Genomic DNA, 125,545 nt, shown 5'->3' with positions numbered 1-125,545 from the left:
CTAATATGATTTACATATATATAGCAATGAATGATTATGAATAATAAAGATTTGATAACAATTTTTGCATCCTTATTCATTTTTGTTTAAATTTATATTATTAAAAAAAATTAAACAATCACATTAACCATATAATAAAATAATTAGATTTTTTCTTATATGTTATATTTTGAATTTCTTAAAATGACTTTAAATTACAAAAATGAGGAAACCTTATATGTTATATATATATTTTTTTTAAAACGACTTTAAAATACAAAAATGAGGACACCTTATATGTTATATTTTTCTTATATGTTAGAATTTTCTTATATGTTATATTTTGAATTTTTTTAAAACAACTTTAAATTACAAAAATGTAAGTTTTCCTTAAATATACGACTAAAAACATTAAAATGACATGTATCAATTCGATGGTTGATTTGAAAGCTTTCAAAACTATATGGAAGATAAAAGTCAAAATAATTTAACTGTGGAAACAATACTGTTCACTTTTTTCAAGAATGTGTTCGATGGAAAAAATAAAGTTTTTATGTCATAATTTGTTTAATGTCCACTAGAGAACTTTATATTAACCTAAAATATAAGAAGTGTGTATTCTTTCCTTAAATAAAAGCTACAGAATTACCTAATATGATATACATATATGACAATTAATGATTATGAATAAAAAAGATTTGATAACAATTTTTGCATCCTTCTTCATTTTTGTTTAATTTTATATTATTAAAAAAAATAAACAATCACATTAACCATATAATAAAAAAAATTGATTTTTTCTTATATGTTATATTTTGAATTTTTTAAAATGACTTTAAATTACAAAAATGAGGAAACCTTATATGTTATATATATTTTTTTAAACGACTTTAAAATACAAAAATGAGGACACCTTATATGTTATATTTTTCTTATATGTTAGATTTTTTCTTATATGTTATATTTTGAATTTTTTAAAACGACTTTAAATTACAAAAATGTAAGTTTTCCTTAAGTTTACGATTAAAAACATTAAAATGACATGTATCAGTTTGATGGTTGATTTGAAAGCTTTTAAAACCATACGTAAGATAAAAGTCAAAATAATTCAACTGTGAAAACAATACTGTTCACTTTTTCAAGAATGTGTTCGAGGGAAAAATAAGGTTTTTATGTCATAATTTGTTTAATGTCCACTAGAGAACATTATATTAACCTAAAATATAAGAAGTGTGAATTCTTTCCCTAAATAAAAGCTACGAAATTACCTAATATGATTTACATATATATGACAATTAATGATTATGAATAATAAAGATTTGATAACAAATTTTGCATCCTTCTTCATTTTTTTAAATTTTATATTATTAAAAAAAATAAACAATCACATTAACCATATAATTAAAAAACTAGATTTTTTCTTATATGTTATATTTTGAATTTTTTAAAATGACTTTAAATTACAAAAATGAGAAAACCTTATATGTTATATTTTTTTTTAAACGACTTCAAAATACAAAAATGAGGACACCTTATATGTTATATTTTTCTTATATGTTAGATTTTTTCTTATATGTTATATTTTGAATTTTTTAAAACGACTTTAAATTACAAAATGTAAGTTTTTCTTAAGTATACGACTAAAAACATTAAAATGACATGTATCAATTTGATGGTTGATTTGAAAGCTTTCAAAACCATATGGAAGATAAAAGTCAAAATAATTCAACTGTGAAAACAATACTGTTCATTTTTTAAAGAATGTGTTCGATGGAAAAAATAAGGTTTTTATGTCATAATTTGTTTAATGTCCAATCCGATCAACCCATGATGTATTAATTATAGTTTTGTTCCATTATTTTTAATAAAAATTGATCCGATCCATCGGAAAGAAATTATATAATAACAACAAAAAATATTTTATATATATAAATAAAATGATCAAATATATAAAAGAAACTATCGATAATATATACAAATAAACTCACCCTGCGCAAGGCGCAGGTCTTATCCTAGTTAAATGTTATAAGGCCCATATTATAAATGAGGTCAGGTACCATGACGTAAGCTTTGTAACAAAAACTACTTAAGGTAACGAATTATGAGAATAGGGAAATGTAGTTTAACGGTCAACGAACTTTAGTGTAAACAAAGTATAAAAACACCACTGATCAGACGTTGATTTTACGTTGCCTATGTCCACCTATCGATGTGGACTGGCAACCAGCATAGAGCCATTCAACGTGGAACATGGCTGTGGAAAATAGAAACGAACATACTTATTTAGCTGACACAGAAAAGTATTAGTGTAGTTCTATTGATTTGAATGGTCCTCGTACAGTAATTAAATATTCGTGGAAACTTTGCGTTACACACTGCAAACACCACCTACATATGTACAATTTCATTTGACTCCAGACTTATGAACACAACAACATCATGAATACTAACCACTTATTATAATTGACCATGCCTTGACTTGAAGTTTCAATAGCAGGGATACAGACTTTTGTAACCATACTTTTCATCACATCATGCTGCTAATTAGTTATTTTGTTTATTTTTTAACAATTAGCTACGTACATTTTACTCTATGAAGTTTAACCACCATGGTGTGACTATTGAATCGCTTCGAATTAATTTACCAGTAAGGGACTTACATTGATGTTTCAGAGTGTCATGTCTTCACTGTGGACTATAATTTTTGAGTCTTAATCGAATTCATTTTAGAGAAAAGTTTAACAAGCTTGTATGCATCAGAGTCGGACATCATTTTATATGCTAGACATTATTTATCTAATTTCCAACGTGAGACTTTGTTTGCACTCACTACACTAAAATTAGATCTAGCCATGTTCTTCTTTTGATTTCTTTTTTTTACTCTCTCAGATTGTGAAAACAGAGATAGAAAAAGTGAGTGATCTTGTAAACTATACCGGAGATGTTTTCGATACTTCATAGTGGATGTTATAGGTCCCAAAACCACCCCAGACGCATCGGTTGCGATCTGGATGAACAAGTTTTGTGTCTCAGATATGTGTGAACCATTGAGTAGTATGGGACATGATTTAAGAATAAATCCTTAACATAAAACTAAATGAACTTTTTATAGATAGAAATTTAGCATTTTCTTGTTTATTCAATAAATCAAAACCTAATGCCATCAAATCAATAGATGAAAAAACTTCAATACCGGTTTGATTTTAGTAAAAATCTAGAAAAAATCTGAACCGGATTATAAGATTAAAATAACCTAAATTTTAGGTTACTTTAGAAAAAGCCAAAATACAACATATTTAGTTTTGGGATAATTTGCAAAATATCCTATTTAGGATTTGAAATTTGATAATTGTATTTTCTATTTTAACTTTTGAAAAATACACTTCCTTAATTATGAATTGACCTTTTTACCCAAGATATAATTCGAAATTAATATATAAATTCGAAATTAATAAAATAATATCATTAAAATTAGATAAATATGTGTGTTGAGATAAATATGTGATTTTACCATTTAAATTTTACAATAACAAAGATAATCATGTGAATTATGACTTGTTTTGACTTTATCATGATGTTTATACAGATTTTCCTTTATTTTATTTTCTTCAACTTACATAAACAAGTCACGTTGTTAAAAAAGAAAAGCAAGTCACGTTTGTCTCTACAAAATTTTCATCTTTTCTACTGGAGCCAAGTAAGTTCTAGCTAATATGATATATTCGGATATGTGTTTTTTTTTTTGATTTTGAATATGAAAAAGAATTGCACTGATTATTATTCATCGGTTTGTTCTTTTTTTTTCACGTGTCATGAAAATCCAATAAATCTGTTTGAGCCAATGATTTGATTCGTGTATCTTACAAATTTTTTAATTTATGTTGTTTATATAGAGATGGAGTACAAGATTCAAAAATGAAGTAATGGAAAAAGAAAGACAGAGGAAGAACAAACACATAACAACAGTTTAAAGTCACAGAAAACATATGGTGTTGCTTGCATTGAAGTCTTATCGAAAGATTACTTTCATGTGTATATGAAAGAGTTGGAAAAAATTCTGAACAGTGGATTCACAAATAATTCCCTATCTCTAACGATTTTCTTTTAAAATAATTTTTTTAAAAATTGTTTAATAGGAATTGATAACTATTAAGATTGGGCAATTTGGTAAATTTATATATAAATAAGTGTATTTTTCAAAAAGCTTAAACAAATGTGTATTTTTCAAATTATATTCTTATTGAAGTGCATTTATCCAAAATTTCCCTTTAGGTTTTAGTGCTGATTACATTATTTGGGCCACCTACTTCTTATATAGAAGGAAGCTGGAAACCCGCATTTGATCGAAGCCCACACCAGAGATCACATTTGATTGAAGCCCATATTTAAACTAATAAGTTATTGCTTTATTGTTTAAAGGGTGTTTTTTCTCATAACAATTTAGTTATTTTATTTGATCTTGTCACTTTTTTATTTCATAGAAATATATTATTTCGTATCTTTTTTTTGTTCCTCTTTGAGTTCTTTTTCTTACCCAATATTCTTTTGTGTGTGTTTAGACTTTTAGTTACTCGTATCAATTTTTTTTATAGTAAAATGTGAGAGTTACCGACAATGAAATATATATATATATGAATCTTTTTGTCGTAATTTTTTCTCTGCGTATTACTCTTTGTATAAATAACTTAAATATGTTTGTAAATCAAAATCACAACTCTTACTGGTAATATAACCAATGTAGTTGACTAGATCAATCAAACTATCAAATTGAAAGGAAAAGCTTGTGGAACCTATTAAAATACAAGGTCTGTTTTTATTATAATAGTATACTTCATGTACAAAGATCCAGAATTTACTGTTCTAGGGGTACTGCTGCAAAAATTACAAATTAACCTTGTACAAAACATGATTGCGTGCGTATCAACTATGCATCTAATTTCTATCATTTCCCATAGGCAAGGACTCGGTTATATCGTCTGCAGCACAGACAACCATTTCTTGATACTCTTGTACATGTCCAACGGTGTCGATTGCTCCCTTTTCTCGAGAAATTTTTTGAACCACTTGGCTGAATCTTTAGCATATCTTTTCAGATCATCTGCATAGTCAACGTAGTAAAGACCAAACCTCATCGTGTATCCGCGTTCCCATTCGAAATTATCCAACAACGACCATGTGGAATAGCCTCTAACATCACACCCGTCCACACTGCATTTTTGGGAAAATATATTAAATTATTTAGTTACCTTCCACTTAAGATTATTAGTCATGGTCTTATTCGGCTTTTTTAATATTTATGTAGTTATCTTACGTGATAGCTTTATGGAGTTCTTGAAGATGTTGCTCGTGGTATTCGATTCTCTTTATGTCCTTTAATAGTTGTTCACGTGGCTTAGTCCCAACATCGTAGTCATCATAACCTGTAATTTATAGAACTCGTTATTAAGCTGAATAAATAAAATTAAAGGAATATTTTCAATTAGGTAATTTGTAAGCTAGCGGAGATTAATTCTTGAAACGCTTACCGTTTTCAGTTATGTAGATGGTTGGATTGTTGTATTTATTTTTAATATGATTTAGAAGCTTTCGTATGCCCTCGGGATATACATAGATAAATCCTAATTCATCCTGAAATTGAAGAAGCAAAGAATAAACTCTCTGTTAAGCTTTGTTATGAACATTGTAATTCAGGCATGCCAATATATTTTTGAGATATTGTTGTTCGTACCGATTCTGAAGAAATGTAATCGCCGCTTCGATTTTTCACTAATAATGAAGGAAAAAAATATAAAGCATTATCAATTTTGATAAATATTTAGGGTAATTAGTATATTAAAACGCTCCAACTAGAAAAGTACTAAGCCTTTTTGAATGTTCAAGGTTCTTACCTTTGTACTCCACGTGTTGATCCGTCGTGAAACGAAGTCGTGAAGGGTCGCTGCGAAGCTGCCGTGTGACATATCGAGCACTGTAGTAGTTTATTCCAATAAAATCAAACGAGTCTTTTATCATTTCAGATTGTTTTTGGGTGAAAGAAGGCAATCTATTTCCAGCGTTCTTTCGAAGTGTTTTTGGATAATCTCCAAAGATTAGAGGATCAAGATGCCTACATAAATCACAAAAGAAACAAAGATAAGCGGATTAATTCTTACACTAACCTATATGAGTTTTTAATGAATCTTGTAAATGAGAACACTTACCAACCAAGATAGTAATCAAGAGCTCGTTCGACTGCTTCTTTATCGGCATCGGAATCAACGTCATAAGGTTCGACCCAAAAAGGTGATAACACTATGCCTATCTTACCATCTTGTGAGATCTGTTTGCAAAAACAAATATATTATCACAACGAATTTTAAGGTTAATATATTTTAAGGTTAATATATATGTCACAACCCTTTAGTATATTGAGATAGTATACCTTGTCACAATTTCTAAACTCGTCAACGGCTGCAGCATGAGCTAGAAGAAGATGATGAGAGACTAAATAAGGTTCGATGCTGGAATCACCAGCTACACATAAGCTGTTTACCCATTTTGAGCAACGTCCCATTGCTTTATTACCCTTGTCATAACCCGCAACACTATAAATATATGGCTCGTTAAACGTTATCCACATATCCACTTTGTCACCGAATTCTTGGAAGCACACTCTTGCAAAGTTCCGGAAATCATCACTGTTTTTGCAAACGTCAACAAAATATAAACGCAAAATTAGATTTATACGTTGTTGATTTTATGGTAAGTAATGGAAGAATATATATATATTATGGTAAGTAATGGAAGAATATATATATATATATATAGCTTACATGATTAGTGGGCTTAAGAATCCACCGTACTCATCATCTAGAGCTTGGGGGATATCCCAATGGTAGATAGTTACAAAAGGTTTTATGCCTGTGAATATGATTGAATATGTTATGATCAGAAATAAGAGATTTTTTGGACTATATTATTTAATATATGTACACACTCGTTTGAGCATATGGTTCTCACCGTTCTTGATAATTTCATCAATGAGATTTTTGTAGAATTGAATTCCTTCTTTGTTTATCCCACCGCTTAGTTTTCCACCTGAATATTCAAATTTTGAAAGATCAACAAATGATATATGTGCATGCATACACGAATATTATGAAGTTATTAAGCGTAAGTAAAGTCAAAGTTTAAAGTAATACTCACTTGGTAATATTCTTGACCAAGAGATGGAAAATCTAAAAGTGTCCATATTCATTTCCTTGATCAACTTAATGTCATCCTGCTCGCATGGTACGTGCATGGTAAATATTAGTTAAACGTAAAAAAGGACATGATGTTCACAAATCAAGGTGTAGGCCAATTTATATGTTCCACCTACTTTTTCAAGAATTCACATTTAAAACACGTTTTAAATGTTTTTTTCTGTGGCTATAAAGTATAAACATACTAAAATAATAGTTACTCACAAAGAAAAAAAAATCATACCTTATATCGATGATAAAAATCAACGGCTATATCTCCATTTTCCATATTCGTCCTTTCTGTAAAATTTTATCGTGTTACTTACTATTTATAAAAGCAAAAATATTTCACAGTTTATCAACGTGTTAATGAAGACATATCTATATTAGTTCTCTCAAGAGACCATAAAAATTGTTAATATTGATTAATAACACAGTGAAAAAATAAAGGAGTTAGATTAAATGTAGACCTGGATATGCATGTGTGAAGTTGTCCCAAATGCTCGGTGTCCTCCCTCCTTCTGCGACTGCACCTTCATACTGCATCACATGAACATAAATATATCATGAAATATTAGTTTCACTTGTTTCTAAAAATGGTTAGGCAGTAGAAACAAGCTATATTGTTCAATGTCATAATTAAAATTGTTTAAGCCACACAATTACATAAAAACCACCTAACCTGATAAGCTGAAGAACCAACACCAAAACTAAAACCAGGAGTAAAACTGTAACGATCAAGTTGTTTTGTCGAAAATCTAAGGGATCTTCCCTTTGAAATAGCGCATGAGACTAGTAAGAGTGTCACTACAAGTGCAAGCTTAATTGCCATTTTACTTAGCCTAGTAAAGAGACTTATCAAATAAATACTCAGAAAGTAATTAGGGCTTAATGGTATTCTGAGAAATACAAAGCCATGTAGAAGAGCTTAAATAGAGAGAAAGCTAGGGCATAAATGTGGCGACACAGAGTGGGAAATATTAAACTATGAAATTAAATAATCTTTACCGCGTAAACCAGTTCGCTTTCTTTGACTTATTTATTAAATAAATCACCATGTGACTAAATGATTTTTTTCTATTACCGGCGCTTTAATGTGACTAGATTTTTTACCATTATTAAGTAGGTAGATAGCATACATGGCGCAAGGTGTAAAATATTAAATAAATAATATGAAAATAATTAATGAAACGAAGATCTTTTCTGGTATTAATGAAACCAAGATTATCATCACATGTTAGTCCTTTACATTTTTTATTGAAAAGTAGTCATTTTTCCTTCAACAACCTTTTTTTTGTTTAACACGGGAATATCTTGGACTTATGAAAAAATCTAAATTAATTTTCAAAAAAAGTACAGTTTATGTATAATTTTTTTTCTTCGGATATGCAAATAGGCTCTAAATCATGGGGTCATATATGTATGGTGTCTAAACACATTACGAAGTAGTTCCTTCCGACAGGAATTGAACTTGCAACCTAAGTGCATGAAGGAGTCCGTCTTTATTATTGGACATGATGTTCCGGACTTTCGACGACTATTTTGGTGTCTTTGAAATAATCGTCCTTGTCATATCAAATGAATTGCTCACACCGGAAGAAACCACTGTTATGAAGTTTATTTTCATGTTTTCATGCGGTGATCAGTCCAGCGGTTGTATACTATTCACAATATACTACGTGAAATGGTAAAATAGGAAATAATAATATATTTTTAATTTACCATACATTTAAAAAATCATACTTAGCTTGAAAACAAATTCAGTTATCTACAAAATATTATTTTGACGTTTAAAAATTCCATTTTATAGTTTCCAACAAAAATAATCGTTTTATATATTTTTATACCCGGAAAATTATGCAACCACATATCGTGAAAATTTACGACTTTGCGGTTTGCAACTGCTTCTATGAACCTGGTGTTTAAACTTTAAACTGTACTAATATTAAAAGTGGATACGTCCAACCATGCTTAGCACTTAGCAGCTTTGATCAGGCCAAATTCACATGCTCATCAATTAATTTACCTTCAATCAATGCGGAGAAACGCTGACAACTTGATTTTCTTACGGATAGAATATCTCATACGTAATTTTACTACGATTTTAAGGTAGAATAAGGTTATATACATTCTCATTATGGGAAGGGGTCATTCGAGCCTAATTTTGTTTTGTTTAACAGCAAAAATGAATTATTATTTTTTTAGTTCACACTTCAATGTCACTACTCAGCCACTGAAAAGGGGAAAATCCTCAATAGCCAGGAATTTTTCTTTGACCAAATTTTAGTTTTTGTTCATCGTAAACGACTAATGGCTTCTCTTTTTTTTTTTTATCTGGCCGCGGCAGATAGATAGATCCAGTGGTGAATGGACCTGTGGCTGTGGGGTTAGTTTTTGTCCCATCGTGTAATTAGATTATTTAACTTTTTCTTGTTAAATGTGTAATTGGATTTTAACAAAATTAAGAGACATGTTATGAAAGTTTTTGCCAGCGCTAGTAATTGAATCTAAAAATCTCTCTCATGCCCGCATCAGCTAATATTAAGATACGTGCTGTCGTCAACAATCAAAACTAATAATGATAATATAAATATTAGGGAAACTAATTAAAAATAATCAACAACACATGTTAGTCTTTCCTTTTTTTTTATTTCTTTTTAATTGTCCCTTACACCAACTTCTTTCTAAGTTTTTCTGAGGTGTTGAAAGTGAGTATAATAATATAGCAAATGAAACTTTTTACATAAAGTTCAAAGCATAACTAAAATTTTAGTGTATGTTATAAAAAAACTAGAATTTTATTGTATCGAGGAAATTTAAATAAGGGCAAAATTTTATACCCGTATGAGAAGATAACACTGATAATAAGAGAGATGTGTTATTAGAAGGAGAAGGAATGGTGTGTTTACAATCGATCGAAACGATCGTTTATATAGAAAAGAAATTCACTGTGCAAATAGTGCAACGGGCCCCACATCTTTTATATTATCAACATATACGGCGTTTCTTTTTCTGACTTTTCACAACACTCCCCCTTGGGGACCGGTGTCACTATCCACTCTCGCTTAACGTCTTTGTTGCCTCGTTAAAAACCTTTCTAGGAAAACCCAATGGGAAAAACCATAGTAAGGTAAAAAGAGTACAACTACGTAAGCTCCCCCTCGAATGAGCAGTCATAAATCCTTCTGATGATGCATTCCAATGTTACGAACATGTTTTCTGAATATCGAAGTCGGAAGTGATTTTGTGAAGAGATCAGCTGCATTGTCGCATGATTGGACATATCTTACTTCAATCTCTTTCTTCTTCACGAGCTCTTGAGTGTATGAGAAGAACTTCGGATGAATATGCTTCGTTCTATCGCTTTTGATATATCCGTCCTTTGTTTGAGCAACACATGCTGCATTATCTTCATATAAAATAGTTGGCTCCGTATTTTCGCCAATCCCGCTGCTTGAACAGATGTGTCGGCTCATTGATCTCAGCCATACACATTCTCTACTTGCTTCATGGAGTGCAATGATCTCAGCATGATTTGAAGAAGTAGCCACGAGCGTTTGTTTCTGGGAACGCCAAGATATAGCAGTGCCTCCGATCGTAAAAACGTATCCTGTTTGCGATCGGGCTTTGTGTGGATCTGAAAGATATCCTGCATCTGCAAAACCAACCATTTGACCTTTTGAACTTTTAGGATAAAATAAGCCTAAATCAATGGTCCCTTGGAGGTAACGAAAAACATGTTTGATCCCATTCCAATGTCTTCGGGTTGGAGATGAGCTGAATCTTGCCAAAAGATTCACAGCAAATGATATATCAGGCCGTGTACAATTTGCAAGGTACATCAGCGCTCCAATTGCACTTAGATATGGTACTTCCGGACCAAGTATCTCTTCTTTCTCCTCAGGTGGTCGAAATGGATCACTTTCAATATTAAGTGACCTAACGACCATCGGGGTGCTAAGAGGAGTTGATTTATCCATGTTAAATCGTTTCAACACTCTTTTAGTGTATGTGGATTGATGCACAAATATACCATTTTGTGAATGTTCTATTTGTAGGCCAAGACAATACTGTGTCTGTCCTAGATCTTTCATCTCAAATTCTCCTTTGAGATAGTCTGATGCCTTTTGTATTTCCTTTTGAGTTCCGATAATGTTAAGATCATCAACATATACCGCGATTATTACAAATCCGGATATTGTTTTCTTGATGAAAACACATGGACATATAGGATCATTCACATATCCTTCTTTTGTTAAATGTTCACTGAGACGATTGTACCACATACGTCCAGATTGTTTTAACCCATATAATGATCTTTGCAATTTTATTGCACATAACTCTTTAGGTTTGGAACTTAATGCTTCTGGCATTTTAAATCCATCAGGGATTTTCATGTAGATATCAGTATCTAATGATCCGTATAGATAAGCTGTAACAACATCCATGAGACGCATCTCTAGATTTTTATCAGCTGCTAGACTCATCAGGAATCTAAATGTAATGGCATCCATAACTGGAGAATACGTTTCTTCATAATCGATTCCAGGTCTTTGAGAAAAACCTTGAGCCACTAGACGAGCTTTGTATCTCGTAATCTCATTTTTCTCATTTCGCTTTCGAACGAAAACCCATTTGTACCCAACTGGTCTCACATCTGCAGGTGTGAGCACAATAGATCCAAATACTTTTCGTTTATTAAGCGAATCAAGTTCAGCTTGTATTGCATTTTTCCATTGTTCCCAATCATGTCTCTTTTGACATTCATAGACAGATTTTGGTTCTGGATCATCGATTTCTTCATTTATTTCACTTGACACAATATATGAGAAAGCATCATCAAGGTCATTTTGTTCATTTCTATTCCATATCCTTTTATTATGGATGTAATTAATAGAAATCTCATGATTATCTTTCGATTCATGATGCTCTGATTCATGATGCTCTGATTCATCAGAATCCTTATCATTTATTTCCTCCAAAATATTTTCTGCTATTTTGGGTGCATCATATATTTCAGCTTTCTTCTGTTTCCTAGGATTCTTATCCTTAGAACCAACAGGTCTACCACGCTTCAGGCGTGTTTTTGGCTCTCGTGTGTCATCCTCCTTTTCTTGTTCATTTGGCATTTTGATACGAGCAGGAGCATTTGCAGCTGGTATATGAGATTTAGTTACCGTCTTGGTATCTACAAATGCATCAGGTAGCTGGTTAGCTATACTCTGTAAATGCATAATTCGTCGAACTTCTAGTTCTGACTCTTTAGTGGGAGGATCAAGATATAACAATGATGGTACACTCCATTTTATATCACTTCCAACATTTTTGTTTTCTCCCCCTAGAACTGGGAATACATTTTCGTCAAAATGACAATCAGCAAAACGTGCTGTAAAGACGTCACCAGTCTGTGGTTCTAGGTATCTTATAATCGATGGAGAGTCACAACCAACATATATTCCCAACCTTCTTTGTGGTCCCATCTTTGTTCGTTGTGGTGGTGCTACAGGCACATATACTGCACAACCAAAGATTCTTAAATGGGAAATATTTGGTTCTCGACCAAACGCTAATTGTAGTGGGGAATACTTGTGGTATGCACTCGGTCTGATTCGAATGAGTGCTTCTGCATGCAAAATAGCATGTCCCCATACAGAGGTTGGAAGTTTTGATTTCATGATCAATGGTCTTGCAATCAGTTGCAGACGCTTAATTAACGATTCAGCCAAACCATTTTGCGTATGAACATGAGCCACAGAATGTTCAACTTCAATTCCCGTTACCATACAATAATCATTGAATGCTTGGGATGTGAATTCACCAGCGTTGTCTAATCTAACCTTTTTAATATTATAATCAGGAACTGTGTCCGCAGTTTGATTATCTGAGTTAGAAATCTCGCAAATGCCATGTTTCGAGATGATAATAGACAAACGTGTGACCATCTACTGGATGCGTCAATTAATACCATAAAATAGTGGAATGGTCCACATGGTGGATGTATCGGTCCACATATATCACCTTGAATTCTTTCAAGGAACTTTGGTGATTCTTTATCGATTTTGGTTGGCGATGGCCTTACGATCAATTTTCCTAGAGAACATGCAACACATGTCATTTTATTCCCTTGAGAAATCTCCTGGATTTTCAGTGAATGACCATGTGAACTTTCTATGATTTTACGCATCATTGTAGTGCCTGGATGGCCAAGGCGATCATGCCATAATGTGAACTCTTCTGGGTTCTGTTTTACTAAAAGATTTGATTCGATCTCATCGATATAAGTATGATGTAACCCCGAAGGAAGTTCTGGAAACTTTTCCAATATGTGTTTTCTGCCACATTTCTCAGAAGTTACATACATGTATTTCTTTCCATCCTCAGTTGCAGACTGAGTATCATATCCGTGAAGATATATATCTTTAAAACTCAACAAATTCCTTTTAGAACTTGGAGAATATAGAGCATTATTTATGGAAAATTTTGTTCCATTCGGTAAAGTAAAATTTGCTTTACCAGTTCCTTCAATCACGTCTGCAGGACCTGATATTGTATTGACGACAATTCTTGTCGGTTTTATATCAGAGAAATATCTCTTTTGTCTCAGAATAGTGTGCGTTGTTCCACTATCTGGTATGCATATTTCACGAATCCGTTTCTTGGATTTTGCTTCATTACCATTCTGATCCATTTCTGAAATTGTCATAAATATTAATAAAAGAAAAACATAAAATTCATTCATATAAGGAAACACATAATAATTATACAATAAGATGACGTTAAAAACATCATTATTTGTTTAAAACATGAAATATAATAATTATACATGGTAATACTGAAAACTATTCAATACTCTTATCATAGGCATTTCGATTCTCTTCAGGAGTAATCTAGTCCAGCTCATTAGCGAAGTCGGAGGATTCAAGGTATGAGGTCCCTTCAACATTTTCCGTGAGGTTCACCTCTTTAGCCTTTCCTTTTATGGACTCTTGATATAACTTGCACAAATGTGGGGGAGTACGACAGGTACGGGACCAATGTCCTTTACATCCACATCTGTAACATACAGTCTCACTTTTCTTTGTGGTATCCTCTTCGGTTTCTTTTCCTTTAGGAGGTTGTTCAGATCTAACCCATTTGTTAGATCTAATACTTTTAGGATAGTAAGGCTTTCCACGTTTGTTGTTGAAACGCCGACCACGACCTCGGTTGGTCTGGTTTCTCCTTCCCGAATATTCTACCGCCGTAGCATTCACTTCGGGAAATGCCTTGGCTCCCGTAGGTCGGGAATTATGGTTTTTGATTAGTAACTCATCGTTCTTTTCAGCCAACATGAGTGTTACCATCAATTCAGAAAATTTGGTGTACCCACATTTTCTGTAAATTCGGGATAAGACGTTGTGTTCTTTGTGGAAAGTATTGTATGTCTTGTCAAGCATTTCTGCTTCGGTGACAGGGTTACCACAATATTTTAATTGTGCAACTATCCTTAAGATAGTGGAATTGTAATCTCTAACCCTTTGGAAATCCTGAAACCTGAGGGTTTTCCACTCTTCAAGAGCGTGAGGGAGATTGATTTCCTTTTGATTATCGAATCTGTCTTTCAAGGCTTGCCATAGTACGGCTGGGTCCTCAACGTCTCCATAGTCGTGAGTTAGATTCTCATCTAAGTGCTTCTTCAGGAAGATTATCGCTTCGGCTATATGCTCGGGTGGCGATTTGTTACCGACTTTTATCGCTTCGGTTATCTTTTTTATTACAAGATAGGGTTTCACATTTGTGACCCATCTGACATAGTTTTCGCCGGTTACTTTCAGAGCCGGGAACTGGAGTTTCTCGATGTTTGCCATTTGTATTTCTAAAACACAAAATAATAATTTTATTAGAACTTCATAATTTAAAAACCGTTTACATTAATCATACATGCAATTACAAAGAGAAGCGATGTAAAGAAAAGTAAACCGATATTCATCCTAAATTCTCTTGGAGTAAATTCTCCAACGGATAAACCATAAATAGAAACACAAATAAAAATGGCACATAAAAACAAAAGTGCGCGAATCATCTTTCTTGAAATAAAAAAATCGGAGGAGAGCGATTTGAAATTTTTGAGAGAAGATGAAATGTTTTGGATGATGAAATGGAGTGAAAATGAGTTGTATTTATAGATGAAAATTACTGTTCATGACCGTTGGAGAAAGGGGAAATTTTTGAAAAAAATTCTTTGTGACCGTTGGGGTTAAATCGAGTGCACTAAAAATCAGTCTGAAAATATCGTATTAAACAGTCAATCAAATCTATAAAATTTCATAAAAGTAAAAATTATAGCAATGAAATATTTATGTTATGACAACAAATCATGCGACGGCTCAGCCGATCAATGCAGAGTAATAAATAAATTATACGGCGGCTCGGCCGACCAATTAATAACAAACACAATATAAGGCGGCTCGGCCGACCAATAAATAATAAACAGAATATAAGGCGGCTCGGCCGACCAATAAATAAATTAAATTAATTTGTAAATAATATAGGCGGTATTCCGGCCATTATAACATGATATAAATAATAGTAGAGGCGGTATACCGACCATTATAACAGGGTATAAATGATACAAATAAATTTTACCGAATCGCAGAGTGATCGTGCTGATAACGTGTTATAAAAAAAAACTAGAATTTTATTGTATCGAGGAAATTTAAATAAGGGCAAAATTTTATACCCGTATGAGAAGATAACACTGATAATAAGAGAGATGTGTTATTAGAAGGAGAAGGAATGGTGTGTTTACAATCGATCGAAACGATCGTTTATATAGAAAAGAAATTCACTGTGCAAATAGTGCAACGGGCCCCACATCTTTTATATTATCAACATATACGGCGTTTCTTTTTCTGACTTTTCACAACAGTGTATCAATAATTTAGTGAATTTGCGCATTTATTAGAAATGTTATATACCATATAGAACATATTAATTTTAAATAATATAAAACTGAATAATTTAGAAACTTGTAGTCTAAGGCTATATGTATTCTCAAACTGTAACCAAATATAATATCTACATTAAGTTACTCAAATATCATAACCTATGAGAGAAACAGAGAAAATAGGAGATACTGTTCTCAAACAAAAGAAGTTTATTCTTTTTTTTGGGTCAAAAACTACTTTATTAAAATTCAATCTAAAAGGTTACACTCCTTCGAGAGAGGCAGAGTCTACAAAGGCGAGAGCTGACTTTGCCACCAAGTCAGCCTCTGAATTGTTTAAACGAGGAATAAAACTGAAGCAAATAGAATCAAACAAGGTACTGAAGTGATAGATGTCGTACAATATCCCATATAGTGAAGGTCTGGTTTCCTTCGCCTTAATCATGGAGATTAGGACTTGAGAGTCAGAGTAGACTGTCAGGGATCGAAAGTTCGACGAAGCAGCCGTCATGACTGCAGAACGGACAGCAATGACCTCGGCCATCAATGCTGAAGAGATAAAACGTCGGGAGAAGCTGATGTTTGGAATGCGAAGAGATGAGGAGCCTTTGAAGATACCGCCAATACCGCACCTTTTTGTGATTGTGCTCCAAGCCGCGTCGGAGTAGCAGGCCAGCTCCGTGGAAGGGGGCTCTGTTGCTCTGGGCTGCAAGGTCGGTGAGTGGAGGGTCGGGCATGAGGGGTCTGCTTGTGCTGATTGCCATTCCCTTGCATCTGTAATAGCCTTGTTGAGTACTTCTTCTGCTGTGTAAAACCTGTTATCAAAGCATACTTTATTACGTGATTTCCATAAGTTCCACAACAACCAGGGCCACAATGGTAAAGCTACACCAATAGGGGGGAGAGTGATCAACTTGCTGCCTTGAGATAGCAAAGTAGCAAGCGAAGGGATCTGAGTCCCCGGTTTCCATACAAAAGGAGCCATCTCCCATACATTCTCCGCAAAGGGACATGACACAAATACATGGAGATCATCTTCTATTCCGCCGCATCGTTTACACGCAAATGGGGGGACTCCTCGACTAGATAGATTAGAGCTAACCGGGATTGCTCTGTTAATTATCTTCCATAAAAAATCTTTTAACTTCGGCGCCGTCTTCAGGTTCCAAATATGCTTGAGCCAATCAAACTCCAATGGGAGGAGAGACAAGTTATGATTAGAGGCACAAGCCACCCCATACCCTGTCTTAGTACTGTAGCAGCCCCGCGCATCAGGGAGCCACACCATGGTGTCTTCTGCAGGGCCATAACTCGTGATAATGCCACATATTATCTCCTCATACTGAGGCAGGTATCATCGGATGTTGTTAAGGTTCCAAGTATTGAAGATTGGGCAGAGGAGGTTACTAACTTTAAGAAGTGCAGATTCCTCCATAGGGGGACCAATGGGAGCTTTCGGGAACGAGCAGGACAACCATGGGTCTCTCCATACATTGATGTTTTCACCATTCCCCACCGCCCAACCTAAGCCCTTCTTGAGTACTTCTTTCCCGGATAATATGCTCCGCCAGCCATGCGAGGCCGAGGCTGGTGGTACACAGTCTAAGAAGGATGTGTTTTTAGCATATTTTCCAAGTAGAACTTGCGCTACAAGGGACGTCGGGTCCTTAATCAATCTCCACCCGATCTTTGCCAGCAAAGCATCGTTGAAGGTTTCAACATCCTTAAACCCAAGACCACCTGCGTATTTTGGCTTGGTTAACATAGTCCATGCAACCCAACACATCTTTCTCTTCTCCGGATTTGCGTCCCACCAAAAGCGCGTAAGGAGGGACTGAATCTGTTTGCACAGAGAGGATGGTAATTTGAAGCAGGACATCGCATAGTTGGGCATTGCCGCTAGAACCGACTTGAGTAGAACTTGTTTACCCGCACCGGAGAGGAATCTGGTCGTCCAACTGTTGATCCGTTGTCTGATTCGGTCTAGGATAGAGGCAAAGATGTCCCTTTTCTTACGGCCAAAAAGTTCGGACATGCCAAGGTACTTACCTAACCCTCCCTCCGCTTCAATATCTAGAGTAGCTTTCACTCTCAGTTTCACTTCCGGAGGGGACTTGGCCGAGAAGGTAATTGCCAATTTTTGGAGGTTTATCCGTTGGCCCGAAACAGCTTCATATATATTGAGGATCTCCTTCAGTTTTGAGACAGCAGTGGCACTAGATCGACAGAAGAACATTGTGTCGTCCGCAAAGAGAAGATGATTGATGAAAGGGCTTCCACGCGAGACCCGGACTCCTGGAAAGGTTCCTTTAGCTTGAGCGTTGTCGCATAAGGAGGAGAGCACCTCCGTGCAGAGGATAAACAGGTACGGTGATAGGGGATCGCCTTGTCGTATACCACGAGATGGAGCTACGTTCCCTTGTGGAGTGCCATTCACCAAGAACGAGTATGAAACCGACTCAACGCAAGCCATGATCCACGATATCCAAAGGGGCTCGAATCCGAATTTGCTAAGCACCATGTTGAGGAAGTTCCATTCAATCCGATCATACGCTTTACTCATGTCTGTTTTCACAGCCATAGAGCAGAACTTCTTTGCTTCCGATGTCCGAAGATAGTGGAGAGTTTCATGTGTGATGAGGACATTGTCCGCGATTGCTCTCTCGGAAACAAAAGCTGATTGGGACTTAGAGATGAGCTGCGGGAGGAAAGCCTTGAGTCTTCGAGTGAGGATTTTGGCAATGATTTTATAATGTGTATTGCACAAGGCTATCGGCCGGTAATCCGCTACCTGTCTCGGGCAGATTCCCTTAGGGATCAAGCGAATGTGAGTTTGGTTTTGTTGTGGATCAAGCCTGCTGGTCTCGAAGAATCTGAGAACTTCTTTTGTCACATCTTTGCCAGCTATATGCCAGTAAGATTGATAGAATTTGGAGGAGAAACCGTCCGGTCCCGGAGCCTTTCCGCTGTTTATAGAGAAAGTTGCATCCTTGACCTCTTGGGCAGTTGGCATCTTTATGAGCTCAGCGTTCATCTCCGCTGACACCTTGCATGGGAGGAGATCATGGACGATAGAGAAGTCACCAACGCTTTTGGTGGTGAAGATGTCCTGATAATACTTCGTAATGACCCCGGCTATCTCCTTCTCTTCATAAAATTCAGTCCCTTCCGAGTCTTCAATAACCGAGAAAGAGTTTTGCATTCTCCTTGTTCTTGTAGCCGCATGAAAGAACCCGGTATTTCTATCCCCTTTTTTCAGCCATTGGATTCTGCTGCGTTGGAGCCAGAACTGTTCTTCTTCTTTGTAGGCCGCCGCAAGAGTTCTATTCAGCTCCTCAATGCGAGGGAGGTCTGGTGTCGCCGCCGAGAGGGCATCATCCAGAGCTATTTTTGAAGCTGAGACCACTTCGTTTGCTTTCTGATTTCGTTCCTTGGTCCAGAGGATGATTCTCCTGCGACAAGCGTTGAGTTTCTCAATCACTGAGGACAGTGGCGAGCTATTCCAAGTAGTGGTAATAAGGTCCGTGATCTCCGGGTTCTCGGTGAGTGATCTGTCGAAGCGAAAGATACCTCTTTTCCGTAGGCCACCTGAATTAAAGTAAGTAATAAGGGGTCTGTGGTATGACCCTTCAAACCGCAAGTAGCAGCTTCTGCCCATCGGGAACAGTTCAGACCATGAGCAATTAACCATCGAGCGGTCCAACCGGGATCTGATGAAGTGAGTCCAGCGTGTTCCCCTCCACGAGAGATGGTTACCGGCGTGCTTAAGATCCCATAAGCCATTCTGGGAGACGAATGTACGGAAGGTGGTGAACGAGCCTTCCCATCTTGGCGGTCCACCTTCCTTTTCCGAATTGTTCAATATATCATTGAAATCACCCGTGAGTAGCCACGGGAGTTCTCGGTTTTTCCCAATGCGCGAAACTTCCGCCCAAAAAACTGCTCTATTCTCAACTATCGGAGCTCCATATATAAAGGAAATAAAGGAGGAGGTGCCTTTGAACTCTACCTTGGCGTCAATGATATTAGCTGAGGACTCGAGAATTTCGAGCGTGACGTTGTCTGACCAGAGGAGAGCTAGGCCACCACTGAGTCCCTGTGGGGGGATCGAGAAGAAATGAGGATAATGAAGATCATGAGTCTTTTTTTTAACGTAGTCATCGCCATTTTTGGTCTCCATGAGGAACATAATGTCTGGGAGAATACTTTTCCTAATCTCCTGAAGACGACGAATTGTAAAGGGGTTCCCCAGCCCTTGACAATTCCAGCTCATTAGATCTAAGGAAGCCGTGGAGGCGGGGACCGACAATCCGGTCCCTCGTCTCTTGAAGCCGGTCCAGCCCTCGAGATCTTTGGAGCTGGTGGTGGGAGGGTGTTGCTTGTACTAGCCTTATTCCAAGGTAAAGTTCTTCCTTTCTCTGTGCAGATTCTCTTCCGAGGTGGGTTAGTAGATCGTGCAATATTAACCTTTCTCAGGTTGATGCCCTGCATCGGGCTTCTAGCTACCCTTCTACTTGCAGTGGTTCTTCGTTTAGGGGCTTTTACGGAGTCAGCAACAGCAGCAACAGATCTTTTAGTGGAGGTTACCGCTACGATTTGATTCAACGTTGCTCTGGTTTTTTCCTTGCTTCCCAAGGATGCGAGACCTCCTAGTCTTTGCGAGGCTGGAGCTCTGACTTGTTCCACCGTGGGTGATGTAGTTACCTGTGCACTAGGTCCTGACGTTCCCCTCCCAGGGGGGCTTCCCAGAGGTGCTGCACCTTCACTGCCAATAATAACCTCATGTAGCCTACTTTCCCCACTTATTGAGGAGCGTTTGGGAAGCTGGTCGCGAAGATCAGGTTCTGCCAGTCGGAGTAGGGCTGATCGCCTCTCACTAGATTTACCCGACTCTGTCGGGTTCGAGTTCCCCGAAAGATCCATCCTCTCTCTCGGGGGGAGAGGTGGTGGGGTGTGCGAGGAGACTGATCCGTTTTGTCTCTGATGAGATCCCCCTGTCGCTTGGCCAGGTGATGCTTGGTTTGTTTCTTGAAGCACAACCCTCTCACTTTTTTGAATATGAGAGTTAGAGACAATTGAGTTGTTGTTATCTTGTCTGATACGCCAATCCAATCTACTGCGGGAATTACGACGAGCTTGTTCACGATGATCATTGGAGGGTATAGAGATCTCCGACCGTTGAGAATTAAGTGCAGGTGGTCTTCGAACATATTCCATAAAACCTCTATATGCAGAGGAGTTTTGATCCCGTTGATGGTAGGACTTTCTATCGTCCTGAGTTGAAGGAGCTCATTGGGCCGGAGGATAGTGCCCTCTTCTCTCATCGTGTCTTCTTTTTCCAGCCTCAATGCGGTCCAGAGCAATGGCCTGGGTGATTCCCAACTTTCTTTCCTTTGCAGGAGGATCCCCCGGTTGTCTGCGTGGACATTCTTCTTCTTCATGAGACAGGGAAAAGCAGGTGAAACAGTGCTTTTCTATCTTCACATATTCGAATTCTACTTCGATAACATCACCAGAGGGGAGCTCTATCTCTGCCTTCATTTCCAAGGGAAGCAGGCCATTGATATCTACTCTAACCCGAGCATCTTTGACATCCCGAATAGAGACGTGACCCAATGAATTACCGATCGTATACAACGTCTGGTCATCCCATAAGTGAAGTGGGATGCCATGGATCCGTACCCAAAAGGATATGATTGACGGGAATGTGGGAGATATGATTGGCTCCCAACGCTGTAAAAGAATCATCCACCGTTTGTGATGGTAAGGGCCGTTAGCTAGTACTGAGAGCAGGTCCCTTTCCGATTCAAACTTGAATTGAAAGAGCTCAGGCCCAAGGTCTCTGCCTTCTACTCGTCCTTCAAGATTCCAGATTTGAGGCATAATGTCAACTATTGCTCGTGGCCTTTGGAAGCGGGGGTTAGTTACTCGTCCAATGAGCGTGAGGAGGTTGTTAGCAATTAGAGCCTCATTGTTGCTGGCTGGTATCTTTATAGGATATTTCTTCCTAGAGGTGGTGGGTTTCGCAGTCCATTTTTCCTTTTCTGATCTTGAGTACTTGTGAGCCATCGCTAGCTCAGAGATACTTCAGGGAGATGTCCTGACAGTAGCAAAATAAGTTGAAACTCTATAACAGAGCAAAGGTGATTTCGGTAGTGAGAGGGAAGCGTAGAGTAGTAACTTCTAGAGAAAGCTCTATGAACAAAGAAGATTTGGGACACCGTTGTTGAAAAAATAGGGCTTCAGCTGATGCAGACTCCCAAGGCGAGTGCATAAAACCGGTGAGAGACAGCCATGGTGTTCGGTGACGGGAAAGCTTGTAGAGGTTTGGTCGGTCCGAGAAGGGTTGAGGCGACGGCGTCGCTGACCCTCCGACAGGATGTCGGGGGTTGAACCCGGTGTTTGCTAGCCAAAGGTGGTTTTCGTTTGAAAAATTTACCAAAAAAGGTAGTAAACCAAATACAAGATGGAAACCAGGTAGGCGAAAACCGGAGGGAGTTGACCAAAAGGGAAAAAAATCAGACAGTTGGGACTGTCTAGGGAAGCGTGCCTGAGAGAAGACTTTTTCGGTCGGATCAATATAAAGAAAGAAGTTTATTCAAAATTGAGAAGCTGTCATGATATTTGTAATGTTTTGACTGGTGAAATCATTTTATAATTAATTTTTGGTTGTGTTAATGATTATAATAAATAAGTTGAGAAACTCTTGTCATAGTATCTCCCGGTTGATTATGCTCTAAAATGCCGACTAAAATACACACAAAAAATATGAACTTAACCATTTTTTTACACCGACAATTTTCATTGATTACTAGAAAAATCTAATCCATATGCATATCGCATCCATTGAAGAATTTTTACCCACGAAGTATTTCTAGAGTCCAAAAGAAGTATAAGTACCCATCGACAAATCCAACCGATTATAAGGAACCTCCAAAGTGCAACGATCCTTCTCTTCTTCTTCTTCTCTTCTCGATGAATTCGTCATATGATAGATAATCGTGCGAACGGATGCCTCGAAACCTTTTGCATCATCATCAAGAGTCTTATTATTACGTGACACATCCCATACGTCTTCCTTCTTTATTTCACTCTTTACGTCAAGTCTATTGAGAAATCGCTTGAACCAGTTAACAGAATCTTTGGGATACCGTTCGAGATTGTTGTCGTAATCAACATAGTACAGACCGAATCTAGTATTGTATCCATGCTCCCACTCAAAATTGTCTAGCAAAGACCATGCGTAATATCCTCTGACGTCACATCCATCCTCCCTGTTGTAATAAGAGACACATTCAGATCATGTATAAACTTGGTAATAAAAGGCCATTTTTTGTTTGCATTTTATTTTGAAACCAATCGGACACGTTTTATAAAACTATATGGACTGATATTTTACATTATAGCTTTGTGGAGTTGTTGGAGATGGTCCTTATGGTACTTTATCCTAAAAGTGTCATTGAGAATGTCCTCTCGTGACTTTGTACCGTCGTCGTAGTCATTGATTCCTAGAAAATAATAATTATTGCAAACAAAAGTTAACAACCTGAAATTTCTTTATTGTTTATTAGAACAAAAAAAAATCTAAACAAAAATACTCACCGTTCTCTTTTATGTAGACTGTAGGGTTACTGTATTTATCTTTTATGTAGTTAAGAACTTTTCTTAAACCTTCTGGTACTGAGTGGAGTATGCCTCGATCTTCCTGTGTAACAAAAGAAAGAACATTAATATTCTTAGAATCTTAGTCCATATGTAAATTTTAATTCGCTTTATTAACAGTTTGACAAAGTACGTACCTCTGGTCCTATTTGGTGATTACTGTGATTTGTTACTGTTAATTAACATAGACGTAAATATTAGTTTAGGAATTTTTGGTTTTCTCTAAAAAATATCATCATTGGATATCAAAATAAGCATTCTTACTACCTCTCCATTCTAGCTGTTGATCAGTCTTGAATCGAGGTCGTGCAGGGTCAACGTAAGGAAGATGAGCAATGTAGCGTCCAGTATAATAGTTTACTCCAATAAAATCCGATGAGTTTTTTAACATTTTGGATTGTTCTGCAGTGAAAGATTGTAATCTATTTCCGAGTTGTTTCTTCAGTATTTCTGGATAATCTCCGTGGATAACTGGATCTAAGTGCCTAGAATACATTTTGAATAAAACAATAAACAAAATATCTTATGGTTATAACATTGACTGTTTTGCATTTGATGTAAACTCTATAACAACTTACCAATCTAGTTCAATGGCAAGAGCTCTTTTAACAGCTTCGTTATCTTCAAGAGAAGTAGAGTAAGGCTCAAACCACAACGGTGATAACACTATCCCAATCTGACCGTCTTGTGAAGTCTGTTATATACAATCATTTTGATTGATTTAGAAAACCAAAGTTACAAAAATAAACGAGAATATATATTACCAAATAAAAGCTTCTGTATATGCACCTTGTTACATTTTCGGAACTCTTGTACAGCTGCGGCATGAGCAAGAAGAAGGTGATGTGATGCAATATAAGGCTCGGTAGCGGAGTCACCGGCTTGGCACTGACTATTCACCCATTTCGAGCAACGTCCAACTGCTTTGTTTCCAGTATCGTAGCCCGCAACAGTTATGATGTAAGGCTCATTTATAGTAGTCCACATCTTAACTCTGTCTCCAAATTCTTCAAAACATACTCTTGAAAAATCTCGAAAATCTTCTCTGTTTAAGAGAATTAAACTTAATATCAATAACAGACTAAACATTAAAGATAATAAGATATGCCTAGGAGTATTTTGTTACGTTCGCTTACATTATTTGAGGGCTTAGAAAACCACCATACTCATCCTCGAGAGTTTGAGGATGATCCCAATGATAGAGGGACATAGAAGGTTGAATGCCTGCACATATATGTTTTCTCAACGGACCAGATAATATAAGATATACTCTAACGTATATAATATACTTAATGTTCATTACGGGTTTGAATCAGCTTACCATTAGCAATAAGCTCGTCGATGAGAGCATTGTAGAATTTTACGCCTTCTTTGTTTACTCCATCCTTTACCTTCCCACCTTTAAAATAATATACCAAAAAAATTAAGAAAATCCACCAAAGTATTCTCATAATATTAATTGTAATAAAAAAAAATGTACATTTACTTACTGGGTATTAATCTAGCCCATGAAATCGAAAATCTGAAAGCGTCCATATCTAGCTCTTTCATCAACTTGATATCATCCTGGTTCATAATATTTTTGTTCATTTAAATATTTAGTAAAGTAAGATGATGGGTCCACAATAACAATTTGAACACACACAAAAACATCATCGACAATACATACCTTATAACGATGGTAAAAATCGACCGCCACGTCTCCATTCTGCATATTGGTTCTTTCTGCATTTCGAAATTTTACAAATCATTATACATATATATATTTTGTCATATATATGCATATTTATAATTTTAGATATATGTAAGCAATATAAACAACTAATAGTACCAGTTACAAAAGAAAAAAAAAAGTATTAGAGACCTGGAAAAGTGTGGCTGAAGTAATCCCATATACTTGGCGATTTTCCACCTTCACTTGTTGCACCTTCGTACTACAGAATATACATTTGGACGAGCTTAGACACATTAGCAGCATATATAATAATAAAAAATATTTACAAGCTATATGCCTATACCTATACCAATTGTTTATTTATAATTCATTGTGACACTACAAAGGTGAAGAATAAAACCAACGTCATCGTCCTAATTGCAACACATATATAATATGATGACTTTATATTGCTTTTAAAATTTGATTTGAATGTTGAATTCCACATCAAAGGGAATAATACATACAAGTACGTACGATTCTTCGATTTCACATTATTTTCCAAAACTATAATTAAGTCCATAACCAATTACACTTTCATAATTAAAATTAATGGAGTTTCTCAAGTGTTACCAACTGAAATATTACCTGAAAAGCAGACGCAGCAGTTCCAAAAACAAAGTTATCAGGGAAACTACGACGATCTACTACTCGAGATTCAGGAGGAAGTGAAGTAATCTTCTTAGACAACCATGAGATTATCAAAAGGAGGATGAAAAATTTCACCTTCATTTAATTTGGTTCTTATATTTTGGATTAATAAAAAGTTATGTATTTCTTGAAAGCTGATGAGATTCGTAGATGTTGCAAACTTAGCCGTTTCTCTTCTTATATATAGAGTCTCTTAACGTTGGCCTACGTGGAAAGGTATATCCTTATAGTTATATATATATTTTTAATATAAATTCCATATAATTATGAACTCTATATAGTAGCATATAAGTGACTTAACTAGGATTAATTAAATAATGAAATCCATGTAACTACTTTCAATAGAAAAATCATGGTACAAAATTATGAAGAGAACTCAGTTTCGGCTTCCTTTTCCTTCTACTCCCAAATTCGACCCTATTCTTGGCTTCTGTTCATTTTCATCTGTGAATATTGTCGTGATCACTGCTTAAGTTTAGATATGTGTGTACCTTGTGCTTGTACGTGTGTTTCGACAAGTGAAAACTGAATGTGGTCTTGATATCGACTATGTTCAGTGTACAATATCGAAAACTCTTGCATTTAAATAAACTCTCTGGAACGCTTGTAACTTTCACGTTCAAAATTTTTTTTTTTAACCAGCGGGGTTGGTCTGGTGGTGTTGAGAGAGCTTCGGCCTCAATACACACCCGGGTTCGAACCGCTGGCCAGACAATTGGGGTATCTAATTCCTCATAGTACCAAATAGTCCGTCTCGCGCCGAGGGGTTGGCCGGTGGAAGTCCCTCCACGTTAATCAAAAAAAAAAAAAAATTTCACGTTCAAAAAGCTGCCGTTTCCTTTTACGGACTTTCATGTAAGCCTGACTGCTGATGTAATATTAATTAAAATCCAAACCCTTTTTCTGGCGATTTGGTCTTTATTTTTGTGGCATTCGAGTTTGTTACCCCAAGGGAATTGGATTTTTAGTGATTGAAATGTGAAAACAGCTTTTAATTAAAATTTTGTAACGCTTATCAAGAAAATCCAATACAGTTCAATAAAAGAAGATTATCTCATGCAAATATCTGAATCATCTTATATTTGGATATATATCCAGTTTTTTTTACACACCCTAACGGCTGATCCCGTCGGCCCGGAGATAAATGCACTTAATGTTACAGAGTAGACTAGCCCGAAAGCGTATCACACTGCTTGATCCGAGTTTGGAATACCTTCCGACTAATAACATGAGATGTACCGATCATCTATTACGGCCCACCATGTAAACCACTTGGGCCGAAGTCCAAGCCTAAACTGACTAAATGGTGATAATATTAGTTCTTAGAGAGAATCGAATTCCAAAACTGATGTGGATACACACCAAACTCCAAGAGGTTGGCACTAGACTACCGTCACTTGGTTTATATCCAGATATTGGTTCATTATTTTATCGGTGGATTAGAATCACACTTAATATTAGGTGGTGTTTTAGAAAATATATACTTTTGTAAAAGCGGTAACTCATAATTTAGTTATATTGATGAAGCCAATAATGTAATTTTAAAAAATCGCATTTGGTTAAGTTACCTTGATACCGTTAACAATTTAAATTTTAACGTTATAATCTGATATATATAGCGCCAGAGAGACAGTGACGAAAATATTGTTAATTACTTTTATTAAATGTTCATTAATTCCTACTGACTTTTATTAAAAGTGGTCTATTTTTTCTTGTTTGTCTTTTATTAAATTCTAATGTTTTATTTATATGCTATTTTGAGTATTTTATGAATGCTCTTGAAATTTGAATTTTGAAATAACTTAATTTTAAAACATGAAATTCCATACATGCAAGGTATGGGAAGCTTTTTCTACTTTTAACATGGATATCAATTATATGTATTTTTTTTTTTTTGTGCACTATCAATTATATGTATTTAATCGTACTTTATAATATTTGCATTTGGATGCCACTAGTTTGGGCTAGTGAGAAGCTGTATGGATGTTGTCTCAATCATGTCTTCATTCATAAGTTTGAAGTAGCGAGCACAAGTGAATCTGTACACTACTTTTAAAACATATGTAGTTCATATAAAGTTAAGCATTGTCAAAATTGGGAAAGTTTCACCGTCATTAGCAATAAACTCTGACCATGATTTTTGCTAATATTTCAAATAATATAAAGTTAATCTTATGTCATGTTATTCATGTGATCAACTACCAAAGCCATGCGTTCTCTGACCTTTTTTGTTCATATGTCCAAACACAGCTTTCAGTGATAGTGATATATGCGGGAACGTAAAACCATTTTCTTCAGTAATAGCTCAAAATTAAGATTATTGACTTCTACTTACATCAATAAAATTAACGAGTTAACATTTACACCAAAAATAAATAAAATTAACGAGTTGAACTATTGTTTCGTGGAAATTATATAACTCTAACTAATTTCCGAGTATATATAAAAAGTAATATTTTGTCATTTAAAACGTTTATTGTGTTAAAGGGAAAATACTAACTAATAGTGGGAGTCTGTTGATGGTGGGATTCGAATCCATACCTTGGTTTATATTCATTAGCTACATACAAAAATATTTTGAATGTGTATCCCTATATATTTAAAGAGAAACATTACAATATTTGAGGTAGTCATGTGTCACCACCACAATAATTCTTAGAATCTCTAGAGAAATAGATTGGTTCATCTATATATATATATATATATATTAAGTTTTTTATTAAACTAACCATAAATTAATTATTATTGTTCATCATTCTTTTCATAAATAAAAATTACGGAATTGTCTAATGTGGCTAAAGTATAAATGACAATTAATGATTTTGAATAATAAATATTTGATAAACATTAGTGTATCTTCTATCATTTTTTTTCAATTTTAACTTATTAAAATAAATTAAATAACCAAATTAACTATAAATATAAATTTAGATTTTTCCGTATATGTTATATTTTGAATTTTTAAAAACGATATAAATTACTAAAACTATTAAAAGTCTCACATTAAAAATTTTGTGAACCATGGCTTAAAATTTTTGTTATGACAAGATACAAATAATTACAAAATCATATAAGTATGATAGACTCATTTAATAAATATGAATATTAACAATATATATATAGATATATATATATATATATATGCATATATTAATATCGTTTAAATTAGCTATATACCATATAAAATACATAAATAATTTAATTTTAATTTTTTTTTTGAATTTTTTTGTGATAATAGCTTTGAAAAAATATTGACAACTTAATAGTTTAATTTTAATTGCACTGAACTCTTTTTTTTTTAAATTATAAATTATAACAGCTATTAAACATCACACAATGAAATTTTTTGTTATCGATGATTTAAAGTTTTTGTTATAAAATGATATAAATGATCAAAAAACAATATGAGTAGAAAAAATATTTAATAAATATAATATTAAAAATATATTATATATCTATGTTAATATCATTTAAATTTAATTATAGACTATATAAAATAAAAAGTGTTTGTTTGGATTAATAAAATTTATTTAAGTGTTCACATCAATTTGATAATTTACGTAATAGTTACTGAATTTTTAATATTTAATATATGTTTATTATTTCATAATATGTAAAAGAATATATAATACGTAAAAATAATTTATATATAATGTTTATTCACCTACTAATAGAATATTTCTGCATTGGATAGATTAAGTGTTACATAGTAATATGTATAGTGGGGTAGATCATGGATGGAGACTCTAACTAATTTCCGAGTATATCTAGAAAGTAATATTTTGACATTTAAAACGTTTATGGTGAGTGAGATCGAACCCATACCTTTGTTTATATTCAGTAGTCGGATATTCTATTTGAATGTGTATAATAGGATATTCCCACATCGGAGCTCAACTGATTGCTCTCAGCCTCTCGGTCATCGTGTCCCTATCTTCCTCTTTTGCTGTTTGTAGGTTTTCATTTATTTCTAGAGTTTGTAATAGGCCTTGGCAAACGCTCGCCTAAAAGCATCTTTAATCTCATTCTATATACTACTCCAAAATAGAATGAGAAATAAAGTAATTAAGAAAAATAAAATAAAAGCATTACTCTATAATTGAATAATATTTTATTTTTTTTGTTCATCATTGTATTTTCTATTCTATTTTAGAATAAAATTTGTAGTGGAGTTGAAAATTCCCTAAAAAACATATCTCTCATCTAGAACCTAACAAAATGAAACCCTTATTAATGCAATTTACAATATTTCAAAAAAAAAAGAATTATCCCACACAGGATCCAATAATTGTAAGAGCATTTCCAATGTACATTTCTGTAATTTTCTCTAAAATATATATCTCTATTATAGAAATAAAAATGCTATGTATGCCTCTATTTTAGAAGAAAATATAGAGGAAAGTTATTTTTTGTCTCTATATTTAGAGGTGAAAATAACATATCTCTATATTTTCCTCTATAAATAGAGGAACTCTATTGTAAAGACATACATTGGAGCATTTTCACTTCTATAATAGAGTTTTTCTATTTAAAAAAAAATATAGAGATAAAAATAGAGGTGGATTGGAGATAGTATAGTATTACCACGCCAGATCTAGCCACAATCATGTGAAACATTGTGCTTGACCCCCAATTTGTTTTTGGAGATTTTGCTTTTAAAAAATTCTAAAAAAATATTTATAATCTCCAAAATCTCAAATCCAGCTTGTATTACTTTCAACTTTGCACATGGATGTGCAATCAAAATTTTCAAATAATCCAACTCATAATACCACAAATTATCATCGCTAAGAACCATGAAATTATCAAAAAAGACATGAAAAATTATGCTGTAGAGTAAAATCAATCAAGTTATTTTATTCAAAAGACAATCGGGTTCATTAGGGGTGATTGGTTGGAGTGTGGCTCTAAAAAATGTAGCTGTAAAAGTTTAACTGTATGTAAATTGGCTGTACCTGTAAAGTTGTTACTGCTGATTTTTATCCAGAGATTTTTGTCGTAGTTAAATTTGTTGTAGTTGTAAATTATAGGCTGTAGATATTTTAAAATAAAATATGTGAAATCCGTGATGTATATATAAAATAATTATTATTTTATCAATTAAATAATTTATATTAATATATTTTATAAATTCTCAAAGTTTATTGTTATTTAAAATGTGATATATAAATAAAATACATTTTATTTAAAATATTTCAATAATTTTTACAGCACTCAAAATTGAATTAAATATTTATAGATGTTTTTAATTATGATTATCTAATTTATTTGATATTATAAATAGTTTTTTTATTTCACAGATTCTACAGCCTATAAAAAAAAGTTTTAGGTTTTTTACCTAAAATACATAAAAAAAAATTTGCTTTAGTTTTTTTTGTTGTAGCTTTAAAAATAAAGATAAAACATGATTGATAAAAATTTATAAAAACTTGATTTAGGTTTTAACTTTTAAAAATAAAGTTACAACATAGTTGGTAAAGTTTAGTAATTTAAAAATAAATAAAACTAAAATAAAAAGATAAATCTCAACCGATCACCCCGTTGTATAAATAACTAAACATATAAACCCATTGCTTCGCCCAAAAAAAAAAAACATTGCTCATTATTTCCAACTGAGAAAAATGGTAATAACTCTCTCAAAGTAACATCGACATTAATAAAACGGAATATTATAGTTTCCATCAATTGCTTTTCTTTGGATTCAACAACTCTTTAAACCACTTAGCCGATTTCTTGGGGTATCTCTTACATCCATCTTTGAAATCCACATAAACCAACCCGAACCGGACGGTGTATCCCATTGCCCACTCGAAGTTGTCCAACAAAGACCACGCAAAAAATCCCTTGACGTTGGCTCCCACCCTATAATATCATTTAACAATAGCATTTGCCAACACCGTTACATAAATGTATATGTTTGTTAACATAGCATAAAAATACTTACGAGATTGCGTCTTGAACCATCTCGAGATGTCGAGCGTAGTAATCGATTCTATCGCCGTCTTTGAGGAATATTTTGTCCGTACTAAATTCATCTCTCCCTACAATAAATATATCATCCATAAACTAGAACTCATTGTCGAATATTCATAAATATATATATATATATATATCAATCAAAAGAAAGCTCATGGCCTTGTGAATTACCGTTTTCGGTTATGTACATGACCGGGTCTTTGAACTTGTATTTTGCATAGAGGACAAGATCACGAATACCCTTTGGATATATCAAAAGCCAATCTGATGCAGCCTATAAAAATAAATAAAAACACATATTAAATGGGTAATTCTCTTATACCATCATTATCCCCGGTCTCTTAACTAGAGTTCTTAGCTTTGGCTAAGAGATATAAGAGCCGTCTCTTAGCCGAAAAGTGTAAAAACAAAAAAAATGTCAAATCATGAGTTAAGAACTCCGGCTAAGAGACCGGAGTTAATCATTCCTTACACCGTATAGTTTTTTTTTTTTGAACGACAGACAGTGTAGTTTTAACCTAAAAATGCACGATTTTAGGAGATTAATTTAGACAAAGTACCTTTGGACCAATGGGAACACCTTCTCTTTCACCTAATAACATTTTTTTTTCACGGATAAATATTCGATTAATTTTGTTGTAAAATGGTAAAAAAGATGTTGGATGAAGCAAAAACGAACCTGTGACACTGGCACAAGGATCAGAGAACATTGTAACCTGTTCGGTGGAGCAGGGGACATCCTTTGCGTAAGTGGAAGAGTAATAATTGATGCCAATGAAATCATATGAGCCCTTAAGCATCTTAGATTGTTGTGCAGTGAAAGTAGGCAACCGACCGCCTTTTACGTTGTTCACCATGTCGATAGGGTATTTACCGGTCACGAGTGGCTCCATGAAGTAGTCAAATGTGAAGGCCATGGCCCGTGCCGCAGCTAACCTATCTTCCGCCGATTCTGTATAGGGCAAGTTCCACCCCGCGTTCAAAGCGATACCAACTTGACCCTTTTGAGATGCCTGTTGAACAACATTCAAGAGCAAATTTGTTATGATCCGCAGATAAATAAACGTAAAAGCATGCGATAATTCATAGTTAGGTTTATTTTCAGCCTAATATTTCCATAAACATGATTAATTTTAGTAACTTGAATAGCAAGAAACAGAGTAGAATCTTGTTTTTTACTCGCCTTGTATTTTTTCCGGTAGACCTCGACGGCGGCTCCGTGAGCAAGGATAAGGTTGTGACCGACGATATAAGGCTCGGTGGCTCCATCTCCGGCGGTGCAGTTAGGGTTTGTGAATTTGGAGCATCTTCCTGGAGCCATTACACCTGCGACGTAGCCTTGTTGCACCACTGTCAATGGCTCGTTCAGTGTCATCCAGTGCTTCACTCTATCTCCAAAATTCTTAAAGCAAATATCCGCATAATCACGGAAATCGTTTCTGTTTCATCCGCCAAAACAAAACAAAAATCCAATAAAATCATTTGCTGTTAGTATATCTCCTATATATTATATATATTAAAAGAGAAACATTACAATTTGATGTACCCATGTGTCATCGCCACAATGATTCTTAGAATCTCCAGAGAAATAGGTTGGTACATCTAAATATATAATAAGTTTTTATTAAACTAACTATAAATTAAATATCAATGTTCTTCATTTTTTCCATAAATAAAAATTACGCAATTGCCTAATGTGGCTAAAGTATATATGACAATTAATGATTTTAAATAATAAAGATTTGATAAAAATTAGTGTATCCTCATTTTTTCAGTTAACTTATTAAAATAAATTAAACAACCACATTAACCATATAATAAAAGTTTAGATTTTTCTGTATATGTTATATTTGAATTTTTGAAAACAACTATAAATTACTAAAACAGTTAAAAGTCTCACATTAAAAATTTTGTGAATCATGGTTTAAAGTTTTTATCATGACAAGATACAAATGATTACAAAATCATATAAGTATAAAATCTCATTTAATAAATATTAAGATTAAATATATATATATATATATATATATAAATTAAATTATACTATATACCATATAAGAATATATAAATATTTTAATTTTGAAATTTGCTTTCAACAATTTTTTTGATAAAATCTTTGAACAAATATTGACAAATTAATATTTAATATTTTAAACTTTGCATTGAATTTTTTAAGAAAAATATAAATTACTAAAACTAATAAACATCACACAATAATTTTTTGTCATCAATGAAATTTTTGTTATAAAAAAATACAAATAATCAAAAAACAATATGAGTAAAACTATTAGACAAAATAATTTAATAAATATGAATATTAAAAATACACTACATATATATGTTAATCTTATTTGAATTTATTTATAGACCCTGTAAAATAGAAAAAGCATTTGTTCGGATTACTTAAATTTATTTATGTGTTCGCATCAATTTAATAATATACGTAATAGTTACTGTTTTTTTTATAAATTTAATAGATATTTATTATTTTATAATATGTAAAAAGATATATATAATACGTAAAAATAATTTATATATAATGTTCATTCCGCGCCTTGCGCGGATCTTAATCTAGTTTAATTGTAATGGCCAGTTTGACTTGAAACTTTTCCTTATTAAGTTATTACAAATGCTATAAAAATTTGGATTACTTACACAATCACTGAGCCACGGAATCCACCGTAAGCATCTTCAAGACCTTGTGGTGTGTCCCAATGGAACATGGTGGCAAAAGGCTTAATTCCTACAGACAGTGAGATAATATTTACATTAGTTACTGCTTGTATTGCGTTTATAACTAAATAGCATATCTTATATTTGAAGGGTGGAAGATGTGTTATTAGTCGCTATCTCACCAAGATTGTTTTTAAAAGTCAAAAGATTCCACTCGAAGTGTTATGACTTTATGACTTATTCGGTGGGCAACATGTAATGTTTCATTTAACACTTTACCAAAAAGACATGCAAGTTTCCAAATTCACACGTGAAAACGTGAAACAGAACCAGTCCAGAGCCGTGCCTCCATTGTTAAAAATGAAGCTTTCGCTTAGGGCATTAATTTTAAAAAAAAGCATCTTTTCTTAGTTCATCAGGGCAACTTTCATTAGTTATTATTTTGATTAAATCATCTTTTATTAATTTTATTGTTTTAATCCTACATAATAGAGAATATATATATATATATATATATGAGTTATGTCAGTAATTTGGGTAAGCTTAATACAGACTAGATGAAAGTTGCTAAAAAACAAAACTAAATGAAGAGAACCATAGATGTTGATTGTTATGATTATAATGGTCCAATGACTACCTAATGATATTCTGGTAGTTTTAATAGTAAAATAACCAAAATAAAAAATTGTTAGTCTTATAAAACTTAAGATAAAGAAAAAGATTAAGTAATTTTGGTTAAGTAAAATAACCAAAAAGATAAATAAAAAATTGTTAATCTTATAAAACTTAAGATTAAGAAAAATATTAAAATAACCAAAAACATTTGAATTTTTTTTTTAATTTTACAGCAAAGAAAATTTTATATTTAGAACTTTAAAATGAACATTTTAATTGTTGATGTTTTAAAAAAATGGCTACATAACAGTAGTATTTTGTAACTGTAATTTAAAATTTTGGACATTTAGTTCTAAACACGCTTCTGTTAGTCACAAGTGTTCGCACGGCTCTGAAAACCACACAAATTGTTTTGAAGGCAGCCAAAATTGAAAGGGTGGCACGCATTAAATGATTTTTTTGAACTTTGAAGATTTAATTTTAAGAGAAAAATGCATCAGCATACGAAGCTATTAGAAGAAAATCCAAGTATATATATGTATAATAATTATAATACTTGGATTTTCTTCTCAGTATTGTTTACTAACATTGTTTACTATAAATAAGTCTAAGTTTGAAAAACATTGTTTACTATAAAATCTCAACTTAAAATAATTTGAAACCCAGAGCGTTACTTTAGCTTATTTGTCGAACTGTATGTTGTCTTTTTACCTTTGGACAAAAGCTCATTGATCAAGTTGTTGTAATAGTCAATACCAGCTTGGTTTATTCCTCCTTTTAGATTCCCACCTAAGTAAGAAACAACACGTTAACATTATTGACACTTAAAATTAATCAAATCCCACGTGAACCCCTTCAAAGAGAAGAAGAAGAACTTACGAGGCAATATTCTCGACCACGAGATTGAGAATCTGTAAGCATTGAAGCCAATTTGATGCAATAAAGCCACATCTTCCTGTAATCCAGTGTTTTAGGATATGATATAATTAAAGATCGTGGCTGGTTTTGAGGCCAATGAAAAATCAGAACAAACAATTTAATTTTACATATTTAATTACAGAAAGATAATTACCTTGTAAAGATGGTAAGAGTTATCTGCAACAGACCCATTGCTACCATCCTTTATCTTCTCTGGAGAATTAGAATAAATAAAAACATTATTTGAGTTTATCAACTATACTATACTCCCATTGAAGAATCAAAAGCAGAGTAGTTGAATTTTTTTTTGTTTTTCAAGAATAATTAACATTTTGGTATTCCATCCCAGAGTATATATTCAATCTTTTAATATATCTTGAATCTAAACTATTGATGTTAAAAAAAAAGAAAAGAATCTAAACTATTCTTTAGATCCTAAGTGAGATTTAGATCAAAACAAAACCTGGGTATTTTTCAGAGAAGGTATCCCAGATACTTGGTCCTCTACCATCTTCATGAGCACCTCCTTCAACCTGAGAAGTGTTAAACACACCCATAAACCTTTAATTCAAGAAATAAATCATGGTAATTAGAAGAAACCAAAAAATAAATACTTGGTAAGCAGATGTTGCAGACCCAAAAATGAAATCTTCTGGAAAATCACTTCTTCTTAATTTAGGCGTTGAAGAATTGTTCTGGGCAAGAACTCCATTGAAGGCCAAGACAATGAACACTATTAGTAAAGAAAAATATTTTCCTCTCATTCTTACTTTTCTTTTGATTGTTACTTTCCTTTGAGGAGATGAATGAGTGGGCATTTTTATATCCGGAAGCGAATTGAGCGAGAGATAAAATATTAGCAAAACATTAGTTGAAAAAACCTTACTCCATCCGTTTCATTTTGAAAAAAAATATTGTTTCATTTTAATACTGGTTTTAGATTGGTACACACAAATTAATAGAATATTTATTTTTGTATATTTTGTAAATAAAACATCATTACATATACACATAATCATATTTTAACCAATAGAAAGATAAAACCGAAGATTAAGTTAATAAATTTTGTCTTGAAAATCTAAAATAACACTTGATAACAAAATTTTTTTTACAATGACACTTAATATGAAACGGAGAAAATATTTATTTGCATTTTTTTTCATTTAATCGGCATTGATTATCTAAAATTTTACCTATAGCTGAGTCATTTTATAAAAAAATATACTCTTTCCGTTTTATTAAGTTAGATGTTTTTTAAAAAAAAAATGCTTCGTAAAAATAGATTTTTTTATATTTTCTATAAAAAAGTTGTGATCTTCGACAAAATTAATTGACTTGATTTGGTGGAATATATTACATTTATTATAGTGATTTAATATATTTTTCTAATATACGCGAAAACACTAAAATGTATATTTCAAACAGATGGAGTATATAAAAAACAATGCACCATCTTGCACGTTTTTCAGACAATCACGGGAAGTGCTAATTTCTAAAAGGGACGTGAAGACGTGTAAGAACTGATGGGACGTCTATTTTCGTTTTTTTTTGTGCTAAAACAAGAAGCTTGTAACGGCTATTTATTTCAAATCTTGTTAGATAAAGACATTATATACTTAGTTTCACAAAAAAAAAGAAAAAAAAAGGACATTATATATACTTTATGTACAGACTACAGAGTATTATTAATCCAGGTTGGTGTGGTCTGGAACGCGTTGGGAATAGTCTGTCGGTCAAAAAACGACTACTATAAAATCAAATCCGATATAGTATTTGATCAATTAATTAAGACTTTCTCTGCTTTCCATGTGATGAAACAAGTCCATGTTTTGGTTTAGGGGTCTTTTTAGTTGTGTAATTTATAGTTTTTCGCGGCTTCTTAATGAAGTTATTTAAATTAATGACATGAAAATAAATGATTGAATCTAAACATTTTTTATTTTTTTCTCTAGAACAAAAAATGATATTAGAAAAAAATACAAATTCTTATAAGAGACATATAAAACAGAAAGATTGGTAGTACACAAACAGAAAGATTGGTAGTACAAAAACAGAAAAGACTATGGTAAAGAAAGATAACTGATTCTTCAAAATTGTTGTTTTATTATCCATCGATTTATCAATTTTGATGATTTGTTTCTAAATATGTCAAGTTCTGAAAAAATAACGTAGCCATAGCATCTTTATAAAAAAAAACATATCCATAGCATGCTGGGCCAACAAACTGAAGCGGCCTCGCTAAGATCTAAGGGCAGGATTATCGGGGGAGAATGAGGGGTTTTTAGTGGGTTTTTAAGGGGGGAGGACCCACAAAAAAAAAGGGTTGCAGAAAAACCAGAATAAGGATCGCTGTTGGCTGGTTTTTTGTACTGTTCGCAGACCCCACTAACACGTGCCGGCCCGCGATTGATTTTTTTTTATTCAGACAAAAAACAAAAATTAAGAAATCCATTTGAGTTTCAGCGTTAATCATAGTCTAAAGGCCGAAACGTTAAAGGCCGAAACATTATAAGTAAAAAAAAGATTAATATCTCGCAAATAGATTTTTATGTATCAAGTTGGATCGATCTTTTTTGGCCTGTGGATAAAGACGATGAAAGTATTACGCCTTACTAATAAAATTCTGCATATAAATTGAACCTTCTCTAGAGCATGATTAACCTAAGATTTTTAGGATGTGGTTCTTAGCGGAAGTTAAGAAACTGTTTCTTAGCTTTTAACTAAAAAACTAAGAACCGGTTCTTAAATAAGGACTTTAAGAACCAGTTCTTAGCCTTTTTTAGTTAAAAGTTAAGAAACAGTTTCGTAACTTCCGCTAAGAACTCCACTCTAAGAACTCCGGGTTAATCATGGTCTTATGAGCTGGGTAAAGATTTACACACAGAAACCAGTAAATGAAAACGACGGTGTTTTGATTCCTTCTCTATTCTTTAGGCTACACAAGAATGTACATACATTCTCAGCCATATTCAGACAATTCCACGGAGGAAACAAAGATATGGTCACATAAGCTTTTGTAATGATGGAGATTCAGCGGTATTTCAAGATTCCAGCAATGTCTTTCGTCTACCTTAGCCTCCTCCTTCTAGACATGGTCCGAGGTCCACTATTTACATCTTCTCTTCTTCTCCTAGTCGCTGACGCTGATGTAACCACTTCAGTAGGATTAACAGTTTGGCTTCTCTGAAGAGAAGCTCGTGCTCCAGGAGAAGGACCAACCTCAGCAACTTGAAAAGACCTACGATGGTTTCTTCTCAAACTAGTTGTGTCAAAAAAACTATCAACATCATCAAAGGGTGGCATCTCCGAGGTATGGAGTACAAGACCGAACTCATCCCCTTGAGCTAAAGCTTGAAGTCCTATCCTAGTATGCTCCATTTTTTCAGACCACGGGATTAAAGGTATTCCCCGGTTTATAATCTTTTAACGAAAGCTTTCAACTCTTTTAGCATTAGGCCTTGGAGGTAGAGGAACACCTTTACTACTACTGTTACAATCATCTCCATTACCGTATATCGGAATCACCACGGTGTCAGTCACTTCTCTATCGCAAACTGGACATTCTTTAACGTTTAAGTAATCAAGAGGCAGCTGATAGAAACATCTCCAACAGAACAAGCATGGCCCGCCCTGAGATTTTGTGGGGGCGTAGCCATTTAGTAAATATTTTTGGGGTCTGAGATTTTAAGGGCGGTAGACCATCTATTTTGACAACAAGAGAAAAACACATTATGTTATTATGTCTTTAAAAAAAATTCACCAAGAATAATTAATTATTTCGAAAACACTTTTTTTATCAAACCACTTTCATCAATAGAGGATACCAATAAAGCTATAAGAGTTCAACTTCATCAATAGATGATACCAATAAAGCTATAAGGAGCCAAACAAACAAAAGCATAGACTAATACACTGGACAAGCAAATAAGAAAGTTTAAACAACAAGTACTCAAATAAAAACTTAAAGATAAAGGTGATATCACAACCTCAGAAAGAGGGCACTCTGACAAGATTATTTAGAAAACACATTTCGAGAATATTCTGAGAAAATTAGAATTATGTTCAGAATTATATACAGTAAACTAGCAATTTTAAAAATCGGACTCTTAATAATAGCATCAGTTGTTATATCTTTGAATACTTCCATACTTGTTATAATGTAGTCATATCATCAATTCCATTTCTTTGATAAAATTTATTTTTTGCAAGCTAAATTTTAGTGATAAACATATCAAAGTTCCTTTTGACCAAAGAAAAATTATACTATATCAAAGTTCCATTGCTGTCCGTATTTCCATAAAGAGTATACATCTTTCATCAATTTTCTGTAGTTTTTGGTCAAATCGTTTTTCCCAAAAAAATTCTTTATTTGTTTTAAAAATGATGTAAAGATGCAAAATAAAAGATTATATGTTTCCAAAATATTATAGTAACTAACATAAAATCTTCATTGAGTTTGTATAGAGATTATAGTCCTAATACTTTCATTGCTTTATGCATTATCCAATAGTAAACTGTACATCATTCACTATTAACTAGGTGTTTTCCTGCATCATGTGCAATAAAAATTTTTTTAAATCTAACTTATATTTAAAAATAAATTTTATTAAATATTATAGATTTTACTATTTTCTTACTAATATTTAATATAGGTTTGATATATATTGGGTCTGATTGGTAATGACTGTAACTTTAAAATTTTTGTTGTAGAAAAAAATCTGTAGACTTTTTGCTGTGGCTTTAGATTTTATTGCTGTAGAATTTTATGGAAAACACTAAAAAATTGCTTTGGATATTTGGCTCTGCAGAGCACTTGTACAGCTGTAGGTTATTTCAAGAGCTGTGGTTTCAAAAAAAAATTTAAAGTTTGATTGCTCTGAATTTGGTGCTTTAGAAATAAATAGGGTTGTGGACAGCACTTACAGCAACTACCAATCACATCCATTAAAAGACAATTCTCTTAAATAGACCTTTTTAGTTTTTGTCACAAAAATAGACTTCAAAAACTAAAATGACCAAAATAGCATTTTTTATTTTGAAAAGTTTAACTTTATTTTTATTTTTAAACCCTAAACCCCACCCCCTTAACTCTAAACCCTAATGTCTAGATTAATTAATTCTAGGGGTATAAGTGTATATTTAATTCTTTTGATAAAACATTTAAGTATATTTTGGTCATTTTTATTTTTAAAGTCTATATTTGTGATAAAAAAATTTTTAAGTCTATCCTATGGAATTTCTCTCTATTAAATTAATTTGTATAAAACTAATAAAAATGATATAAAATTGTATAATTATCAAAAATTTAGCCTAAACAATATTTATAAAATTTATAGATATTTAAGAAAGTAATGATCTTACGATTAGATATTTAAATTTTTTTTAAAATGTAGAAATTTTTGAAAGCTTTAGTAATACAAATTGTATAATTATACAAAAATAAGAACATTTCAAAATATTGATGTATGAGCTATTACCATATTTAAAAAAAGTTTACCAAAAAAAATATCAATATTAAATGTAATATATCAATTATTATCATATTTTAATAAGTTTGCCAAAAATATAAATCAATATTAAATGAAATTATCTATGTCATATTTTTCTGGAAGCCATGTCATCAATTTCAGTAGTCATGTCATATTTATTTTGTGAAATTGATTCTAGAGAGGACATGTGGCAAAATCATTTCGCAAATATAGTCTAGGGGATAGATATCACACGGGGCTGCTATTTTGAGAAACATGTCTTCAATCGACTGTATATAGATAATGCTAGCAGGAAAAGATTAAACAATTTTCTGGGTTATCTGAATTCTGAAGTGTTCAAATACACTACCATTTTTTGGCATCAAAAGTTCAAATGCATTACTATAAGTCCCTAAAACATAGTAATCAGACAGAACATTGAGTAATTATTTGTACCAAACGCAAAAAGACAAAATAAAAGACAGATACATTTGTATACTCATAATCTCTTTAGGATAGAAAAAACCAAGTCCGGAGAACAACGTTGAAAGCAAGGAAGGATCGAAACCAGCAAACACTGAGGGGTCAACAGATGGGAAAATCGACGGGTCAAACCCTAGATAACCGGAAGATAAAGAAGAACTGGATCCACCTCCCAGTCCAAATGGTTGGTTAACAGTTGAGAAAACCGACGGGTCAAACCCTAGATAACCAAAAGATGAAGAAGAACCGGATCCACCTCCCAGTCCAAATGGTTGGCCAACAGATGAGAAAACCGACGGGTCAAACCCTAGATAACCGGAAGATAAAGAAGAGCCGGATCCACCTCCCAGTCCAAATGGTTGGTTAACAGATTGGAAAACCGATGGGTCAAACCCTAGATAACCGGAAGACGAAGAAGAACCGGATCCACCTCCAAGTCCAAATGGCCCGAGCAAATCAAGAAGCTGAGAAACTTGGCTTGGACTTTGTGGCGTATTGGTTACAAGATTATTAATCATCTCATTAATCATAGGTCTAATGATAGGACTCATTGTTGGAGTCCCCAACGGATAAGGATTATTAAAAACTGGACTAGGAACATTAACAAACAGCGTCGTGGCGATAGAGTGCGGTTGCATCGGCCGGTTTGGACCATGTTGGACCATATTTGTTGGACTAGCCAGTTTCTTTCTAGCACACAACAAATGAGCATCGAATCCACCACACTCTTTACAGCTATAGAGCCACGAGTTAGACCCGCGTTCTTGACACACGCTGCAGCGGAAGCTAGCGGCCGCAGCTGATCTTGATCCGGATCCGGACCCGCCAGGAGACGGCATGGAAAACGTTAGAGAAAGTTGGTGGTGAGGGTGAGATTGGTGCGTGACACGAGAAGGCATGTTGGCACAAACCGTGTGAAGATCTATTCCGCAGTCTCCGCAGTGATAAGCGAATCCATCACCATTTTTTCCGCATGCGTCACATCGGAATAGCCCTCCTTGGTATTTGGGAGATGAGATTAGAGACAGAAGATGGGTTTTGTCGAAAGGGTGTCTGATCTTTTGAGGTAACTCGGAACATTTTAGGTGGATGTGGAAGTTGCATGGCTTACATGTGTATGAAGGAAGATTGAGGAGCTTTAACTTGCAAACCACGCAAGAAGAAGAAGAAGAGTTGGCTTGAGGATTGAGAGATGAGTTGAACAATGGATGTGGATGGCTGAAATGTCGAATTGAGTCTTCTGGTTTTGGCCTTCCCATTGTTTTAGCTGCACAACTTGCTCAGAGAGGGTATTTAAAATGTTATTGTAGTTTGGTATGAACACAAATCAATGGCTTGGGGACTTGTTGGAACATTTTGTTTTGTGATACTCAATTTTTCTACCGTGTGATGTTGATTCTAAGCTTTCAGTCGACGACTTTAAAGTCAACGGTTAGATTGTTTGATCAAGTCGTTACCCACTAGGATTATAGTGAAACTTCAACTATTGAGAAACTCTAGTGCTTTGTCACAACTTCTTAACAATCACCCAAGCTGGAGATTTCAAATCATAATTAAATTAAATGATGTTAGTAGCTAGTAATCATTTATATTCATGTTAATTTGTATTAGTTATCAAACAAAAATATAAGAACTAATTATTATATCAGATAAAACAATTATTACATTGAAAAGGGCTACATAATAATTTTTATATGATAGTGGGAGTATTTAGTTAACTGTTAAGCGGTCTAAATAATGCAATTCTAATGTCAACTTTCTTCTGTATATTAAAATTACAACTAGGTGAATACGAATAATAAAAAAACTCAGAATTATTTAGCCAAAAATAGAAATCGCAAGTCCTCTACATACAATATTGCTATTTATAGTTGTTAAACGTTTCTTCCACGTAAAAATACCAAATCCAGACACAATGGCTTCAAAGAAACCGGTTAATCGACCCTCGGTGAGGCACCCGAGTCACAACCATCAGCTACGCATCTTTAAATCCCAAGAAGGAGATGAGATCATCTGCTCTGGATGCGAGCTTGACCTAATCGGACAAGCCTTCAAATGTACGAAGAAAGACTGCGATTACTTCTTGCACAAGTCATGTTTCGACCTACCTCGTGAAACCAAACACAAGTCTCACTCAGACCACCCTTTGACCCTGCTTCATTCCCCACCGTATGGTCACTCTTACACGTGCGACGCATGCGGCCAATATGGATCCGGATTCACTTACAACTGTTCAGAGTGCCAGTACGATGTACATGTTGGATGTGCCTTTATCCCCGAAACCGTGAAGCGCGAAGATCACGACCACCCCCTCACTCTTGTCTACAACACACCATGCAAAGGTCGCGAGGACGGTGCGACGTTCATATGTGATGTTTGCGAAGAAGATATGTCGGAGAATCTTTGGGTTTATTACTGCAAAGAATGTGATTATGGGACACATGTGCATTCTTGCGCGGTTTATGAAGATCATCAGCCAAAGAAAGGAGGAGGAGAAGGAGGAAGAGGAGGAGGAGAATCGAGCTCTGCCGCTGCAAGGATGAAGTCGTTGATGAAAGCTCAAGATGAGATGGCGGCGTTGCAGCTAGAGGCACGTATAAGGAAGAATACTAATGATGCTATACTTGAGTTATGGGATGAACCAAAGCGGAGATATTATTGGTGATCGAAACTATGAATGATCTATTTGATGCATTGAAGCTTGTAATTTTTTTTATTTTTTTTGGGAATTTCGTTTGTTCGTGTGAGTTACTGCAACAGTTATTTTCAGTGAAACTTTGTTATGCAAAATAAAAATAAAAAGTAATAAGTAAATGCATGATAAAATTCTGATCCACTTGAGTTATTTGAATTTTTAAAATGTTTGCTTTTAAAAGGCAAATATTATATGTTATCTTTGTTATCTATCCACTAATAATAATAACGAATGTTTCAATTCATCAGCAATAGCATTAGTTGTATTGATAAATCGTTAAATAGGGCATATTCGAGTAACATGCGTTGGTCTTGCAGGTTACATGCATCTCAAGTTTTTCCGAAGTCATAGTCACTTATATTCAGATGACTTGGAGATGATAGACATTAGAGACCAAGCCTAGTTAGTTAACATCACATCTTTATCTATGTCAACTCTTATATTGTATACATTTCCAACTTGATAATTCAATATCTAGAATCTTTAATTACAATTGGCTATCAATTATATAAGCACAAGATGACTAGTCCTGTAATGGATATGTACTAGATGAATAGTTCCATCTCTTGACTTTTGACACCCAAATGAGAATTACTCTTATGTAACATATACAGATGGTATAATAATGATAAATTAAGGCATGGTTAATAAGAATACCAATCTCATAATTATAGAAATCAAAGTCCTCTTCAATATTTGGTATTTATATAGTTCCAAAGAGATTCTCCCACAAGGCCACAAAACAACCAAAAAAACCTTAGACACATATCAAGAACATATGGGTTCAGGAAAAACTAGGGCTAACCCGACTAACCGTCCAACGGTGAGACACCCTAGTCACGATCATCCTTTACGGGTCTTCAAATCCCAAGAAGGAGATGAGATCATTTGCTCGGGATGCGAGCTCGAACTAATCGGGCAAGCTTACAAGTGTACAAAGTCAGAGTGTAGTTACTTCTTGCACAAGTCATGTTTCAACCTTCCCGGTGAAACCCTTCACAAGTCTCACCCTAATCACCCTTTGACCCTGGTGCATTCTCCACCGTACGACCAGTCCATCTTCTCGTGTGATGCGTGTGGTGAACATGGATCTGGTTTCGCATACCATTGCTCTAACTGCCAGTACGATGTTCATGTGGGATGTGCGTTTGTCCCTGAGACCGTGAAGCGTGAAGACCACGAACACCCTCTCACGCTACTTTACAACACGCCATGCAAAGGTAGTGAGGATGGTGTGACTTTCATATGTGATGTTTGTGAAGAAGATATGCAAGAGAATCTATGGGTGTATTATTGCAAAGAATGTGACTATGGGACACATGTACGTTCATGCGCCACATATGAAGATACTGCTCCAAAGAAAGGAGAAGAAAAAGGAGAAACAAGCTCGGCGGCTTCAGAGATGAAGTCGGAAATGGATGCTAAAATGGAGATGGCGATTATGCAGGCCCAGTTAGATGCTATTGATGCAGCAGGTAGTTACGTCGGTTCATGGGAACCAAGGAGGAGATATTATTGGTGAATTCTTGTACAAAAAATATTATTTGTGAATTGATTATGAGTGTTTAATTTCTCTTTGTGAATTTCGGTTCTGAAATCAGCCCAAGAAAAATGTCTCAATATTATTTTTTCTTTCTGTGTATGTTTGTGACTTTCTTTAAAAGAACTGTGAGCTGTATGATTATATATTAAGCACCATTGATAGCTTTATTAAATATTTTATGATGCTACATTTTTGTCTTGAATTTTTGTTTAGTTAGTTGTCAAATTCTTTCTACTACATAAATTCAAAGACTATAACCGACCAACAACATATGAATCTGAACACTTCTTTCAAAACATCTCTTCCCTAACCTTGTCAAATTTGTCACGAAACAAAGTTAATTTAAGCAAAAAAAAAAGTTAAAAAAAAAAATCAACTCTTGGAAGGACTATACACAATCAATGAGATCTCTAATTGACCTAAGCGTAGTTAATTGACCTAAAATCTTTAACTATGTCAACTCATGTATTGTCTACATCTGCAGCTTGATAAATCAATATTTAAAAATCTTTAATTACAATTGGCTATATAATCAATTATATAACTACAATAAAACTAATAATCCCGTGATGGATGGGTTCAAAGGGAATAATTCCACCTCTTGACTTTGAATCCCTGATGAGAACTGAGCTTATATATAGATATCGTATATTGTCCCAATATAGTTAATATATATGCTACAACTTGGTTAATAGTCAAACAAAAACGCATCACTACTCCCATCCTGAAGAAGACTCACGATCACAAGTCGTCTTACTATTTTCATTATAAATGCTCTGAAACCCCTTAGCTTAATAAGAATCACAAAAACAAACACAAAATAAAATTATTTTAGCTACAATGGCTTCAAGAAAACCATCGGTGAGGCACCCTAGCCACAACCATCCACTGCGCGGCCACAAAGCCCTAGCTGAAGAAGAGATCATCTGCTCAGGCTGCGACCTAGACCTAATAGGTGCAGCTTTCAAATGCACAAAGTCAGAATGTGATTACTTCTTGCACAAGTCATGTTTCGACCTTCCACGTGAGACACGCCACAAGTCTCACCCTGATCACCCTTTGACCCTGCTTTATTCACCACCGTACGATTCCTCAACTTACGAGTGCAGCGCTTGCAGTGAGTATGGATCAGGGTTCGTTTACAACTGCTCTATCTGCCAGTTTGATTTACATGTCGGGTGCATATCAATGCCTGAGTCCGTGGAGCGTGAAGGACATGAGCATCCTCTAACGTTGCTATACTGTTCTCCTTACACGAACGGTTTGATTTTCAACTGTGACGTATGTCAAGAGACGGTTCCTGATCATCTATGGTCTTATTATTGCAAGGAATGTGACTACGGCACGCATTTGCATTCTTGTGAAGTAGAAGAAGAGGAGGAGCCAAAGAGAGGAGGTGGGAAGGCGAGTACAAGTGGTAATAAAGGAGGAGGAAGAGGCTCGGCTGCTTCGGAGTTAGCTGCAATGCTTGAAGCTCAAAGGGAGATGGAGAGGATGCAGATTGAGTTACACATGGAGATGCAAAGAGCTAAGATTGCGAAGAAAGCGAGAAAAGCTTGTCTCAAGTTGATATAAAAATATGATAATGTTTGAAAACAAATATGTTTCTTTCGAGCTTTCTTGGATTCTTGGAGCTCTGAAACTATATGATTGTTGTTTTTTCTTGTGTGCGTCTTTGTTTCTTGTTTTTCATTGATTTGTTTCAGTTACTGATTACATGTTATTTTCTTCTGAATAATTATTAATAATCTGAAATAAAAAAGATCTTTAACTAAGCCGTTTGGTTTTATTTTCTCTGATCATTATAGGTCACCATCTTAATTTTTTATAAAATGAAAATGTTTGAAGAAAAGTAATTAGTCAAAACTTAATATAATATGTAAGTAAATAGGGGTTGATTAGCTAGCATTGACCTGCACGAAACTAACTACATTCCCTCTGTATAATCTAAAACAAATTATAAAAAAAAAAAAAGTTTTGTCTCATTGTCAAACAAATAAAAAATCCTCTAACTTGTTTTTTTATACAATTTATTAAATGACATCATAAATACGAGAAGAAAAAACCACCGAGTCAAAACCCCACGTCAGCGATCTAACGTAATCGCCCGGGTTCACGCCTGCCCCGTTCCGTGATCCGTCCGTCTGTTTTAACCCCGTTCCGTGATCCGTCCGTCTGTTTTAACGTTTGCTTAAAGCTTCCGAATGAATCAGAGTCTCTCGGCAATTCGATTATAAAGAGAGAGAGAGAGAGAGAGAGAGAGAGAGAGAGGGAGAGAGAGAGTTTTGGTCTATCTATCAATGGCCGATGGAAAACCAGACGAGCAGCTCTTCCAGCTTCTTTCGGGTCTTCTCCAACAGGTTTTGATCCCAATTCATTCGAATTCATGTTCGTCGCTCCCAAATTTCAGGATCTCAAAATCGAAATCGTCTTAATCGAATAGCTTTTGATTCCCTGTGGTTTGATATTTAGATTGAATACACAACTTTTTTTATTCTCAGGTTGAATCGTTAACGAATACAGAGGAAGTAGAATTGCGTTCGAAGATCGAAGCTCTGGGCTTAGAAGTCACCAAAGTGCCATCAAAGTCCGCTCAGCCCCTCACCGAGGTGGAGATTGCTAATGAATTGGATAAGTTATCAGCCAAGATTGACGATGTTGACGAGATGATCTCATCGGCTCTTGCTTCTGATCCGCAAGTTCAGACTCTTCTTAGCGGCACTGCCGATGTTTGGATGCCTGTTATCACTGCCAACTCCGAAGAGAGACTCAACTTCACTGCTTCCATCGATGATCTTGACGATATTACTACCAATAACGACAAGAAGAGCAGCTCGTAATCTCTTTTTTTGGCTTCTCCAGCCTTTACTTTTTTCAGTTCAATGTGTCATCTCTCAGATATTTGATGATAGAGGTTTATTCGGATTGAATACATACATCGAATAAAAAAAAGTTGTAATTCAATATTGACATTTGATTATTGTGGATTATGCAGATTGAATACAACAAATGTTTATTTTTATTATCGTGAGCTTTCCGGAATGCAAATTTGCACACTGCAAGTGTTTTCTCAGGGGTAAGAGAATAAAATCTCAGGATGAACAATTTCTACATGAACAATGTATCTTTCTTCTGTAAATAGAAAGGCTATTCAGTGTGGAAGGAACACCAAGAGAGTGAGTGGTGGTGGCTTTAAGCAGATGAAGCTTTTGCTTTCTTACAGAAGGCGTCAAGCCAGTCCATTGTAACACTCTTTGGCCTCTCTAGTGCCAGTCCAAGAGCTCTGTCCCATATTAGCTGTAACCAACCCACAATTAACATAAGCTGAGTTCTATTTTATATTGCCTTGTAGTAACAATTACGCATATATTACCTGAGAGCAGATACCAAGACTCCTTGAGACACCAAAGAGCACAGTGTAGTACCTATAAAAACGCACACAGTGTTATAGTCGACTACTGGCGTAATTGGCTCAAGTATATGTTATTAAACGACAAGTATGTTTCTTACCTTGCTTCTGTTAGACCATAGTGGTTGAGCAACACTCCACTGTGAGCATCAACATTTGGCCATGGGTTCTTCACCTGTAGCAAGCAACCCATCACAGGATTCAGTATGAGACGTATCCATTGAATTATTGGTGATTTATGTTTCATACTTTATGTGAAATATATCCATTACATGAATTGGTCCCCTTGGTAACGAGAAAAGATTAGAAATATTACCTTTCGGAGTTCGGTGAGAACAGGAGGCACAACTTCATAAAGCTTTGAGACCTATAGAAATGAAGGTCTTGTTAGCCGCTGCACAGTTATATAATTCTGTAAGAGCGCAAAAGAAAAACAGAAGAAAATAAAAGTACCAGCTGGAAAAGAGGGTCATCAGGTAAATGCTTCAAGGCAAATTCTCTTTGGCATACATATCTTGGATCAGTTTTGCGAAGAACACCATGTCCATATCCGGGAACAACCTGCAGACCAACCAAGCTTTGACAACTAATTACTTGGTAAACAGTAAACTATGCTTTGTAACATTAACATATAACTCAGATAAGAAAAACCAAAATTAGCTAAAACAGGATCCCACACTTTTCTAACAGTATAATTGCCATCATTTATCAAAAACTACTAAGACAAGACATTCACTCAATTTTCCATGATCCTTTGGGAGTAAATATAAACAGTAATTCAATGTTGATCTGGCAGCGACAAAGTAGATGAATTTGTGTTTTTACCTTGCCACTGTTCAGTGTTTTCCAGACATATTCTTTCAACTGGTCTTTCGAAATGTTTTCTCCACATTCCTCGACAACTGATTTGATCCAAAGCAAAACTTCCTGTTGCAACAAGACAACAAAGGGAAAAAAAGGTAAGATTCTGTTCTTCTACCTTATAATCGTACCATAAAACTATCACAAACTTCCTATATAATATACAACAGGCAACTCATGAAGCTCTACCATAGATTGAACAGTCAAATATTTGTTGAGGATATAGACAAAGAGATACCTGATTAGCCAAACCATGGAGTGGTCCAGCCAAACCGTTTAATGCAGCTGCAAATGAGAGATACGGATCTGAAAGTGCACTACCGACCTAAATACAGAAACGAACCATCAGAAATGTCAATCCTAAGCAAAGGTATCTGAATTGCATGTGGAACATTCGACATTGGTAAACTATGAGCATACGCACCAGGTGACCAGTGTGAGCACTAACGTTTCCACCTTCATGATCACTAAAACCAAAAACAAGAAGAAAATAAAAATTGTCATGCTAATAATTGTAAGTCTTTGAAAATAACAACAAAAATGATAAGAAAATCAAGTTAAAAGACATAATTGGACGAAGAAATTAGTACAGACCTGTGGATAGTAATGTAAAGCCTCATGAGCTCTTTCATTTTATCATCATCAAATCCCAACATGTGGGAAAAATTTGCACCATAATCCAAAGATTTATCTGAGGGAATGGAATCGCCATTCTTATACATCCTGCAATGATTTAGTGTAGCGGTAAATACGAAGCAAAAAACAGAGGATGACAAATCTTTCTTATAATCCAGAAGCTGCAAGATACATGGAAAAAAAGAGAGCAAAAAGGACTAGTCCTCACTAACCTCCGATAAACATATGCAGCTACGACAGGAACACGAGCAATCAGGTTGAGGCAATCCTCGTATGTTGGCTCCCAGAACCTGGACAGAAAGATTTTGTGATTATGCATGTTAAATTTTAATGCTATCAAGAACTACACCAGAAACTCTAAAAACGTACTTTGACTTGTGAATTCCATTCTCATATGCCTTTTGGAACTCACTTTGCACCTGGATATCAGGTAAGGAAAGTTATCATTAGCAACAAAAAAAAAAACAGTAAGCTCTAACACATTACAACAAGAACAAGCAAACAACAATGGGAGTCTTAGAGATCCACACCTGGAGAGCCATGACACCGCTAGCAAATTGAGTCATTGGGTGAGCCGTAGAAGGCAGGGCATCGATGGCATTGTACACATAATCTGCATAAAAATTGAATAGAGATCAGGAAATGAGTAGAAGTGTAACACGAAAACCACACAAAAAATAAACAGACTGCTTTTTTTGCAAACCTGGCACAGCAGCACGGTTTGCCAAGTCTTGTGATAGTGCTTCAACTTGCTCTTTGCTAGGTACCTGTACGAAAATACGTAAAGAAGGATATTATATTGAGTGGAAACTAATCGTCTCGACATGCCCGTGACCAACTTATAAAATTGTACAGAAGAGGCGCACCTTTCCAGTTAAAAGAAGCCACAAAAGACCCTCGGGCAACGGCTCTCCTCCAGACTGAGCAGCAGGCAATACTTTCTGGCACTCAGGAATTGACAAGCCCCTAAAGCGTATTCCCTGAAATAATGATAAGATAGTTGCAACAACAGCCTTTGAATGGGGAAGGAGGAGCACTTGATATATTCTATACTAGGATCTAACCAAACAATTGTAAAGATATACAAAACGTTATCAGTACCTCTTCCGGGTCAAGCAATGAGGTTTCCCAGAGCAATCCAGTCATCCCTCTCATCCCACCAATTACCTTCATTTAGAAGGAAATTGAAATGACTCATTCAAGGGGAGACTTTTATGGGGACAAAAACAAACAACCACGTAATTCATCATGTTATTTACCATATCAACAGTGATGTTTCCCAGTTGGACCTTCCCATGTTCTGACTTCAGTTTCTTCAAACGGTCCTGAAATTGGAAAATTTTCTATGAGGAAAGAGGAAGCTAGAAAAACAAAAGAGGTAGCCTGCCTTAACTTCTTAGAAACAATCTCAACCATAAATCCATATTATAGCATCACAAAAAAATTCATTTCATGTAAACGGAGTAAAAAGCTAACCTGTTGTTCCGGAATCAACTCTTGCAGCTGCGACTTGAGGTCCTGCATTCACATCATTTACACAAAATGAGCAAAGACTCCACAAGCAGCAGGTCGAAAAGTAATCTCAGGATAAAACAAAAACATATAGTCATTATTACTAAGCATTTTTTTTAATTATACAGGTATTCTGGCCCCACAGAAGTGGGTCCAGACTAGCCACGTGTTAGCAGTCTACGTTTCCAGCCCACATGTCGAATGTTAAGTCTCCAGTGGCCGGGACCCGAACCAAAAACCTTAAATCTAGTTGAGGTTGTTGTCAGCGAGTTCCCTAGTTCTAACGACCAAAAACCTTAAATCTAGTTGAGTCGCAGCTCGATAACCCTGGTGGCTTCACCGTATTGGGCTTTGCCCTCAAGTTAGTCACCACCAGGCCAGAAGCACTGGTTCATTTTCGATCTAGTTTGAGACAAAAATAAAATGTATACACTAGAAAGATCACATTGCAATCAAAACAACTACCATATCGGTAGAGCTCTGCATCTGAATCCATCTAACGGAGTTGCTGAGCGAAGACTGTTGCCCCTAATCACATTAGATCCAATCACCAGTTGGTTAGCATGATCAAACCAAACGAAAAAACAAACCCCAGAATCTCAGTGCGATGTAAAGAAACTCACAACGCGAGACCTCAGCCTCGCTAAGGCCGATACGCTGCGGAAGAACACCATTCTCCAATACTCAAAAACCTGTAACAGTATCCAAATATTAATTTCAAAAAAAGCAATCAACAACACTAACCGAATCAGGAATCTACAAACAACCGAATAAGTTTTATCGCCTTAATCTAAAATTCAGAGATTCGATCAGCGAAGCCAATTCTGAGATTCCAGGAGAAAAAAATCAAGGACTATTTGTTCTCCTATAATCGCGGAAGACTAACAATTGGAATGAGAATCGCTAGGAATCAGGCGAAGAACATACCAGAGATTCGGGAGGAGCGTGACGGCGAATCGAGAAGAGAGAAGAAGGCGATTGTTGAGGACACTTTTAGCTGCCGCGTGTGATGCCCAAAATGATCTTTTTTATATATAAACGGCGAAAAAAAAAAAAGCCAGCAAAATGCCATTTGGATTAGATTTAAAATTCCTATTTTGACCTTAGGAAACGTTGAGAAGGCAAATTAAACCGGGGCAAGTAATCTTGTACTAAACCGGAATCAAACGGGTACAGGTCAGCTTGGGACTTTTGGCCTTTTGCCTTTTGACTTTTACCTTTTGGGAAACCAAACCGAATTAATTTGGCTATCGTATTATTTGAAGTAACACGAACGTTTCTAGACCTAGAAAAGCTAGGTTTGAAATCGTCAATTTTCCAAATATGATCAGATTCAGGCTCATTGAACAAATGGAACATAAGAACGCTTCCAACAAAGGTACTAGGAGGCGAGAGTTCTAAAAAATTTAATACTTACTCCGTATCATTTTAAATGATGTTTAAGATTTTTACACAAAAATTTAAAAAAATATAATTTTTTATACAATTTATCTTGGTTACATAAGATAACATTAGATAAAACTATTTCAACTAATAAAAAATATACTCCTTTTGTTCTTAAAAATAGGATGTTTTACAAAATTTTGATGTTCCAATATATAAGATGTTTTCATTTTTTAAGGTAATTTTTACTTTATTAAAAATTGTGTACCTAATCATATTTTAATTGTCTATTTTGTAATTGGTTTAATACCATTAATTTATAGTTTTAATGATATTTTCTAGACAAAAGATAGTTTTCTTAATATGTGTGTTTCTACATAAACATCTTATATTTAAGAACAAAGTGAGTAATATTTTGTAATCGATCACAAATTTCAAATGATATTAAATTTTATTTAGAATTGTGAAAACATGACTTATTATGAAACAAAATAAAAATTTATAAACACCATTTAAAGTGATACGAAAAGAATATTAAAAAGAAAAAGTAAATACGAAATCAAAATTATCTAAAAATAGAATTTTTCAGAACCTCTATAGAACCTCGTTTGCTTTTGCGTCTATTTTTCATTGGTTCTATTTTTTCATTTTAATTTAGATTTTAATTATTTACTAGAATAATAATAATTTTTTATTTAGATACCCAAGTTAAGAACTCAACCATTTGAGGTTGTTCTAACTCACAAAATATTTGAGTAAGATATAATTTACCATCATCCTTTGTATAATTTGTTATATATCATGACTGTTTGGGTTCTGCCATTTAGATTTGGACGAGTCTCTTAACATCACATATACTACTGTAAAGTCATCTTCTATTTGGCCCTTGAGATATATACTAGTATTGTGGTCACGATCTTCTATTTCTCTAACGTCAGTAACATATATGTAGATCGATGTAAAGAAGATAACCGAATTGTTTGAACGTTTACAGTTTGTTAAAACACAACTATTATAATGTCCATATGATTCTAAGAAACTAGTTAAGATGATGAATATATATGTGGGTGTGTTCTATACTTTTATATTACACGGCCTTTGGGTTAACGATTTAAATATGTTACCAAAAATTTCATGTACCCAAGAGTCCAAGACTGTTTAACCTATGGTTTAGTTATGACAGGGAGGATCAAAGGAAAGTTAGCAAACCATAACAGTTGGTGTTATAAGTAAAGAGCAAAAGGTAGAAACAGATATCTAATCGTTTGAATAAAATTGTGCTGAAAAAATCATAAAGACGATTAAATAATGCTGAACATCTGCAACGATTTACAGCTAGACATTAAATTCCTCACATTTTGAAACATGTTTGTGTAAATGTATTTAACCATTGATATGTAACACATTCGATTATATATAACGACCAAACACTATAGCTAGTTAATCTCTGTTCTAAGTACCATGCAAACTTTTCTCGAAACAATACAACAGATAATCAAGCACATTCACACACCAAAGAATTATTACACGTCCAATAGTAGCACATCAATGAAGTTACATATCAAAATAACTTGGGTTTTTTACCCACGACGATTAAATACAGTCACTTCTCCGAGAAGGACTGCACATAAATTAAACTCTCCATTACAACCCTCAACCTTGGCAAAGTCAGTCTACCAAAAGTTTCATTTTCTCATCATACCCATCAAAATGAAAATCCCAAAAACATGACAATTTTCGTTTGCTTTCATTCCCCAAACGATTAGATCTCATCAACCAATGCGATTGAAGGATCAGAGAAACGCCTAGCTAGAAGATAAAACCTTTGGTTACTTATGAAATATTGTGACCCTTTGTATCGAAGCTGTTGCTGGTGTTGTTGTTGTTGAAGATGAACCCTTCAACTTGTGAAGAAGAAGGAGAAGATCTCATGGGAAACGAAGAGAAGTAATCTTCTCCTACATCTTGGATCAAACCTTCTAGGTCAAAGTAAGTGTTTGTGTTCGTAGTATTCTGATCACCGGATCCCCATTCTTCTTTTACCTCATGGTTTCCACCGTTTGCTAATAAACCGGTGAAACTCGTACGCCTGTTAACCGGCTGATGATCTCCGCAAACCGGTTCTTGAGACGTGGGAATTCTCGGTCTGGCACTCCTTTTACCGGTTTTGACCTCTACGGCTGCTGGTTTTCCGGTTAGACTTTGTACGAGTGAACGGAAGTTCTTGACGTCGGTCTTGATGACCTCCGGTGCGAATATATGGATGATGCGAATCTTGGGCTTGATCTTGGATATTACTTGTGAATTCTTGTTCATGGAAACCCTAGAACTCGAACCTTTATTAAAATTACCTTGATGATATTGAGTAACCTCCATTGATTCTCTCACCATAAAACTAGAAACACAGACGATAAAAGTTATAAACGAATGAGAAAAGATCCGATGTGTTTTTCTTTGTGAAATGTGCTGTTTGAACAAAAATAATTGGCAAGTCGTGGAATAATACTGCGGCGGTTGGTTATATATATTTATGTAGAATTTTCAAGTATAGGGTTGTTGGTTAGTCAAAAAACATTTTATTAATAACAAACTTGAATATCAAAATGGTAAACAATGTGTTGGACGAAACATCTATGGACCTGCCCTCCATGACACACACCAACTTGATTTAAATAAAGTCTTTAAGTGTATATACTATTATTTATATGAGAACATTTTTAGTTTTATTTACGAGGAATTTGTTATCAACCAACCAACTGACGAGAAATCTAAACTACACTATTATAAAATATTATACATATCATTTAGGTACATATGCATAGAGGTAGCATGAACCATATCTTTGGTCACAATTTAAATTGATTTTTGTTTCAAAAAAACAAAACTAATTTGATTTTTTTTGGAGCGTAAAAAGGTGTTATTGTCGGCATGTAGTTATGAAAACTAATTAATTATGATGCTGTTTCAGTTTTTATACTATGTATGTATATCAGTATATGTATATTTCTCTTTACAAGTGTTATTACTGTCTAATTCTCACTGCTAATTAATTGATATGCTATATGGCGTTTCTGCATCTTTAAATGATTCATATATGTTGTCCAAAAAAAAATGATTCATATATTCTGTTGGTTAATGACATCGTATTTAGAATTTAATTTTGTTATAAATTATAATTATTCAAATCTTATGCAGTTTTAATACTGATTTCTATAATTTGTGGGGTCAAAATCTGACTCAGGAAACTGTCACTTGAAAACCGACATTGTTATAATCCTACTTTTAGTTAATTTGCTTCGGTTTCATGATGTAGTAATAATTTTTTTTGGTAAAATTGATGATGTAATAACTAAAACCATTAAACTATACTACAAGGTAATAAAAGTAAAAGTTCCAATGCTAGATTCAGATTACTAGTCTTAATATCATCTTATTTAGGTTGAAATCCGACTTGATTAACCAAAAATAGTTTACCTTAACCAATCAAACTAATCTACCACACTTAAATAGTTTATAAATATCTTATTAGTTCACATCATGTATTTAGACACTTACATATATACTAGATTTTTCACCCGCACATCCGTGCGGGTAGATTTTCATTTTATAAATATATAACGATACCATCGTAAAACTTTAAAAGATATTTACATTTTAGTGTTATATATTGTGTAAATCTATAATGTTATTGGTTATGTTTTTTATTCTATATTATTAATGTATAATGATTTGTTTTATATATTTTACTTTATTATTAATTGTTATTATATATTAATATATTTTCGAGTTTGGTAAAATAAATTCATAGTATGAAATAAAAAAATTGAGAATCTCCTTTATTTTTTCTAATTTTTACAGACTGAATACAATACATTTTAAAATTTTATTTAGTTATACTATAAACTGATATTTTCTTGGGATTATTTGAAAAATACCCTACTTGTGTTTTCAAATTTGATAAATACACCTTATTTTTTTTATTTTTGAAAACTAACTCTTTTTATATGTGATAAGACATATTTATCCAAATTTAACTTAGATATTATATTTTAATAAATAAAGATTAAATTCAAAAAATATTGTCATTGCTGTTATCTTCAAAATAAACAGATAATCTAATATGGTTAAATGAATAACTGGATTAAAATGTCTGCAAATATTTTCTAAAATCAATATTTAAACCTTATATATCATACGATTCACTACATCTTTTCAAACTAACCAGTGTAATCATAACCATAAACAATTTGACTGATTTAGTTTAGTTAATAATATGATTACATGTGGGCTGTAAAGCATGGGTGCGTCTACTCTAGGAGCTGTCTCGCTAGAGATGTTCGGGGATGGTTTTGGAAACGTTTTGGGAAGGTTTTTTTGATAGTTTGGCTTTAAATCGTGTCCCTTGTCGAGCTTAGTAACATGAGTTTGTTATCCGAGTGGAGATACCAAGATGATGGAGCAATTGTGCCGATGTGTTTGGCCAATTCTGGTTATGATATCTAATCAGGCCAAAGCAGATTTCACCATTTTTCCTGTTCAAACAAAAAAATGGCGTCCTTTGATGCTTTATGAAACATCTTCATGTGATACGGAAACCTGTAAAATTTTAAAACCGAACACAATCTCTGATCTTAAAGGAAGAAGATGACGACATGCTTTTAAATTAAGCATGTGTATAATTTTAAATGGCCTTCTCATTTATTATTTTAATTTGAAACTTACGATGTTATTTGATAAGGATAATTTAGTCAATTCTCTAAGTAGAAAGTGTAATTTTCAAAAACATTAAATAATGGTGTATTTATCAAAATAAAATCTTATTAAGAGGTACTTATCCAAATTTTTCCTATTTTTTCTTAGCATAATTTATATTTCTATGTTATTTATTTTAGTATATTATGGGATTTTATAAGTAAATACATTATAATAATAATAGATTATTAATTATGAAATCAATCGCTGCATTAATTTTAAAATATTTTAAAATTTTATTAAGATTCTGTTAGGTTTTTTCAACATATATTGTTATAAGTAAAAATAAAATTTAAATTTACAATTAAAATTTATTTATTAATATCTATATAATTTATAAGATTTTTTAGAAATGTTATATATTAAATAGATTAACTTAAATAGTCAAATAGATGTAATTGATGAAATAGACCTATTATGAATTTTTATGGTATTTCTATTAATAAAGAAGATATAAAATTTAATTATAAAATTTGAAAAATAGCATACACTTTTATTTTATTTTGTTTTATAATTTTATTTAAATTAATGTATAATAGTATATATTATTAATTACGAAATTAATCAATGGTATTAATTTAAATAAAATATTTAAAATTTTTAGAAAGATTTTGTTAGATTTTTTCTCAACATTTTGTTATAACTAAAAATAAAATTTAAATTTACAGTTAAAATTGATTTATTATTAATATCTTTATATATTGAATAGATTAATATAAATAATTAAATAAATGTAATTAATGAAATGGACCTAATAAGACTAGTATGACTTTTTTTATGGTAGATAAAAATGGTACTTCTCTTTTAATAGAGAAGATAAGCTCCTTAGACATATACATATATAAATATATTCGTGAGCTCATTTATCTACACATGTCTGAGGTGTCGACGCATATATATGTCATGGTGTTTAAAAAAACCCCAAGGAAACATATTTTCTCGTTGTTTTTTTTTTTCTAGTAAACTGGTTATTTAAAATTTTGCACTGAAAAGCTGACATTTTTAGCTTACAAAAAAAAAAGCTGACATTTTTACAAAAGGAAAAATAATATACAAACCTTTTAAAAAGTTTCAAGCACCTAAAATAGTAGTTGACTTTTGTTTTGCCAAAGGAGCAAACAAGAGCGACATGGTGGATTTAACCTCCGTTGACTTGACGTAAGTTGTGATTTATTTTTATTTCAGAAACCTAATTTAGATCATATCGAGATGTCTTCCGAAAATATTTTATTTTCAAGTCGTTACAAATACATGACTTGTAGGGATGGAGTTATGTCACCACAATTCACAAACAAAGGCTAAAGCAAGTGTTGCATATTTAATAAAATGCGCTATTATTTCTACAAAATCACATACAAACTAAACTAAAAAAATCTCTCAAGTCTATGAGTTTACAACCTTTCGTTATATCTTTGGCCAAAGTGTAAAAATTAAGCTTTTACTCATGCGAAATACTTTTTTTTTTAAACAAAACAAACGAAATATCATTATATTCTGTGTTTTTGACCATGTTTTGTTAAGTCTTGAAAACAATACATTAATTTGGTTGTAATTTTTAAGAGGTCATAATTAATTTTCAATATTTAACTTAAACATAAATTAATTTATAAGTCAAAGCTTATTTATTTTCATCTATAAATATGAAAGTGTGTTTGATATTAGCGTGTTTGGTTATATAAACCTCAGAGATTCGATATTTTGCTAAATAGCTGTATTTTCAATTATTATAAATCTAGGGGGAGCAAAATCTTTGTAGTCATTATTTTTAATGCTCTTACGCGGACTGGAGGACTTGTTCTACTTCTATTTTTTTTATTTTTATTTTTTTTGTTTAACCAGGTGTTGACTTTGCGGCCCACCACCTAGGCCCGGCGCCAGCTTTTGTCTGTACCTTTTTACGGGCTCTGGACACGCATCCCCCTCCACGCGAGTCGAACAGCCGACCTCTCCTTCCCAAGAAGATAGTACCACTGGACTACGAGGTCCTGGGTGCTTGTTCTACTTCTATGCCAACTTTTGAATGCAAAATGTATGTGAATGGGGGCATGAACTAGAAACCATATCATTCGTCGATTTAAATAACTAGAGAGAGTGGAGTTCATTAATTTAGGTTTCACTCAATAAACATGTCCAGTGTAATTTGTAAATACGAGTTTGTTTATATAAGAAGTTAACTATTCATTAAGAAATTTTGTCTTCTCACATTATTTATTGGTTCTCTACTAATATGTGTATTTGGGCCACTTTAGCTAATTGAAGACAATCCTGTAACGTTTTAATTTTCATGCAATTTAAATTGAAAAACTCATTATAAAGAGAAAAAAATATTATTAAGAAATTAATATATGAAAAAACATTTCAAAACTGTGGCATATAGATTTGGAAATGTATATTACATCAAGGTGATATGGTCAAAATCACAGAATATAATGTCATCCACTAGCTGCAACCTGCAGTAGCTCCAGTAGTTGTCTCCTCCATCGCTAGTATTGACTGTGAAGAGGACATCGAAGAAGTGGTGGTTGAGAAGTAGTTTTTAAATCAAAATTTTCTCTAGTTTCTTATAAATTATATTCTCAGACTATGGATTGTCATTTGAAAGCCTTTGTACTTTGAAATCTGCAAAAGAATCTATTTGTTTTAACATTACAATATAATTTCAGTGTCTAACTAAACGTCGCTTTGGCCGAGTGGTTAAGGCGTGTGCCTGCTAAGTACATGGGGTTTCCCCGCGAGAGTTCGAAACTCTCAGGCGACGAAATATTTTTCAAAAAAAACGATTTTTAACTTTTCACCAAAATCTTGAAGAAAAAAAAGCCCATCCCAAAGGAAAACAGTAAATGCCCATTAGATCGGCCCCTGAGCTCCAGCATGTCACCGACCGCAAGAACCGACTATGGCTAACAACCATGGTCGGACAATCTCTTTTGCCAGTTACGCTCAAAGCTTACGTAAACGATGGCTAACATTCGAACTCATTGCCCATTTCTTCGTAGTGTTGTAATATTATCATTAGCTTCGTATAAAAATGATATAGTATATAATAGCAAAACATGTTTTGTTTTTTTTTGCTGAAGTTGTTATTTTTTATATGAAAAAGGTTTAATATAACATTTGAGTTTATCACAATTAATTTTATAATTTCGCGAATATAATCTTCTTTTCTTTATAAAATCTGACATCATCTAATTAGTTGAATACTTAGATTTCTATTAAGAAATTTTGGATAATGACAAATCACAAAAAAATACAATAAAGAAAAAAAAAATCATAATCATAAATAAACCATGAAAATGAAAGATTAATTGTTTAAAGTTCATTAAAAATATTTGGAAAACGACATATAAACATAGAAAAAAATTATTAGTCTAAAGAGATTCTCAAAATATCTAATTATGTGTTCTTTTATCATCATTATTGCTTAAATTTTAAGAAATTTTTTATTTGATCATTTTTCATATCTATTTTATATACTTTTTAAAAAACTAAAAATATCTAAAAATATTATAGCATAAGTACTTATTATAAAAAAAAAAAAATTGGGAAGAAGTACAAAAATACATCCATGCAGGCTCGGGGCTCCCATGTTAGGTTTGACCGTTTGAATTTCATAAAATCGCAGAAAATAATAATGTTCCTTACAAAAAGTTTTCTATTTTGCCCTTTTAACAAAAAAAAAAGTATTCTATTCCTTCCTTGTACTAGAAGATGTGCTATGTGTAGTGTAATGTTTTGAAAATATGGGCTTGAAAACAAAAAGAGAAAAATATGCATAATGTTTTCTTGTGAATTTTCACGTTCACGACGTTTCTAAATAACAGTACAATCGTATTCTCGTCAACATGAACATTAACTGCGTACCAGGAAGGAAGCAGACATGCATTTACGAATCATATAGCTGATATTAAATACAATTTAATTACACGAATTTTGTTAAATAACCTTTTCAGAAGCTAGTAATGAATAATGAGAAACGTTGATGACAAGTTTCTTTTGTATGATGCAAAATACGAGACGAGTTACGTTTCAATATGTCTCGTACAGTTTTTGTTATATTTTTTTTTAACTAAAAAATGTTAAATCCGGATCTACTAAAGACACGGACCTAACCTGCGAGTGGGAGGTTCAACCCACGGATGGATCCTCTGCCGGGTATTCAAAAGGACCGTAAGCATGAACCCATATCCGCGTGGCCACATGTGAAACTAATAATTTCGCATTAGAAAGAAGTCTATCCCTGGCCTAGATCAACATGGCAACTCCTCCTCTAGCGGGAAGACCACCGAGATGTGGTTAGTTTTTGTTATATTGCCAGCGAATTTGTAGACAATTTGGCTACCGAATATAACATAAACATTAGGCTAACTAGGAAGTACGAGAAAAAAAAAACTAGGAAGTACGAGGAACAGTGAATAACTAATTTATGTCTGAAAACCTGTAATAAGAACAAAATGATGACAGCATGATTTCGCAGACTATTTTTTTAATTTTATCTCCCTTTTTTCTCCACGATCGTTTAAATTTTCTATTTTATAGTAGTAATATAATTTTTACTAAAGGCTGTATATTTTTGCTTATATATATATATTCTTCTTCTTCCGTTATTCAATTAAATAGAAGAACATAAACGATTGGTTGATGGCGTCGTTGGTTATTGTTGGAGAGAGTGAAGATGTATCATTCACAAAACCACTTGGGAGATTGTCTGTGTTTTACTATGGAGTTGGGCATATGCTCAATGACATTACTGCTTCGTGTTGGTTCACTTACCTTCTCCTGTTCTTGACTCAGATTGGTCTCTCCCCAAGGTTTGTAGGTCAACTCTTCACATAAAATCCATTCCTACTTGTAAGATTATCAAATCAAGCTTTTTTGTTCTGTAGGGATGCTGCCATCGTCATGCTCTCTGGTCAAGTTGCTGATGGTTTTGCTACTGTCTTCGTTGGTGAATTGGTAACTTCTTTATAAGCTTGAATCTTTTGAATAACACAAACTTTGGGTTTAGTTTCTTTGTTGCGAGAGTTTGCTTTGGTCTCACTAAACATCTCTTTATTGGTAATTGCTATAATGTGTTCAAGAACTCCTTTTAGACATTTAGGTTCTCTTAGTATCATGTCATTTTAAGGCTATGTTGGTTTCAGTTAATGTAAATATTGTCACATCACTGTCTTCTTAACATGCAGATTGATAGATTTGGGCATTTCAAAATCTGGCATACCGCAGGGTCCCTATTAGTGGCTATCTCATTTTCATCGGTTTTTGGCGGGTGTTTGCCTTGTACTATCCTCCATAGTAACTCTTTAACTCTAGAAACATTATCGTACAGCATGTTTGCAGCTATCTTCAATATAGGATGGGCAGCTACGCAGGTTTCCCACATGTAAAACACTCTTCTCTTTTCTTCATTTTATCTTCTCTTTAGGTTAACATCAGTAAGTATTCATTTTCATAATCTTTACTCTTTAGGGCTATGGTAAATTACATTACACTGAACTCAACAAGCAGAGTAGCACTAACAAGCTCCCGTAATGCGTTTAGCATGGTCAGCTCTTTCCCCTATAGTCTTATTATGGCTCTTATATATATATATATTTTAGTTCTTGACTTTTCCTTGGACGGTGTGTTTTCAGGTTGCTAATTTAGCCTTATACGCGATTGCTTTAGTTGTATTTGGTGTCAGCAAGGCTGATACAAAAGAAAACACTGAATCACAGGTTTGTGTTTTTATAGACCCTCTTTGGATCTATATACGTCAAAGTTAATGCCTGTAGATATGATTCTAATTAGTCTGTCTTTAAATCTATAGTATCGTTGGATTGCTTATTCATGCATTACCGTTGGCTGCTGCTTTGTGGTCGTATTTCTTATGGGGACAAAGGAACCACGGTGACGCAAACATTTCTCTAAAATGCTTAAATCAACTTTAACCAAAGTTTCATGCATGGTTAGATGATATTATTATTGAAAATGAGTTTGTCTTCTTTTTATGTTCAAAGGCTGCGTATAACTCTAAGGGAAACTAACCGAGCAAGAATACCATGGGCCTATTGGTTCCGTAAGATTCTATATTATCAAGTCGCTATGGTTTATCTCCTCACACGACTAGTCTTGAATGTTTCACAGGTTAGTTTATGTATCGTTTCTCACTTTCTTGCTTCTCTTGTATCTATATTAATACTCACATTCCTGGATTACATTTATATCCACAGGCATATCTTGCATTCTTTGTTATTGATGACTTGCAAATGGCTCAATCCGCTAAAGCTCTGGTAAGTGAAAGAAGAATCTCTGTTGATCATCGAACTTGTCTGAACCAATGTTTTCATTTTCAGATTCCTGCAATAATCTATATCTGCAGCTTCGTTGTGTCGGTTATGCTTCAGGTATACAAGAAGTTCAAACCTTATTCGTCTTCACCATCTCTAAAAACAAGTGTTCTAAAAATCGATTTAGGCGGTGCCTAGCTGGAAAATTGGACAAAAAACAATTTTTCTAGAACGATTTAAAAAAAAAGGCTTAGGCGTTCAAAAAATCGATTTAGACACCTACATAATCAATAATCTCATATAAAGAGTTTAACTACCGTTTAGCGATTTCTTAAACATTGTTAAAACCTTTATGTTATGTAACTATATATTCCCATTAATGTAGGAGATTCCTTGGAATGGGAAACGCCTCAAGGCTTATTATTGTGCTGGTGGTATTATATGGATGTTCTGTGGTGTATCGGTCCTCTTTTTGCCAAGAAGTATAAACTCTTTCATGTATGCAGTCTCTGTCTTTATAGGCATAGCAAATGCATTGATTCTGGTAAGACATATTCATCTGCTACCTCAGATGTCGTCATGTGATATAAGGAAACTATATAATATCTTTTGATTAATCTTAATCTTTTACAGGTGACGGCAATTAGTATGCAGAGTGTGTTGGTTGGTTCAGTACTTGGCGGATGTGCTTTCGTTTGTGGGTCTTTAAGTTTCTTAGATAAAATGTCATGTGGCATTGCTTTATATGTTCTTCAGTCACACAAAAGTAAGTTTCTTCTTATGTACCAATATTATATCAACTCGGATAAAATTGTTGATGGACGTGTGATTTGGATGTATTGTGCAGGCGGGACTTCACCAGAAGTTGTTGTTAACAGCACACACAGTTTTGACTTTTCGGTGACAAGATATGGATTAGGACTTGTCCCAGCTGTATGCTCTTTTATTGGAGTCGTTGTCACGTATTTTATGGAACTTGATGGCACAATAGTAAAGCCTCTGTGCCAACCGTTGCTACTTGAGTGAACAGAAAGGAAAAAGTCCCTTTGGTGAAATAATTAAAATAATAAACACTCTGTTTCAGTTAGAGTCTTTTTAATGTCTTTCTAGTTTAGAAAGTATAAATCCTTGTTGTTTTCTTCATTGTTAGTTAACTTATGGATTTGGATTGAGTCGTATGACTTAAGGAGAAGATCGTCTGGGTTATGTCAGCGATTACTCAGATTCAAATCCAAGAGTGTAATTGCTGCTTCATTATAATCAAATAGTACTATTCAATATTATTGGATTGAGTTTAGTTCTTTGATTCGGAGAAGTTTGTATAGCTAAATTTTATCGCATCCTTGTATGTTATACAACTTATGAAACAGAGCTCGAGAAAACAGTGTGTAACATAAAACAAATAGATAAACCAAAGAATTTTTTACATCTAAAACACTTTATCACATTTCAATTACACTACAACGCACTTATCACTTGAGACACGCTTTCTTTTGTCAAAAAAATTCTTATGACCTTAAACTAAAGATAATTTTTCTCATCTTCTTATTTTTTTTTCTACTTTATGTTTTCATTTACTTTTATCTCAAATTTTAAAATATATTAAACAAAAATAACAGTCATTATAAACTATATATAAAATTCTCTATCTCTTAAGATCCATTTTCATATATATATTATGAAAATATTAATGTGTAAACAAAACTAAATGTGGACGTGGACACCAAAACGTGGATATCAGAATTATAAATTAGTTGTGGACATGTATACCTTAACAGAATTATAAATTAATTATAAACTAGTTGTGGACATGGACAATATTCTTTCGATTTCATTCATCATCTCGGGATCTAAATTCAACTGTAATCAAATTTGCATCCATCCACATCATAACGAAGTGCAGATCCCTTAATTCGAAAATCTCTTACATGCAAGATCTATTACTCTCCGACAGAAGGTAAACGCTTCTTCGATTTTTCTCTCTGCTCATACTCACAATATCATCTCTTTCTCATCTTGATTGAAGTTTAATTACAGATAATTTATCAATTGGGCTGAATAAGCCAAGTGCTCGTGTTGGAAACGACGAACCCACTGCTTCACTCTCGTTGGTGGTGGTACTAAATCTAAGGAGAAAGCCATTCAAATAGTTGGTTAGTGGGATTTTTAGTAAAACGAAAATTTCAATATTATCTTTTGTAATGAATCTCAGAAGATCCATACGGGAGAGAAGAATAAAAAAAAAAATAGAGGAGTTTCTATGCAAATCAATGGTATCCCTTAGAAGTTCTTTGCAGTGACAACCAATTGTATCAAAAACATATGTATTGGTTTTGTATCAGTCCACAACTTGTCGTATCAAAACAAAGAAGTTAGATATGGACAAAAAAAATTTCTTTTGGTGAGGGTTTTGATAACAGAGTCTATGTCCATGTTTTGTGGTATAATTTTAGTAACATGAATTCATGTCCACGTATTGTTGTATAGTTTTATGGAATCAAACAGAGAGTTTGTCCACGTTATCTACTATAAACACATTAACATCGCATGTCCACATATTACTCATCATTCATCCACACATCACCCGTCCACAAATCACCCAACCACGCATCACCCGTCCACAAATCACTCATCCACATATTACTTGAGTGTCCACAAGTGTCGTTTCCATTAAGGACAAAATTGTCCATAATTTGTCGCTGGTGCACAATAAAGTGTGTCACATGTAAAAAGTGTTTTTAGGTGTAATAGAAAGTCAAAAAGTGTCCTTTAGTGTAATCAACTCTAAACCAAATGCGATAACTTTTTTACATTAGAACACATACCAAGAATGCGATATAAGATTACAAAGAATCAAACCAAACAGCTTCATGAAAAGTAAATAATAAAATCAATCATTTCTCATCACCAGCCCAGTTTCCCTTGAGTTTAGGCCCAGTAGGCCCATCTTCACCATACACTTCATCAGGAATCTTCTTCGCAAAGTTCACAAAAGCCTTCTTCAAAGCCCCAGGCAACAGCCTCGCCACCCTCTTAACATCATCATCAACGCTATAATCAATCTTAGGTCCCCACTTCCTGTAATAATTCAACCACGGCGGCTCCACTACTCCTCCGCCTTCATACTCCGCCGCAACCACCTCGTACCCTAACCCCGTATCAACCACCTTCTTACTCTTCGCCGTATCGTTCCTTATCCCAACATCGTCGTCTCCTTGCAACACTAGTCCAGGTTTAGCATACATTGCGTGTCCGTGAAGCGACGCGTAAGCCACAGGCTTGTTGCTTCCTCCTCCTTGGAACTCTAGGTCACAAGCGTCGAGCCAAACTCCTCCGCTGTGCTGAGACAAGAACACTCTCCATAGCTCTCCGGTGAAGTTGCTTATACGTAACGTCACGTGTTCCCAGTCACCGATGTGTTCGCCGATCCTCCCTAACGGTAGGTTGATGAACTTGACTTTCGCACGTGCGGGACCATTGAAAGGGTAGAATAGCCAGATTGCTATGTCGGTGAACGTTGCTCCGAGCATTGGTTTGATGTGGAGATACGCTTTCGTGTTCTGCAAGTCACCTTTCTTAACTCTCTCTTTGGCCTTCTTGTCTATAGGCAGGTCTAGCCAGTATGAACCGTCGTTAGATCCGCCTTGTGGAAGGTTTGTTCCGTTGGATTCGATAGGGTTAGGGTTTGATTCTTGACCTTGCTTGTAAAGCAAGGCACCGTTGCTGAAGTACCAGTTAACAGAGGAAGGTAGGTATTCTTCGTCTGGGTGGAGATAGATCAATGGAGAATACGTGTTGAACAAGACTCCGATTTGGGACCCGTTTGGCATGGTAGAGAAGTTTAGTTTCGTGTTCTTCAAGCAAGATAAAGATGGAGGAGATGAGTTTTGAGGTTGCCATGTGAATGTTCCGACACAGACTCCTGTAGCTTGTGTCCCTCTAATGTTCGGTCTTAGGTTTGAGACGTTGCCTCCGTTTGTTCCCCATATCCATGTGTCAGCTTCACACTGTTCGGTTAAGTCTGACCTAACACAACGCAGTTTGTCTAGAGGAGGCTTTTGAGAGGTGGTTGTGACTAATAAACCAACGGCTTGGTATCCATCAGGCGGCACGGGCTGCCAGATGTATCCAGGTCCGTCTTGTTTGATCTTGAGTGACTCGGTCTTTGCTACGAGGGTGTAATCTAGAGGCGATTTCAAGGTGTTGCTTGAGAGATCCCTAGCTGTGAGTACCCATCCGAATAGTTGATGGTTGTTTGGTTGAGCGTAGTAACCGAGGATGGAGAAACCGGAAGGGACCGATGATGGTTCAAAGAAGGTTGCTCCGAGGTTGTCTGGTCCACCTTCATAAGTGGACCAGACCTTGTTGAATGTCGAAACTTGGCTAACCTCAAGACCTCCCAAGTCAATGGTTCGTTTCGCAAACCCGTTACCTGAAGATTCAAGTCAAATAAAAATCATCAAACCAATAAATGTTAAGTTTTACGAATTTTTAATTTAAAACCAATTGCGATAAGTTGACTGATCCAAGTCTTTTATATTATTCATGTTTCCTTGAAACTCCCTAGAAGTTTTATATTCTCACAAGAGATGAACAAGAACCATATATAGTACAAACCTTGAGGCAAAGTAGGCAGTGGTGAGGGAAACTTGAAAGGAGTTTCCACGGGAAGTGCTTTGAGAATCTTCTCTGATACAGCTTCGGGAGAAGGATCCGTGATTGAAAGACAGTTTCCCATTTTGAGATGGGGAGATTGATTTGAAATGGTCTAACAGTAGAAACTTGAAATCATGGGTTATATATATTTTCAGTATCTTGATGTTTTTAAAGACTCGTCAAGAATATATAACATAAGCAAGAGAAGTTAAATGCCAAAGGGAATAAGTGTAAAGCATATTCTTCATTGTTAATGAGAAAAAACGCAAACGTAGACGTAGAAGTCAATGCTTATCGATCTAACTGAAGCTGTCGTGCAAGGTTTTATTCAAAATATACATGTTTATTATATCCTTCTCTTTTCTTTTTTTCTGCAGTTTACATATCGTGCAAGGGAATACTTGAAATTTTGATGACAAGGGACAACGACTTGTTACAGTTTATCCAATAGCAAAAAAAACGTGGTACTTGTTAAAAATATATAAAACTAATATGATTTTAATATATATATATATACTTAATTTCCAATACAAAATCATTTGTAAGATGTTTGTAGTTAGGAATCGGTCTCCGAAACGGTCTTCAATAACCTACACATCTTTAGAACTCTATACCATACAAATTCAATCATGGAAAAAGATGCCACGAACATTTTCAGAGTAGAAATGTCATTACATGTATATAGAATTTCATACAAAAATATAGGTACATGAATCATATAAAATATATGTAACGATATCATTTTTTTTATGTAACGATATTTTATGTTAACATTGTTGGAAGATTCATCTAGTAGAATATTAAAGGAAAATTTTCAAAAAAAAAACTTTGTTTGTTTACAAAATCAAAAACCCAAATCCACGAAAAAGCGAACTCCATAAAACTGAAAGCATCATGACCTTGTTACCGCCAGTTGGTCCAATGCATCAAATGATATTCAGAAATCTATTTTAAAAAAATTGGTGAAAAATGTTAAGAGAAATCTATAAAATTGAAGTTCCGAACAAATATAAATGTTGCTAGCCCAAACACGATCATGTACAAAAACCTTACGACCAGATCAAACATGCATATTCTTATCATATTCTTTTTTGACATTCATACATATTATTATTCAAATTACAGACTTTTGAGACCTAAAAAAGCTTTTACATACACATAATATCAAGGATCTAACTACCATGACTGTGAATTTTTCTTTTCATGTCATGACTATCACATGTTCTTATTTTAAATTACACATCCCGACATACTTAAGCTTTGACACACACACACACATATCCAGATATCAAGGGCACTTAGCGTTTCGACCAGGACCACCATAGAAGAAATGAGTCCCCCAATAAGAACTTCCACTTTGTCCTTCTTTAACGCTGTAGCAGTTATCATTATCAGTAGTAGGATGAAGATTTTCTGCTTCTCTCAGAGTATTGGCTCCATCAACTGTCATAACTTTCCTGAAATAGCTCGCTTTCTTATACCATTCCCCTGCGAAGTGCCCACTTCCCATAGTGGTGGTTGTGTGTCTCCCGCCGGTCATTTCGTTTGCGATTCCACCGCCCCAATAAACTTCCTCAGCTTTATCTTTCAGAGAAGTAAACAACGAGCCAGGCCAGTACCCAACAAGCTCTTCACCGACCCTAAGACCATCCGCAATGGAGGATTTAAATGAATCCTTAGCACATAATCCTAAGCAAATACCAATACAATAATAATATAAAACCTAAATAAGCTAAGGAGCAGTCCTTAATTAAGGATTAAAATGAATGAATCCTTGTTGACGTGGCCTTCTTCGTTTTCTGTAGTTTCTCTCTCTGTTGTCTTTCTTTCTCCGTCATTCTCCTTTGAAGATTGGAGCAAATGGTCGGTGGCTGCTATCCCCTGTCTTATTCTTCTGCCGTGCGCTTGCTTCAACGGGACGGATAATTCTCTGCCGGCGGTTTATCTGTCGTACGTGGTGAAGGGGGTGGATACGTTGTTGGGGATAGCGAGGAGGTATGAGACTACGCTTACTGATTTGATGAATGTGAATGCTATGGGTGCTCCTGATGTTAGCTCCGGTGATATCCTCGCCGTTCCTTTGTCAGGTTTGGTCTATAAAGTTCTTGTCTTTATGGGTTTATATGATGTGAAGTAGTTTCTATTGTTAGTTAATGTTCCCAAGTTGGGATCTTTGGTTGTTTCTTTAATTGTTTTTTGTTTGTGTTGTGCATTGATATGGGTTTTGAGCTGCCAAAGGTTGAATCTTTAGAGGTTTATGTAATGGGAAGCAGTTTCTGTTGTGAGTTTGTAGTCTATAATGTTGCCAAGTTGGGATCTTTAGTGTGGCTTTGTCAGTCTTTGGTTGTTTTCTTTACTTGTTGTGCGTTGGTGTGAGTTTTGAGCTGCTAAAAGTTTGCATCTTTGTGGTGTTTACTTGTTTGCTAAGCTCTGTTTTGATTTTTGGTTCTGTATCTTCACCTTCTCTCAGCTTGTTCTTATCTTTAGTGGTTTATATAATGGGAAGTAGTTTCTATTTTTGGTATAGCTTTGTTAGTCTTTGGTTGTTTCCTTTACTTGTTGTGCGTTGGTGTGAGTTTTGAGCTGCCAATCTTTGTGCTGTTTACTTGTTTGCTGAGCTCGGTTGGTAACAGTTGTTTTTATTTTTGGTTATGTATCTTCACCTTGTCTCAGCTTGTGCTTATCTTTAAAAGTTTATATAATGGGAGTTAGTTTCTATTTTTGGTGTAGCTTGTCTTTGGTTGTTTCCTTTATTGTTGTTTGATTGCATTTTTGTGTTGTGTGAGTTCTTAGCTGCCAAAAGTTTGCATCTTTGTGGTGTTTTCTTGTTTGCTGAGCTCTGTTTAAATGATTGGTTATGTATCTTCTTCACCTTTGTCACAGCTTGTGCTTCTAATTTTCCCAAGTATGCTTCGGATTATGGATTGATAGTTCCAAATGGTAGCTACGCTCTAGCAGCAGGCCACTGCGTGCAATGCAGCTGTGCGCTTGGGAGCCGCAGGTAATAACAATATCCAAAGATATCCTCTCCTTACCTTCCTTCCTTCCTTCTCTCAAGCTTATGTTAATTTGGTTGTGGTGTGGTGTGTATGTGATGCAGTTTGTATTGTGAGCCTGCTTCTTTAGCCGTCTCTTGCTCGAGTATGCAGTGTACAAACAGCAACCTCATGCTCGGTAACATCACGGTCCAGCAGAGTAGCGCTGGCTGTAACGTGACGACTTGTGATTACAATGGTTTCGCCAACGGCACCATCTTGACCATGCTGTCTAGATCTCTACAGCCACGATGTCCCGGGCCTCAACAATATGCGCCACTTCTAGCTCCTCCTGATACTGTTCCTAAGACCATGATTATCCGGAGCTCTTAAGAGCGTTTCTTAGTTTAATGGTCATGTAGAAGCCAATGGATTTGCTACTCAGAGCCCTCGAGCTGCTGCAATGGTCTGAGAATTTTTGGTTTTTGACAGAGAGAAGAGAAGTTCCAGAGGAGAATGGCCTTTCGATTTCTATTTTTTGTTACTGCTGTGTCGATTTCTATTTTGTCAGTCTCATTGTCTGAGTTTGGAAACTTTAGTTTTGAAGGGGAAATTGGTAACGCTCATTCATAACAACAAACTTTGAAAAAGATTGAAAAATCTTCTATACATATTTGATCATATTACATGTTTTAAATTTTTTTTTTATTCCTAAGGACTCTAAATTAAAGAACACCATTGGACATTTTATTTTGATTAGAGTCCTTAACTATTCTAAAAAAAAAAAAATTAGTTTAATAATCATAAGGACTCCAATGGTGGTAACACCATTGGAGATGCTCTAAGCCACCAGTTTCCACAGTCCTAAGTAATAGACAATCCATTTTGGGTTTAGTTTAGATGCAGATATATGCTTAGATCCCATATTGCAAATTTAAAAAGGAAAAACTTATATATATATATAAGATATTTGTGTCAATCTAGTTATAGCTAATTGATTTAAAAGTATAGCTCATGATAAACTCAAATTTAATACTATCTTATATATAAGATATTTGTGTCAATCAGGGTTACATGTATTATGTACATGCTAGATTTATTAAGTGTATGAGCAACATCAATACAAGTTTCACATAGAGCTTTCCAACAAATAACAATAAAATCAATAATAGTATAATTTTGTTTTGGTTTTTAAAAAACTTGAAAAGCTTACTCAAAAGTTTATTAAATGAGAAAGTTTTGATAATTTGTATATGTAAATTTCTTACGTTTAAAAACAAATAATATTATATTATTATATATTCATATATTATTTTTGTAATTTTTATAAGAAACCACACTTCTATACATTTTTATGAATATTTTTACGAGAATACATCATAAAGGATAATAAAAACTAAATGATATATATTGTTTGAGATATAATATATTCATAAAGTAAATGTAATTATAAGATAATATATTTCTATATTTTAAGATATAGACATGTATATATATATGTCCCCGCTTAAAATATTTTCTTCAAAAGGACTAAAAATCAACTCGATCTCGGAACTTCTCCAAACCTGTCGTAGGATGGTCTCCCTTCCTCCATTGGGACTAGGCAGTACTCCTCTGTACCCTTGGATCCTTTGGATCCTGTGGACAAGTCGAAACAAGTTTTTGTTTGATAACAAACTCTTCTCGGAAGAGGCCTCTATATTGAAGGCAATTCAGGACGCTAGGGCGTGGAAAACTGCCCAGTGCCTTGTTGAAAAAGTCTCCTTACCACACATTGTGGTCCCGTCGCATAATATACCAGTTGCTAACTCATTTACGTGGTCCTCCTTTTCGGATGCAGCTTGGGATTCATCAACGGGCAACTGCGGGCTGGGTTGGCAACTTCGTGACGCCACGAAGACTGTTGCAGAAAGCTCCTCCTCTCACCGGCGCTTTGTTCCTTCAGCCCTAGTGGCTGAGGCTTTGGCGGTTAAGGCTGCTATGATTGCAGCTCTATCTTCACATGTCAGTAGTCTCCATGTTTACTCTGACTCTAAGGCTCTCATCACGTTCCTTAAGTCTCAAGACGAAGATGTTGTCTTGAAAGGTGTTCTCCATGATATCAGAATCTTGGCGCTCTCTTTCGAATCTATCTTGTATTGTTTTATTCCGTGTTTAGCAAACTGTGATTGTATTCTCTTCATTCCTCTGTACTTGCAACTGAGTAGCTTGATTCCGTTTTAATATAAGTGCTTGTTCGATCAAAAAAAAAAGAAAGAAAAACTATGTGAGTAGTACCTTCCAAACAAGTATGGGGAGCTCGTGTTGAGCTCCGTCGTATTGTGAGACCTCACAGTAGGATCCACCTACAGTTACCCGTTTGCTCCTCTGAACAAAACCTGAGCAGTCAGTGTTGTAGCATCCTGTGGCTCCGTACCCATCGCTCTATTTCCAAAATTATTTCAAAGATGTTAGCTTCTTTAATATTCAATTAAAAACTTAAAAATAACGCAGGGACAAGAAGAAAAAACAAACAACACAATCTGTATCTATTCTATTCCTACTTTTGATCAGATCACAGTGGTAATATGTGTGTTTCGTATTGTTGCTTGGACAGGTTGCTTAAAAACAAAATTGCATATTATGATCAGAATCCAAAACTAGTGAATATGTTTAGGGTTGCACATAAATTTATTTTAAAAAAAGGGAGCTTACCGTCCAGTAAACAAATAATCTAACTTTGTTATCACCATATTTTCCTGGATAGACCTATAAATCAAGGAAAACAAATGTAGTGTTAATTAAAAAAAATTGCATATGAGACGATGTAGTTTCGGATTGACGACCAAAGAAGTATAAATACCTCTGCAAACCAACTTCAATTGTGCTAAGTTCATAGTCATATCCAGACCCAAGCCAAGTCTGAGCCAAGCTACACTCGTTGGGAACTTCAACTTCTGGTCTCCAAATATTCATTACAAACTGTGTCCCGTAATAATTTCCAAGCGAATTCATGAGTGCGACCTAAACCGGCCGGGTCCAAAAAAGGGAGAAGTGTTAATTCAAAACTAGAAAGCTCTTAAACGTTTAAAAACAAATCTTGTTAAAGATTTGTATTTTTCTCCTCTATTTAAGTATTCAAGCATGAATCAAAGATCCAACGTGCAGCTTATTTATTGGTTAAAGTTTAAAAACTTCTACACCCAGGTCTGAAGTTCGAATCTCAGACTATGCAATTTATTGCAGATTACAGGAAATCCAGGTTTCAAGTTTCGGAGAAAGCAGTTTATTAAACAATTATGCAGACTACAGAAAAAATGCTTACAAGGTATCTTCAACATGGTGCAAGTAAATCTGGCCAGGCGTGGATCTTCAGAGGACGGCTCAGGTGATGCAGTTAGGCGTAGGTCTTCATAAGGCAGGTAGTATTGTCGGTTGTCGAATCGTCTATGTAATCTTTCTCATATCGTAGTTGTAAGATCATAATAAATCAGCGTTAAAAAAAATGTGCAGCTTATTATTCGAAAATTATGTAACTCTAAACGTGTAGATTGTAATTTTTGTACTGATATGTTTGATGCTATTTAGATTTATTATATTGAAATCTATAATTATGGTATTTATATTTTTTTCTCAATATATATCACCAAGACAAACGTTAAAAATAAGAGTATTAAAATCATTATTATTGAGATCATAAGCATACACATAATAATGAGTATTCAACAATTAAAATATTATGTAATATACACATAAATAGAAATTGATCATGCTACATGTTGCAATACTTTCCTAGTTAGTATATTTGTTTGACATATAATAAAAATTAATATAACAATAGTATTCTCCATATAATTCGGATATCATAATTAAAGATATTAAAAACGATTTAAAACAGTAAAGACACTCACGTTTCACAAAAAAAAACGTAATTATATTTTTATTTGTGTTTAATGACAAATATCATACAAATTTTGATAACTTTTAAAATTTAAATATTCTTGTGTTCCACTTAAAAACATGCCACAATTGAATAAATAACAAAAAGGAAAATGCGTAAACACTGTACCTCATGGCCTCCAGCGTTGCTTTGATCATGAATCTTTTTCCCGAAACTCTCAATGGATTTTCCTCGTAAGATATCCTCTTTCTCTGTTCTTCTTATAGCAACAGTGTTTTCTGGACACTCTCCGTTCTTGAGCCATATCTGAGTTATAGCCTTTGGCTCTTTCTTGGTGTACGTAGAATTAACTTTCGGGATAAAACTCGGCCTCATCTACATGCAAAAACATCCAGTTCAGCATATGATCATATATGCATCTTTAAACATAGAGAGATCGAAAATAAAGGCAAACCTGGATGGTGTGGGTTTTAAGCAGAGGATGATCAAAAGCTGGCTGAAGAGTTATCGGAACACAATCTATTATATCTCCATCTTCACTCTGTAAGAAAATATTAATTAGCCAAAGGGTGGAGTGATGATGCAAATGGATTTCTTTATATATCATAGCATATTTAGAAACTAATCGTTGATTATTATGTAAAAATTTACATTTCATGTCATGCACTTATTAGCTTCATGTTTTATATATAAAATCTAAAATTGATTAGTTATATCAAATACAGTTTTTTCATATCAAATTAAAAGATCTTAATATTTTCCATATAACATATAGTATATTACTGACTGAAAAATAGTGTTGAGTAATCATATCATTTTGTATCTTTACTGATCTTCTACATATTTTTATTAGTATAGACTAATAGTTCGAGAACAAGCCACATTTGTAGTTTCTTACACAGTAATTAAACATACATTTTCCATATAACAAAATCACAAAAATAGTATATTTGGAACATAATAAGAATTAACATAAACTTTTTTTTTTAACACTTAATAGTAAACATGTATTAGATTAGCTTTAAACAAGTGTATAGTATATTTTTATCATGTGTTTGGAAACCCCAACATCAAATCTATTTATCATTGCTCAGGACAACACCAAAACAAATTAAAAAAAAATATGTGTACAAATTACCTTAATTGATTTAAGAGCAGGTATGTTGAGCTGCTTTAAACGTCTTTGTACTTTGACATCCGGATGATCAGAAAACTCCTTTCCATAGACACAAGGAGAGATTATTGTCGTTATCACTGTGAGAGCTACCGCAAAACCGGCCATTCCCATATTATATGGATAATGATATTCCTTAGCAAAGCTTTTAGATAGTAAGTCGTTTTTCACTTTTTAATCAACAACTCTTTCGAATTTATATAGAGGAGTAGAGATTGCTCACATTTTCTATTAATTAAGAGAATTAATGCTTAAAGACCTTATCATCTTGTAATAGGTTTGTCAATTGTCAGTGGCTACAGTAAGAAAAAGTAAGTAAATCACTAAACATTGACCCATGACTTAAACATAATAAGATCATAATTAAGAGTACTGTAATTTAACAAATTAAGAAATAAAATAAAAATCTCTAAGAATGATGCAAAACTTAAGTCATGGCCCATTGTGTTACTATCATAACCACTAACAAAGGTTTTTCCGAAAATAGTGCTTAAAGATCTTATCATCCTATGATTTTTTTTTCTGAAATTAGTAGTGATTGGAAACCTTTAGGAGATTGTGATTTATAAGAGTACTGTAATTTAACAAATTAAGAAATAAATACATTTTCGCTGAGAATAATGCAAAACTTAAGTCATGGCCCACTGTGTTACTATCATAACCACTAGCAAATTATGTGATAGGTTTTTCTGAAATTGTGCTTAAAGATATTATCATTTTATGATAGTTTTCTGAAACTAGTAGTGATTTGAAACCTTTATCATCATATGGTAGTATTCTTAGTGGTTGAAAACACAATACCATATATGCCATGGAATGTCTCCATATGATTATTTTTTAAATCATGTTTAATTAATAACTAGATTCGAATCCACGCAAATGGGCGGAATATAATATTTCTAAATTTTATCAGATGATTATAAGAAAAAATTAAAATTTTGAGTTGGGGGATTTTAGATCACGTAAGTTAAGTGTAATTATGTTCATATATTTTATAGTGTATTCGGTATATATTTAGATGCTAAAATTATATAAATCTGTTTACAAAAATATAGAATACATATAATTAAGATTAAGTAATTGAATATACCTTTCAAGTTAATGTATTTTCTGTTTAAATGTAAAGTACATCTCCAAATATTGTTATAAAATCTGGTACATTTAATATTTTTCCAAAAAATACAATTTTAATGATAAGATATTTTCTGATTTGTTTTCTCAAAATTAGGTGAGATTCTTTCTAAAATTATGAACATATCTAATAAATTGTTATCATAATTAATTTAATAACATAAATATTTATTAAGATTAGAAAATATAACATATCGAATAGGATGTCCAACTTAAATCCACCTAGAAAAATCATAACGTTTATGTTTTAACAAAAAAAGAGATGATCATCATTTATTCTTCTTTTTAACAGAAAACTTGTTCATCTCAACGCGCACAAAGGAATATGAGTCAACCAATCAAATAAAATTATTAGAATTTAAATTAATTTATTCTTTTTTTTGACAGAAAATTTGTTCTAATAAAAATTAAATTATTAGAATGATTCTATTTTTACATATGACATCGAATTAATAACTGTGTTAGAAGATATTTTGTTTCTAAATAAGCACAAAAGAGAGACCGGAAATGAAGTCAAACCTCGCCCGCATTACCACATACTAAATTCGCTCCAAAAGAAATTAAGCGATAGTGTCAGTCACAACTCACAAGACAAACGGCAACACATTAGTGACAACTACATTATGAACCAATATAGTTTTTGGATGAGTATTAGTGACAACTCAATTATGAAACAATACATTTATTTATTACACTACACTAATGAAGTTTGACCAATAATTATAATGGAAGATCCAAAAGTCCCATCTCTATGTTTTGTTATACATAGACAAAGCAATTATAACACAGGTCACCTGAAAACAAAGACGAGTAACTAATGTGATTATATATATATTCCAGTATACACATGGGACCATGTTCTTTAAAGACATTTTATATTCTCTTCACTCCATAGAAACAAAGACACACTCATTGCAAACTAAAACCAATATACTTAAGAATGCGTATATAATATATATGTTTTATACAATTGATGATTAAATCTGGACTGATCCTGCTATGCAAGTAAGTAGACAGATCTTTAAGGGCAATTAGAGTTTCTACCAGGACCACCATAGTAGAAGTGACTTCCCCAAGAACCTCCATCACCACTCTTCACATTGTAACAATTTTCTTGATCAGTAAAGACTTGAAGATTCTCAGGGTTCCTCAGTTCGTTCGACCCATCGACTACTTGAACGTTCTTGAAGTAACTAGCTTTGCCCCAACCTTCCTCTGCAAACCGACCACTTCCCATCTGAGTGGTGGTGTGTTTTCCTTCCTCAGACTGTGAGTTCACCACTTCACCTCCCCATTCGATCATCGATGCACTTTCTGATAAGTAAGAGAAGAGTGAAGCTGGCCAGTATCCTATTATGTACTTCTCTCCAAATTGTAGCCACCAATGTCCTTCTTTTGGATCCTGAGAAAAACCAAACCGAAGCTAAACCAAAACCGGTTGGTAGAAATAGTTTTATGCTAAACAAACCGACAACATCACTAAAACCATATTTTTCATTAGCCTACATATTTTTATTGACATCATTAGGCTACATATAGAAATAAATTTAGTTGTACAATGTATACTTTTATATTAGTTTTAACCAAGTTATTTTATTCTTGTTTGTAGGGAGCTAACTAAAAGCATCTAAGCTTTCAAAGATTTAAAGGTTGGAAACAAGTTTGGATTCTTGCTGTTGGTTTACCTTCCAGATAAGTATGGTAATGTCATACTGAGAGTTCCCATAGCCAGATAGAGGTGAGATTGAACCACCCATTGCAATCTCCCTGTTGATTTGAACAAACCCTGAGCACAGAAGGTTATAGCAGCCAGTGCCTTGGTATGCATCACTCTGTTTTTTTCACAAGAGAAACAAAAATAATGATACTTAGATAAACTAAAACACACACAAGAATATATATATAAAAAAAAAAACGAAATCTGTAGAAACTTACAGTCCAATAAGTGAAGAGCCTGGTGCGAGTATCACCATACAACTGTGGACTGACCTGAAAACACACACACACAATTCTCTGAGTTAGAAACAGTCTTTCTCTATTAACAAGAAGTCCTTTTCAAGAAGATAAGATTCACCTGCCAGCCAGCTTCAATACTATTAAGATCAGAGTTAAAGTTTCCACCCAAAACCCAAATCTGAGCCAAGCTAAACTCATTAGGCATCTCCACATCCGGATTCCATACATTAATCTTCGCTTTCGCCCCGTAGAAAACCCCATCTTCGACATACATTATCGCGTGCTACATCAAATCCAAAGAGATAAGAAACCTTGTTAATAAACACACAACAACAAAAACATGACAATGAAACATTATTACCTGATGACCATTTTGTGTGAGGACACTAGCTGGCTCATAAGATTTAGGCTTAGGAATACTCTTCTGGCTCTTCATACCGAACTTCTCGACGGAACTCGCTCGGTAAAGATCTTGCTTCCTCGTTCTTCTGATGGGAACTGTGTCCTCAGGGCATTTCCCATTCACATGCCATAGCTGAGTTATATCATTAGACTCGGACGAAACTTTACTCTCACTAAAGACACTCTCTGGGTTGAAACTTGGCCTCATCTACAAAACAAAGCCCATTAACAGTGTCAGAACAGAACAAAAACAGAGTCTGTTCGAACTGAAAGAAGAAGAACAGAACAGTTTCTAAACCTGGACAGTGTGGTTGATCAGCAGAGGATGGGCTAAAGCTGGTTGGTCGGTGATTGGGACACAGTCAATCACATCTCCATCTGGGCTCTGTTTGAAACCATAAATTAATGTGAAATTTATTGAAACTTTATCCAATAATCTCTGTGAATTTTCTTTTACCTTTATAGATTTGAGTGGTGGCTTGTTGAGTCGTTTCAAGTGTTTATGGATTTGAAGATCCGAGAACCCATTTTCGCCGGAGATGACTGAAGGAGTGAGGATAGCCGCCACCGTCATTACCAGAGCAAGCAAGAAGCTGACCCTTTTGAAATTAACGGCCATGGTTAAAGAAAGAAAGAAACACAGAAAGAGAAAGTGTTTTGGAGAAGAGAGAAGATGAGAGGTTCTTCTGGGAAGTTAATAACTCTTTTGGCTAAACCTTTCATTAAAGGACCGTACGTTTTTTTAAAAAAAAAACAGACACAAGTGAAAAAACTTGGATTCTTTTGCGTAAGATTGGTTACTGTCTTTTCATCTGTTTTAAATTTTTATTTTTTCTTGTCAGGATCTTTTTTTCTGGAATAATTCGAAGGTTTAGATTTTTATTTTATTTTCAAAAATATTATCTTGTTTTTTTTACTGTCAGCTTTCTAGAGGGCTGAATTGGAACATTCCCACTGTTCTGAAGCCTTAAGGTTTTATCGGGATTTTCAAATTTGATCTGGAGAGAAATGAGTATTAATCTCTTCTAGTTTAGACTCACTCATAGTAAATCAAACCTAAAATGACATACTATGTCAATCATGGAAGGATCAAATGCAAATGTTTACATCTTCCTTTTAGTTTTTCATTGCCTAATGATGCATATTAAGATTAACACAGATCAATTTCTTGTAATAGCATAATTATCAATTCTAAATTTCTTATAATTACAATTTTTATATAATTTCTCATTACATAAATATTTTGCATTATTTATGATAGAGCCAGTCCAATCGAGTGTTACATAAACAATCCGGTTATCATAAATGCACACTTTGCAGTACTGATTCAAACCTTAAACATACAGATACAGTATTGATAAAAAAAACATGTGTAGATAGTAATTTTTAAATTACTGAGTCAACTATTTGAGCATTGCTCCACTACCTTATCATCACTATTTAAAAAGTATTTATTTATGATTGGGTGGGAGTGAGAGCACCCACAATGTGAAAACAGTGTAAAATTCAAAAATAAAGCCATGAATTGTCGGTTAATATAATTAGAAGGTTTTGATCAACAAAATATAATTAGAAGGAAAAATGACAATACTTGGTCTCAAGTCTCAATCAACTCCACATCTTTCCTTTTCCATTCTGTTACATCTCCATTTTCCCATTTTGTATTTCTTTCTTTAAAGCCTACTCATGTCCTATGCCATTAATTTCTTATTGGCCAAATCTTCATAATTTTCTATTTCGATTCTGAATTCGTACAATTCTTCTTTTTATAAAAAAATCATCAAATTATTTTTTTCATTTTTCTTGAAATATGAAGATTTTATGTTCATTGCCACAATATATTTCTGAAAATTATGTGCAAATTGCATCTCTCTGCCGTATTAAAACCGTTTGTTATTATTAGCAAGAACCAATAAAAATTGAACCAATAAAAAATGTTAGTTGATGATGTTCAAGGATTTCCGTCTCCACTATAGAAAGGTATTTTCTCCATTTTCCAAATGAAATCCAGTTTCAATTTTCTATCATGGTATTGTAGGGGAAAATAGGTGGTAAATAGATGCTATATTTCATATTTTTATTTTTTTTTTGAAAAAAGGCTATATTTCCTATTTCATTAAATGATTTATTTATTTATGATTTTCCTTCGTCTTTAGTTCCCCGTTTATATTCAAACTTTCATCATTTAATATCAAGATATCCAGGAATGCTGACATCAGATACATTCTAGCTCGCATTCAAACAAAATTGTTACATACAAACACAAATTAAACATTTTTTTGTAACACAAATCAAACATTGTATGCTTGTAACAACATCTGCTTTATTTTATTTTTTGTACATAACACCTGCTAGCTTTATTGCTTACTATAGCTAGACATAACCATAAGATAAGTACAATGGGTCAATCATTTTTTTTGTTCAACTAAGGATTTCATTAAACTTAATAAAACGGCAGTTTAGCCCACTAGGAGGCCATTACAAACTAAAAGTAAAGATAAACGGAGAGTTCTTTTAGCTAACTCGTCGGCTTCCTGGTTCTGAGTTCGTGGCAGAAACGTGAAGGAGATTGAGTTAAACGCAGAGGAGAGTTGATGGATGTCGGTGATGATTCTACAATGGGTCAATCATAAAGTCTAACAACTGGGTCTATAATCATGTCTCTAAGTCATTTCCAAATTATAACATACCAACGACCTTAATTAAAACAGCTACAAACATAGGTCAAGTTCAGTTAGCTAGTTACATTAAATATAATATCTCGAGTAAAACCTTTTTCTTACTTGAAAGGATTGACAAAAAACAAAAAATTCAATATTCAAAACGACAAAAGAAAGAGTTGGCTTCATCTCGTGGTTTCTTTAAAAGTGCCAAAGTAGAATTTTGGAGTGTTATGCTCAACTACATGTCACGGGTATGGGATTGACTCAATATCACATTTCAACGCCCCACTAATTATTATTACACACCACCAGTCCACTGGAGTCACCACTTAAAATGGGCTACTTTATGGGCCTAAAGATTATCAGGCCTCAGATTTCCAAAGATCAAATAACTTTTCATGCTTATGAATCTGATGCTCTCAAACGTATCCTGGGATCAGAAACATGTAACAAATCTGTTTTCTTTGACATATAATTTTACATTTCATAATACAAAACATTGTTGTGTTGTAACAACATTTGCTATCATCAGCGGCGGAAAGCATTGCCTTTGTTCTTATTAGCTTCCACAGCGTCAGTTTCATCAGCTTCCTTCAATACAGTGACTTTACCAAAACCTTTTATTATACTCTTTTGTGTGATACATTTATTATGCAAGGGAGCTTCAAATTCATTTATTATACGCACTGCTTGTGGTGCTGCTGTATAAGCTGACTTCTAAGATAGCAATCTTCAACCTGCAGAAAAATTAAGACATTTTAGATTTCAACAACTGAAACGAAACAAATGATTATATCAAATTCTATGTTTAGAGGTTCGGTTCATACATGTGATGAATGTGTCTTAAGCAGTGCAACTCCACAGTCTTCTGCTGCTACTTTTTCTCTGCTGCTTACTCTCGCTAGTTCCGACAACAAACTCTCAATCTCTTGTGTCTGCAAAATGCATCAAAGAAGTTGTTTCAGTTTCAACATGTGTTTATTTAAGTACATGCTTATCCATGTTCTTTGTGAAGCCAACACTTATAGCATACCTTAGGCAAAAACTGTCCAATGTTTTGCACAATGCCTTCCATGGACTTTGAAGCAACCGCAAGTACTTCTTCTAACTCTTTCGTCTCAACCTGATATTGAGAATCGAAAGTGATTAATGCAAAAGATACACAAAAGGGAACAATGTTAATCCGAACAATATAAACCTTGATATCAGCATCTAGAGGGAGCCGCAATGAAGCATTCAATAAAGCTCCAGATGTTTCCGATAGTGAAGTTGAGTATTCTTCTTCAAGAGTTGTCCATTGCTCCAATAAAGGCATCTGCATTAGAGTTATAAAGAGGTTAGTCCACCAACTGCTACTACTAATTACATGTTTTTCAAATCTGACTTACTTGAGGCTCCACAATCTCCTTAATAGCTTTTACTCTCATTAGTCCTTGTAGCTCTATGCGTTTCTTACGTACACAATGAGAGAGCTCTGACATTTTCAAACCAAGTGAATAAAACATTCTCTGCAAAAAAAAAAAAAAAAAGTTAGTTCACCATTGAAGTTAGAGACTATTGCTAGTTCGTTCAGAATGTTAATGTTAAGAGTCATACATACATACCTCGGCTTCTGCTTTATGAGCTTGTTTTCTGACGTCAGCATTTGCGTTTGCGAATCTCCATTGCAAGTAGTGGTTACGAAGCAGTTTCAAAGAATGTGCGTCCGCTTGTTGTCCTAAAACTCTCTTCCGTCTCTTTGTATCTCCTTGAGACTTCTGAGTTGAAATGGATCGTTGATTATGTCTGGGAGAGTTTGAAGTCGGTAGATGGAGATCTCCGGAGGAAGATGAAGAAGCAACGGGAGACATGAATCTGGAGCTCACTTCTCTCACCCTAGGACGCCGTGTAGAAGGCGGAGGAACCGGAGCCGGGACCGGCGCAGTTATCGCCGGTGTTGATTGGCCGGTTCTCCCCTCCATTGCAATCGAATTGATGAGAAAGAGGAAGAAGGAGAAAGGTGGGAGAAGAGATGATTAGAGGAGGGAATAGCCGTTGAGTAATGCTTGCAAAAGTACAACGGTTCTTCTCTTCTTGTCCGAAGGATAGAGGTTTTAATTAGTTAACTAATTAACGGGAATTTAAAATTAATTCGATGACTCCTGATTAATTTCTGCGGGCCTTGGGCCCAATTAGGAGCGTCGAGTTAAATTATATGTGTTTCTTATAATGGCGAATCTCCAAAATAGCAGTTTATATCACAAAAATAACACTCAAAAACTAAAATGACCAAAATAGCACATTTCTAAGTTTATCCCTTGAAAATTTTAATTTTTTTATTTTTCAAAATTTGAAATTTTATCCCCAAAACCTCATTTCTCAACTCTAAACCCTAAATTCTAAACCCTAAACCCTAAACCCTAAAATCTAAACCCTAAACCCTAAACTCTAAACCCTAAACCCTAAACCCTAAATCTTAAACCCCACTCTTTAACTCTAAACCCTAAGTTTGTGACTTTTGATAAAACATTAAGTGCTATTTTTGTGACTTTTGACCTTGAGTGCTAGTTTGGGAACATAAACTTGATTTAGTGCTATTTTTGTTTTTTTCTCTTTTTATAACGTGAGAGGTTAATTAATTTGTAGTGGGGCCATCTCATTTTACACTTACCTTATTTAACTTGAGAGGTTTTGTTTTCGTTTGTCTATTATCCTTCTGTGTCTCTGCTTTGATGATCTTAAACTCCAAAAGCTGACTGTTAATAGGAAGAACGCTTTGATGAGTGAGTTCACATACCTTTGTTTTATGTACAAAAACCGCTATAAAGAGAAATCTGCAGTATCTTAAAATCGACGGTAAAAAAGTTTGTCTGAACTATAGATTCTATGCAGCTGAGTTGGTTTGGTAACGTGTAGCAATTTGTGTAGAAAAATATCTGAAGAGAAGAGAGGAATGTTTTTGCTGTTGTCCTTCTTATTTTCTTGTTCTCAAATACTCTATATTTTCTTTAAACATGATCCTAATCAATGTGGGTGTTGGTTGTAAAGGTTAGTAATGCAATGTGGTGGTCTCCTTATAATTATTGTAGGTAAGGTATTGAAATTAAATGAAATTAAATTTGTGAAACCAAAAGAAGAAACAATAGAGCCTTTCATCTTTTTGTAACAGAGCGAGACTCAGTTACTAAAATAAGCAAAAATGACTTTATCCTTTTGCGTGTATACAGAGTCTTAATAATTGTTTTCCACTTTCCTACAGAAAAAAATAAGAAAGGTCATTTAGGGCTCTCTTGAAGGTTTTCACCCCCATAGAAACAGAGCACTAGAGAGAGGTTGTGAGACTGAAACAGTCAGAGAAGAGAACTGTCTTCGTGAGATGGCTAGAAACATAGCATTTGGTAGGATTCAAGAAGACATGAACAAGACAAGCTTCTTCAAGATTCTTGCAGATGAAGATCTTTCCTCTGAATCCATGGTACTAATGTTCTTTAACCTTATCATCTCCTCCTAATAGTTTATTTTTTCCTGGTCTGAAATGTTGAAAGTTGGATCTTTGATCTTCCATGTTTGATGTGTCTAATTAAAACATATATTTTGTTACATAGCTTTAACTGCCATGTTTCTTTTTTTTTATATATATCTTCATTTTGTGTGTGTATGTGTGTTCCAAAGAGGTTGATTCCAAACGAGTTCTGGAGAAGAAGTGAATGCAAGAATCTCCCACCTAAGGTGACCTTGAAGGTGGCTTGGGGAAGTTCTTGGACAGTGAATCTCTCACCATTCATGGGATGTTACCTTATGGAGAGAAAGGGATGGGAGAAGTTTCTAAACGACAATCACTTGGGAGACAACGAGTTTCTCACCTTCACAAACGAAGGAAACAATTGCATAACCGTTGACATCTTCCAGAAGAATTGCATAGAGATCCTCAAGCCACTAAACACTTCTTCCTCCAGTAAGTTATTTAGTAGTTTTTTAATTTTGTGGATATTTGTTTTTTTTTTATTAATCCACTGTGATATTTTGATGGCTATGAAGTTGTTAAGAATGAAGAGATGAGCTGTGTTGATCCTGTAATAGCTGAATCCAAGAAGAAAGTGGATAGTAATGTCTATGGAGCTTCTTCTTCTTCTTCCTCTGCTGCAACATTCAGTCTCACCATCAAGAAATCACATCTCACAGTGTTGGTAAGATAAACCAATACACAAGTACCCATTTGTGGTTTTGTACTAATGATGTTATGGTACTTGGAATGGTTGTTTTTATTTTATTTGATCAGTCCATACCGGTAACTTTTGCAAAGGAGCACATGCCAAAGGTGAGGACTAAGTTTGTCATACATGATCCGAAGGGTAAGCCATGGGAGGTGGTCTACGTTCCCAGTAATGGATCAAAGTTGTTTTCCAGCGGATGGAGGTTTCTAACAAATGGCTACGGTTTAGCTGTTGGAGATTTGTGCACTTTCAGACTCGTTAGACCCAGAGAGATGGTTCTTGAAGTTTTACATGCCTCTTCATGAAGTAGTTAGAACAATGGAAGCTTTTATTTCATGCAAGTTAGTGTCACATAGGATGACTTCTGGATCTTTATGATTAAATGAAACTGATGCTTTTTTTTATCAATAACTTTATTAGCAAATCAATATGATAATGAAACCAAATATTGTAGAGAAATTACAAAGCAAAACTTGAAAGTAGTAAGAAACAGAATATGTTTCTCTACCAAAACTCAAAGATCAGAAAAGACTTTGAATATGTTACCATTGATGTAGTCATTCTCTACCAAACTTACCAAATAGTAGCTGTTCTTGACCTCCTCAAGCAAGTTTCTAGAAGGGTCAGCTGCTTCAGGGTACAAGTTAGCCCAGTTTCTTGACCAAGTCTCAAACGCTTCATCTTTCCAGACATTGAAGCTAGAAGGATCAACAATGGTTGGCTGAATGATCTCCTTAGCCGGGAAAACACCCCAAGTAACAGCATTCACATCAGACTGTGAAGTGTTTGACACCCAAGTTTCACCTTTGTTCATAGCTATGTAAGTTATGGATGGCAAAGCTTTGCATATCTCAACAAGTGCATCTAACTTGTCCTTTGAGCAAAAGAACTCTAGGTAAGCTTTTTGGTATACATATCCACCAGGACCACCCCATCCTGCAAATAAATGATTTTGATGAGAGGCTTTGAGTCAATATCACTAGTTGTTCTGATAGGAAACTTACCAACGGTTGAAGAATCAGATCTCTCAGCGTTGACTGATGGTTGGCTATTGATGGTCAAGAAGCCTTTGGAGTTTACTTTCACCAGCTGCTCGTTTATGATCTTTGTCTCTGGCTGGAGCCCGTCTAGTTCAGACCATGGACTGCTCTTTAAGTTTCCAAGACAGAGCTCCTTGAATTTCTGTTAACGTGTTTCACAAGATTATTGCAAGTGTCTGCGTTTCTTCAAGTGAAAGTCTAGATTATTACCTCATGAATATCTTCAACGCTTTTTAATGGGACAACCCATTCTTGTTGAAGCTTCTTGTCACGTGCTCGTGGACGTGAGAACTAACAACAAGAAAATCATTTAGCTCAGCAGAGAAGCATACAAGAACATGTGACATGTAACAATGTTAGTACCTGATGATCAGTGAGTGCACCATATGAGGCACTGCGTGAATCACCCCATCGACCTTGTGGGAAGTTTTCCCAGGCCTTGGTTCTTGAAATATAACTCTTTGGACGGTTTGCCCTTTCAAAAGATTAAGAATAAATATTCTGTGTAGAATAAAGTCTGTGGCTACTAGCTAGACATAATCAGAACAACACAAGAAACTAAGTGTGGTTTACCAGAAAATGGGACGCACATCTTCCTTAATACGGAAAACATTAGCAGGACGTCTCCATGGTAAAGAGCGAGAGATTTTGGACTCTTCAATCATACCAAGATTCTGCAACATCATCATAATGATGGTTAGGATACTTTTAACGTAAATTTCAGTAGTACACAATGAGGACCAACCATCAATATTGAAAGAGCTGATTTCTCCATGTTCAATGTGTAGAGATGAAGAGACTTAATCCCATGAGCCAAGATCTTTTTACACATCTCTGTTCCAAGGTGAATACCATAGGCTTTCACAGCTTCTTCATTATCCTGGATAGGCTCCAATGCAGCCATGACCTCAGCTGGTATCTACAATATTCATGAGCTTCAAAGTTAAGTCATTAATTTGCATGACTTGATGCTACACTAAGAACTGAAAACATATACCTTGGTCTTGCAAAAACCAATCATACGCAAAAACCCTTTGTAGTTATTAATGGGCATGATTCCAGGAACAATGGGGCAGTTGATACCAATTTGCCGACAGTCATTCACAAATTTGAGTAACATATCAGTGTCAAAGAAAAGCTGAGTAACGATTAGATCAGCTCCAGCATCAACCTGTTCCAAGAAAACGATCCATATTCAAATACACAATGCAAGAGCCTTTACAAAATAAATGATGAAACAAAACAAGACCTTCTTCTTAAGGTACTCAAGATCACTCTGGTAAGCTTCCTTTGAAGCTAGGCCATTTTCACCAATGACATCAGGATGAGCCTCTGTATATCAAAAGAGTTCACTGATCATTTAGAGATAAACAATTTTAAGGTTAATCTTAATAAGTAAAAAATACGGTAATTTGGATTCATGCAACTTATATATAATATTTATATAAAATAATGATAATTTCTAGTAGTTAATAATGATAATTTTTAAATTTCAAATAATTTTATAAAATAAAAATGTGTTTCAAAAATATATATGTTTACATTTTCTATGTAAATTCCAGTAGTTAATAATGATAAATTGTAAATTTCAAAAAAATAATTATACATTCAAATATTATTGGTTTAAACTTATGAAAAATAGCTAAATTATAATTAATTTATGATATGTTTTTTAATATTTGTGAAACACAAAAATATACATCATTTTGAAATAAAAATAATGGTTTTTTAAAAAATTTAGAGACTAAAACTAATGTTTCATCAGGTTGTGTCTAAAACAGATAGTGAACAAGAGAGAGAGTACCAGGGTAACCAGCAACGGCGACACCAAAGTAATCACCATACTTGCTCCTAATATGATTCACAAGATCCAAAGCGCAACCAAACCCTCCTTCAACCTGAACAAACTTGTTCTCACCATGAGGAGGATCACCTCTAAGCGCAAGAACGTTCTGAATCCCATTAGATCTTATCGTCTCAAGCGCATGATCGATCTTCTCCACCGGCATGTTTGTGCACGTGAGATGCATCATACTCTCGACGCAGACAACGTTCTGCATCCTCGAGACAATGTCGAGCGTGAGATCTGCCGTAGATCCACCAGCTCCCCACGTGATGTCGCAGAAGGCAGGACCGTAAGCGACGAGACGATCCATACGTTCGAAGAGATTGTCGACTCCATCCTCCGTCCTCGGTGGGAAGAACTCGAAGGAGAACGTTGTTTTACCTTCATCGGTCCATGACTTGATCTTATCGATCACCTTCATCTTCTCCGGTTACAAAGTGAAGTTGTTACGGGTTATTATAATAACTGCTTTATAGTAACAGAGATCCCATGATGTTCGGTGATTACAATGACTACGTCCACTTCCATCAAAAACATTTTTCATTTTTATGATAATTATAATATTTAAATGGGAATATACATAAGTTTACTATTATTGAAAAGACGAAAAACTGCACCCTAACAACCAAATTTTCAAAGCTTTCTTGTTTACTACTGTTTCATATGTAATGAATCATTTCATACTCATGCAAATTTCGCCTGAGATTATAAAAAATACAATGTTTTCCCTTTCATTTATAGAGTTATATCACAAAACATTAAATTATTTTATACAAACTAGAAATATAATATAAAAACGTAGATTTATATCAGAATTCAGAAAACACACACATATATATATAAATGACAGATGTTAGATCATTCATCTAGGGTATCACAAATGTTATTTTGTATAAGGTTCTTTTCGAACCATAGTTGCATTTGATCGTAAAAAGGGTTTTTGAAAAATTTAACATTCTTTAAAAGAAAAAGAAGAGAATTAACAAAGTCATTATACAATAGTTGTGTGAACTATGTTGGTAGACAGATACGGGTAGATAGATACGACTAGAATATCAGAAAATGTTAAAGAGGTCCTAATTATATAAGTTTATCTACAAGCCAGAAAGTAACAATGGTACAAATGCTAAGTTATGTATTTTTACAAATGAAACGATACGAAGACACCACAACAATCACCAAAAAAAAAAAGTTAAACAAAATTGCTAGTTAATAAATCACCCAATTCTTACAATGTGTAAATCCTATTCAAACTTTTCAAATGCTGTCGATGATCACCCAGGCCGGCGTTTAATCCCACGAAGCCCAATAAAATAAGATAAACAGGCCTCCTGATAAATGGCCCATTAAAACAAGGTTACGAATTAAAAACCCTAAGCCCATTTTTCTTCTTCTTCTTCCTCTCTGCGCCGTGCCCCTCTCTCTCAGACAATACCTTCCTCTCAAAGTAAGCTTCTCCGATCTACCTCGTATACTTTTTGGTCCCGAAACATAAGTTGTCTTGTGTCCAGTGGTAGCCCCCTTTCCTAGGTTTGTATACATTTGAGATTGATAAGCCTCTATTGTAGAAACTTCACTTACTAGATTAGTGGATGGAATCTAAACGTAGTTACTGAACCAATGTGACGTAACGAAACCCTAGTTTGTGTCTGCTCATTGCATTGCTCTGTGTAGGAAGAAATGGCGGAATCTAAGGTGGTGGTTCCAGAGTCCGTCTTGAAAAAGATCAAGAGGGAAGAGGAGTGGGCATTGGCGAAGAAGCAAGAAGCCGAAGCTGCTAAGAAGAAGAGCGTTGAGACAAGGAAGCTTATCTTCAAGAGAGCTGAGCAATATGCCAAAGAATACGCTGAGAAGGTTTTAAAGAAACACACTTTGTGTTGTCTCATTTCACTAAGTAATTTGTGTTTTCTTGTCTTAATGATGTGTTTGGTTTGCTTAGGACAATGAGTTGATCAGGTTGAAGCGTGAGGCTAAGTTGAAAGGAGGGTTCTATGTTGACCCAGAGGCTAAACTGCTCTTTATCATTCGTATCCGTGGGTATGTTGCTGTTTTCTTACAGAAGTAGGTTCCAGTTTCCGACAGTTTATGTTGTGTCCTTACATTAATGTTTGTCTTTTTTAGAATCAACGCTATTGACCCGAAAACCAAGAAGATTCTACAGCTCCTGCGTTTGAGACAAGTAAGTCTTGAAGTCTCCTAAGCTCTGATCGTTTTAGTATTTTTTGGTTTTTAGATTTTTAGTTTTTTAGATTTTGATGTTTAGGTTTTTGTTTTTGATTTTTAGGTTTTTGATTTTTAGTTTTTAGATTTAGATTTTTGGTTTTACTATAATTTTTAGTTTTTTCAAAAAGTAACTAGTATATTTTACTTTGAAATAATACAACAAAAATATCAATAAGATATTTATAAGTTCTCATACATCATATTATAATCGCTAGATGTGTCTATAAACTTGTGTGTGTACACACACTTGTGCAGATATTCAATGGTGTGTTCCTAAAGGTGAACAAGGCAACAATCAACATGTTGCGTCGTGTTGAGCCTTACGTGACTTACGGGTACCCAAACTTGAAGACTGTTAAGGAACTGATATACAAGAGAGGTTTCGGAAAGCTGAACCATCAGAGGATAGCACTCACAGACAACTCGATAGTGAATCAAGGTCTAGGAAAGCACAACATCATCTGCGTGGAGGATCTGATCCATGAGATCATGACCGTTGGACCTCACTTCAAAGAAGCCAACAACTTCCTTTGGCCGTTTCAGCTGAAGGCGCCACTCGGTGGTCTGAAGAAGAAGAGGAACCACTACGTTGAAGGTGGTGATGCTGGAAACAGGGAGAACTTCATCAACGAGCTTGTGAGGAGAATGAACTGATGATCAAAGCTTCCTTCTTTGAACTTTGTTCTTCTATCAGAGACAGTGTTATGATTATGTTACTTCTTCTTCCCAACAAATTGTTTCTAAAAAAATCTTATTTCACTTTTGTTTATTTTCTCGCCAAAAAGCCTAAATATCAATATGAGAATCACCGGTCTGAACGGTTCTTTTATAATTTCAATCATACCTTTTATAAGGAAAACTATTATTTTATTTAAATTTCTGAAATTTGAATATCTAGATAATAAATTTGACGAATAAATATAAAATATAACAATTATATGATCTATTTATAATTCTTTAAAGGAAAAATTCATAAAATACTTCAACTAAAATTGATTAAGGTTTTTTAACACCCAAACTTTACTGCTACTCCGTTTAATACTCAAACTAATTAATTTATTCATTTTAATACACGTACTTTTAAAATTGTTTTCATTTTAATATTCACACTATGTTAATTTTAATCAAAAATAATAATAGGTTTCATGCAAAATTAAAAGAAATTTCAAACAATTTTTTTTAATAAAATTTTATTTTAAATTTTAAGAATAAAAGTAACTAATGTTGGATATATTTTAAAATTTTAGAAAAAAATAATTTTTTAAAAATAAATAAATTATTTTAAACTTCAGAAAATAAATTAAATTTGAAATTACTACACAAAATAATTTTATAAAAATTAAGATTATCCAAATTTAGTTACTTTTATTCTTAACCGTTAAAATAAAATTTATATTTTTTTAGTCTAAGTTTTGTTTGAAACTTATTATTAAAATGAACATACTTAGATATTAGAATGAGCACAATTTTAAAAGTAAATGTATTAACATTAGCATATATTAATTTGTTTGGGTATTAACCCAAATAGCAAAAAAAGTTTTAGTGTTAAAAAGCTTAACGAAAAATAGTTGAAATATTTTAATGGAATTTCTTCTTCTTTACATACATTAATATATTGCATATATAATAGATCAAAACTGATATTTAATTTTTTTTAATGAATATTATATAATAATATTTGATTTGTTTCGTAGAATTATGATATTTTTATTTTGGACCGAAATCTTCGGTTTGAACAGTTTTTTTATAGTTCTAAATTCTAGATATACCAGAATGTGATTGATTGTAACCGATATCGGTTCAATAAATGGAATAAAATGCATGTAAAAGACGAACTTAACTCCATTATTTCAGCTTCACTGTAGTGTAATAATCTTCATGGTTAAACTATGCTTCATGTGAAATGAGTCAATCCCAATTTCGTAATTTCATTAAAATTCTGACAAGGATATCGTTGACTTCATAAGTTTTAATCTGTATTTGCAAAGTTGGTTGGTCACTTGATTGATTTATTAAACTTGTTAACCGGTTAAGTGATATGATTGTTTAATCAACGGGACGTCTAACTAATCGATTTGACGTATGGTTTTATATCAATAAGTGGACTTGGCTAGTGTCTACCGAACAACATGGAGTAATTTTATGTTTGGTTTAAGAGAATGTCGAACCTTGTTAGCACTTCAACCCATTGTTAGGGAACATAACATTCTTTTGTTTGACCCGAGATGGATTGTACAAATTGGGCGATTTGTTCAAGATAATTGGTGTGCTCTGATGATTGCCCTATTTTAAACTGCGACCAAGACCATTTCAACAAACTAGACCATTTCAACAAGTTTAGAAAGTGATTTGTAATGTTTAGTATTTGATAACTTAATAAGAGTAAAAAACATTAAAACATTTGTGGAAGAATTACATCAAACCCTCGTGAAAGTTAAATTATAATGTGCATTAGTTTATATAGTGAATGATCTAACTTAATTTTTAACTAATAGTTAAATTGTATATTAAAGACATATATTAATTTCTTATTTTTCTCTATTTTCCAATCTCTTAAAATTAATTTAGATTTTTTAAATTTTTTTTTTTTGGTATTTTTCATAAATTTGATATAGTAGATCTTATCGACTTTCTAAATAATATTTTTCTTATTCTATGTAGTCTAGATGTATGTATAAATTCTTTTATTAGAAGGACATGAATATAAAGTTACATTTTATTCCATATAAGTCAGAACTATTTATCATATTTGTATGTAAGAAATATTTGTCTGTGTCATATGAACTGTCAAAATTGGAAAAAAATCAAACATACAGAACACACATACACACTGACACCACATACATTCACATTATATCCAATATGTATTACCAAGTGTATGAATACAACCTGTACAGAATGTGAATTCCCTTTTTATTATAAAAGACACGTTCCAATGGAATAAGATCGTCGATTTGAAAACCGTAATTTAATAAAAACAAATAGTTGGTCAACACACTACAAAATATATAAACCACAAAACAATGAGATCAAGAATGAATATCAAGAATCACCGGAACAAAAATGGCAGGAGAAGGAACGACCTTGGAGTACACACCAACATGGGTGGTGGCTCTCGTCTGCTCCGTCATCGTCTCCATCTCTTTCGCCGTCGAGCGTGGCCTCCACCGTGCCGGAAAGGTTAAATATTTATACATATACTACATACAATTTTTATAGGTAGTTTTATACGTTGCTGACTATATACATTTGGAATACAGCACTTTGATAAGAACGATCAGAAGCAGCTTTTCGGGGCATTACAGAAAGTCAAAGAAGGTTATCTCATGTGTTTTAGCCGAGTTGTTAAATAATTTCACATATTAATCCCTTTATTTTGAAAATTTGCGAATGATTGTTACATCATTTGATCATTGTTTTCTAACATGATTCTTGGAATATAAACATTGCGATCGTTTGGGTGGAAACAGAACTTATGCTGCTAGGGTTCATATCGTTACTGCTGTCAGTAAGCCAGTCTAGAATAGCAAAGATTTGCATATCAAAGGAGTTGAGCGAGAAGCTTCTCCCTTGTAAGAAACCAAAAGAAGACAAGTCCCTCAATGACAACTCTCATTTCCAGCTCAGCTTCACCGGCCGTCATCTCCTTGCCGGAGACTCCGCAGCCGGCGACTACTGCTCCCAGAAGGTATATAACCTTTTGATTTTATTTTATTTTCAGGTCAACCCCAACCATATTCTCTTATTGTCTTGCACGTTTTAAGACGTGTATACAATTAAGTAAATTAACATGTATTGTAAACTAGTGACATAGTCATTTTTAAAAAATTAACTTTGGTGATAATGTTTCAAATTCAGGGAAAGGCTCCATTAATGTCAATATCAGCTCTGCATGAGCTTCATATATTCATCTTCGTGTTAGCTATTGCTCACATTATTTTCTGCCTCTTGACCATTCTTTTTGGTACCATGAAGGTATTAACTTAATCATTCTTAAACCCTAAAGCCATATAAATTATATGAAGGGGTAACAAGTTTCTTATTATACATTTCAAATGATCATAACATGACATTAATGCATAGATAATGCAATGGCGAAAATGGGAGGATAAAGTTTTAGAAAAAGACTACAACGCAGACGAAGGTACAGTAATATGCTAAGTAATACTTAGTAGAAGCATTCTCATTTGTGAATCATGGTAATATCGATGAATAATGAAAGTCTTATATCAGTAGTTGGAAAAATAATTAACTAATATAAAAAGGTATATATATATAGGGTCAATCTCTAACCTGTAATCTCTTAACGTTACGACATTAACCCCATGCATCTATATACACAGTGATCCAGAAGAAATATACAGCGGTCCGAGAACATGACTTCATCAGGGGACGGTTTCTTGGAGTTGGAAAAGCTGATGCTTGCTTTGGATGGGTGGTGAGTGTTTTTTCTTTTGGCCTTCTAATAAAGTTATCTTGACTCGCAAGACATGTTTGTATGTACTACATGCAAGTTAATTGAGTCTTTGAGTGTGTTTTTGTAGCATTCGTTTATGAAGCAGTTTCTTGCATCAGTCAATGAATCGGATTACATCACAATGAGGCTAGGATTCGTCACGGTAGATATCTCGAGTTTTCTTTATTCTACAAATTTGAGTTTCACTCTACTAGAATCTCTAGTCACAACTTTATATTCTTCTTGGTTTATATATAGACTCATTGCAAGACCAATCCAAAGTTTAATTTCCACAAGTATCTCATACGTGCCTTAAATTCAGATTTCAAAAAAGTTGTTGGTATCAGGTAATCTAAAAACCAAAAGTATTCATATCGTGTTACTCATTCTATGCTAATTAATGTATATATCAAATTGCAGTTGGTACCTTTGGGTGTTTGTGGTTCTCTTCTTGCTTCTAAACATTGCTGGTAAGCTGCTAATATCTTTTAACTTGCGATCCAAGTCACTTTCCTACACTCTTTTCTCCCCTTGGTTAATGATCATAAATATCTTTCTTGTAGCATGGCATGTTTACTTCTGGCTAGCTTTTCTTCCTTTGATTGTAAGTCCCTAAACCCCTCCATGTATATCATCATTCAAATCCATCTTGAGATTGGTCGGTTTAGGCTAATTTTTTTTTTGTCTCCTCAGCTTTTGCTTGCTGTGGGGATGAAGCTGGAGCATATCATCACAGATTTAGCTCATGAAGTTGCAGAGAAACACATTGCTGTAGAGGGAGATTTGGTAGTACGACCATCAGATGATCTGTTCTGGTTCAAAAGTCCCCGGCTAGTTCTCTTCTTGATCCACTTCATTCTTTTCCAAAACTCATTTGAGTTAGCATTCATCTTCTTTATCTTTGTAAGTGCTCTTACCATAATGAAACTAAACCAAAACAATGAAAACACATGCCTCTCACAAAGATTGCTTCACACATAACAAAACAACAGGCCCAATATGGTTTTGATTCTTGCATCATGGGGCAAGTCAAGTTCATAATTCCAAGACTTGTCATTGGGTAATATAGCCAAAGCTTCTTACATCTCCTTTGAAAGTTTCTTAATCATGTTTTGACTGTGTTTTCTCTGCTTAGGGTATTGGTTCAGCTTCTCTGTAGTTACAGTACCTTACCACTATACGCCCTCGTTGCTCAGGTACATATTCTTGTGTTCTGATACAAACTGGATAGAGACATAAACTCAAAACCATCACACAATTCTTATTCTTGTCTGGTCTTTTTTTGGTGATAAGATGGGGAGTTCGTTCAAAGGCGCAATATTCACTGATCAGGCGCAGAAACAGATTGCTGGATGGGCAAAGTCAGCAAAGATGACTAAAAAGAAAGGCTCGACTCACGCAGGTTCCAGTCATGGTGGCATTCCAAATCCTATAGCCGCTCCTTCACCGAAGTCTATCCAGTTGCAGTCGCTTCTAGTAAAAGGCTCCTCTCAACAAAGTCACCTCTCTGAGAAGAAACCTGAGATTGTTGAGGAAAAATAACTCTTTACACAGTTATACATCCTAAACAAAAGCTTTTCCATTAGATTATGTTTTCAGACAAAAAAAAAAACACTTCATTGGCTTTGTGTAATATACAAAACTGATTTTAACGGTGTTGTAATTAAGAATATTGCTTTTAAGTCTTTGCCTGTTTGATTGAATACAAGATTTTCTTTTTTCAAGAAGATCAAACTCTTCTTTCCACAAATGTAGGTTGGAAAGAAGAGTGTGATTAATAAAAAAAAAAAAACAGATACATTTGTGAATCTGAAACATTACTTTTCCAGTAATCAATTTATACAAGTTCAACACATCAACAACAACAGTTGTATCAAAGTGTGTTGTAGCATCATAACTCTGTTTAGGACAGGAATAAAAGATTATTAGAAACCACCAACAAATTTAAGATGCTCACATATAAAAGGTTCAAGTAAAACTAACTGTCAACCAGGTACTTAGAAAATGTTGGTTCTAATATTTAGTTAAAATACCAGTAAGGTATATTTCGGGTTCACGTATTCGGGACCCGAAATGGATCCGAAAAATTACCTGAGAATCCGAAAAATATTCAAATACCCAAAAATACAGAAAACTTTACCGAAAATCCAGAAAATACCCAAACCCGAACCCAAAACTAAAAAAATCTGTAATACTAAAAATATACGGAAACACTCAAATATACATAATATATACTAAAAGTTTCGAGTATTTCGGGTACCTGATCGGGTCTCGCGTAGGACCCGGACCCGGACCCAATCATGTATTGTTTGGTCGTTCCGGTTCAGATTTCCGGGTCCATCTTCTTAGATCTTAGAGTTGCTCCATCTTGGTTGTATCCACGTTGCGCGAGCGTCTCCAAGAGTGTGACGGTGATAAAGTCTTAAAAGCAGAAGCAGGTGACAAAGTTCGAAAGTTTACTGAATGGGCCTTCAAGTGCATTGGTTTCCACTCTGATAGCGCTAGAGATAAAGCTAACCAAGACTCAGCTGCTGCTGCTGAGATCCAACTCCAGCTCTCTGCTTTCAAGACGTTCTTGGATCTTGCAGGAAACAATCTATCAGGAAAAGACTTCACAGAAGCCTTTGACGCAGCTTGCTTCCCTCTCACACTCTTCTCCACCTCGTTTAGCCCCGGATGGGCTTCTGGAATCTCAGCTAGTGTGGTACATGGATTGCTCGGTATGCTGGTGGAAGGAGGCGCGGATAACGTGAACCAATGCTTTCTTGAAGCTTCTCGTTTTGGAAGCACGGAGCTTGTGAGAATCTTGCTGCAGGTAAACCCTATTCTTTTATGTGGTTGCTTGCAGTGCACTCTTTAACTTTGTGTTTTTTCTCTTGGTGTTAGATTGCTCAGAGGAATAGCTTAGACGTGGATGTAGACTTAGCACTAGGTTTCGCCTCTCATTACAGTAAAATCGAAACGATGGACTGCCTTGTGGAAGAAGGCAACGCCGTTGCTTTCTTGAGTCCTTTGATGAGAGCAGCGGAGAGAGGCTGTGTGCAAGTTGTGGAATGGTTTGTGAAAAGAGGCTGCCGGGAAATGGAGCTTTGCTTGGCTCTCACGGCAGCAACTTCGAGCAGCCGGGTGGAGATCGCTGCTTATCTCCTCCCTCATGTGCCGAGAGCCGTCCTCGCTGCTCTCAGCGTAGAGATCCTCAAAGCAGCTGGAGAAAGAAGTGGTGGTTCGTTTAAAGGAGTTGAGTTTCTCCTCAAATCAGATTTCCTTGAAGATCCAGTGGCAACTTATTCAGCTGCAGACACCATTGCAAACTCAGAAGACGAGTCTGTTCCTTTAGAATTGAGATCGTTTCTCCAAGAGCATTGGTCAGAGGCTGCATTCAAGCAAGGAGTGAAGGAAAGCAGAGATAACTTCTTGAACTTCATGAGGGTTTTGAAGATTGGGGAGTCTGCTATATGTTTAAAGGATCTCCCAGCTCCTTTGAGGGTTGCTATTGCTTACATGCCGCTGTACAGAGGGTGTGTGAAGGCAGGTGGGAGGTTGCTTTCGCAGAAGCTGAGAGGACAGCTCGTGGAAGCAGTGAAGCAGCTTCAAGGCTTTGATGTGGACACAGAAGAAGTGTACAAAGGCCATCATCAGGTCATGGCAGTGTTGGAGCATCACCTTCCTATTTTTTTGGTCAAAGGTTCTTCACACTGAGCAACAATGGGATCCAGCATCCTAGTTATTGGGGTTAAATTTAACCTTAGGATAGTTGAAAAAAGAATAAGATCTGATCACTACAATTTTGGATCCGGATTCAGGTCTATGAGAATGTCTCTTTCTCAATCTCCTAAGTCCTAACCCATGGGAGATGATAACTTTATATTAAAATTTCAACTACAAGATATAGTCTTACTTCTGTCTCTGACTTTAGTTGCACATTTATCTAGAACCCAATAGCCAAACCAAAATTGTTGAAACAGAGTCAAATTTCAAAAATAACAGACATAGATCCTTTATGCGTGGAATCTAAGTGAAAACCGAATGGATATCCAAAAGTGTAAAAATACAAATTATATATCAGTTTCTAAATATACTAAACATAGTATTTATAAACCGAAATATCCAAAAATCCGAATAATTTTTTACCTAAAATATTTAAAATTATCCGAAGAATTAACCGGAAAATAAGATTCGGAAAGATTGGTTTTAAATATTAGACGGTTCCCAACTTTACTACGTAAAACGAACCGAAATTTGTAAATTAGTTACCAAAAAAACAAAAACCAAAATGCCCGAACCGAAAGCCATGTAAATAGAATGAAATCTGAAACTCTTTTCCCTTGGATTTTCAAATGCTCCAATCCCATATTGAGACCATTGTAGATAAAGTCATGAAAGTTTATAGTAAGTTTTACAAATGAAATAGTTATACAAAATCTCTTACCCTGAAACCTTATGTAATAACAAATTAACAATAGATAAAACAAAAACTCATTCTCCTTGTATTACATATAAGTTCTTGTTACATGTTTGGCATTAGAAGAAGAAGAAGAAGAGGAAGAAGAAGGCATTAAAGCAAGAACCATAAGCAGAACCATTATCCCAATAGGAATGAGAAGCAGCATGAACGGAGGAGGAGGCAACGGTGGAAGAATCAAGGGAAGGATCAAGAGCGATGCTGTGAGACCAACAAGAACAACCATTGACTCCAAACTGAAGTAACTCGCTGAGATTAGCCTCCTCGGACTGTTCTGAGACGACAATGTCCGAAAATATTCTTGCTTACTCATCATAGGAGCTTGAGCTGGTCGGCGAATATCTCTTCTCATGTCCATGATCTTGTTGTTGCTGCTTGAAGAGCGTTCTTGAATGTTTACGATGTCGTTTTGTAGACCGGAGATTTCACGAATCATCTGAAAAAGGTGTAGTTCTTTTCTTGAGGGTTGATCTGTGCATAAACTACTTCAAAGAGAAGAAGATACAACGTTAGAAACTACTTTTCTTTCTTTGTAAGGAGAATACAGAGGAAGAAAGAAAGTGGGTGTGGTTTTGGTATAAAAAGGTAGGAGATGGAGAAGACAAGTAGCAAATAAATAAATAATCTTTTTTTTTGGGATTGGACTGTGGAATCAGGAGAGAGAGGAAGGTTCATTGAATTTACAGATCTTTATTTTCAAAAACAGAGCAATAATGTTTTTAAAAAGGATTTAATTTTTGACTTTTTTTTTTTTGTCTATTGGGTGTAACAAGTTGCTGGTTCTGGAAGGCCTGCCTGCAAATTTAGAATACTTTTGCTTATCTCTCTCTCTCTTCACAATCACAGTTGGTTCTTCTCCCCTAGACACTTTATCTCTCTTCCTTAGAGTTGAAGCTGACGTAGACTGCAATATTTGGGGTAAGTCTCTCTTTCGAGTGGAGGTTTTTCAGTTTCTTTTGAGAATATTCAATGGTGTTTTTATGTAGTCATGTTGTTTTTGTTTATTCAAAAAAAAAAAAAACAGTCGTGTTTTTTTCCTTTATGAGTTGTTGGCTTTATTAGTCTCCTATTATTTAAAATAAATCAATTTATCGTTGGTGATATGAAAACAAATAAAAATATTAAAATTTAACTACTAGATGTTTTTTTTCTTTTAAAAATAAGCTAGTTCCTTCTTTTGTTGCAGAAATTTTGGAATGTGATTGCGTTATGGCCTGATTATTGACAATTTGACAACAAAATTAGCCACTAAAAAGGCTAGAAACAAATAATTAAAGAATGATATAACTCTTATTTCTTCTAAAACTAATCACTTAATCTGTGTTCTATATATTATGCTTGTTTTCCATTGTTTATCACAATGATATCATTATTATTCAGGGTTGTCATCTATTGAAACTATGTATGGCACTAGGGATGAATTCAAGAGATCATAACAATAATGATTACAAGATTGAAAATAGTAAAATTGTCAAGTTATTTTCCACAAATACATTCACATAAAAATTATTAGAAATCATAGTTATATTTTCCACCTAATAATAATGTTGTGTATGTTTATCGACCAATTAGGACCCATGATGTTATTCTTCTCTACGGCATTTCATGTGGTGGATATATCATATTATCTCATGTTTCCTAGTGGGACAATTGGTCCAATATTTATTTTCTTTGGGTTTAAGTATTTTTGATTAGTCGTTAAAAATATTATCTTATTGCAAAAATATTAAATTCAAATTTAAAGCAGTAAAAACTAATACACAAATTTGTCAAATTTAAAATTGTATGAATTTATGTTTATTTAAATTATTTATCAAATTTGGGGGTGCATGGTAAATCAATTTTTCACTTGCATATTAAACTGATGATGAGACTTATGTATTTGGTTGCGTGATTAATAAGGGACATGATATTTTAAGTAAGCAGCTCCTTGTTTGGCCTGTCTGGTATTAACCAATTGACAGGTTACCTATGCATTACTAACTTCAAATACAATGAATCACATATATAACATCAACTACGTCTTAGACCAAAAAAAAAACATCAACTACGTCAATTATATTAGAACAGAAAAATGTTGTGTATCAACCACTAACTAAATGACATCATTATTCTAATTTAACTATACAAATTATTACCACAAGACCTTATCTCAATTCATTAATAAAAGCAAAACTTAACCATTTTCTCAAAAGAAAAAAAAACTTAACCACGCTAAAAAGATTAGCATGCAGACATAAAATCTTATGACAGAGATGGCTGTTAGAGTTACATGTTAATCGTGATATCTTTCCAACAATTAAAGATATTCATTTTGTCTTGCGGATATGAACTTGATCCGATCGTTAGGATCAATGTCACACATTCCTACATAAATATGAAAATGTGTACGTAGACGTTATGCTTATGGAAGTATATTTTATATAAAATGCATTTTCTGTGGTAGAGGACAGTGCTATCTGACGATTTAAATCGATCACATCTGTTTACATGCAGTTGTGTAATATTTTTAGCTTGTACTGGAAATATATTCATGAATAATTATTAGTGTAAAAGAAAGATCAAATCCGTATCGAATTTCATCAACTTTTTGTAGACAGTTAACGTGGAGAAGATTACAAAAATAACAAATATTCGGTAGGAGTTTCAAGATCATCAGTCTCATTGTCAGTAGATACAACATACATTTGTATATAATATAATGCAGTTCACATGTATATAAAAACCATAGTCATGTACAAGAGATCGCAATCTCTTATCCAGATCAAAAGAAGATTTTTATTCGTAGGCAAAACCAAGAAAGATATATATATTTTTTTTGTAAGGTGGACAAGAAGACAGTAGAATTTCTTACGAAAACAATTTGTGGATTCTGTTATTATTATATTCAGTTTCAAGAAATTCAAAATAAAAAAATGGTCGAAAGGGAAAGCTATAGAAATGGCAACCCATATGCATGATTGCCTTGAACATCGCAAACCCTTCCATTAGATTGCTTGTCTAGTGGCAGTGGACCTGCTGCAACAATATTCAACATATATAATTACTTTATAGAATTATTATGTATTTGAATAATGCATAGGCATTATTATCACAATAACGAGTTTATATGATATGCCCACAGTTTCATCACATACTTGAGACTATTATTCTCCATTAAGACTATAGGCATTATTCTGTTTTCTGCTTTAATAATTTTGGTGGTATTACGTAGGGATATATTGAAAAAAATATAGTTGCATAAGGCTAATAGTAAAATGTTGATAAACAATTAAAATCGAATGATTTCAAAAGGTATATAATGTGGATGAAATTGCACATGTCGTTGTCACGTGGCTCGTTCCGATCGGTTCAATGCATATCTCAACAACTTGTCTTATTAATATTCCTCGTACAACTCTCCAATCTCTTTCTTCTACGTTATACATCTTCAGTTTCTCTTTTCTCATAGTATATAGTATAAAGCTAAAAGAAATGGTATATAGTATACAACATTGTAAAGATAAATTATGTTAATTTTCTTATAAGTAGGTAGCTATGTAGTGAAACATAAACTAATATCAGATCTATATAACACTCAACATTTTTTTTTTTGTTATTTAAATCGTTGTAACAGTCGATTGATTTTAGATATCAATTTGTAGTTTTAGAGATCCAATGAATTTTCTATGTTAAATTACTTATTTGAACTACTATTAAGTATTTTATAAATATATATGCATATTGTTGTAGAATAATATGATAATATTTGCTTACAGAAATATTCAATATTAAATGTGTCTTACAAATGTCTCTAATAAAAAATTAAAAATTTCGTAAGTATCAATACTATTATGGTTTATTAGTACTACACCGTGGATCTTCAATCGCCTGATCAGCATAATTAGTATATTCAATCATATGCATAATTAATCTAGGAACTAATTGATAAACTAATTCTTTACAGTGTAGCTAAAGCTTTTATTTTCTTCTGGATACAGATAAGAATACATACTATATGGGGACATATACTTTTGTCGATTTTTCTATTCAGCAAAGATATGACCAGACTGAAAAGGAAATTAAAGGATGATAACATGGAAAAATTTTAAAACAAAATTCATGCATCTGCTAGTGACGTTATTTGGATTCATTGCATGTATGTTGATGATTCGTTTTCCTTTCACCTCCCTTGACATAAAAGTTAAGAGTGAAAACAAACTAATCATAACATAATTTTCTACTCCATGTCATTTTCAATATTTAATATCAATCAACTGTTATCGATATTTTCTTATGATTAATCATTGAGATGTTGATTATTACTTGAATAATGTAAAGTTAAACACAGTAACAACGAGTTTTGGAAAACTAACAACGATTAGCATACTGGATGTGAAATACAACCACTTCATTGAGAGATTGGGGATGACTATTTGTTTTGATTGTGAGATCACCTTTCAAAGAAAACAGCATATAATTCATGTTATATTTGAAAATGAACAATTAATTGCTTCTAACTTTTCCTTAAAACATATTTTACTTACATCAGCCATTAAAAAAATGTCTCGAATTGTCAATTCTTTATTTTTTGTATACCACTACATTTTTCTTGTGTGGATATATGCTAAAACGTGAAAACTAGTAAATAAAGTAATAATACTTAGGTTCACTCCTACGATGAATAGTTAAATTCACCACACTCTTCATAACCAATCAACGTGTCATGTCATGTAGGAGTAATTAAAAAAGACAATAAAAAATAATAAATAGCTGAAAAAAATAACACCAACATTAATTAACGCCGTCTAAAAACCTAAACTCTAAAACCATAAATCCTAAATCCGAAACACTAAACCATAAATTCAATCCTAAAATCTAAACCCTAAATCTTAAACCTTAAACCCAAACTCTAAACAATAAACCTTAAATCCTAAAATCTAAACCCTAAACCCTAAACCCAAAACTCTAAACCCTAAAATCTAAACCCTAAATCCTAAATCCTAAACCCTAAACTCAAATCCTAAACTCTAACCCCAAAATTTCAAATCCTAAACCCTAAACCCAAACTTCTAAACCGTAAACTCATTTGGGTTTAGGGTTTATGATTTAGGGTTTGGGTTTAAGATTTAAAGTTTGGGGTCTAGGGTTTAGGATTTAGGGTTTATGATTTAGGGTTTGAGTTTAAGATTTAAAGTTTTGCGTTTAGGGTTTAGGATTTAAGGTTTAGATTTTAGGATTTAGGGTTTATGGTTTAGAGTTTTGGGTTTAGGTTTTAGGGTTTAGGGTTTATAGTGTAGAGTTTGGGTTTAGGGTTTAAGATTTAGGGTTTAGGATTTAAGATTTAGGGTTTAGATATTAGGATTGGGGTTTATGGTGTAGTGTTTTGGATTTAGGGTTTATGGTTTTAGAGTTTAGGTTTTTAGAATTTAGAATTTTGCAGACGGCGCTAATTAATGTCGGTGTTGTTTTTTTTCCAGCTATTTAATTTTTAATTTTATTGTTTTCTTAAACTATTCATACAAGGTATTTTGGTTAGTTATGAAAAGTGTGTGAATTTAACCATTCATAATAAGGATGAACCTAAGTTTTGTTCTAAATAAAGCATTAGTAAAATAAATAACTTAAAGGACTAGTAGAAATAAGAATAAAAATGAAATGATGAATAAATATGGAGTACGACCCGAGATGGCAAGCACGGTGGCTACTCTGTTTTTTTTTTTTTTTTTTGAAAATGTTCTTCTATTTAAAGCATGAGAAAAAAAGAAAACAAGCCAGCTAATGGCCTTAGTTTGTTGGGCTAAGCCCTATTACATCAGAGATAAACTCCTAACCCACATCAAAGATAAATTCAATAAACCCAAAGAGAAGAGTTGAAAGTTATATCCGGAGTGTTTGATATTGGAGAGTAATCGAAGGAGCGGAGGAAGAGGAAACATCGGTGGCAAACCAGAACTGGATCATGGTAGAGGCTGCCGCCGGATTTGAATCTCTGAAAGATTGGATCTTGTTTCTGATTGCTCTGTCCAGGATTTTCGATATTGTTGCCACAGTTTTTGAAGTCCTTCGATGAAGACGCCCGTTCCGCTCTTGCCATAGAGAATAGATCACATATTGCCATACCAGTAACTGCAATTTCCTGCGCCAAGTAGGCCCTGGAAGAGCTTGCATATGAAGAAGTGTGAGGCGCCAGTCTGGTGTAGGAGTGATTTCGATCCGTTGTGCATGATGAGACCAGAGCTCCCATGAGAAAGAACATGAGAAGAAGAGATGATCCCTAGATTCATCCCCAAGATTGCAAAGCAGACAAGTGGGAGGGACAGACAGCCCCCATGAAATCATTCTGTCTCTCGTTGGGAGTCGATTGAGAGTAACCAGCCACGCTTGAAAGCTACTCTGTTGTGTGTTTACAATCTCATGCTCCTCAAATTCTGTGTGCTTCTTCCTTCACTGCTGCCCCTTCTAAAATCTACTACCATTCTTGTTTTATTTGTGACATCACCTTCCAAAGAAAAAGAATAGCATACCATTATCTGCTTCTAAGCCTTTAGTCAAAAAAAAAAAATATCTGCTTCTAATTTTTCCTTAAAACAAATTTTACTAACTTCAGTCATTATAAAATTTCTAGAATTAACGACCCTTTTTGTATACCACTACATTTTTCTTGTGTCTATATGCCAAAAATGAAAAACCAAAAATAAAACAGTTAGTAGAAAAATAAAAAGGGATAAATGTACATAAGATAAGAATGAAGATGAAATTATGAATAAATATGGAGGAGTAGGACTCGAGACTGCAAGCATGGTGGCTGCTCTCTTGTGTGTTTAGAATCTCATACTCTTCAAATTATGTGTGTTCCTCCCTTCATGATTACCCCTTCTAATACCATTCATGTTTTTATCTTTTTCTTTCAAAACACCCTTAAAGTTTTTTTTTCAAATAGTAGGCTGTTTTGACTGTAGACCAAGGAAAATGTCAAATTGACTTTCTTGAGTTTCAGAAGAGCCATCTTGTTTTATACAACAAAAGCCATCTAAATTACTTTCATGTAATTATTTTACCGAAAATATCTATGTAATATTACTTATGACAATTCTCTCAAATAATCATTTTTAAGTTTTTGTCACAAAAATAACTCTCAAGAAAGAAAATGACCAAAATAACCTTTTTTATTTTGAAAATTTTAATATTTATTTTTTGTTTATTTAAATTTGAAACCATATCCCAAACTTTCACCCCTTGACTCTAAATCCTAAGTCTAGATTAGTTAACCCTAGGATAAAAATACATTTTTACCCTTTAATAAAATTTATTTTGGTCATTTTTTTCGTTGAAAACTATTTTTGTGACAAAAATTTAAAAAATGATATCTTAGGATATTTCTCTATTATTACTTATTTATACCCACCAAGAGAAAACTTACTAAAAGTATGTATTACACAAGTATTAAAGCAATATGTAGTCAAATGTGTAGTGTTTTTATTAATACCAACTACTAATCTCTTAACCTAATAATATTTTAAAGTGACTAATATCATTTCATTAGTTCATTCTAACACAAATTATTTTTTCCCGAGTCTGAAATATTTAAAAGTAATACAAGTCAAAGAAGACATATGTTTTGAATGTTTTTATCGTGGGGATTGATTCAGTGCATTGTTCCAACCTTTTGACTCCTCTAATCTCCATTTTTAATTATTATTTCTTTTGTCTTTGATCCCTTTCCTCGATTCAACCTCCTCCTACTGCTACAGTCTCTTACTTCACAGAAGCGTATAATAAATAAACAACTTCTAAAGTTCGGCGCAGACGATTAGCACAACAGCAACTCATTTAATACGTTAAAACGCGTTTATTAAAAACGTGGCGCACGTTCAAAACGTTTTATTTCAATTCAAAGAACAAAAAGACAAGTAGCAACGTTCCAACCATCTTCATCACATCACATCATCTTGGCTTCTCTAGCCGCCAATCTCTTCATCTTCTTTTTGACACTAGCTGACTTGTAACCACCTTTGCACGGTTTCCCCCACGGGGTTACCGACGTCCTTCCTCTGCTTCCACTACTTTTGCTTTTCCCTTCACCACCACCGTGTGGATGATCACAAGGACTCTTCGCCAGGCCTCTCACTTTTGGTCTTATCCCCAGCCACCTACTCTCTCCTGCTTTCCTCAGCTTCTTCTTCACTCCGTGAGACAGGTTTGACACTTCACCAATCGTAGCACGGAAACTGGAGTTGATCCACCTTGTGTCCCCTGATGGAAGCTTTATCAAACACTTCCCTGAAGATGGCTCCTTAAGGATCTTGCCGTTTGTTCCTGCAGCTCGGACTAGCTTCGCGCCTTGTTTTGGATTCATCTCGATGTTGTTGATGATTGTTCCTATGCGCATCATACCTAGTGGCATGGAGCTTCCTATCATTGAGTTCATGTCCATGTGGAGCATCTTTTCTTTCATCTCTGCCACCAATGTTTTGTTCTGTACTACATCGGCAAAACATTCAAAAATACCAACAAACCTTAGAGGCCTAGAAGTGACTTGTCACAAAGAAGTGCACCTAAAAAAGACAGTGGATTATAACACAAAAGCTAGATGAAAACTCAGGACTAACATATACCAATAATATATGAAAATGAAGGATCTCCTTAACCAAAAATAATAAAAGAGCCTGATCCAAGAATTTGATATATAACCTTGCATCATATAATAACCACCAAAGAAATGGAACAGAAGACAATAAACTCCCTGACATAATCATTTTCTCAACATTAGTAATAAGAAACATATAGTTAGAAACTACAGATCACATACTCAGGTTCAAGAGCCTTTTAATATAATTCCATGCGTCTGTATTTGTTGTCAAGAGTTATAACTAGTACCTGTGGAGAAACTGCGAAATGCTGGACGAACAACACTGTTGAATAAAGAATAAGAAGACGAAGCTCGAGCTCTGCATAGCGCCACAATGGCCGACATTGGAGTGATCTTCTCAAAAACAGTGAAAATATAGGGTTTTTGCGATCTCTAGCCCTGATCGAATAAAAGGAAGTGAGGAACTAAAAAGGGTTCGGTTTCTTAAACCATGAGGGAAGCCTATCAATTTACCAAAACCGGTTCAGATCGTCCGGTCCGACCGTGACTCAGAAATACAATCCGGTTTTTGTAATTATGGTTAATTTCTTGTATTATAGAAACTGAATCATTTGAGATTTGAAAACATCATTTTAGTTGAGGTCATGGGGACAATTTATTTATGTTCATGCATCTAGGCTTTGCCAAATTACAATTAGTCCAGTTTCAATAAGGCTAGTTTGGTACATCAAAACATTTTGGTTTAAAAATTGAACTAACCGATTACCAAACTGAATCAAACCGGATAAATTCAAATCAAATCCGGTTAGTTCAATTATTTTGGTTAGTTTGATTCAAAATTTAGAGATGATTTCATTTTTGTTTGGTATAAATCGGTATGATTTGGCTAGAAAACATAATCAACCGGACCACATTGATATAGAGAAGTCCAATAAAAAAGACATCACTACTCATAAGTCTGATCCAACAGTAATCAAAAGCACACACCAAACAAGTCCTCAGTTTTTAACTTAAAAACATTATTCTTAAAGATGGAAGATTCAGTACTCAACACACACTCACTCTCTTGAGCTCTTTCCCTTACTCCTGAAAAAGAAAACAAACATAGTTCCATGAGCCAAAACAATCATACAACACAATGTTCAATCTTATAAGTAAAAAGACAAGAAGAACATATACCAACCTCATCATCATCATCATCATCATCTTCCTTCTTCAAACGAGTCTCACCACCTTCCTTAATAATAGGCAACTTCATAGCACCAAACGGCGTATCAACATCCACATTCCCTTTAATAGTATACCCCGTCCCTTTCCCACGTATCATATCCCAAAGCGCAGACCCAAAGTCCTTCGGCTTAAACGTCATCGGCACATTAACCAACCCGCTCCCGTTCTTATCAAGCTTAATAGAATCCGATATCTCAGCTTTCCCAATACTCACGTCGCACAGCCAGACCTCGCAGTCCAAGTCGTTCAGCCCCAAGTCGAAGTCATTCATGTTCTCAAGCCTCACGTGCAAAATCGCCACGGTCTCCTCCAAAGAAAACTTCTGGAACTTAATCTTCTCCACGTCGACGTTAGGCTTCTTGGGGATAGGGATCTCACCGCGCTTCTCCAAGGGAAGCGTCAGCCTCCCTAGGACGGGCACGTCGACGATGAGGTCGACTTTGATCCTGTAAGGTATGATCATCCCGGGGTTGATGTCGTTGTAAGTGCTGTTGATGTCGTCGTAGATCAACGACAGGGGGATCTTGACGGTCTCTTCCCCGTGGGCCTTGAGGGTTCCTGCGTCGGGGATGAGGCCCGAGACGAGTTTTCGCCCGTCGCTCTCGACGAGGTAGTCGATGTCGATGAGAGGGATGGGGACTGGGTTGGGGTTCTTGACGAGGACGTCCACGACGATGTCTGCTCTCTCGAGGTTGATCTTGGGGATGTGGATGGCGGAGACGTCGGCCGTTGGTTTGCCGAAGCCGATGGTGCCTTCGATCTTTTCGCCGATGTCGTGGATGAAGTCTTTGACCTTGTCGAGGAAGCCTCCTTCGCCTTCTTCTTTTTCTTCCTCCTCCTTGTGGCCTCTGTCGACTATCTCAACTTTGTTCTCGGATGTAGACATAGCTGAGAAGAAGAAGCAAGGGGACATCATTACAACAACAAACAAAAAAACGTCAAACCAAACAGCTTTCACCAGTTATTAAAGTCTATACTACTACATCCATGACATGACATGACATGATCTGAGAATTTGGGACATTTTTTTTAAGAATTTTTATAAAACGTTTCCCCATAATTTGTGTGCCTACGTCTATATAAGACTATACTACATCCATGACATGACATGATCTGAGAATTTGGGACATTTTTTAAAAGAATTTTTATAAAACTTTTTTTCATAATTTGTGTGCCTACGTCTATATAAAAAAAGAAAAATTAAATGTCCAAAATTTTAGAGATCAAGATCAGTATATCATTGGGCTTGACCAAAATCCGGTCCTGGCTACATCATATGTTTCATTCACACAAGTCAGATAAAGAGCAAGAACAAGCAGGACCAGATTTGGGTCAAACCTAACGAACTACTGGCTTTGATCTCTTAATTTTTTTTGACATTTTTTTTTACATAGGTTTAGGTCCCTAAATTATGAAAATAATCAAAAGTATATTTATGATCTCAAATTTTCAGATTAGGACACAGTCACAACATATAGAAATGAGAAAGGAAAAGACTATCTACCAAAAGAACTCGCAACACAGTAGATCTCATCAATTAGATGATAAAAGTCTATGAGACCGTGACAACACTTTATAATCCCATAGCACAAGAACATACATTGCATGTTTTTGAAGTACATCAATAATGAACACGATCTAACAGATCATAGCGTTAGATCAAGCGAAAGGTCAATCAGATCGGTAAGAATAAAGTCAGAATCAGCAAAACTTGATCTAATCATCACCTTCTTCTAGATCAGATACAGATAAGAATCAACGCAAGAACAGATAACGATCAGAAATGGATATGGATCTTTACCTAGAGAGCGTTGGATGAATGCGAGTCACAGAATGATTGGAGTTTGTGTAATAAGGCTCATCCGTTGAACTATATCAACTAGTAATAAATGTTGACGCGTCATTTGCCTTGCCGACAAAACTACGTGTAAAGTCACTATTGGGCCATCGGCTTTTCTAAAGTGTATTCAATTGCATTTAGACACCTAGATTTCAAGATATTATCGCAATGAGTATCATAATTTTCGATTGGTACTGAGTAGCCCACTCGTCCCCTAAAATCCAGAGGAACTATTTATTATTATTACACACGATTCAAAAACAAGACATGAAGCTTACAAAAAAAAAAAAAACGCGTTTAAATATTTTTCACTGAGGTAATAAAAGAAAACATTTTGACAAATCTTTTCAGGTGCAAGTGTCGGAGATTGGATTGTAACCAAACAAGTTCATCCATGGAACGAGGAGCTAGCTATTTCAGGTGGTGCTCAAACAAGGACGCCATCTCGAGCTGCGGAAAGAACAGAAGGAGAGAACATTCAAGGGACTTTGCATAAGATACAAGAACTCAAATGGTTGATAACATGATAATTTGCAAAGGATTGATCATAATTGATACTTACTGCCGTCAAAGCAGTTTCAGCTCCTTTGTTCCCAGCTTTGCCACCAGATCGATTCAGAGCCTGTAGTTTCAGTTTAACCACAAAATCAAATAATTCAATGTTTATCATATTATATGATAAATCAGCTATCAATTCTTGCTTTGCATAATACTAGAAGCTAACCTGATCCATGTCCTCGCATGTCAGTACACCAAATATGCATGGAACACCTGCAAAATTGGGAATTTGAAGCGTTTACATCTACTACTGCAAAGCTAAACTAAATGCAAGATAAGATGACATTGACAAAACTGACTCAACAGCCCATAACAAAATTATCAAGTAACTAATTAATGGTGTGGGGATTGAGTTTGGAAGTGTAAAAAAGTAAAATCTTTCTCTGTTACATACATGTGTTTAAAAAAAAATGCATATGACGCAAATGATGATAGAGATAAACCTGAGTTTATGCCAGCAGAAAGTACACCAGATGCAGCAGAATTGGCAACAGCATCATAATGAGTAGTATCTCCTCTTATCTAACACACAACAAAGGACTCAAAGATCAAAATCCAACTCTATAAACACATGTCAGCAACACAAAGCAAAGTACTTTCTAAGCACAAACAATCATACCACAGCACCGATACATAAAACGGCATGAAACTTTCCTGACTTCCCAAGCTTTTGCGCAACAACACCAATCTCAAAGCTTCCAGGAACCCATATAACCTGATTGAAAAAAGACTTTCACTAGCTTAGGCTTCACAAGGATGCAAAGCTCCCATCTTTTATCATTATGATTAGATACCTCGATGTCTTCCTCTCTAACAGAGTACTTCTTGAAAGTCTCGATAGCTCCTTCCAATAGCAACTTCGTCACAACCTCATTGAAACGAGCAACAACCTTGACGATTAAAAACAAATCTATCAGCACTCAACAGATCCTTGTAAAGGTGAAGACTTTAAACCGAAAGGAAAGAGAGCTCACGATGGCGAATCTAAGACCTTCTCCTCTGATAAGCGACCCAGTGACGTGGCGAACAGCAGACGTCTCTAGGCGCAGCTCCTTCTCTACAGCGAGTGGTGATGCGAAACCTAACACAAGATCTTAACATCTTAAAGTATTGACCTTTAAGGAGACAGTGTGAGAAGGTAAAGCATATACCAGATGCGGCTGAGGAGAACGATAAGCTATTATTGGATTTGATTAAAGAAGAGACAACGTGAGGGTAACAGGCTGAAGACGATTGACGCGAAGGGAGATGATGGCGTGTCGTCGGAGTTAGGCGGAGGGATGGCGGCGAAGCTAACGACTTCATTTTTCCTTCTCTTGAGATAGTGAGAGTGTGCTTGGAAAGATCGTTCTTATCATTTGGTTTAGCTATTTAATTAATTCCGGTTTATTACTGAATCCAATGGTTTGGTTTAAAGATTTCCGGTTTTATGAGAAGGGGATAAACTATCGTCGGTTCATTTATTTTCTTGAATTGAACTATCCTCGGTTTAGCTATTTGATAGACTCCGGTTTAATAGTGAATCCAATGGTTTGGTTAAGAGAATTCCAGTTTGATGCGAAGGGGATAAACTATCCTTGGTTTAGCTATTTAATAAAATTCCGGTTTATTTACTGAATCCAATGGTTTGGTTTAGAGATTTCCGGTTTGGTGAGAAAGGATAAACTATCCTTGGTTTAGCTATTCAATAAAATTCCGGTTTATATACCGAAGCCAATGGTTTGGTTAGAGATTTCTTTTGATGAGCAACTTATCGTCGGTTTAGCTATTAAATAAATTCCGGTTTGTTTACTGAATCCATTGGTTTGGTTTAGAGATTTTCGGTTTTGATAAGAAGGGGTCACAAAACTAAGCCCTAAGTCTCACTCTCTCGCCGGTCGGAACTTTCAGACAAAAGTGAAAGACTTTAACTTTTTTTCTGTCTGCCGCATAAAAAAGAACAAAAATTTCGTCTTTTGGGAGAATACAATAGGATATGGCTACGACGAACTGGTAACCATTTTCGACTCTTTTGATTTTTAACTCTTTAAAAAGGAATCTATTGACATAAAACGTTGTATTGATCACAGGCTAGTGTCGTCTCCGACTCCAAGCGTCTTCCTTCATCCCTCAGTAAACCCTCGTCTCGCATTTGCTTCTATAAAGAACCAAACTTTAGTTAAAACCCGTGTTAGCTTTCTCGGCAATGCGAAACGTCGTCTTCCGGCGGTTTTATCAATGACGGCGACGGAGGAGGGAGCCGTGAAGTCTGTTTTGCCTGGAAATGGCATATCCATCATGGTAGTATTACATTAACTGTCTTATGGTTTTGGTTATTGTTCGGTTACATTGTCTCTTACACTTACAGGTGAATGGATGTACTGGCAAAATGGGGAAAGCTGTAATCAAAGCGGCAGACACTGCAGGAGTAAACATAGTTCCCACTTCCTTTGGATCTGCTTCCGAGGCTGGGCAGACCGTTGAGGTGTGTGGGAAAGAGATCACCGTGCACGGTCCTACAGAGAGAGAAGAGGTTCTTTCCTCAGTGTTTCAGAAGCATCCTGAGCTCATTGTTGTCGACTACACCATCCCCACTGCAGTCAATGGTTAACTACTACTTTAGAACCTCTCTCTCATTCTTGAAAAAAAAAACTGGTTCTGATTGAGTGATGTAATGTTAGATAATGCGGAGCTGTATAGCAGAGTGGGTGTTCCTTTTGTAATGGGAACAACTGGTGGAGACAGGGAGAAACTGTATGAGAGTGTTGAAAAAGCGAAGATCTATGCTGTGATCTCCCCACAGATGGGTAAACAGGTTGTTGCGTTTCTTGCGGCTATGGAGATAATGGCTGAGCAGTTTCCAGGAGCCTTTTCTGGTTATTCCTTGGAGGTATACATTTTTTTTATATTGCTTCTTCTTGCTACGTTTTAATTTAACAGCCAATGTGTATATGTGTAGGTGATGGAGTCTCATCAAGCTAGCAAGTTGGATGCGTCCGGAACAGCAAAGGCTGTTATCTCTTGCTTCCAGGAACTAGGAGTGTCTTACGACATGGATCAGGTTCATTGCTTGTGGCTCGTTTGATCTCTGAATATGAGTTTTCTTTGTATACAACTTTTTTTTTTGTGTGTGTGTGGTTAGATACAATTGATTAGGGATCCTAAGCAGCAAGTTGAGATGGTTGGGGTTCCGGAAGAGCATGTCTCTGGTCACGCTTTCCATCTCTATCACTTGACATCACCTGATGAAACGTAAAGACATCATTATATAACTTTGATCTCTATTGTGAAAGTGTGTATGTTCCATGACGAGCTCACTTTTCTTTGTAGTGTCTCCTTTGAGTTCCAGCATAATGTCTGTGGCAGATCAATATACGCTGAGGGTACTGTTGACGCGGTGCTTTTCCTTGCCAAAAAGGTTCTGTAGATTACTCAGCTATCTTATTAGTCTCCCACCTTTGTCTAAAATATGCTTATTGTTGTTTCGACACTTTTTGTGAAATGAAGATTCGGTTGAAAGCAGACCAGAGAATCTACAACATGATCGATGTTCTGAGAGAGGGAAACATGCGTTGAGCTTCCAAGTTTTGTCCACATGGTGTGGTTCTAGAAGAGCTGAAAGTTAGAGATGTTCGGTTCCCACTTGTTCTGCTGCCTTTCAGACCGGCTTTTGAAACTACTAGGGTTGTTTGCAACTACATAACTGGTGCTCTGTAGCTCTTTTTGGTCTATTTAAGAACTTTCCGTAGTATTGTTCATGTTAACCTCTTTACCATCAAGGTTATTTACTCTCCTTTTTGAATCATTGAACCTTTTCTTAGTGCTTAAACTTGGATTGAATCGGATATCAAAACTTGTCTTTATTCACTCTAAAGAAAAGTGTCTCTTAAGAACAACAATAGAGAGATTACAAGATTGCATCTCTATGTCTAGCTCTTTCTTATAACACAACACCATATTAAGTTTGACCACGACCTCTATTTATAGCACAATCACCGTATTAACTTTTTCATATTCCCTATTGTCTTTGTAAAAGAATTTAACGACAACCTACAACATTTTTGTTTCACTAAAGCAAAATAAAAATATTTATCTTCTTACAACCGTTACTATTTGATTGGAATGTGTGAGGCAACGGGTAGATTTTGCTTTCAAATTTTTTATAGTGAATAAAAAACAATAAATTATCTTGGAAAGCAAAATAAAAATATTTATCTTTTTACAACGGTTAGTATTTTATTGGGTTGTGTGAGGCAACGAGTAGATTTTGCTTTCAAATTTTTTACAGTGAATAAAAAACAATAAATTATCTTGGAAAGCAAAATAAAAATATTTATCTTTTTACAACGTTAGTATTTTATTGGGTTGTGTGAGGCAACAGGTAGATTTTGCTATTTTCATTTACTTTTTTTTTTGTTTATTTGCTATAAATAGTCTGGTTCACAGAAGGCAAATAGTCCAACAACAACAACAACAACAACTAGAGAAAGAGAGAGAACTAAAGAAGCTACTTGTCGTGTAATATCTTCAGTGTGAGTGAGAGATGTTCTAGTTAATGGCTTTTCCTTGATCTCGTTCTGTATGGGGCTTTCATTCTTCTTCTTCTTGGGTTCGTGGTTTGCCTCTCGGGGGAGTTATTTCAAATCTTGTTTCGGTGGTTTTGGTTGTGGGTGATGTTTCACTGCCTGGTCTCCCTCCCGCTTGAGGTCCGGTTCCGGTCTTGTTGGTTGTGTGAGGTGGTGGTGGTGGATTCAGTCTCGATCGTTACCGACGGTACTCGTGTCTCCCTCCTCGTATGGTCTGCTCAGCTTTCTTCTGGATTCGGGGAGTTGAGTTGGGGCTTCCTATCCGAAAGCAGTTGATTGCATTTTCAGGACGACCGTCGATGTCTGATTCTTTCCTTTTTTTTGAACTACTGTCTGATTCTTTCTATTATTGTCAAAAAACGTGATGATAAAATGTCATGCCTTGTTGTAGGTTGCCAATATTGGATCACTGATAAAATTGGATCTATCCATTTCGTCTGGCCATGTCATTGACGTCAGGGTCGCTGTCTTTCTCCATCCGAAACTGATTTGCAAGGTATGGTCTTCTTTGCTAACCTATTTTTTTTTTGTCATAACATTTTTTTCACAATTTTTTTAAAATAAAAACTTTCAAAAATTTTAGGTGGAAAATTCTATATTACTTTACTGATATTGAAAACTTAATGTATAATTTGTGAAAAAAAAAATTAAATGTTACATCCGGTCTTAATTGATAGTTAGAGATTGTATATTTTTTTTTTGTCTTTACATTTTTGATCATTTAGTTCTCTTAATCAATATCGTAATAAAGTTTTTTTTCCACTTCTCCTATTTTCAAGTTTTATTTTTGAGGGTAAAATCTATATTATTTGATTGATAATGAAAAATTATGTGTAATTTGTGAAAACAAATTAAGCGTTGCATCCGGTCATTCGAGATTCCGTCTCGTTTGTGAAAAATCAATCTCGTAATAAATGATGTTTAGCGATTGTATATGTTTTTTTGGTTGACACTTATGATCACTGAGTTTTTCATTATTAATCTCGTAATAAAACGTTTTCCCTCTCGTGTTTTCCTAAAAATCAATGTTTTTTTTTTTTTTGCTTTCATGTTTGATCTGCCTAAATTAAATTCTTTTGTGTACTTTGCCTATTTACAAAATTGTTTCCTTTGATTCTTTTGCTTGTTATAGCTTTCTTCTTGTGTTCGTTTGCTTTTTTATATTTGGTGGAGCGGAACTAGACAAACATGTTTCAAGAACTGAATGTGTGGTGAATAAATAGCAGAATGCAGAGTTCCTTTTGTTTGACCGTTTCGAGTGTATCGCATATTCTGATGCCTGAGTCAGGACACATTCTTATTTTTCAATTCACTACTGTTTTGCTTCACCCAAACAAAACAGAATAACTCAATGCAGTTTCCTTCACAGCACTTTCATCTACAAGGAAGAATCTTAGAATAAGACATTTAACTCAATGTATAAATAACACATGCTACAAGTCAAATATAAAGTGATAACGAAGCTTGAATTCTTCTTAGCATAACACATTTAACTCAATGTATATAACACATGATAAAGTAGCCAAAGCAAGTAGAGCGAAACTCCAAAAAAATATATATGAAAAATAGGATAAAAATTTGTTGAGAGAAAGAATAAAAGTGTTGAAGAATGCATTTTTGGAAGTTGATGCGTTGCCATGAAGAAATGTACTAACCGATTAGTCTTTGTAAAATGAATCAATGAGAGTCGCTGGCCTAACCCAGTCGAGTATCTCCTCATGTCAATAGACTCAATCCAATTACAAAGCTACCTCTTAAGTTCTAACTGAATGCAACAACTTCTATTCATACTCCGCTCAAGTCTTACTGACTTTTCATTAACCAATCATCAAGCTTCATTCGTCCAGCTCAGCTTCCTTTAACTTGATTCTTCTTGTCCTCTCTTCTTCCTCCTCACATAGCAATGGTCAGGCTTTTATCACTCTTCTCCGGCTGCTTCGTTATTCCATGATCCAGACGGTCATAACGAAATTCTAGAGTTGTCTTGAGATTTAATGGGATTTGGTATCTATACAATAAAATTAAAAATAATATAGATACAATTATATTGGAGAATCAAAATATAATAATCTGTTTAATTAATACATCTCACATTGATTTCAATTTTTTAATAATTTAGCATTAAAATAAAGTAATTATGTTTTGTTTTGGTTAAAAATTTAAAATTGTTATAATATTTTTATATGGAAATTAAGTTGAGATGTTGTTGATAACTGTTTTTCATTTTTAATAGGATAAAATAATCTGCAAAAACTGCAATATTAAATATAACTCACTGTTTATATGAATGGGTTTCATTTTTATTTTTAAAATATTTATAAATTTAAATCGCAAAAATTCTGAAATTTCAGAAAAACATTTACAAAGAAAAACAAGAACCGTCTCTCTCTAGTATATGAATCTCGTGTTTCGACTTTAGCGATAGATTCTCCCCCAAACCCCCACTTTTCAATGGCGGATCAATCTTCTCAAAGCCCCAGCCTTTCCACTTCCCCACCTCCTCCTCCTCCTCCACCTACCCTTCAATCAACAGCCTCGGAACCACCGCCTCCACCGACACGCTCCTCCCTCTTCCCCTTTCTCACCTCTTTGAACAGACCGAAGCTCCGCGTGACTTCCGAATTCGACAGCGACAGTCTCCTCTTCTTGAACAAAGTCTCTTGCAAGCTTTTCGACAACCTCGCGAAGCTCAAGCTGTCGTTTCAGAACAACTCCCAGCGCGAGGTCACTCAGCCTCAGCTCTCTCTCACTTCCAAGTACCTCTCTGTTCTCTATGACGTCGAGGAGAAGAACACTTTCATCAAGAGCACTGTCGACGTGACCCCTCGCCTTCAGCTCCGAGCTCTTCATAACGTTAATGTAACAAAGATTGAATATTTCCTCTGTTTCTTTGCTCGTTATCATTGGTTTGGTTGAATTGAGAGTAGATAAGGAATAAAAAACAATACTTTTTGAGCTAAATTGGTTATGGAACAGAACATTTTATGTGCTTTGAAACTCAGCGTTTTGTACAGCTTAGGATTAGGCTTGTAGGGTCGTTAAGTTCAGTTCTTGATTGCGTTGTTGTAGGCACAACAAGGAGAGGTTGCTATGGAGGCGAATCTGGCTGAGCCTGGCTACTCTCTCGAGCTTTCATCGCCTGTCCCTATTGGTTACGTGAGTACCATTCTCTTCCATTTGGTGTGTGTGTGCATTTTAGATGCTTTATGTAATGCTTGATGGTTTTTTTTTTTCTTCCTGTAGCCAAGAGCGACTCTTAAATTCCCACTAGGTGAAGTTTCGATACAAGAGAGAGAAGAGGAGGAGGAGGAAGAGGAGAGGAAGAATAAGAGAATGTTATCTGTTAATGGGATCCTCAAACGTCAAGTTATGGATGGTGTTTGTTCTGCTTTGTACACAGATGAAGAGTTGAGGCTGAGATATGCTTATAAGGTTTTGGACTTTTACAAAATTTTGTTCTTTGCTTTATGTTTTAGTATGCAAATGACTTGTAGAATATCCTTACTTAACTATCTTTTGGATGTGACAACAAAGCTTTACTTGTTTTTTGTTTCATACAGGATGATGCATTGTCTTTCATCCCAACCATCTCCCTTCCTTCCAACGCTGCCTCATTTGCATTCAAGCGCCGGTTTAGCCCTTCTGATAAGTTGAGGTTAGTGGCCTATTTGTAGAACCATCTTATCTGCTAAATGCATTGGCTATGTGGAAGTATATAATATAGTGACTTGCTATGCATGCAGCTATTGGTACAAGTTTGATTCAAACATGTGGAGTGCAGTGTACAAACGCACGTATGGCAAAGACTACAAGTTCAAAGCTGGCTATGACTCTGAAGTACGCCTTGGCTGGGCATCTCTCTGGGTAAAACCACCAAACTTACCGTTTTCTTTTCTATCATCTATTATCTGTGAAACACCTTTTCACTCATCTCCAAACCGAGTCATAGTATTAGCATTCTAATTAATGTGACATAGCATCTGATGAGTCTGTGGTTACTTTACAATAGGGGTAATAGTATAGCTAAAGACACTACCCTTTGCTCTTGTGATGAGCCTTTGAGTTTGTTGTGTTTGGTTATTGCAACAGGTGGGGGATGAAGCTGGGAAAGTGAAAACGACACCAATGAAGATGAAAGTGCAGTTCATGCTTCAAGTCCCACAAGATGACATCAAAACCTCAGTCTTGATGTTCCGAGTCAAGAAAAGATGGGACATTTGAATGAGAAAAGAAAAATCTAGAATCACAGAGTCTCATTTACACTTTTGCATACTCTCTCTGTAATACTGTTGTGAAACCACTGTAATAAAGATTAGTGTAAACCTTCTTTTCAAATCTGCAAAATTGTCTTCCTTCACTAAATGTTTCATTTCTTGGAACAGAGAAACATCTTTGACACGTGTGAAATTATACTCCATCCGGTTATAAATTTCAAAGTAAGAGGTGTTATTCGTTGAATTTAGAGTCCTATTTTTTATCTACCATACAAAAATCTATGTTAGACCATTAATTAAAAACTAAACTAATTATCCTAAATTTATGCATATATGATATTTTCTAACAGAAACATTATATACATCTAAACAATAACATTCTTTAAAAAAGCCAAATACATTTCCATTATGCAATTATTTTGTTTATCATATTTAGTCTACACCAAACTTTATATATATTTAAGTAACTAATTTCAAAATTGAATAGTATATCCCAATTCTTTTTGAAATTATCATAAAATTATATCCGTAAAAATTGATATTAAATATATATCTTTATAACTTATTTTATATTTTAAATGTTATTTTAAAAACAAACATATATCCGCACATACGTGCGGGTTCAAATCTAGTACATTTTAAAATCAACTCTATTAGATTAAAAATTTATCATATTTTTTATTTGGGGGTGTTGTTGGATAGTGAATTTGAAACTAATTCTCTAGGTTTTAAAATCCAATCTTATTTAAAGACTGAGTTTAATTCTAATTTTGAAATCGAGTGTTATTGGTTATTGTATGTAAAGTATCTCTATTAAAAGATTTTAAACTGAAATGTTATTGGTTCTTGTATTTATAATCTTTTCATTAAAATAATTTTATATTCATGGTTAATTCAATTAAATATTTAAATACAATATTTCAAATCTCGTTGTTATTCATGTATGATGAAATTTTACAATCAATTTGACCTGGATTGTTTTGAATGGATTTGAATTTACTTTTATGTGTAAATAGTTCAATCTAAATCTGACCTTACACCTTCAGATTTATAAACCAAAACTCATCTGATAAAAGGAATATATCGTAGCTAGCCAAACTGATCTAATGGAAAATATAAAAAGAACATATAACAAATTAGAACGTTAACTATAATAATTGTGATGTGAAGCTTGTCAAATTCAAAAAATATAAACATAAACATGATATTTTCTTTTGATAATTCATAAGTGTGTTTAATTTATCTCTTATTGACTCACATGAAATAACATAATCTACTTTATTCATATCAATAATTGTAGAAAATGCTACTCCCATCGTGTATTAGTGATCTTTGTGGTGATATAGATGTGTGTTTAGGTATTTTAATTTCTTATATTCTTATAATTATTTTCTTAAAATTTGAAATTAAATTTCAAATTAGAATCTTCTTAAAATGAAAATAGATTTCAATTCTGTTACGGAAATAAAATGATACCATACTTGATTTTCTAAATACTTTGAAAATTATTTGAAATTTTAGATAAATCATGCATCTTTAAATTGTAAATTGAATCAAAAATTTCAAAATCTCATTTATTTTAAGTAATAGAATTGATTTCAGTTTATACAAACTTGCTTCATTTCAATTGATTCATGATGTATTTGAATATATTTTCTTAAATTTTCAATAATGTATTTATAAATTCAACATAGTATCATTTGATTTCTACACTAAAATTAAACTCAATAACAAATGATTACCTGATCCATCTGATAAAAGACTTTTAGATTTTTGTTTTTTAGATCAAAGATTTGATCGATAGATTTTTTTTAGTCCTAAACAGTGCACGAATTGAGCATGTTGGAGGATATATGTTTCTAAGTGTCCCAAAAGTGATGACATTATCATGAAGGTTAGTAACTAACTAGGTTTTTGATCAAATAAATCGTTAAGGTTTGATCCTTCTGTGTTCAATTTCAAAAAAATGGTAAAATGAAAAAGTATTGGTTAAGAAAACTATGTGTTTTTTGACAATGGTTTTTGGGATAAAAGTTATGATGACTATAATCATTTACTTATAGTGATTGTTGATATTATTATTAATATAAATGATTATACAATCCTAGGTAACATATTTGATTTATGTTGATATAATTTACATATGAAACTAGATTGAAATCCA

At 34.4% G+C, this 125,545-nt stretch overlaps 27 protein-coding genes, 1 long non-coding RNA gene and 1 other non-coding gene across 34 annotated transcripts; 14 read left to right on the top strand and 15 right to left on the bottom strand.

Moving 5' to 3' along the window:
* Positions 1-4,502: 4,502 nt before the first annotated feature.
* Positions 4,503-8,829, bottom strand: LOC106429256 (beta-glucosidase 32). The gene is made up of 13 exons (XM_048755280.1): positions 7,885-8,829; positions 7,673-7,742; positions 7,447-7,502; positions 7,165-7,240; positions 6,979-7,056; positions 6,792-6,879; positions 6,401-6,656; positions 6,180-6,298; positions 5,868-6,085; positions 5,708-5,745; positions 5,505-5,607; positions 5,291-5,399; positions 4,503-5,187 (listed from the first exon to the last, which is right to left on the bottom strand). Exons 1-13 carry the CDS (start codon positions 8,032-8,034, stop codon positions 4,947-4,949), a joined length of 1,602 nt encoding a protein of 533 aa, XP_048611237.1. The 5' UTR covers positions 8,035-8,829; the 3' UTR covers positions 4,503-4,946.
* A 14,031-nt stretch (positions 8,830-22,860) lies between these two features.
* Positions 22,861-26,347, bottom strand: LOC106394971 (beta-glucosidase 28-like). The gene is made up of 13 exons (XM_013835515.3): positions 26,093-26,347; positions 25,655-25,724; positions 25,460-25,515; positions 25,281-25,356; positions 25,112-25,189; positions 24,927-25,014; positions 24,580-24,835; positions 24,369-24,484; positions 24,058-24,275; positions 23,928-23,962; positions 23,731-23,833; positions 23,528-23,636; positions 22,861-23,402 (listed from the first exon to the last, which is right to left on the bottom strand). Exons 1-13 carry the CDS (start codon positions 26,234-26,236, stop codon positions 23,003-23,005), a joined length of 1,749 nt encoding a protein of 582 aa, XP_013690969.1. The 5' UTR covers positions 26,237-26,347; the 3' UTR covers positions 22,861-23,002.
* Positions 26,348-31,676: 5,329 nt separating this feature from the next.
* On the bottom strand, positions 31,677-37,240 carry LOC111215195 (beta-glucosidase 15-like). Of its 2 annotated transcripts, XM_022718550.2 has the most exons (12): positions 36,952-37,239; positions 36,801-36,870; positions 36,492-36,550; positions 36,299-36,374; positions 36,131-36,208; positions 34,787-34,874; positions 33,315-33,570; positions 32,811-33,144; positions 32,692-32,723; positions 32,303-32,405; positions 32,100-32,196; positions 31,677-32,017 (listed from the first exon to the last, which is right to left on the bottom strand). In XM_022718550.2, the coding sequence occupies exons 1-12, from the start codon at positions 37,153-37,155 to the stop codon at positions 31,837-31,839; spliced, it is 1,578 nt and encodes a 525-aa protein (XP_022574271.1). In that variant the 5' UTR covers positions 37,156-37,239; the 3' UTR covers positions 31,677-31,836. The 2 variants fall into 2 exon arrangements, with proteins under 2 accessions (XP_022574271.1, XP_048611236.1); XM_048755279.1 differs by having other exon boundaries at positions 32,692-33,144; positions 36,952-37,240.
* Positions 37,241-41,973: 4,733 nt separating this feature from the next.
* Positions 41,974-43,869, bottom strand: LOC111215304. Its single transcript, XM_048755277.1, has one exon. It carries the CDS (start codon positions 43,545-43,547, stop codon positions 42,252-42,254), a length of 1,296 nt encoding a protein of 431 aa, XP_048611234.1. The 5' UTR covers positions 43,548-43,869; the 3' UTR covers positions 41,974-42,251.
* A 266-nt stretch (positions 43,870-44,135) lies between these two features.
* Positions 44,136-45,091, top strand: LOC111215426. The gene has a single exon (XM_022718913.2). It carries the CDS (start codon positions 44,204-44,206, stop codon positions 44,951-44,953), a length of 750 nt encoding a protein of 249 aa, XP_022574634.1. The 5' UTR covers positions 44,136-44,203; the 3' UTR covers positions 44,954-45,091.
* A 352-nt stretch (positions 45,092-45,443) lies between these two features.
* On the top strand, positions 45,444-46,800 carry LOC111215425. Its single transcript, XM_048755275.1, has one exon. It carries the CDS (start codon positions 45,624-45,626, stop codon positions 46,503-46,505), a length of 882 nt encoding a protein of 293 aa, XP_048611232.1. The 5' UTR covers positions 45,444-45,623; the 3' UTR covers positions 46,506-46,800.
* A 335-nt stretch (positions 46,801-47,135) lies between these two features.
* Positions 47,136-48,552, top strand: LOC111215424. Its single transcript, XM_022718911.2, has one exon. The coding sequence runs from the start codon at positions 47,367-47,369 to the stop codon at positions 48,099-48,101; it is 735 nt and encodes a 244-aa protein (XP_022574632.2). The 5' UTR covers positions 47,136-47,366; the 3' UTR covers positions 48,102-48,552.
* Positions 48,553-48,727: 175 nt separating this feature from the next.
* LOC111215194 lies at positions 48,728-49,551 on the top strand. The gene is made up of 2 exons (XM_022718549.2): positions 48,728-48,886; positions 49,028-49,551. Exons 1-2 carry the CDS (start codon positions 48,827-48,829, stop codon positions 49,364-49,366), a joined length of 399 nt encoding a protein of 132 aa, XP_022574270.1. The 5' UTR covers positions 48,728-48,826; the 3' UTR covers positions 49,367-49,551.
* Positions 49,528-53,977, bottom strand: LOC111215193 (citrate synthase 4, mitochondrial-like). Its single transcript, XM_022718548.2, has 20 exons — positions 53,872-53,977; positions 53,568-53,636; positions 53,410-53,472; positions 52,909-52,950; positions 52,692-52,757; positions 52,534-52,599; positions 52,299-52,412; positions 52,136-52,199; positions 51,963-52,045; positions 51,802-51,851; positions 51,645-51,722; positions 51,391-51,519; positions 51,221-51,263; positions 51,035-51,121; positions 50,761-50,862; positions 50,389-50,496; positions 50,252-50,302; positions 50,037-50,110; positions 49,900-49,951; positions 49,528-49,823 (listed from the first exon to the last, which is right to left on the bottom strand). The coding sequence occupies exons 2-20, from the start codon at positions 53,616-53,618 to the stop codon at positions 49,719-49,721; spliced, it is 1,428 nt and encodes a 475-aa protein (XP_022574269.1). The 5' UTR covers positions 53,619-53,636; positions 53,872-53,977; the 3' UTR covers positions 49,528-49,718.
* A 178-nt stretch (positions 53,978-54,155) lies between these two features.
* Positions 54,156-57,950, bottom strand: LOC111215423 (VQ motif-containing protein 18-like). The gene has a single exon (XM_048755276.1). The coding sequence runs from the start codon at positions 56,716-56,718 to the stop codon at positions 56,161-56,163; it is 558 nt and encodes a 185-aa protein (XP_048611233.1). The 5' UTR covers positions 56,719-57,950; the 3' UTR covers positions 54,156-56,160.
* A 3,805-nt stretch (positions 57,951-61,755) lies between these two features.
* TRNAS-GCU lies at positions 61,756-61,837 on the top strand. The gene has a single exon. It is a non-coding gene; the product is annotated as a tRNA-Ser (tRNA).
* Positions 61,838-63,710: 1,873 nt separating this feature from the next.
* Positions 63,711-66,876, top strand: LOC111215422 (major facilitator superfamily domain-containing protein 12-like). Of its 2 annotated transcripts, XM_022718909.2 has the most exons (12): positions 63,711-63,887; positions 63,963-64,032; positions 64,263-64,459; positions 64,546-64,621; positions 64,710-64,793; positions 64,886-64,965; positions 65,076-65,202; positions 65,289-65,348; positions 65,412-65,462; positions 65,731-65,889; positions 65,979-66,111; positions 66,193-66,875. In XM_022718909.2, exons 1-12 carry the CDS (start codon positions 63,718-63,720, stop codon positions 66,369-66,371), a joined length of 1,386 nt encoding a protein of 461 aa, XP_022574630.2. In that variant the 5' UTR covers positions 63,711-63,717; the 3' UTR covers positions 66,372-66,875. The 2 variants fall into 2 exon arrangements, with proteins under 2 accessions (XP_022574630.2, XP_022574629.2); XM_022718908.2 differs by having other exon boundaries at positions 65,979-66,876.
* Positions 66,877-68,113: 1,237 nt separating this feature from the next.
* Positions 68,114-70,196, bottom strand: LOC111215192. Its single transcript, XM_022718547.2, has 2 exons — positions 69,963-70,196; positions 68,114-69,777 (listed from the first exon to the last, which is right to left on the bottom strand). The coding sequence occupies exons 1-2, from the start codon at positions 70,081-70,083 to the stop codon at positions 68,240-68,242; spliced, it is 1,659 nt and encodes a 552-aa protein (XP_022574268.2). The 5' UTR covers positions 70,084-70,196; the 3' UTR covers positions 68,114-68,239.
* Positions 70,197-71,647: 1,451 nt separating this feature from the next.
* Positions 71,648-73,659, top strand: LOC125585710 (lysM domain-containing GPI-anchored protein 1-like). The gene is made up of 3 exons (XM_048755273.1): positions 71,648-72,088; positions 72,885-73,002; positions 73,102-73,659. Exons 1-3 carry the CDS (start codon positions 71,764-71,766, stop codon positions 73,367-73,369), a joined length of 711 nt encoding a protein of 236 aa, XP_048611230.1. The 5' UTR covers positions 71,648-71,763; the 3' UTR covers positions 73,370-73,659.
* A 1,579-nt stretch (positions 73,660-75,238) lies between these two features.
* Positions 75,239-78,138, bottom strand: LOC111205831. The gene is made up of 5 exons (XM_022702108.1): positions 77,995-78,138; positions 77,311-77,397; positions 77,025-77,231; positions 75,671-75,724; positions 75,239-75,400 (listed from the first exon to the last, which is right to left on the bottom strand). Exons 1-5 carry the CDS (start codon positions 78,136-78,138, stop codon positions 75,239-75,241), a joined length of 654 nt encoding a protein of 217 aa, XP_022557829.1.
* A 1,834-nt stretch (positions 78,139-79,972) lies between these two features.
* LOC111215191 lies at positions 79,973-82,275 on the bottom strand. Its single transcript, XM_022718546.2, has 7 exons — positions 81,977-82,275; positions 81,818-81,904; positions 81,479-81,727; positions 81,236-81,400; positions 81,097-81,150; positions 80,847-80,993; positions 79,973-80,563 (listed from the first exon to the last, which is right to left on the bottom strand). Exons 1-7 carry the CDS (start codon positions 82,136-82,138, stop codon positions 80,183-80,185), a joined length of 1,245 nt encoding a protein of 414 aa, XP_022574267.1. The 5' UTR covers positions 82,139-82,275; the 3' UTR covers positions 79,973-80,182.
* Positions 82,276-84,584: 2,309 nt separating this feature from the next.
* Positions 84,585-86,510, bottom strand: LOC111215421 (protein ENDOSPERM DEFECTIVE 1-like). 2 transcript variants are annotated; one of them, XM_022718907.2, is made up of 6 exons: positions 85,787-86,505; positions 85,571-85,690; positions 85,381-85,497; positions 85,216-85,305; positions 85,010-85,117; positions 84,585-84,919 (listed from the first exon to the last, which is right to left on the bottom strand). In XM_022718907.2, exons 1-6 carry the CDS (start codon positions 86,141-86,143, stop codon positions 84,860-84,862), a joined length of 852 nt encoding a protein of 283 aa, XP_022574628.2. In that variant the 5' UTR covers positions 86,144-86,505; the 3' UTR covers positions 84,585-84,859. The 2 variants fall into 2 exon arrangements, with proteins under 2 accessions (XP_022574628.2, XP_048611229.1); XM_048755272.1 differs by having other exon boundaries at positions 85,216-85,497; positions 85,787-86,510.
* Positions 86,511-86,923: 413 nt separating this feature from the next.
* On the top strand, positions 86,924-88,799 carry LOC111215189 (B3 domain-containing protein At5g18090-like). Its single transcript, XM_022718543.2, has 4 exons — positions 86,924-87,636; positions 87,834-88,116; positions 88,200-88,348; positions 88,441-88,799. The coding sequence occupies exons 1-4, from the start codon at positions 87,538-87,540 to the stop codon at positions 88,678-88,680; spliced, it is 771 nt and encodes a 256-aa protein (XP_022574264.1). The 5' UTR covers positions 86,924-87,537; the 3' UTR covers positions 88,681-88,799.
* An 89-nt stretch (positions 88,800-88,888) lies between these two features.
* On the bottom strand, positions 88,889-91,725 carry LOC111215188 (methylenetetrahydrofolate reductase 2-like). The gene is made up of 9 exons (XM_022718541.2): positions 91,220-91,725; positions 90,665-90,747; positions 90,413-90,586; positions 90,161-90,334; positions 89,989-90,089; positions 89,779-89,890; positions 89,626-89,706; positions 89,380-89,557; positions 88,889-89,311 (listed from the first exon to the last, which is right to left on the bottom strand). Exons 1-9 carry the CDS (start codon positions 91,680-91,682, stop codon positions 88,890-88,892), a joined length of 1,788 nt encoding a protein of 595 aa, XP_022574262.2. The 5' UTR covers positions 91,683-91,725; the 3' UTR covers position 88,889.
* Positions 91,726-92,604: 879 nt separating this feature from the next.
* LOC111215190 (60S ribosomal protein L7-3-like) lies at positions 92,605-94,322 on the top strand. Of its 2 annotated transcripts, none has more exons than XM_022718544.2 (5): positions 92,605-92,708; positions 92,936-93,115; positions 93,201-93,298; positions 93,383-93,440; positions 93,740-94,322. In XM_022718544.2, exons 2-5 carry the CDS (start codon positions 92,942-92,944, stop codon positions 94,136-94,138), a joined length of 729 nt encoding a protein of 242 aa, XP_022574265.1. In that variant the 5' UTR covers positions 92,605-92,708; positions 92,936-92,941; the 3' UTR covers positions 94,139-94,322. The 2 variants fall into 2 exon arrangements, with proteins under 2 accessions (XP_022574265.1, XP_022574266.1); XM_022718545.2 differs by having other exon boundaries at positions 92,663-92,791.
* Positions 94,323-96,430: 2,108 nt separating this feature from the next.
* Positions 96,431-99,654, top strand: LOC111215420 (MLO-like protein 15). Its single transcript, XM_022718906.2, has 14 exons — positions 96,431-96,664; positions 96,745-96,802; positions 96,955-97,172; positions 97,343-97,459; positions 97,568-97,628; positions 97,828-97,922; positions 98,029-98,103; positions 98,199-98,287; positions 98,361-98,410; positions 98,504-98,544; positions 98,634-98,843; positions 98,933-99,000; positions 99,076-99,136; positions 99,234-99,654. The coding sequence occupies exons 1-14, from the start codon at positions 96,548-96,550 to the stop codon at positions 99,480-99,482; spliced, it is 1,509 nt and encodes a 502-aa protein (XP_022574627.1). The 5' UTR covers positions 96,431-96,547; the 3' UTR covers positions 99,483-99,654.
* Positions 99,655-99,779: 125 nt separating this feature from the next.
* Positions 99,780-101,825, top strand: LOC111215303 (ankyrin repeat protein SKIP35-like). The gene is made up of 2 exons (XM_048755270.1): positions 99,780-100,755; positions 100,827-101,825. Exons 1-2 carry the CDS (start codon positions 100,663-100,665, stop codon positions 101,637-101,639), a joined length of 906 nt encoding a protein of 301 aa, XP_048611227.1. The 5' UTR covers positions 99,780-100,662; the 3' UTR covers positions 101,640-101,825.
* Positions 101,826-102,305: 480 nt separating this feature from the next.
* LOC111215187 (ARGOS-like protein) lies at positions 102,306-103,081 on the bottom strand. The gene has a single exon (XM_022718540.2). It carries the CDS (start codon positions 102,836-102,838, stop codon positions 102,431-102,433), a length of 408 nt encoding a protein of 135 aa, XP_022574261.1. The 5' UTR covers positions 102,839-103,081; the 3' UTR covers positions 102,306-102,430.
* A 4,846-nt stretch (positions 103,082-107,927) lies between these two features.
* Positions 107,928-111,684, bottom strand: LOC106394183 (60S ribosomal protein L2, mitochondrial-like). Its single transcript, XM_022718538.2, has 2 exons — positions 111,262-111,684; positions 107,928-110,865 (listed from the first exon to the last, which is right to left on the bottom strand). The coding sequence occupies exons 1-2, from the start codon at positions 111,356-111,358 to the stop codon at positions 110,324-110,326; spliced, it is 639 nt and encodes a 212-aa protein (XP_022574259.2). The 5' UTR covers positions 111,359-111,684; the 3' UTR covers positions 107,928-110,323.
* Positions 111,685-111,870: 186 nt separating this feature from the next.
* LOC111215185 lies at positions 111,871-114,143 on the bottom strand. 2 transcript variants are annotated; one of them, XM_022718535.2, is made up of 3 exons: positions 114,006-114,143; positions 112,158-113,092; positions 111,871-112,060 (listed from the first exon to the last, which is right to left on the bottom strand). In XM_022718535.2, the coding sequence occupies exons 2-3, from the start codon at positions 113,088-113,090 to the stop codon at positions 112,055-112,057; spliced, it is 939 nt and encodes a 312-aa protein (XP_022574256.1). In that variant the 5' UTR covers positions 113,091-113,092; positions 114,006-114,143; the 3' UTR covers positions 111,871-112,054. The 2 variants fall into 2 exon arrangements, with proteins under 2 accessions (XP_022574256.1, XP_048611226.1); XM_048755269.1 differs by having other exon boundaries at positions 113,932-114,034.
* Positions 114,144-114,264: 121 nt separating this feature from the next.
* On the bottom strand, positions 114,265-115,990 carry LOC111215186 (6,7-dimethyl-8-ribityllumazine synthase, chloroplastic). Its single transcript, XM_022718537.2, has 8 exons — positions 115,754-115,990; positions 115,577-115,683; positions 115,397-115,492; positions 115,222-115,317; positions 115,046-115,124; positions 114,769-114,815; positions 114,607-114,666; positions 114,265-114,494 (listed from the first exon to the last, which is right to left on the bottom strand). The coding sequence occupies exons 1-8, from the start codon at positions 115,905-115,907 to the stop codon at positions 114,456-114,458; spliced, it is 678 nt and encodes a 225-aa protein (XP_022574258.1). The 5' UTR covers positions 115,908-115,990; the 3' UTR covers positions 114,265-114,455.
* A 448-nt stretch (positions 115,991-116,438) lies between these two features.
* Positions 116,439-118,386, top strand: LOC106391812 (4-hydroxy-tetrahydrodipicolinate reductase 1, chloroplastic). Its single transcript, XM_013832526.3, has 8 exons — positions 116,439-116,594; positions 116,672-116,882; positions 116,950-117,187; positions 117,263-117,471; positions 117,541-117,642; positions 117,724-117,833; positions 117,912-117,999; positions 118,089-118,386. The coding sequence occupies exons 1-8, from the start codon at positions 116,578-116,580 to the stop codon at positions 118,155-118,157; spliced, it is 1,044 nt and encodes a 347-aa protein (XP_013687980.2). The 5' UTR covers positions 116,439-116,577; the 3' UTR covers positions 118,158-118,386.
* A 376-nt stretch (positions 118,387-118,762) lies between these two features.
* On the top strand, positions 118,763-120,173 carry LOC125585709. The gene is made up of 2 exons (XR_007322698.1): positions 118,763-119,468; positions 119,559-120,173. It is a non-coding gene; the product is annotated as an uncharacterized LOC125585709 (long non-coding RNA).
* Positions 120,174-121,519: 1,346 nt separating this feature from the next.
* Positions 121,520-123,622, top strand: LOC106391813 (outer envelope pore protein 37, chloroplastic). The gene is made up of 6 exons (XM_048755267.1): positions 121,520-122,026; positions 122,237-122,323; positions 122,411-122,599; positions 122,728-122,822; positions 122,911-123,031; positions 123,257-123,622. Exons 1-6 carry the CDS (start codon positions 121,619-121,621, stop codon positions 123,386-123,388), a joined length of 1,032 nt encoding a protein of 343 aa, XP_048611224.1. The 5' UTR covers positions 121,520-121,618; the 3' UTR covers positions 123,389-123,622.
* The last annotated feature ends 1,923 nt before the right edge of the window (positions 123,623-125,545 follow it).

The sequence above is a fragment of the Brassica napus genome, chromosome C4 (assembly GCF_020379485.1).
Source record: "Brassica napus cultivar Da-Ae chromosome C4, Da-Ae, whole genome shotgun sequence".
In the NCBI taxonomy this organism is placed as follows: domain Eukaryota; kingdom Viridiplantae; phylum Streptophyta; class Magnoliopsida; order Brassicales; family Brassicaceae; genus Brassica; species Brassica napus.
This window is presented reverse-complemented; position numbering and strand designations above follow the sequence as displayed.

Bases quoted from the DNA above. Each gene is read 5' to 3' on its own strand.
- LOC111215426 (XM_022718913.2), top strand. From the start codon at position 44,204: ATGGCTTCAAAGAAACCGGTTAATCGACCCTCGGTGAGGCACCCGAGT.
- LOC111215185 (XM_022718535.2), bottom strand. From the start codon at position 113,090: ATGTCTACATCCGAGAACAAAGTTGAGATAGTCGACAGAGGCCACAAG.
- LOC125585710 (XM_048755273.1), top strand. From the start codon at position 71,764: ATGAATGAATCCTTGTTGACGTGGCCTTCTTCGTTTTCTGTAGTTTCT. The intron at 72,089-72,884 runs GTTTGGTCTATA...CCTTTGTCACAG, and splicing joins CCTCGCCGTTCCTTTGTCAG to CTTGTGCTTCTAATTTTCCC. The intron at 73,003-73,101 runs GTAATAACAATA...TATGTGATGCAG, and splicing joins TGTGCGCTTGGGAGCCGCAG to TTTGTATTGTGAGCCTGCTT.
- LOC111215424 (XM_022718911.2), top strand. From the start codon at position 47,367: ATGGCTTCAAGAAAACCATCGGTGAGGCACCCTAGCCACAACCATCCA.
- LOC111215188 (XM_022718541.2), bottom strand. From the start codon at position 91,682: ATGAAGGTGATCGATAAGATCAAGTCATGGACCGATGAAGGTAAAACA. The intron at 90,587-90,664 runs GTCTTGTTTTGT...TTCTTGGAACAG, and splicing joins TTGAGTACCTTAAGAAGAAG to GTTGATGCTGGAGCTGATCT. The intron at 90,335-90,412 runs GTATATGTTTTC...TGAATATTGTAG, and splicing joins TTGGTTTTTGCAAGACCAAG to ATACCAGCTGAGGTCATGGC.
- LOC111215191 (XM_022718546.2), bottom strand. From the start codon at position 82,138: ATGGCCGTTAATTTCAAAAGGGTCAGCTTCTTGCTTGCTCTGGTAATG. The intron at 81,905-81,976 runs GTAAAAGAAAAT...GGTTTCAAACAG, and splicing joins CACCACTCAAATCTATAAAG to AGCCCAGATGGAGATGTGAT. The intron at 80,994-81,096 runs GTAAGTTTCTAC...TGAAAAAAACAG, and splicing joins GGCTCTTCACTTATTGGACT to AGTGATGCATACCAAGGCAC.
- LOC111215192 (XM_022718547.2), bottom strand. From the start codon at position 70,083: ATGGGAAACTGTCTTTCAATCACGGATCCTTCTCCCGAAGCTGTATCA. The intron at 69,778-69,962 runs GTTTGTACTATA...TTGAATCTTCAG, and splicing joins ACTGCCTACTTTGCCTCAAG to GTAACGGGTTTGCGAAACGA.
- LOC111205831 (XM_022702108.1), bottom strand. From the start codon at position 78,138: ATGGCCGGTTTTGCGGTAGCTCTCACAGTGATAACGACAATAATCTCT. The intron at 77,398-77,994 runs GTAATTTGTACA...ATTTTCTTACAG, and splicing joins CTGCTCTTAAATCAATTAAG to AGTGAAGATGGAGATATAAT. The intron at 75,401-75,670 runs GTAAGCTCCCTT...TTTTGGAAATAG, and splicing joins GATTATTTGTTTACTGGACG to AGCGATGGGTACGGAGCCAC.
- LOC111215194 (XM_022718549.2), top strand. From the start codon at position 48,827: ATGGCCGATGGAAAACCAGACGAGCAGCTCTTCCAGCTTCTTTCGGGT. The intron at 48,887-49,027 runs GTTTTGATCCCA...TTTTATTCTCAG, and splicing joins TTTCGGGTCTTCTCCAACAG to GTTGAATCGTTAACGAATAC.
- LOC111215423 (XM_048755276.1), bottom strand. From the start codon at position 56,718: ATGGTGAGAGAATCAATGGAGGTTACTCAATATCATCAAGGTAATTTT.
- LOC106429256 (XM_048755280.1), bottom strand. From the start codon at position 8,034: ATGGCAATTAAGCTTGCACTTGTAGTGACACTCTTACTAGTCTCATGC. The intron at 7,503-7,672 runs GTCTACATTTAA...AAAATTTTACAG, and splicing joins CTTCACACATGCATATCCAG to AAAGGACGAATATGGAAAAT. The intron at 6,880-6,978 runs GTGAGAACCATA...TCATATTCACAG, and splicing joins TGATGAAATTATCAAGAACG to GCATAAAACCTTTTGTAACT.
- LOC111215425 (XM_048755275.1), top strand. From the start codon at position 45,624: ATGGTTAATAAGAATACCAATCTCATAATTATAGAAATCAAAGTCCTC.
- LOC106391812 (XM_013832526.3), top strand. The intron at 117,188-117,262 runs GTTAACTACTAC...ATGTAATGTTAG, and splicing joins CATCCCCACTGCAGTCAATG to ATAATGCGGAGCTGTATAGC. The intron at 118,000-118,088 runs GTTCTGTAGATT...TGTGAAATGAAG, and splicing joins TGCTTTTCCTTGCCAAAAAG to ATTCGGTTGAAAGCAGACCA.
- LOC111215195 (XM_048755279.1), bottom strand. From the start codon at position 37,155: ATGCCCACTCATTCATCTCCTCAAAGGAAAGTAACAATCAAAAGAAAA. The intron at 33,145-33,314 runs GCGAGTAAAAAA...GTTGTTCAACAG, and splicing joins TCTACCGGAAAAAATACAAG to GCATCTCAAAAGGGTCAAGT. The intron at 32,197-32,302 runs GTAATTCACAAG...TATTTATTGTAG, and splicing joins CATGTACATAACCGAAAACG to GGAGAGATGAATTTAGTACG.
- LOC111215304 (XM_048755277.1), bottom strand. From the start codon at position 43,547: ATGGGAAGGCCAAAACCAGAAGACTCAATTCGACATTTCAGCCATCCA.
- LOC111215421 (XM_048755272.1), bottom strand. From the start codon at position 86,143: ATGGAGGGGAGAACCGGCCAATCAACACCGGCGATAACTGCGCCGGTC. The intron at 85,691-85,786 runs GTATGTATGTAT...TTTTTTTTGCAG, and splicing joins CTCATAAAGCAGAAGCCGAG to AGAATGTTTTATTCACTTGG. The intron at 85,118-85,215 runs GTATGCTATAAG...TGCATTTTGCAG, and splicing joins TTGGACAGTTTTTGCCTAAG to ACACAAGAGATTGAGAGTTT.
- LOC111215422 (XM_022718908.2), top strand. From the start codon at position 63,718: ATGGCGTCGTTGGTTATTGTTGGAGAGAGTGAAGATGTATCATTCACA. The intron at 63,888-63,962 runs GTTTGTAGGTCA...TTTGTTCTGTAG, and splicing joins CAGATTGGTCTCTCCCCAAG to GGATGCTGCCATCGTCATGC. The intron at 64,622-64,709 runs GTCAGCTCTTTC...GTGTGTTTTCAG, and splicing joins CCCGTAATGCGTTTAGCATG to GTTGCTAATTTAGCCTTATA.
- LOC111215420 (XM_022718906.2), top strand. From the start codon at position 96,548: ATGGCAGGAGAAGGAACGACCTTGGAGTACACACCAACATGGGTGGTG. The intron at 98,104-98,198 runs GTAGATATCTCG...GTTTATATATAG, and splicing joins TGAGGCTAGGATTCGTCACG to ACTCATTGCAAGACCAATCC. The intron at 98,545-98,633 runs GTAAGTCCCTAA...TTGTCTCCTCAG, and splicing joins TAGCTTTTCTTCCTTTGATT to CTTTTGCTTGCTGTGGGGAT.
- LOC106391813 (XM_048755267.1), top strand. From the start codon at position 121,619: ATGGCGGATCAATCTTCTCAAAGCCCCAGCCTTTCCACTTCCCCACCT. The intron at 122,027-122,236 runs GTAACAAAGATT...GCGTTGTTGTAG, and splicing joins GAGCTCTTCATAACGTTAAT to GCACAACAAGGAGAGGTTGC. The intron at 122,823-122,910 runs GTTAGTGGCCTA...CTATGCATGCAG, and splicing joins AGCCCTTCTGATAAGTTGAG to CTATTGGTACAAGTTTGATT.
- LOC106394183 (XM_022718538.2), bottom strand. From the start codon at position 111,358: ATGTCGGCCATTGTGGCGCTATGCAGAGCTCGAGCTTCGTCTTCTTAT. The intron at 110,866-111,261 runs GTACTAGTTATA...TTGCCGATGTAG, and splicing joins ATTTCGCAGTTTCTCCACAG to TACAGAACAAAACATTGGTG.
- LOC111215189 (XM_022718543.2), top strand. From the start codon at position 87,538: ATGGCTAGAAACATAGCATTTGGTAGGATTCAAGAAGACATGAACAAG. The intron at 87,637-87,833 runs GTACTAATGTTC...TGTGTTCCAAAG, and splicing joins ATCTTTCCTCTGAATCCATG to AGGTTGATTCCAAACGAGTT. The intron at 88,117-88,199 runs GTAAGTTATTTA...ATGGCTATGAAG, and splicing joins ACTAAACACTTCTTCCTCCA to TTGTTAAGAATGAAGAGATG.
- LOC111215190 (XM_022718544.2), top strand. From the start codon at position 92,942: ATGGCGGAATCTAAGGTGGTGGTTCCAGAGTCCGTCTTGAAAAAGATC. The intron at 93,116-93,200 runs GTTTTAAAGAAA...TGGTTTGCTTAG, and splicing joins CCAAAGAATACGCTGAGAAG to GACAATGAGTTGATCAGGTT. The intron at 93,441-93,739 runs GTAAGTCTTGAA...ACACTTGTGCAG, and splicing joins AGCTCCTGCGTTTGAGACAA to ATATTCAATGGTGTGTTCCT.
- LOC111215303 (XM_048755270.1), top strand. From the start codon at position 100,663: ATGCTGGTGGAAGGAGGCGCGGATAACGTGAACCAATGCTTTCTTGAA. The intron at 100,756-100,826 runs GTAAACCCTATT...TCTTGGTGTTAG, and splicing joins TTGTGAGAATCTTGCTGCAG to ATTGCTCAGAGGAATAGCTT.
- LOC111215193 (XM_022718548.2), bottom strand. From the start codon at position 53,618: ATGGTGTTCTTCCGCAGCGTATCGGCCTTAGCGAGGCTGAGGTCTCGC. The intron at 53,473-53,567 runs GTGAGTTTCTTT...TAATGTGATTAG, and splicing joins CGAGGCTGAGGTCTCGCGTT to GGGCAACAGTCTTCGCTCAG. The intron at 51,520-51,644 runs GTTAGTGAGGAC...AAATCATTGCAG, and splicing joins GCTGCATATGTTTATCGGAG to GATGTATAAGAATGGCGATT.
- LOC111215186 (XM_022718537.2), bottom strand. From the start codon at position 115,907: ATGAAGTCGTTAGCTTCGCCGCCATCCCTCCGCCTAACTCCGACGACA. The intron at 115,684-115,753 runs GTATATGCTTTA...ATCTTGTGTTAG, and splicing joins GTTCTCCTCAGCCGCATCTG to GTTTCGCATCACCACTCGCT. The intron at 115,125-115,221 runs GTATGATTGTTT...GTTGTGTGTTAG, and splicing joins TTTTATGTATCGGTGCTGTG to ATAAGAGGAGATACTACTCA.
- LOC111215187 (XM_022718540.2), bottom strand. From the start codon at position 102,838: ATGATTCGTGAAATCTCCGGTCTACAAAACGACATCGTAAACATTCAA.
- LOC106394971 (XM_013835515.3), bottom strand. From the start codon at position 26,236: ATGAAGGTGAAATTTTTCATCCTCCTTTTGATAATCTCATGGTTGTCT. The intron at 25,725-26,092 runs GTAATATTTCAG...TATATTCTGTAG, and splicing joins CTGCTGCGTCTGCTTTTCAG to TACGAAGGTGCAACAAGTGA. The intron at 25,190-25,280 runs GTAAGTAAATGT...ATTATTTTAAAG, and splicing joins ATGGGCTAGATTAATACCCA to GTGGGAAGGTAAAGGATGGA.